The sequence below is a fragment of the Hoplias malabaricus genome, chromosome Y (genome assembly GCF_029633855.1).
Source record: "Hoplias malabaricus isolate fHopMal1 chromosome Y, fHopMal1.hap1, whole genome shotgun sequence".
In the NCBI taxonomy this organism is placed as follows: domain Eukaryota; kingdom Metazoa; phylum Chordata; class Actinopteri; order Characiformes; family Erythrinidae; genus Hoplias; species Hoplias malabaricus.
The window spans coordinates 79,685,008-79,829,186 of NC_089820.1; the positions used below are offsets into that span (position 1 = coordinate 79,685,008).

The following is a 144,179-nucleotide window of genomic DNA, read 5'->3' on the forward strand; positions in this document are numbered from 1 at the left end:
TCCTGTTGCTACATCCAACTCTCACTGGCAGATTTTGTCAGCCACTAATCCAAAGAGTGTTTGTGCTGCTTTAAAAGACCATGATGTAATTTTAAAGCTGCCGTTGTGTGTCAGATAAAAACAGATATGATCTCTGCTGTACCTTGGAGAATTTACAAATGTCTAGTTTGTACTCGAAGCCAGCGTTTCAGTCTCTCAGGTCAATCAGTGCTTTGCAAGGTTTAAACATCATGTTTAGTACCTACTCGTTTTGCTTTGCGCTAAAAAATACCATGTTCCAGGTACCAGGTTTTCCAAACAGAAACGCAAAAAGGAAGAGTAGGGCTGAGCCGAGTTGGTGCCATGCAGTGGAAAAGTGCCACATTGCCATATATGCTAGTTAGCATAATTAAGCTAACATACATCTATGACCTATAACATTCATTTTACACCTGCTTGAGAAACAAATGGAAATATTCATTTCACAGTGACCAGTGTCATAGGGACTTTATATATTTTTTGCTATATTGTTATTTTTATTGAATCTTGCCGTTTTAAATTTATGAATCACTGTTTTTGTCACTTGTTTACATGTCTTTGTGAGTCTGAAGGCTAGCATGAGCTTCTTCAGAGACTTTGCTGCTCACACAACATCACTGAACAGCTCAGCACATTTGGAGGAGAACATTCGTTCATTCATTATCTGTAACCCTTATCCAGTTAAGGGTCGCGGTGGGTCCAGAGCCTACCTGGAATCATTGGGCGCAAGGCGGGAATACACCCTGGAGGGGGCACCAGTCCTTCACAGGGTGACACACACTCACACATTCACTCGCACCTACGGACACTTTTGAGTCACCAATTCACCTACCAACATGTGTTTTTGGACCGTGGGAGGAAACCGGAGCACCCGGAGGAAACCTACACAGACACAGGGAGAACACACCACACTCCTCACAGACAGTCACCCGGAGGAAACCCACTCAGACACAGGGAGAACACACCACACTCCTCACAGACAGTCACCCGGAGGAAACCCACGCAGACACAGAGAGAACACACCACACTCCTCACAGACAGTCACCCGGAGGAAACCCACGCAGACACAGTGAGAACACACCACACTCCTCACAGACAGTCACCCGGAGGAAACCCACTCAGACACAGGGGGAACACACCACACTCCTCACAGACAGTCACCTGGAGCGGGAATTGAACCCACAACCTCCAGGTCCCTGGAGCTGTGTGACTGCGACACTAACCTGGTGTACCGCTGTGCCGTTGGAGGAGAACCCCTCAACTAATGTCAAAATATTTAGGAATTGAGCAAAAGATGGACATTCGGGGGGTCCTTGAGGACGTTTTTTACAAATCGGTTTGTTAAACAATCTTAAATAGACTTGCTTAAGTGGTTTCTGACCCTGTATGTGCCATACTGTTATCTTTACAAATGGACTGAATGGACCAAGGAACACATTTCTTTTGACCTTGCTGTGCTGGTGCTGAGTCTGTCTGGAATAAAGATAATATCATAAGCACTAAGGTTTTTCTGGGACAGTTACAAATGATACATATGTGAAGGATTCAAGGGGGGAAAAAGGAAAAAAAAAAAAAAAAACAATACATAAGGAATATAAGCTGGAACGAGGGTGGATGGAGGATGGGAGCAGGGAAAATACAAGACAGAAGAGGAGAGAAGAGAGGATGGGAGTAGAGAGGAGAGACATGCAGACAGGAGGAGCCAGCAGGGATGGGAGGATGGTGACAGGCGGAGGAATGAGAGAGTGAAGGACAGTGACAGCAGCCACTGCCTCAGAGAGGGTAATGAAATATCATGTCAGTCTCCTTTGCCACCGGGAATGACTGCACCGACTGATAGAAATGAACAAGGGGAGAGATAGAGAGGGGGAACAAGGGGAACGAAGAGGGAAATGACAGGGAATTTATCTCCAGATACTGCATCTTAAAGGATCTCTGTGTAGGTTTCTTTTACTTTACAATTACAACTTAAAACCTTTGTGACACTTTACTGACATGTAACAGGGGGAATAGAGTCTCTGTTATTGCTACCCCTCCACAGCACTGCAGAAACTGCACTATGTACCTTTTGGAGGAGGGTAGGAAACCACTCACCACCTTTGATTTCAGGACTGGTGTAAATGTGGATTTCCCTCAGCAACTGTAGGAGGAGCCCAGGAGCAAAAATACCAAATCGTACCTAAGCTGCATCCCAGTTGTGCACTCAACACTATTTCAAACTAGTAATTGAGTATGTACTTTGCAGTACAGTCAAAACTGTCATAGTTGAATATAATAAAAAATCCACTGTGCATACTTAAGACCAATTGATGTTTGAGTACTGTAATGATGAACACTAGTGTCCCACAATCCAACGGGAGATGGAAAGGGAAGAGCTTTTCACGTCTGGAAAACTTGGGCTCTATTTCAGGTTTTTATTTACTATTATTATTATTCATTCATTCATTGTCTGTGAGCGCTTATCCACTTCAGGGTCGCGGTGGGTGCAGAACCCACCCGGAATCACTGGGTGCAAGGTGGGAATACACCCTGGAGGGGGCACCAGTCCTTCACAGGGCAACACACACACACATTCACTCACACACTCACACCTACGGACACTCTTGAGTCGCCAGTCCACCTATCAACGTGTGTTTTTGGACCGTGGGAGAAAACCGGAGCACCTGGAGGAAACCCACGCAGACACAGGGAGAACACACCACACTCCTCACAGACAGTCACCCAGAGGAAACCCACACAGACACAGGGAGAACACACCACACTCCTCACAGACAGTCACCCGGAGGAAACCCATGCAGACACAGAGAGAACACACCACACTCCTCACAGACAGTCACCCGGAGGAAACCCACGCAGACACAGAGAGAACACACCACACTCCTCACAGACAGTCACCCGGAGGAAACCCACGCAGACACAGAAAGAACACACCACACTCCTCACAGACAGTCGCCCAGAGGAAACCCACGCAGACACAGAGAAAACACACCACACTCCTCACAGACAGTCACCTGAAGGAAACCCACGCAGACACAGAGAGAACACACCACACTCCTCACAGACAGTCGCCCGGAGGAAACCCACACAGACACAGGGAGAACACACCACACTCCTCACAGACAGTCGCCCGGAGGAAACCCACGCAGACACAGAAAGAACACACCACACTCCTCACAGACAGTCGCCCAGAGGAAACCCACGCAGACACAGAGAAAACACACCACACTCCTCACAGACAGTCACCTGAAGGAAACCTACGCAGACACAGAGAGAACACACCACACTCCTCACAGACAGTCACTCGAAGGAAACCCACGCAGACACAGAGAGAACACACCACACTCCTCACAGACAGTCACCCGAAGGAAACCCACGCAGACACAGGGAGAACACACCAACTATTATTATTTATTTATTTATTTTTATGTTAAAACTGATTTGACAATTTGTTCAAATTTTGTGTTGTAATTATGTTATTTTATTCATTTATTTTTTATTACTAAATAGCTTAACCATAATTAAAAAAAAAACAATTTTCTTATTTTTTACTAAATATTTCCTCTTTTAGTTGTGATGCGTCTGATAAACTTAATCAATGTTAATGTTTTGTAAATTTCTTGTAAAACATTTTGAACTTCAATTTGATTTGTTTTGAAATTTGAAAGTGCTATTTAAATAAAGTTTGAATGATTGATTGATTGATTGAAGTAGTGCCCTACTCACTGCATAGTGCACTTCACAGATTATAAATGTGATACTACCACACAGACACTGCACTGAATGTTTGATTGAATATAAAGTGTTTTATTATCTGACATACAATGTACAATTTTAGTGCAGAGACGCGTTTTATGACGTACAGTGTGGCGCGAGATGTTTGAGCTTCAGCCTTTGGGGGGGGGGGGATGGCAGACAACATGTTAGTTACTGGTGTGGTGTGTTAATATTTTGTGTACTAGCCTGCAGAAAGAAATATATATATATCACACTATTGAGGTCAGTACATATATTCTAGTGTTGGTGTGTAGTGCACAATTGGGACGCAGCCCTAGTGATTTTTTTAAACTTAAATCAGTGAATGTCCCAGTTTCTCCAATAATATTAGAAAAGTACTGTCAGCAGACGAGCTTCAACTTACTCAATGCCAAGTGTCAGCTAGAGGGGTATAAAGGCCCCCGTCACCAACGACGTATTGCCGAATGGCATCAAATCCTCACAGCAATGTTCCAATACCTATCCTGAGGTCTTCCTAAAGGTACCTTAAATTTCCTACTAATACTCTTGACTTTAGAAGAAATGCCAGATGAGCAGGTGTCCACAAACTGCACGGCCATTTAACTTCCATTTAGGAGGTTTGCGTTTAACGATGATGTATTATGACGCTTATAGTTACAAAGATTAGACACAGCTGTGAAGAAACAGCGCCATCTCCTGGACGTGCTCTTACACCAGTCTACTTCAGTAAGGCTTGTGAGAAGCCTGCCATAACATAAAGATGGTCAGTCTAAGTCTAGACATCAAAGAACATTTTCCTGTACGTAGCAATTTTATGTCATTATCTTTATAATGAGTAAATATTACGATATAATGACAAATACTACAAGCAGGATTCCTCCATTAGCCAGCTAACCTAAGCCCAAACCAATAGGGATTTCCCTCATCTCTGTTCTTATTGGACAAGCTTGATTTTGAGCTTATCTGGCTAAACTGAGAAATCCTGCTTCACAGTACACCCCTCTGCTCTGGTAAAGATAGAGCTGTGCTGGCGGAGGAAAATGTTCAAGAGTCAAAAGTGGCCCAACAAATGACTTCGGGCAAAATTTGCTGAGTGCGATTTTCGTGTAGCAAGTGGGAGCCATCCACTAAAGTGCCATTATTCCATGTGGCATGGGCTATGAAAGCTGGAGATATGGAGCAGACCAAGGTCAGAATAATTCTGCTTTCTGGGCTACATTGAGCAGAGTTAACCATGGGCATAATTCTTGACAAGCAAATATATTTAGGGCCATGTTTTAAACAGTTATTAAATTAATAATAATAATAATAATAATAATAGGGCGGCACGGTGGTGCAGCAGGTAGTGTCTCTGTCACAGCTCCAGGGACCTGGAGGTTGTGGGTTCGAGTCCCACTCCGGGTGACTGTCTGTGAGGAGTGTGGTGTGTTCTCCTTGTGTCTGCATGGGTTTCCTCCTTGTGACTGTCTGTGAGTAGTGTGGTGTGTTCTCCCTGTGTCTGTGTGGGTTTCCACGGGTGACTGTCTGTGAGGAGTGTGTTCTCCCTGTGTCTGCGTGGGTTTCCACCGGGTGCTGCGGTTTCCTCCCACAGTCCAAAAACACACGTTGGTAGGTGGATTGGTGACTCCAAAGTGTCCGTAGGTGTGAGTGTGTGTGTGTCGCCCTGTGAAGGACTGGCACCCCCTCCAGGGTGTATTCCCGCCTTGCGCCCAATGACCACCGTGAACCTGAAATGGATAAGTGTTACACATAATGAATGAATGAATGAATAATAATAATAATACCACTTAAAGAACTCAAAGGATCCTGTCACATCACTGTGAAATCTGAAAACGATCCTTCATGACGTGTGGGGTCCACAAAAAATGACAAGAGGACACAGTCAGAGGTACACTGAAGCTTTTATTTGTAAGGCACCATAAATACTTCCTTACTGCAGAATCTCATTCACAAAGAGTTAAATGTAGTCACCATTTTTCTGATTTCCCCCACTTTTTTTTTTTTGTTTCTCTTTTTAAACAAAGCAGTAATATTGATTTTCATAACACAAATGACATACACTTTCTGCCAAGTTTACAGTCAAGAAGTTTACACACATCACAAAATGAGAGCGGTTGAAAAAGAAGTGTTACAAAGCTTTCAAATAAGATTTAAAAAAAAAAAAAAAAAAAAAAAAAAGACTGATAAACTTGATGGAGGGATGGGGGAGGAGTAAAAGAGGGGCGGGGTCACATAGAAGGACTTTACAGTAATGCCCGATTAAAGATCAACATCAACTGTACAAGAGATGGGGAATGCAGCTCATGACATTGTAATTACATCAGCTCCTGGTCAGCCAACAGTGCATCTGGTCATTAGGGAACCACACAGCAATTAAAGGTTACTGTAAAGGAATAATCCAGCCTTTTCCAACGTAATCCATATCTGACACATCAGCAGCATGTGGTCAACAGCCACAATCACTGTGGGACATTGGAGTGTGTGAATATAAAATGATATTTTATCTGATGCCGATAAATACTCAGGATGCAAATATCGGCAATATATCGACCAACCAATGTATCGTCTTACAACTGAAACATTACCCCACATTTGTTTAACCAAATCTGGCACACTCTCAAGGGTTTCAGTCCCTTTCTCAGTACAGTAAAGCTTTTAGAAATGACTTTTTCTGTGGATATCGACCACAGACACCAGATGTCACATAAAATAAGGTTCAAAAATGGCTGGACTGTCCCTTTAACACCACTGATGAGCTTCTTGAAGGAGCGAGAAAGGAAAACAAAATATATCAACTCCCAAAATGATGGTCTGCCCATCTATCACTGCTATATTAATAATGACCATAGGCAGCATCAATAAACACTGTAACTGAACACAATGGCTCTGTGTGTGTGTGTGTGTGTGTGTGTGTGTGTGTGTACACAAAGGCTCTAAACATAAAGCTGATATACTGCAGTCTACATCATAACATAGCTCAATAGTAACGTAATGTCATAAAAGTTGCTCCATCAATCAGCACATCAACACAGCACACACACATCATACTGCCCCCCCCTCCCCCACACACATCATAAATGTAGCTTTATACATACAAAATGTTTTACAAAATTATATGTATATCGATATATCTATATATGTATATAAATTGGCCCTTCACGACATGAACGAACATATAAAACACATACATACTATTCAGTTTGGATAAATCCTCCAGTAGGTTCTGTGCTATTTTGCTTGTGGTTTTAGAATCAGACACTGTACTGTTCTCTGGGGAAGTGACGATCAAGTGCCTCCGCCAAACAGGGGGGGGGGGTACGCCAGAGGTGTAAATGTACCCTTTACAAAAGGTACAGCAGTGGTGTTACAGTCCAGTTGTGATCCCTAAAGGTACATTCCATTCTCTTCTCCAGAAGGAGAGGGGGATCTCTGTAATCTTTCATTACAGATCTGTGTAAAATTGGAGGTGAAACTGGGTGCATAAAATCAACACAATCTTAAAATCTAACACGAATATATAGAACATGGTACAATTATGTTCTCTAATTAAAGGTACAGAGTGTGTTCCCTTGAGGGTACCACCACAGTGAGTCTTTCTGACAGTGTATGAAACCGTTTTAGTTCATTCAGTTCAGACTGAGTGTGAACCGATAACACGTCGCCTGTTTACACCTTGCATTAACATGCGCTTCACATCCGGATTGGCTTTGGATAACTAAGACGCCTCCTCAGTTACCAGATGAGACCTGAACTCCCACGTAAACAGCACACAACTCATTCATTCATTATCTGTAAGCGCTTATCCAATTCAAGGTCATGGTGGGTCCAGTGCCTACCTGGAATCATTGGGCGCAGGGCGGGGATACACCCTGGAGGGGGCGCCAGTCCTTGACAGGGCAACACAGACACACACACACTCACACCCACGGACACTTTGGAGTCGCCAATCTACCTACCAACGTGTGTTTTTGGACTGTGGGAGGAAACCGGAGCACCCGGAAGGAAACCCACACAGACACAGAGAGAACACACCACACTCCTCACAGACAGTAACCCGGAAGGAAACCCACGCAGACACAGGGAGAACACACCACACTCCTCACAGACAGTCACCCGGAAGGAAACCCACGCAGACACAGAGAGAACACACCACACTCCTCACAGACAGTAACCCGGAAGGAAACCCACACAGACACAGAGAGAACACACCACACTCCTCACAGACAGTCACCCGGAGGAAACCCACGCAGACACAGAGAGAACACACCACACTCCTCACAGACAGTAACCCGGAAGGAAACCCACACAGACACAGAGAGAACACACCACACTCCTCACAGACAGTCACCCGGAAGGAAACCCACGCAGACACAGGGAGAACACCCCACACTCTTCACAGACAGTCACCCGGAGGAAACCCACGCAGACACAGAGAGAACACACCAACTCCTCACAGACAGTCACCCGGAGCGGGAATCGAACCCACAACCTCCAGGCCCCTGGAGCTGTGTGACTGCACACAACTCAGCATTTCTGTTTTACCACTGTGTCACGCCCTGTCAAATACAGGCAGAAACCTCCTGCTTTAGCACAGCTGTTGTGGTCAGTGCTACTACTATCTAGAGGAAGGTTAGGACACAAGAGAAAAGTTAAAGTGACTCTCACAGATGCTGAATACCTCTCATTCTTTCACCACCAAAGCATTTTAAAAAATTCAAGGCATTTCTGCTTGCGTAATTGTGTTCAGATTCAGAAGATGGATTCTCTTAAATGAGGTCGCAATCGGTCTGTGATCTCCAAATGAAGCTGGACTGGAGAGATCAGACTGTGATGCACCTTGGGTTGGGTGTTTACAGCTGGCTTTAAGTCAGATCTGAATTTGAGGGAATCATCACAAACCCCATGTTAATGCAAGTTGTGAACAGACTCTGTCATGGGAGAAGATTAAGAATAAATGAACATACCACCATCTAACGGAACACAAAGAAGTATGGCATTTGAATGCACGGTTTATAATTTGGATAGAGACACAAATTTAAATGGAACTTGCCATGTCCATGGTTAATATTATTCTATTATTCCACAATGTTCGATCAACAAATAAAAGTGCATTCAACTGCGATGCAGCGTGTTCTCTGTAGAGGAAACCAAAACATGACCCAAAAACGACTGTACTGAGTGTAGGACCCATTCAGTACAGTACACGTAGACACTGGAGCACCTTACTCTGCCTTCAAGTCCTCCATTCAAGTGGTATTTGATTGGTTAAATGATTAACAAGCGTCCCGTCCATGAACCCTCACTTCAGAGGCATGACTTTTTGTTACTGACACACCCTCAACCGAGTAAATACCAAACTGTCATGGTGTTCATTTACTCATTACCGTATTTCCCCAAACGACTTGAAGGCAGGAGCCCAGGACATTTGCGCCAAAATAGCAAGCACTCAGAGAAAATTAAAAACATGAATTGATATAGTAGATAGCAATTTTTAAAGTGGTTATTCGTTTTTAAAGAATATTATTCATATCTGTGTCTGTATAAGAATCAGAGGACAGACTACTTTCAATCAACGGAAAAAACAAACTAAACAAGGACAGCAGAAGCTTCTTCGCACAAAAGGATGGATTTCAGAAAGAAGCTGTTAGTGTGTACTGAATACATACGGCACAGAGTATTTACTGCCTATAGCTAGCATTAAAACTCTCTCATGCTTTCGGAAAAACTCAAAAAACTAGTCACACTACCACCGACAGCATACAGACATCCGCCTTTTCTTCTTGATTGTTTAAAAGAATTAAAATAAGACGAAATTATACAAAAACAAACAAAAGTATCACTCTTCTGTTATATACAACCATAGGTAGTACCAACTCAACCCAAACTGGACAAAAGGCCCTTCGGTCTCGAGGAAACACTGCCACCGTGTGGTCATACCCCACACACATTATTCAAAAACCACTCCTGTTGTTGTCTTTCCCAATAAGACCTCTGTGTCATCTATAGTCTTTGATATGTATAGAGATTCGGAATATCTGTGAGAGAAACGCTTCAGAATTTAACCCATTAAAGACCAGAATGCAGCCCACACTCCAGTTCTCTGAAACTCATCCCCAAAGCATTGCATCTCTACATTTATCTCAAATATATTTTGTGGACATACTTTGAAAAGACCAGCTGCTCCTCTGTGCTCTAACGTTAAGTTAAACAACTTGTTGTTGCTCCACTTTGGGCTGCTCCCACAAGGGGGCGCCGCCTTGCATCGCCCGCCAACCCCCGACTGATGATTGGCACATCAGACTTGGCGGAGATTTTAAGCCCTTCCTGACACATCCCTCTCGTTTCACCCGGGCTTGGGACCAGCACCAGGAGCTGGGTAGCGGACCTGGATAGACTGGGCAGTGGGGACCCCACACAGACAGTGACCCTGAGCTGAGGCTCAAACCCTGGCTCCCATGGCCCTGGAGCTGTGCAGCTGTGACGTGATAATCACGAGTGACTGAAAAGCATGTTTCAATAGATATAAGGTTTTTATGTTGAAATCACAATTTCCTAAATAACAAGGCGTCTCCCGACTGCTTATGTCACTGCTGTCTGCGCTTGTGTGTAAAATATCTGGTAGGTAACATATAAAAAGTAATCACAATTACATCAAAGACAGCGATATCTAATCTAACAAAGATCACAGTCTGTGACCTTCTTTTTACCACCACTTCCCTGTTGTAATCCAGCTGTTTCTTTTAACTGTAAGATGGCTGCCGCTGCGTCTGTTGCGCACACCTCACCCCTGTTTATGTGAAAGTAATTTCGCTGCAGTGTTGTACTTGTATAACTTTGTACGTGACAAATAAATCAAATCACAATATTCTCCCCAAATCATTCAGCCGTAGATTCCACTGGGTGAACACGAGTGACCTGTGCTTTCAGAAGAGAAGTGAGAGAGCTGTGCACGGCCTAAAAGTACCACAACACACACACACAGACAGACAGATACATGCTTTCTTTCTGCACATCACTGGCATCGACTCTCAGGCCAAATCAAGATGAGCATTTCGCTACAAAGACGATCAATTCAACCGAGGAACAGCATCGTTTCTACTAATCTTGTCTTAATCATTTCTGGACCTTTAGCCTTATTAACACCGCACTGTTTCACATAGTTCTGCACTGCCCATGACTAATCGGAACTGCATAATTAAACACCAGCTTAACAAACACGGCTTTATCTGGAGCATTATTTAGGGCAATTTTGTAGGCCAGACAGAGTCTAGCTCTTTATGTAGGAAACTTATCCCAAGGTAAGTGCTCCACAAACCGAACAGAATCTAGATGATTATTGCGAGTTACTGCACAAGGGGGTGTACTGGGTATGGAAAGAAAAATGAGCGAATAATAAAATCTGCATATTTTCAAGACAGTATTTGTGTTGAGGGATGAGTAGAGTTTAAATCCATACAGTGCTGTTACTTCAGGACAATGACTGGTTAAAAAAAACACACTCGAGAACTGAGTAGAACACGTAGAACCGACGTTTACAAATCACTTTGGTCTAAAATAAATCAGCAACGGTGTGAACACAGCCAGCTCTGATGAGGACTGAAAACAGTCAAACGTAAGAACATTTGCACACAATTTTTAAAAAAATGTAAGCGACAACTGTTTTTGGCAGGAAATTACATCATATGCACTTCTAATCCCTAAAGTTCAGTGATGGAACAGACTGCTAACATGGAAATACCTTTTTAAAAAGTATCGCTCACGTCTTATAAGTGGATGTTTCGACAGACGGCACACGGAACCGCAGATTTGATTCGCACTCGTTTGAATTTGACTGTTTTTATGACCTACACAAACGTGGATCAAGAGTTGACGGCGATTGTCTGGACGTCGGGCTTTTGTTGTGTTTTCCGACAGCCTTTGCCAAATGTAGGAAAATTTAGGTCAAACTTTAACAAACATCTGGTGGTGTCTGAGTGGTTCCAAGAACGGGTACATTTCACAAATCCGTGCATTTGTTGAAGTGTTTAAACGAGAACGAATCATAAGAATCGTTTGCACAGACCCGCTCTCCTGCTTGGTTTTGGCTTAGGATGGCAGCCTGTGTGAGAAAGTGTGGACTCCTTCTCCCACACGTAGGAAGATTTGAGAGAAGGCAGCGGATTTGCAGGAAGCTGTGGTTTTCCAGAGGGTTGGACAATAATAATAAACGCTGGATGAACTCAAACATGGAGCGAGCAGAGGAAGGGCAGATAAGAAAGCAGAGAGGCCCAAGGAGTGGTGTGATGAAATGCAAGAAAAATCTGGTTTCAACTACGAGAACCATAGTGGCGTAGGGTATGATGTGCTAAAAAGTTCCCATATAGATAACAGATGGACTTCAACAGCAGCGTTCGCCTCTGCATCTGTGTTCTTATCTAGGTTTTTAATCTTATACATGGAACTGAAAACATACATGAATTTGTGAGGCTTTGCTGGTGTGGGCTCATGTGGGGGGACTTTAAATCTACGAAATATGAACACTTTACAACCCAGGTCCATGAAGCGTTCACATATTAAAGCAACACTATGTAGTATTTACCTTAAAAATCACAGCTTCAGGATTGTTGTGATGCTTTTCTGAGGTGTAATAGCGAGAAATGAGACTCTGTCTTTGCTACTCCAGGTGTCAGCACTGTAGAAACTGCACTATGTAACTTCTGGAGAAAGAGAGGAAACCACCACCACCACCTTGACTTTCAGGGCAGTGCTGTAAAAATAAATTACACTCTGCAACAGTAGGGGGGGCCCAAGAGCAAACATATTGAATCTTATGTAGGGTTCCTTTAAAACAGAAAATGAGGAAACAACAAGGTAGAGAATTAAGAGCGTGACTAAATGCCTAAGAGCTTTAAATGAAAAAGTATTTTGAGCTGAAGGTGGTGATACTACTAAACTGAATTTGGAATGTCAGAACTGTACTAACATTAAAAAAAAAACCCTGGCATACAAAATAGTAAAAGGATAAAGAAATTAAAGGTGAGACCATTGCAGATAAGTCAAAGAAACATCCACTTTCCTGCCAGTGCCTAAGCTACAAATCTGAGGTGCATAATGCACATAATTTCAACTAATACTTTATGTAAAATATTATTCAGAGAGGGTTCGTGGATCAAAATAAATGTAATATTTCATTAAGCACTGAATCGCTTCCTAAAGAAAACATAAATGAATGGAATGATTATGAGGTCGGAGATTTACTCCCTGGACTTGGTTCTTCTTGGACACTCAGGTTTGTGTGTGTGTGTGTGCTTTTTCTCAACACGTTTTCCAGTCTCAAGTGCAGTTAGTCGGACTTGTCTCCGTCGTCATCACGGTGGTTGTCGTTCGCAGCCTCGCGGGCACTCTTCTCTTCCTTGGCCAGGTGGGCCTGCGAGGCGAGGAGACTAGACAGGGAGAAGAGGCCTGAAGCTGAGGAGACAGCTGGCAGGGCGGGACCGGTCAGGCCCAGGGGCAGAGGAGCCATAGGAAGGGCCAGACCCTGCAACTGAGAGAGCTGGTGGGCCTGGAGCTGCTGCTGTGCATAACACACACAGACACATTGGTTAGAGAGAGGAGCACGCGCACACACCGGAGTTGGCAGTGAAGTCAATGCAGTTGTTCTGATTCTGGTGATGATTATGATACACTCCAAAAGCACACCATGATGTGTTTCATCCTGATAATTATATCATATGTTCACATAGGAGGATCATTACACACACACACACACACACACACACACACACACACACACACACACACACACACACACACACACACACACACACACACACACACACACACACACACACACACACACACACACACACACACACACACACACACACACACAAATATTCACAGGTCCAAATAGAAGACAAACACAAACAGGTTCACACACACTATCAGAGGGTGAAGGCAGGAGACAAAGAGCGATGGAGAGAGAAAAGACAGACAGTGATGGGAAAAAAGATAGAAAAGAAACCCTACACAGGCTCTCAGCCGAATGAAACAGGCATCTTACCCGAATGATGGAGTTCATCTCTGGTGGAGTGACCTGTTTGGCTCTTTCAATTGCTCCTAGAACCTGCTGCTGGTGCTACACACACACACACACACACACAGTTACTTAATTCACCAACAACTTCAACCTAGGTACAAACAGCATATATTTTTATCATATATTTTGACCTTAAAGGCTAAGCACCAGCGATATGAAAGTGTCAAACAAATAAATACAGTGGAGTTTGAGTTCCTAACTTGTGTTTATTGATAGTCAGAAAACATGTTATTTCTCACTAATTCAAGGAATAAGGTTTAAAAGACCGTTGGTCCCCCCCCCCCCAACGGTGTTGGGAAACTCTAATAGGCGTCTTGCCTGTGACGTAGATGGTGGACAACAACTCTAGAAGTTGCACTTAATTTAATGCAAAATGACGAAAAGGTGTGTTGTTTTTGGCTGCAATCATTCAACGTACAGTGGGACATCTGTGAACAAATGGCCCAAAGATCCCAAAATATCCAGAAAATGGACTAAATTTGTCCACTTTAAACGGGCACTTTGGAAAGGACCATCCGCTCACTCCGTTATCTGTAGCTCATTTCACTGGCGCTTTTCCAACAATATGGGCATGTAAGGACACCAACGAAAGGTGTTCAAGAGCCTCTGTAACATGGAGGTAAACAGGGTAAGGACACTCACTTCGCCTGTTTTAGTTGGTGTTAGTTAACGTTAGCTTGACTCGCTAAACTCGGTGTCTCAGATTATACTCGGCTACGTAGCTGCATTACGGAGGTTTATAGTGTCGGATGAATTCGAGTTCGACTTCGATCACATTTACAAGAATAACGGTACCTCTACATTTGAGTTTAGCTTATTGCTAGGCTAATGTCATGAATTATGTTGGTTATTTAGCTAGATACTGTCATAACAGTCAGTCATAACGGTGTTTTACCGCGGCGTTGTTCAGCTGTTGTCCACCAGTGACGTCACGGTCGCGTTCAAGAATTTCCGTAGCGAGCTCGGGTTTTTCCGTCAATTTAATAAAATTGTCAGTTTTAAAGCAAATTAAGCTGCTATTTTCATTTTAATTCTTACTTATATCTGTCAGTAACTACAATAATGTGAAATATTCATGGAGGTCCATTAAGTGGTGCTTAGTGGGGAAAAAGGGAAAAAGAGAATTTCGTTCATTCATAACTGAAAATTACTAATTGTATATTAATTTGCAATATTAAATTAACGAAACTCCCTTTTTACTAAACGTAGAGTTACTTTATGTACTGCACGTCAACATGCATCTGTACCGTCTGAATGCACTTGGCTAACACGTGTTGTAATGGTGAGAGTGAAGAGGTCTGGTGCCTAGTGGAGTTTTTACCTCTTGGGACAAGTAGGGCAGCACCTGAGCACAAATTGCATTCAGCCTCTTCACTATTTCAGCCTGAGGAAAGAACACAGTACTGTTAGACACAAACACACACAACAAGGCAAATGGTGGTTGTGTGAAATTCAAGGCCTGAGAGATATTACAATTTTACAACTAAATAAAAACCAATTAATTTATAAGAAGATGAGAATACGGACTGATACCATTTGGATTATAACATTTCACTTCCATTGTTTGCTTTGTCACAATCACATTCCTGACACCCTACACATAAAATATTCAGAAGGATCCTAAGGAATGGTCAATGTGATCCTTAAATGGTCAGTGACAATAAAAAATAATTGGCAGCATGGTTCGTCCACAAGGAGCCACCAAATCAGCTACCAACCAATTTCGCAATGTCTTCCAAAACCTATTCCCTGAATTATTAAATTGATTAACGTATGTCAAACACCTTGAATTTCAATAATCATAGGATGAATAACAATTATAAATAATGATAATAATAATAATAATTATTATTATTATTATTATTACAAAAAGCCTAAGCTCCTTCAGGAAGTTACTGAATTTCTTGAATTTGATTTTCAGCCAAAGAACATACAACTCATTTTCAATGGAAGCAGCTTAAGTTACAAACAAGTCTCTGGCTTCACAGACAAAGCCAATATAATCTTATAATGTACAATATCATTTACATTCATTATTCATGAGCTGTGTCTTGATTGCCCATTGCTTGTGTGTGTGTGTGTGTGCCCTTAAAACTGAGGCATATCTGCATTTTGCAGCGTTAACACAACAGAACTGCAAAGTGCTTCTATAACAAGTATCTAAACTACCCATTTTTATACTGTACCCATCTCTATATAATGTGTGTATACATTAATATACAACATGTTTATCTGGCATATTTCTGAAGACAGACAATATACACGCACACTTACACACAGGCGCGCCACTAAAACTAGGGCAGCTCAAACACATTAAGGAAGAAAATAGTTTGGCTCCAACAATAACCAGCTAAAACACCCCCTCGGCGCAATACAGCAGACTCTGGGAGGGGGGGATGAAAAAAAAACGGGAACACAAGAGAGGAAACATACAAAGCAGAGAACACAGTCTCTTACCTGTTTGTGCATTTCAATGTTGAGCCCATATGACATCTCATAGTACTGTGAAGACAACGGACACAAGAGAGGGCAGTGTGAGAAGGTGGTCAGTATGATATATCACTTTTTAGGAAGTAAAATGTAACTCTTCTCATAGAGTCCATTAACAACATCATCAAATTGAATTAGTCAAAACTATCTGTCCAAAGCTGATCTTTTATTGAACCCTGTTGTTGTAACTTGCTGATAGCAACATGATTCCAAAATATAATCATTCCTACTCTGAAAACCAGTTCAGTTTCTCCTTTGGTTGAATGGGATAAATGCTCTTCCAGCTTGGCAACAGGGATATGTGTCCAGAGCTTGGACAGGTCAATAGTGTGTGCAAAAAGATATAGCCACGATGTGTACACACAAATACGCTGCCAGTAAGCCGCTGAGCAGGATTCGCTGTATTTGCTCACTCTGACGAGAGCAGGATGTAATGATATGGTAATATGAGTCCAGCCAGGCTACGGCCAGGTCCAAATAAGATTAACATGGCAAATTGTCCAATTAGGAGCACGCTAAAAACACAAGCACTCACCAAGCAATCAGATTAGTGTGTGTGTGTGTGTGGCTATAGCTCATAGACGTTTATATCACCAGGGGTACTTTAACCCTTAAAAATCCCAGTTATCACAGGTAACAAAAGCGAAAAGCATGATGTATATTGACTATTTCTCACGCTAAGCTTATTGAGAACAGACGGCAGAGAATGTGGACGACCTTGCACCACGTTTCAGTACATAGGAGTCATTTTATTATTTGATAAAAAGTCATTATACTGTTTTTGGAGAAAGAAAAAACATCCTAAATATTTCTGTCATCGTCTTTTGGCGGCATACACAAATCAGGAGTGTAGAATCAGAGCTGTCCATATTTAATAGAGCATTTTTCAGTTAATTACATAATAATATAATTATTATAATTAATTATATTATTATATTATAATATAATTATTATATATATATATAATCACAGCTAGGAGTGACCACATAATGTGATCCCTTGGTTTGATATTGCTGGTGTCTGAGGTCATACTATTTAGGAACCCTTGGTTTAATAATACGGCAACAGCTCTGCCCCCAAGTGCTGCGTTCACGATTAGAACGTACACAGAAAATGCCAGTGTACCACAGTGTTCAGCATTCAGTCAAAAGTCCAGTTTCCTTAACATCTGCTGTCAGCGACAGACAATTACCATGGCAACATATACATGGCTACATGACAACACCAAGGCGAGTTTGAGGTTGTTTCATTGGGCTCTTGCTTTCGCTCAAAAACCATTCTGTCTGAAATCGACTGAAGGAAAATAAAACAGCAGTAAAGAGGCAGAAAGGAGAAACACAATATATTCAACACTTAGAAATCAAGTTAATGATATTTTGTTGTTTATTCTATTTACATAACTATTTGTGAATATAGAATTAATTTAACCAGCTATACTACTGTTCTGTGTTGATGGAAACAAACAGGAAAAGTACAGACATCAAAGAATGTCAGCCATGACCGAAAGAGAATGAACATTTTTTTGCACATTCAATTCCGTGATTAAATAATTCCCATACTTCCATTAAACGTGGTACTGATTAAAGACACAGTAATCTGCATTTTCAGGATTTCTGCACTTAAAAAGAAAGAGCTACAATAATGTAAGTGTATGCCAAAGGGAGGCAGAGGAGGATTTAAGGGTTTAAAATTATGCATGACCACGTCCAGTGGGTAAACCTAAAATGCACACAAGCAATTCAAACAAAGGAAACAAGACCTGGGCCTTCTGCTGAGGCTATAAACACTTTGGCTGGAGGGCAAAATGGTGATGAATTTAAAACCAGAATACGCCTCTTATATTCCCCCAGGATGCAGCCGTTATGTTGATACACTGCTGTAACAATACTCACTCCTATTGATCGTTTATGGGCTGATCAATAAGTCTGCACACTCTTTCGACTTCACTTTTAAAACTAATCAATACAACGTTTCAGTGGGGAGAGAGGAAAGCGCTTACGAGTTTCACGGCAAGAGAAAGAGTGATGCAGAAACAGAACAGTGTGGGAAACACCTTAATACTGACAACATATGGGAATTAAACCGGAATAAAAGAAGGAGAATAGGGGGAGTAAAAGAAGGTGAAAAGAAAAACAAGAATAAAGAGAAAGCACAAAGAGAAACATAGCTAAAGAGAACTAGAAAGAACCTAGAAAGGCTTTACACTTGGAACACTGCAGTGAGAATTTAATTGCATTCAGCCAGATTAACATTAGTGAAGTCATGAACTGATTGCGGATATTAACCTCTGGATCACAAACGCCACTTTGACTCTTTCTAAAGCTTTAGCCCAATGCTAACTGTAGCCGTTACATACTGCCAGACCTTCGGCTCATGTGCAGCTACTTAGTGTCCTCTTCATTAATATACTGATGCCTCTGGGCTTATGGAACAGGAACATATGGGGGGGGGGGAACAACACAGACATGTATAGATCAATTCAGATTATTGATCTGTGGTCCCAATCAGACTCGAGCCCATATAATGAACATAGAGTGACCCTATCCCACCCCACACGGGGGGAATAAGGATGTGCCTATAGAATTATAGAATAATCCAGAGGGCTGATATGTTTATGCATCATTTTCCTATAGAAATATCTGCCATTTGCAGCCTATAAATACAGATTAGATTGAAAAAAAAAATGCAGGGATATTCCTTTAAGGTCTTGAAAAGGAAGGTGGGGGTGTGCTTTAAAATGGTCATTTCTGGGGTGATTTCCTGACCATCATGGTGTTAATTAAAAGCCCTAAGCCCACTGTCCTGGTCAAATAATCCATTAATCTACACACAGGGTAATCCTTGAGTGCTAGCAGACTGGCTGCAGCGTAATCATTCAGATGGATATTGCAGACGGCTCCTGTTTGATGAGCCTCCAGTTCATGCTGAACTCCTTGGGTGCAATCTGCAGTTCATTCATAAAGGAATTACTCACCATGATGTAGTGCCGCTGCATCTCCGATTTCTCAGTGGCCAGCTTATCACACTCCAGCTTCAGACTGGGCCAAGAGAGGGCAGGAACCCACACGGAGTACACAGGAACAAACACGGGCGCGCGTACACACACACACACACACACACACACACACACACACACACACACACACACACACACACACACACACACACACACACACACACACACACACACACACACACACACACACACACACACACACACACACACACACACACACACACACACAAAGAAAAGAGAGAGGGGAGGAAAAAGAGACAGCTTTACAAGATTGCTTGCCAAGTCAGCACATAGTGTAATAGAAAGCAAGTAAAAACTAGGGCAGGCCTCAACATCATTTTACAGGCTTTGGATACTTGGATTTACAAAGGAGTTTTAGTATTTTTTTCAAACTCTTATAATCATTATTATTATTACAAATTATTCCTTAAAATGAAGGTCCAAGGCACTCTGGTTGTTGCAGAGGCGGCACGGTAGCGCAGCAGGTAGTGTCGCAGTCACACAGGCCTGGAGGTTGTGGGTTCGATTCCCGCTCCGGGTGACTGTCTGTGAGGAGTGTGGTGTGTTCCCCCTGTGTCTGCGTGGGTTTCTTCCGAGTGACTGTCTGTGAGGAGTGTGGTGTGTTCTCACTGTGTCTGCGTGGGTTTCCTCCGGGTGACTGTCTGTGAGGAGTGTGGTGTGTTCTCCCTGTGTCTGCGTGGGTTTCCTCCGGGTGACTGTCTGTGAGGAGTTGGTTTGTTCTCCCTGTGTCTGCGTGGGTTTCCTCCGGGTGACTGTCTGTGAGGAGTGTGGTGTGATCTCCCTGTGTCTGCGTGGGTTTCCTTTGGGTGCTCCGGTTTCCTCCCACAGTCCAAAAACACACGTTGGTAGGTGGATTGGTGACTCAAAAGTGTCCGTAGGTGTGAGTGAATGTGTGTGTGTCTGTGTTGCCTGTGAAGGACTGGCGCCCCCTCCAGGGTGTATTCCCACCTTGCGCCCAATGATTCCAGGTAGACTCTGGACCCACCGCGACCCTGAACTGGATAAAGGTTACAGATAAAGAATGAATGAATGAATGAATGGTTGTTGCAGTTCAGAAGAGAAATGTCCCCGTTTCCAAATTGGATTTTGATATAAAAACTATTCATTTCTCAGCACAAAAAAATATAAAAAAAAAAAAAAAAGTTAACCATATGTTTAGGTACATTTTTTTACTGCAGGTCAAGAATCACCCAAATCTTGGAAACCATGTATTGACATTCTGGCTTATGTGCCTTTGATGTTGATATAGCTGCCAGGACTCTACTCATCTCTTTTAAACACAGCTATTATGAGCTGCTCTAAGGGTGTAAGGGTTTATTGCTTTAGTTAGTTGTAATTATTATTTAACTTGGCTAGAGATTTTTTGTTTTGTAAAACCAGCAGTGAATGCAACAGACAGGCAAAGTTGAGGTCAGGCACGGCCAGCCTACAAAGGACTAAGGGACCTTTGGATCTACAGGACTATTTGAACATGAAGACCACCCTGGAAGTGGCTTGGCAGGTGCCCAGTTTGGCTGGTGCAGCCGGTCTTCTTGGACACAGTGCCAGGCTCAGAGGGCGCTCAAAGGCAGTAGGACTTCTAAAAGTTTATTGACTTTTACCCAGACTAATGTGGTTCTTGGTCCATGATCTGAAGCTGGGGTAACTTCACCTCTGTGACAGACCAGTTCCTCACTAGCAGCCCATAGGTTTAGGAGCATTAACTTACTTACTCAGTTCTCCAAAGCTACTGCTTCTGAACTAGCTCCTGCTCTGGAAATCAATTTCAGGTTGAGAACATGACTCTGAAGGGGCAAACTGATGTTAAAATTAAACTAAAAATGATGTAGGATGCGCCTGTCTTAAAGACCTTTGCTGATGGATTCTGTGCCTAAAATAAGACAAAGGCTTTGCTACATTTACCTCGGAAAAGGGATGTCAGAGCTAGGAATGATATCTCTGTATGATACCACCGCTATTACACACTGGAGATGTGTGGGCAGCCATTTTTGATTCTGAACTCGGGGTTGGTGTGGCTCTGCCGAAATTCTAACATCAGAATTCAAATGTAACGTAGCTGTTGCTTTTAAAAACCAAATAAACCATTATATGATACAATGAAAAAATACTTGTGAATTTAAGAACTACAGAAAAATAAACTAGACTAAACCTTGAATGGTGTTGTGGCTGTGTGTGTGTGTGTGTGTGTGTGTGTGAACCAATTGGGGCCTATGTGTATACATATCAGCTAAAAATATTTACATTCCAGCCTGAAGTGTTTGGAAGGAGGCGGGAGTGTGTTTCTATCTCACACTTGGACACACACACACACACATTTTTCTTTAGGCCGTCATTTCCACTTCACCTAATCCTTCTTCCCAAAGGGGGAAAAGAACTCAACAACATTTCTATCACCATGACAACCAGGCTTCACCAGCACAGCCACGTGATTGGCTGGCTGGTAGTGGACTGTGCTGAATGTGATTGGTAGAGCTGCAGAACACAGACGCTTGTTCAGATGCTTTAACAGTTCACACCGCCCCCTGCTCTTCCTCCTGCACAACACATTGTCTCAGAGATCAACACATCAATCAGGTCATCCTTTCTTCCATCTGTCTGTCTGTCTTCACCTCCATCACCCCCTCATCGTTTCACTCATCCGACAGGGCTGGGTGGTGTCCAGCCTAAACAAGGCCTCTCACACCTTTCATCTGTCCGTTTCCCTCAGATCATTCAGCGCACAGGAAGGAAGGGAGGGATGGAGAAGGAAGCTTGTTGTTTTTTCTGTAAAGAAAGGCTTTCTTTTTTGTCTTAGACAACCAACATTCTGAGTGCGAGTTGTCTACATAGGACTAGCGCAGACGCACAAACACAAACGCACAGGGCTTGCCATTCTCTCTGTAATTTGACCCCAACGAGTGCCTAACCTACTGTGTACAACTGTTGTAAATATGTCCCATATTAACATTTAAATACTCCATTTATCATTTTATCCACTGCACTGACCACACTGTTGGATTTTGTAGCGATACAATGGCGGACTGTAGTCCATTTATTGCTCTGCATACTTTGTTAGCCTCCTTTCACCCTGCTTTTCAATGGTCAGAAGCACCAGAGGACCACCACAGAGCAGGTATGATTTGGGTGGTGGCTCATTCTCAGTGCTGCTGTAAAACTGACATGGATCAGACACAGCAGGGCTGCTTAAGTTTTTAAAGCCCTCAGTGCCACTGCTTGACTGAGAATAGTTCACCCAGTAAAAACATCCAGCCGACAGCGTCCTACGGGCAGCATCCAGTGATCACAACAAATTAACAGATGAGCTACTGTCTCTGCCATTTCGTCCACAAGGTGGGCTAACAAGGTAAGAGTGTGTGTAATAGAGTGGACAGTGACTGAGCACAGTGTTTATAATATATACATATATATATATATATTAAAAAGAAAATAAAAAAACCCTAGTGTGTGATCCAATTGTACTTGCTAATCTTAACCAAAGAGAACACCCACACCCACCCACACCCACACACACACACACAGCTGTGTGCAGTACCTGTGATACTGTGCTTGGAGAAACTGGAACTCGTCTTTGATGCGGTCGCAAGAGTCTGAGGTGGTGAATTTCAGTGGTTGTGTTGACTGGGATGCAGCCTGGAAAAGATTAGAAACGGAGTTTAACTCTCTACATGCCTTACATTGTTCCTGATATCATGCATACTTGTGTTCCACTTGTAGTTTGCTCAAGTTTGTTGAGAGTGGAGATTTTATTATGAGTTAGTTACTGTTGCATAAACAAGTATACAATCTTGTTTTGCTGAAGTAAAAAGGATTCTTTGCTATTCATTTTTGACAACCAGATAATTGTAAGACTCCAACAGAACATAAACAGAGTGTTAAAATTTGGAATGCACTGACATTTCAGCAGCTGAACATTTTTAGATGAAACCTACAAACAAAACGTTGTTGTTTGTTTTTTTGCTGGTCAGTGCAGACATGTTCAAACACTCTGAGCAGCAACACAGTGAAAACGTTCAGATTCAGAGTACTCCGGGACATTAGCAGCTCCATTCACACATGCTCATAAGGTCTGCGTAAAATCCAAGATGGATGTTGCAGGTGTTTGCACTCACACATACAGCTCCTGCAGGTCAAATCTGGCTTAAGGTTAAACGAGCTTAAGTTTATTCCACCCAAGAAATGACATTTTTTATTCATCACCATTTCCTCCACTTGCTTCATCTCCCTTAATCACACAATGCCATAGAGTTGGGGGTGGAGGGCATAACGTTTAAGCTAGTCACAGCATATTTTTAAAACGGCACTAACAAAATTACTGAAGCTCAACGCGCTTGGAGGAGAACGCCACCCGCATAATTATGTTAGCTAATAGATACCAACGAGGACCATCTAACCAAATAATGAAAACCTGCTTGCCAGGATGATATTGTAAATAAGAATGTGTTCTTAATGGCCTGTCTGGTTAAATAAATAAATAAAATAAATCTGATTCTAAAAAGCTTACGCATTTGCAAATGACACTGTGCTAAAAAATAAATGAGAACGCTGAATATCTGAATACATGGAAGCACTAATGAGCATTCAACCGCTGTAAAATGTTGCCTAGGCCAGCTCTATTATATTTGATGAGGAATATAAATGTGTGCTGCATTTGCTGCATAGGCCAAAAACGGCAGTCTATAGAAGTGACAGGTCTGAAACGTGTGTGTGTGTGTGTGTGTGTGTCTGTATGTGTGTGTTTAGAGCAGTTATCCCCTGCAGCGTTTCTGTTGTGTGGCCCACTGCTTCTCCTCCAGGGGGCTATTGTTCCTCAACACACCACACACACACAGACACAATACACATTTTCTCCTACTGCATTCAAAACACACACACACACACACGTAAGCAAAATAAAGGTCTTTCATGGTCAACATCCACCACCGCCTCCAGCTAACAGCTCTAGCAAAAAACAAACAGCCAGTATTTCAGTGCTCAGTAGGCTACAGTACACACAGAGCAATGCTGGCCACGAGGGCGAACACACACACACACTCAATCAAAATGTGCCCCCCTCACCCCTCTCCCTAGAGCAGTGTGGGAGTTCAGCATCATTTGAGGATTTTCAATGCAGCAGAAGTCAGGATTTCTGGTGGAAATTGCATTAAATGAATACTCCAGTGTTTTTTTTTCTATCTAATCTCCATGTGTAGCATACGGTCGACGGCCATGGACAGTAATTCAATGCATTCCTTGCTTTAAAAAACACACTAAAAAACCAGGAATAAAACTCACACACAATAGAAATCCACAGGCTGAATTCCCTAATCCCCTAGGCCTAGCGGCCTTGAATTCTTCAGATATCACATTAATCTGGAAATATTAGGAATTAGCTGTTATCAGCGTAGCATTGGGGGTGATGTCAGAATATGAATGGAATCCACAAAACATTAAAGAAGCCAGTATTTTGGTAGAAAGTAATACATTTATTACAATGATGTCAACACAAACAGTGGGATGGGAGCAGATCCAAAGAACAGTAGTGTGATAGAGATTTTTGAACATTTTAGACATTTTCATTTAAAAGCTCGTGGTCTAAATATTGATATCTGTACTTTTAGAGAAACAAAGAAACAAACAGACATCAAAGAAAAAATCAGATCAAATGAACAAAACAACAGCATTTTTTTCATTAAAATAAAAATGGGGTTCTTCACCTTTTTTAATGTTCATGTCTCTATTTTTCCCAAGCACCTACAGAGGTGTCTGTCAGGGGGGGTTAGTATATGTGTGTGTGTGTGTGTGTGTCAGGTTGCTAGGGGACTTTGCTGAGGATCTCAGTAATCCCTCTCCTGCGCTGCTACCATTAGAAATCAATTAGAGCGCTCCGCTGCAGAAAATCATCAGCTTCACCTGTGACCCACACACACTCCTACTCAAAAGAGAGAAAAGAAAGAAAAGAGACAGAGAGAGAGAGAGAGAGAGAGAGAGAGAGAGAGAGAGAGAGAGGACAAGAGTGCGAGAGAGGCCAAGTGATGGACAGAGAAAGAGCTGAAGTGTGTAAGAAGAAAGAGTGTGTGTGTGTGTATGGTGAACAGTGCTGAGGCTGAAGGTTGTACTGAGTGCTCCATTGTGATGTTAATGAAGGGCTTTGGCCTCCATGACCCAGACATCTGCTGCGGCACTGAGTGTCAAGCACACAAACACGTGTGAGGACACACACACACACACACACACAGTAAAATCATCCACTCATATAGAGAGGCAAAGACTGAATAATTTTGTGTATATTCTATTAAGTAATGCAGGGAATATGGAAATCATTTACACAAATATAAAATCCCTAGACGGCTAAATTAAATAAGCTGCATACATTATTATTACGACAGAAGCAACTACACAGAACAGATCATTAACATCTGCCTTAGCCAGTTTTCATATCACATACATACACTGGCCACTGATATCTCATGTGTCCCTAATTATTACAGATTTTACTGTCACTGTCAGAACGAAACCCGGAAATAACACGCAAACTACAGCAGCCCGTAACATTGTGGATATATTTCGTGTTGAGGTATAGGTGTTTTTCAGATGCTGTTTAATCAACGTTTGTAAGCAGTTCAAACATTTCTTCCTCCACAGCATGAGCTAAGCTCAGCAGTACTGGATTTACCATTAACAACAGTGCACAAATAAGTCTCTTAAAGCTCCACAAAGCTAGAAAGAACCTCTCCTTTTTTCCTCCAGAATCATCAATGCTTCCCAACCCACAAGACAACTTTGGTTCTTTTAGTTGCCTTTAAACAACAAAAGAAAGGATCATGCAATCAAAGGAATAAATGATAAAAAGATATCACTCTGGAAATATCAGGTTCCCATCAAACACACACACGCGGGCACATGCACGCACAGCATGTACACTTGCACCTCCAGGTTGGTAATCGCTCCTTTGTTTCCTCCAATAAGGCCTGTGTGTGTCACAAGGGTGCAGAGGCGGGGGGGTGGAGGTGGGGGTGGCGGAGGGGAGTACACACTTTCACAGGAAGACTCAAATCTTTGAGTAATTACTCTTTACACTGCTTTTGTGTGTGTGTGCGCACATGGTGCCTTGACAGGATGACTGATCTCTGTGCAATTATCGTTTGTGTGGTGGGAGCTTGTGTGTGCGCTCGTGTTCACTAACACATTAGCAAGAGTGTGGGTATGAGGCAGAGGAGGGCACACAAACCTGTTAGGATCTGGACCAAAGGAGAGAGAGGAAAAACTCACACAGAAAGCCAGAACAAACTGCTCTACTGGAAAAACAGTGGCAAAATGCAAACCTTCTCGCCTTTAACCCAAGTGCAGTGTATCAGTCTGAACCTGTGAGGGGTCTGAAGTTCACTTCTTTAGTTTGTGCACTGAGGCTAGGAGATTAACACAGCCGTGGAACGAAAGACAGCTTATAATGTTTGCTTTCTACAATAACACAGGCATCAGTGGCCTGCAAAAAGCAACCTTAAAAACTGATTGATGTAGTGTATAGTGTGTATCACCACTGCCTTCCACACAGTCGACTAGAGCTCAGGCCAAAACGCTATTGCCGCTTTTCCATTTGGTACAAGGAACTACGTACAGTGGAACCTCTACTAACGAACGCCTATACTAACGAACTTTCCAAGATACGAACCGGGCATTTGAATATTTTTTGCCTCCACCAACGAACCATGACTCTAGAAACGAACCCGGGCCTCCACCGAGCCGGCGGCTGGAAATGGCCACTGACCCCAATAGGCGAGTCTCCCAGCGACTTGAGTGAGCTTTTAAGATTAGCACATTGTAGCTTTAGCAATTTAGCATTAGTGTAAATAGCAGACATCGAAATTCGTGCTAAGTTAAACCGTATCTACGCTTCGTCTCCCCACATTCACCGCCTACTCTCCGTTATTCCACCCCCCCCCCACCTCCCGTCATGCAGCCAGTGCCTGTGTTACTGCTCCAGCCAGTCGTCACGTCTTCAAGGTAGCGATGTGTAACCACTTACAACTTTATTTCTTTTTTATTACTGTTACCACTGTATTTCTCTTTTATTTTTAGTAACGCTACATGTATTTTTTTACTAATTTGAGAGTGTTGTAAACATATATCAGTGCAAAAAGGGTGACTTTCGGGGCGGGGGCTGGAACGCATTCATTGCTTTTCCATTATTTTAAATGGGAAAAATTGACTTGAGAAACGAACTTTTCCACTTACGAACCGCGTCACGGAACGGATCAAGTTCGTAGGTAGAGGTTCCACTGTACTTTCTTAGCCCCTGCTCGCTCGGAACCACAAAGACCAAATGCGATGTGTAAACCTTGCAGAGGGCTGAATGGCCAGAGAGTCATTCATGATGAAATGCAGACATTCAACACCATCTAGCCGTTTGTAAAGTCTTCTTTTCTGACTCACAAAGCAGTTCATAAAATTACACTTTGGTCTTTTGAAGAGATTCAAATGCGTCTTCGAATGCCGGCACTCCAGCGAAAGCTGTGCAACAAGGAACAGAAACACTACTGATCAGTCTGAGCCATGCTCAGTCCCCAAAGCACAAAAACAACACACAAACCGTGGTTCCTGTTAGAGATGAAGTTTTGTAACACCACCGGCTACATTTCAAGGTGTAGCCATGCTGGTGGAAAAGTGAGCAGGGACTGAAAAGCGTGTAGAGCCGTGCAGAGCCGAGTAGGCACCATGCAAGACAGAAACACCATTAGCTGAACATTTATCCTGGTTCTCAGGAAACTAAAAAACATAAATCACCTACATTTTACTTATAGATCAAACTAGGAGTTGAACTAACATTATATTAGCCTTCACATAATAACCGGTATGATCCAGTACATCTCAAAACTATTCAAACGTGATAATTATTAATAAAAACCCCTTTCACAAGTCATTTCAAATTATTGTGTCCTTTGAACAATTCTCTATTCCAATGATAGTTTAAAATGTAGTCAGCAGCAAGTAGTTTAAGTCTACATTAACAGAACTAATTAACTAATTATCAATACAAATACATCGCTTAAACACCATTGAAAAGATCTGTCTACAGGTTTCCTGCCCTTCACAGAATGCTGGGATACATGTAAATAAAACAAACTCAAGTAGATGAGATCTGCTTTCTGGTAGAGAGTTATATTGATGAGGTTATCTAGAATAGTTGTGCCAAAGTCGATTTTGCCAGCTGGTTGATTTGATGTACCCTCTTTTTTGTACCAATCCAGGCCCAGTTCATTAAACTGAGCTGTATGATGAATACAGAAATACACTTGCAAACTGGTAGTAATCTCTTTTCTACACAGACAGCATTTAACACAATGCAGCAAAACAACAATACAGTGGTTCAAACCGTACTGCTGCTAAATGTAATGTGATGTGATATTAAATATTAAGCATTATGAGAAGGTGGCTCAAATGGTAATTATATGGTAGTCCCCATCAGCAGGCTACAGGGTATAGCTTTGTAATAGTCATGTGTGGTGCATCATAACTGAATCATAACTGAGTCTATTGGTCTATTAATACTGCATACATTTTTCGTTCATTCTATGACTGATGTTTTCACTTTCCTCCTCTTCAAACATTTTATTCTGCTTTAAATACAACTACAAATCTTAAAATGTATAATAAAATTTCACTGTAATGAACTGGTGCCCTGTCCAATGGGCCTTGTGCCCATTCTGGGTTGGTTCAGGACCCCCACCGTGACCCTGATCATATTTAATATTGTACAGATGAAGAAACAACAACATTGCTTCATATTCTGAAATACATTTGGAAAAATAAGCAAATGTTTATCGGTAAAATACTGTAAAAATGAGGTTTAACAAAAGCAATCAGTAAATAATTTGATTATTCTAATTATAAATGTCCTGGGCCTGCTCTGAACAGATTTTGCTCGCTGAAATATGGCCTCTTGTTTTTTCATCATTTCATTCCGTGCATGCAAAAGACAGGGGTGGGAAGAGAAAGAAAGAGAGAGAGAGAGAGAGAGAGAGAGAGAGAGACCTGTGCATGTCTGAATGTGACTGCAACTGTGTGTGTGTTTGTTTAGTGTTGATCGGGCCCGCGGGGGATTAACCCCGTGTCCTGCTGGGGGTTTTGTACTGCGGTTGGGGGGCGGCAGTGTTAATTCAACCAGCCTTAATAATGTCCTCCGGCACTGCCCTCAGTCCTCCCCCTACAACACACCATTACACCCACACACACACACACACACAAAACCAGAGGCTGCTGAGATTCATTACTTTGTGTTTATATACACGTGTGTGTGTTGGTCTGTATAAAAGCAGTGAACGCACCAAAAGAGCAACCCCCCCTCACCCCCAGTCTACATGCTTAGTATGTTTGATAGAAAAAACAGATTTTGGGGGAGGTGAAGTGTGTGTGTGTGTGTGTGTGTGTGTGTGTGTGTACACGCACGCATGTCTGGGCTGCGTGCCACTGCCAGCAGATGAAGCATTTCACACACAGCTGGAAAGGTGTGTGTGTGTGTGTGTTTACGCACATGAGTGATTGCACATACTCACCACACATCTTTTCCTTTCCTCCTTTCACTGCCAGCCATGTGCTTCACTAGTCGACACTAGTTCTGAGCTTCAGTCGAAATGTGACAATGCATTATAGAGAACCGACATCCTGATAGCAACAGGATTAAATTGCAAACGACCAACCTCAATACACACACTTCCTCTTGCAGGTTCATTAGCTGTGTCACAACGCTGGATGTAGTCAGAATTTTTCTCCATTTGAATTTTGCATTTTTTAATTAAATTGTGAATGCAATATCGACAGAATTGAAACTGGGCCAGGTTTAATAACACAGCACTAATTATTGGTTAGTTAGATACCTTTATATTTTTTTATGACAAGTTCAAGGCTGAATTACGGTCTGATCTCCTTTATGCCGAGCAGTCACAAGGCCATTGTGAAATATTTTTAAAAAACAAGGCATTATGAACTCCTAATTCACACCACAACCCAACATCTCTTCCTTCTGACAAACATCAACATAGTACTGATTACATCTGCTTTCTTTTAACTCTTTTCTTTTCGTACTGTGCCTTTAAAACCACACCACCGCACATGCAGTCAAATGATTCGGCCCCATGCTATCTGCCACATGGAAGCAACCTGGAGACCCTAAACACAGAGACCAACTGAGCAACTTGAGCAGCTTGGGCCAAAGAAACCTTAACACCACTACTCTGTTTTAACACTTGAAGCACCACCACATCCAACCAATGAACAGTACATGAACAATACATAACTCAAAGACTGACAAGCTCCCAGCAAAATATTAAAAACGTATCCCAACGTTAATATATGAACATCTATACAGTATAAGCCATGTCACTGGATTATGAATGGAAACCCCACCCCCAAAACACAATACAGGGGGTCCTCGCCTTACGACGTTGATCTGTTCCTACGTCACGTCGTAAACCAATTTTCGGTGCAAGTCGGTACATACGTACATACTGTACATAAATAACATACTGTGAGCACTTATCCTATCCTAACACCTATCCTCCTCGGGCCCGAGCCGCGTAACCGTGTATTCTTCCGCCGCGCACACCAAACACGAAGTTTTCGACGTTTACGACGCAAAACCACTTAAGTCGAAACAAGGCTTTATACAGTAAATGGGAGATGTGTCGTAACCACGAAACATCGTAACTCGGGACTGATGTAACCCGAGGACCTCCTGTAATAGTTAATTAATTGTAATCGAGATATAATGTTCAACTAATTGTGATATTGACTGGTCATAGAGCCTAGCACTAGAACTGATTGAAAGTTTTGTACTGACGATGCCAACGTATACCTATCCGTTATTCAGCCATGACACCTAAGGCACATCCTTAGATCTATAACACAATGTCCTCCTTGTAGTACAGATGCAACCACTCAAAAAGCACCTACAAGCGTATTACTGATGATTTACCATCTTTGCAGATACCTACAGTCACGTGCTAGAGTAGTGGTGGTTAACATTATGAATTATTGATATAGACATTGACAGCAATACTTTATCTTTGAACTGATTCTAGAACAGTAATTTTCCCCATACCTCCTTTAAAATTACAATCATAAAATGGCCATGGTTAAACAGAACAAAGTGTGAGATGTTGGAATCTGGTATGCTAAGTACCTGCACAAAACAAAGACCTGCCATTTGCCCTGTGGGTTCCACAAACTCCTCGCTTTGGTGGCATCAGAAACATGCACACCAGAGGCCAAAAGACCTAAAGTGTGCTTGGTTCTGATGTGTGGATTTGGGAGAGATGTTTGTGGTCTACAGACTGTACACGTGCCTGGTTGTTCTTGTGTTTGTAAATGAAGAAATTGAACAAAAAATGCATATTTACACCGTAATACCTTTCTCCATTCTGAATGTATCTCAAGGAAGTCTGGGCATTAGGTCTCTGCTGAGACTGCATCATTGTAGACTTCACCAAAGGCCACGGTAAATGCACATAAAAAGCACTGTACCACTGTACATTGAATGATTGCAGCCATAAACAACACACCTTTTCGCCATTTTGCATTAAGTTAAGTGCAGCTTCTAGAGTTGTTTTCCACCATCTACGTCACAGGCAAGACGCCTATTAGAGTTTCCCAACACCGTTGGGGGGGGGACCAACAGTCTTTTAAACCTTATTCCTTGAATTAGTAAGAAATAACATGTTTTCTGACTATCAATAAACACAAGTTAGAAACTCAAATTCCACTGTATTTATTTGTTTGACACTTTCATATCACTGCTGCTTAGCCTTTAAAACAATGGACTGCAAGTGCACCATTTTGGACAGAGCTTTACTGACCACATCGGATTGCAGACTAATCAGGAACTAGTTTACAGCACGCAACCTGATCAGGCAATCACTAACTCGTTTTTCGAACAAGTGTGTCTATTGACATGTGGATGCAACGACTGACTACACGAGTACCAGAATTTGGCACTGAACAACTAATTTTTCCATGGTACCGCATATACATTCTGGGTAGACATCACACAACCACAAGAGAGGCTTGGAGAAAGGACTGAAAAACAACTTGTCTTAACACAACAACTTGGCAAGTGCAAGACTGTTTGAATATTATAGCTGAAGACATGCCTGGGGCTTGCAATGGTTTGCGTCATTAACGTGAAGGGAAATAATAAATCTCATATGAATATAGTTGCTATGATGCTACTGAAAACCTTCCTCAAGAGTAAAGACATTCCCGCAACTACTCACAGCCAGACCAGGCTGAAACACATTTCTTAAGGGCAAAGATCCAGATGCTGTTAAAACTGGGATCTGCTTGTTATTCCGATTCCACCACCAGAATTGATCGACTCGTCCTACTCCCTACCAGGACGGCAATCGTTTTTTTCTCCTGTGGGCATCATACCCATGCTCCCAATTTCTTCAAGGCAGCTGTTGAGTTCTGACTCCATCTGTGTCCGTCATGGTCACAGCAACCAGCATCTGGCTGGCTAAGTCTGGAGAGCGAGGATAAGGATGGTGTAGAGTAAACAGGGGGCTGAGGAAGAGCTGCTTACGGTGGCAGAATTGCAGCACAACATTGGTAATTCCTTTCCATAATCCACCAGGCTGCCGCTTATTTCTCCAAACAAGAAGCATAAGGCCAGACAATTGGATTAACAGCTTGCTAGACTAATGCACACGCAGCGCTGGGTGGACCTAAGCTGGAAAAGGTTGCTGCTTAGGGCAGGGGTCCTACTGGAAAAGTACTTTGAAGTATGTGAGGGAAGCATTAATCTGAGCTTCCCTTAAAAATACTTTTATAAACGCTGGCTTTTAACTTTTACATTTCTCTTGTCTAAGGAACTCATGATCAGTCAATGAAATTCAGTTTTTAAAATCTCACCTCTAACGTATTTCTTGACAATAGGACAAGGGCTAGTAGCCAATTAGCAAACTGATAACGTACGAGATACTCATCTGTCTCATCAAGAAACAGAGCCTTATGGACATAATTATTTTAAATAATTTACCCAAATTTCTTCTCATATAAGTTTCATGGAAAGCTTTTTATGGGACTCAAATTGCTCTTTCCACTAGTTTGTCGTTTGAAAGGCCTTACATAATTTGGTATGGTCAACATTATAATTAATCTAGATTAATTGATTACTAACACACACAGTGAAAGTTCACATTTTTATGTGGTTTTTAGCTCTAAAAATAAGGACAGTTCAGGCAAATCATGATGCGATATGACTTCAGCCGAGTGTATTAGCACTTTTTTTTAGTTTCTTTTCTTTTATTTAATCATTTTTATCATGTTAATCTTTTACTATTTTTATGTATTTCCTTTTATTGCAATATTTTAATTGTTTTAATGTAATTTTGTGATTTTTATTCTTGCTTTTAACTTTTTTTTTTTTTCGGTAAAGCACTTTGAATTGCTCTTGTATGAAAGGTGCTCTATAAATAAACTTGCCTTGCCTTTAACAAAATAAAATCGATAAGTATAGCAATATAAATATCTGGATTTATAGGCATCTATCTAGTAGTTAAGATGGAGTTGGTATCAGTACTCAGTAATGAAATATCGGTATCAGAAAGGATTAAATGGTATCGATGCATCCCTTGTTCCCAGTATTATATAGTAGAGACAGAACAGAACATCTGAAATTATTAGCTTTGGTCAAACAACCTGCAGAAACGTAATTATTGGTGGAATTTAAGTTCACATTTCTTTTGCCTAGTTAGCTAGTTACCACACGAGCAAATGTCGGCAACTACAGCCTACAATTTTAGCGTTGTTAATTATCTGTTTATATGTTGGAAAAACTTGAGTAGGCTTCAGACATGGATCTAATACCTAGCCAAGCAGAAGCATCTAAAGCAGATCACTTGTGTATTATCAGTCAACACAATACGCAACCCAGGGCAGGACCAGGCAGGAAATAAGAACACCAAATCCTCTTGAGGAGCAGCCTTTCAACAGCCTGTTTAAGACATAACAATTTACCCATCAACCTTAGAAGGCCCTTGGCCAACAGCAGCGAGATAGCCAGGCCATATCCACATACTTCACTCTGTTCTACAAAATCAACCAACTCCCACAAGGTCAAGATTCAATTGCGGTTCCAGCTGTTAGGACTAATCCTAGATTGAAGAAGCAATTGAGAAACCGATGCTTAATCCTAGATTGGAGCCTGTTTTTGTGCTAGCTGTTTCAAAGATTTAAAGCCAAATCTGAAGATTCTGCCTTAAGGGAAGCTTCTGAGGTAATGAAAGTTACTAGAGCCCTTGGGTGAGATGGATTCTCCAGCTATATCCAGCCTTCAACAACAGCAACATCAAAGAACGAGTGTTATTTAAGTTGAATGTCAACATGTATTTAGACACCGGGGTTTATAAAGCAGAGATTTATTATGACCACTGTATTTCTTGTACGTTGAGGGCAATAGCCCTAAAACATGTTCCCATGATTCAACGTTCAAGATACAAAACTTAATGCAGATAGAATTAATTTTGATTACAGACAAATTCTGAAACTGTTTACACATTAATTATAGCCCCATCTTTTGCATTTAACGACCCTGTGTTTGCATACATAGATCTGTTTTTGTTGCAGCTTGGGGAGAACAACTGGGATCAGCAATAACAAAACTAATGGCAGGGGACTCATTAAGGAACACAGTGCTGTGGATAGGGATTCTCATTCATGGAAAGGAGACAACAAGTGAAGCTGTGTAATAACTGAACACAGCAACCACAATTTATTAACCACTTATAACCATAATATGGCATTCTGATTCATAGCGTACACCAATCTATTCTCTAAATTTCTCCATCATGTGTCACACTTAAGCCACAATTGGCTCCAATCTAGAATTGTCTGTGTAAACCGTTTAGCTTTGTTTATTTCATAATATTTAACATCCCACCATATTATCACAAGGTAACTCCCATTTTGACCATTTATATATATTCTCCACTATCCTGGTGATGTATTTTCCCCAGCTGCATTTTACCTGACCACATAATGGTCTAAATCACCAAGCCTACCGTCAAATGAAACAGGTGTGCAAGGGCAAAGACAAAGAGAAAACTGCAAGCCATGAATCTGACAAGCCCTGCCATACACCTCAGGGCACTGACCAATCCATGAGCAACCCATGTGCTGTGTAGCTTATGTATAAACATATCCCAAATGAACAGGTCACGTGGCACACAGACTGGGGTTCAAGGTCCAACATAGTGGATAATAATCCAAAAAATAAAATAAACGTCCTGGATATGCTGATAAGCTGCACTGCAATATTTACAGACCGTATCATGGACTTTCACAACGCCAAATACATGTGTCATTACACAGAGGCCAAAGTAGACAGACCCTAATATCTCCAAGTAGCTACTTGTCAATAGTAATGAAGTAAATAAATAACTTGCAATCACAATATCATTGAAATTACAGGTTTTCCTCGGATTATTCAGCTCTGTCCTCAAGTAGCAGGAACCCAGTGTTGGAAACCATTGGTTGGAGACCAAATGAAGATAAAGGCTGTCCATTAGGGATGACGTATAATACTGAAAAGCTTGGCCATCGTGAAATAAAAGCACAGCCTGACCGTATTTTTTGAGCTAGGTTTAAACAGTGAGAGGGTCCCATCTGAACTCTCAGGAAAGCTGGAAAGGGGGTGGGGGGGGGAAGGTGCTAACATGGTCCTTCACTGAACTCTGAGGGTCAGAGCTGGGTTCTTCTGGGATATGTAGGAGCAATGCTGCAGAGTACTTGAGGACCTCAATATTTAAGTTCTGGGAATCTCTGCCCCAGCTTCGTGCTTCTCAAAGGAAAGCCACTTGTTTTTCAATAAACACAATTCAACAACTTTCACACAGAAACATAGAAAGGTTACCACGAAGCCAACTGAGGAATATCCCATGATCATCATACAAGGCTTAGCAACGAGGCTAGAACCTTTTTTTTATAAGACTATTGCAGTAATAGCCACAATAACAACACTTACCGAGTGCCTTGCTTGTGGAAACATCATGTCAGTGTTCTTAGTTTTTCTCGACTCTTCCTTATTCTTCCCCAAGCGAAATGAAAACAGGTCGAAATCCTCTTTCTTTTGTTCGCTCTCCTCGAGTGTGTTTAAAATATGTCCCCCTTTCCCGCTGCTTTGCTTCGGAGCTCGGCTTTAATTTAACCGTCTGACGACCGAAGAAAAAGGAACCCCGGTGCCCGTGAATCCCCTTCTGTTCGATCGCATTAGCAGCAGCTCCCGAGGAGCTCTAGGCTAAAGATCCAGCGCTAGTCCAGTGCAGGGTGCTGTGTTTACACAAGGCTAAAGCGGCGGAGCGGCTAGTCTCTCTCACTCCGCCGTTTAGCTCGCCTTTCTTCGAGCCAAACAAGACAAAAAAAAAATGCTATAACTGAGCTGAAGGTTTTGAGTACGAGGAAAACGTATCCGAAGAACCGTAGTGCGAGGATAAAGCTCACTGCCAAGTGCAGAAACCCAGTAGCCGTGCTGTATTTTGGCGCCCGAAGAAGCGAAGGTAGCCTAGCAGGTAACGTTAACGTTAAGTTAGAACCAAGCCGCCGGTGCGGAGACGACTATTCAAATTTCACACGATGCAGAAGCCGGGAATGGGCTCTAAAAGTTATCTACGGCGCTTGTTTTTTTGTGTACTATCCTCTTTGTCGTCCTGGCTGTTAGATAAAAGCTTGTGCCCCAGAGTCCCGCCGCTCTCCGGCTAGTCAGCGGACTCACTGAGCAGATTAAACCCCGAGGGAGGTGAGGTGAAGGCGGTGCACACAAGGCCCATGTCAGGCGGCTGGTGGGAGGGAGGTCTGTTCGGCAGAAGCGCCTCCGTTTAACCGAGCGCCGAGCAGAAGGTGTGGAGAACTGAAGTGTCGTTCTCCAACGATTCGACTCTTTTTTGGGCGTTTTTTTTTTCTACCGCACAAAATGCAGGCGCCTCTACCACTAGAAAAAAAGGAGCTCTATCTTGTGTTTAACGGTCAGTAGTTCAGTGCCAAATGGTCTACTTTTATGTTTGGAGTAACTTGTCAGAACTTGTTTCCACAGGAAATAGAGGTCTGTCTCAGTTGGGGCCAGTAACAAAAGAGCTTTTCGAGGTTATACCTCTTCCAATATACATTACATGAACCAATGTTTCTGGACTCCTATTCCAGCAGTTTATCGGCTGTAACAATAAGGTCAAAATCGTACCCTGGAAAAGTAAATAATGATTTACTAGTGTGGAATTTAGGCGCAAGTGTTACCACACCCTTGTGTACCACTAGGTCCTGTTCATATTAATCTCAGGTATAAAAGACCACTAGAGTGAAACCTTAAAATGGTTATTATAACACACACACACACACACACACGTTGAAGTTGCATCCAGTAAAACTCCTTATTTAAATCTAGAGCCAAATCTAACAAGAATAATTCAGACTGTACACAGTCATGAGTTTATCCACAATGGCAGAATCCTACATATGAATAATAACAATGTTAATAATAGCTTACACACACTAATAGGGTTAAAACGTATGGAAGGCAGTGCCCTGGTCTTAACCAGATTTAAATATAAATTGTAAGTTTTCAACAAAACAGCATTTCTCTGTTAGCTAAATAAGCCCAAACCTGAGAAATGTCCTTACATCTTCTCCTGCTAAACACTTACTTTGCGGAATACCCTCTAGGGTGTATGAGGCTGTCTTGGCCTAGAATAAGAAGGGGATTTTTACATTTTGTATTAGATTTTGAGGCCAGACCTAAATAACAAACATCAGGTTTCCATTGCTAAGTATGCACCATTAGCTGTGCTGTAAATGCAGCCAATGGCAGAAAAGCAAAACAAAGCAGACATTTAGAGAGAATATCTCTCAGATATATCAGATGTCTATGACCCAATTTTTATAAGAAAATGCTTATGAATAAAATAAGAAACAGATTGATTCCAAGCATGGCATATGTAATTGTTTGCCTGTTTTATACTTTTGTTTTTTTTAAATAAGACATAAGTTGTAATATAAAATCATTTGTTGAGTACTTTATTGAAAGGATGTTTCAATTTAAAAAGTGTTTAAAAACAAACTATAAATCTGGCAACCCTACTTAATGAAGAGTCGTTTGGGAGCAAAAAGTGTCGACTCTTTAGGGGGAGCTGAGCCAAATTTGATATGATTCAGTGAAAAGAGCCGGAATGCCCATCAGTGGTGTGTGGAGAAGCGAGCTTTTGTTCCTGCCACACAGACACACAGGGAACATTAGGAGCTCACCCAGGGGAACAGCAGAACACCATTCACATGCAAATCACGAGCTAAAATCATTTTGCGTGTGCAAAATAATCTCCTCCAGAGGTTTGAGCATAAATTATTAAATACGATCAGATGGGCCACACAAGTCATTGTTTAACACCCCTCAACAAAAAAATATTGCATTAAACGATAAACAAACCTTACCTGAAATAGTGCTTATTTCCCCCTAAATAAAGCGGGTCACACACACACACGTTTAAATGTTGCTATTCAAGGCATTGCTTTGCATTAAAAAAAAACTGCGTGCAACCGTTTCTTTGTGCTGATAGTTTACATTCTATATTGTCGAGCTGCCCCCATCTGGTGAAACTCCTCTATTATTTCTAGAGGGATCTATAGCCTACGTATAAAACCTAGATACATACATACGCATACAGAGCCATATAACACCAATGATTTGACCTGAAATACTCCGTTCACACCAAATCACAAATATTCACAATGGTGGTGATGGTAACCAGACGTCACTGAGAAATAAAGAAGATTCTTTACATAAATCTCGTAATAGAAAATGGTAATGGTGTTTATTTCACAGTCATTTTGAGAGAAAATGTAATTTAAAAAACCTGTAGAGCACTACACATACAGGTGGTCCTCCAAGGATAATGTTTTACCTCAGAATTACCTCAGATTGTCACACGATGTTAGCAGACGTTTTTCTATAGGTCTCTGAGGTAGATAATGTTTACAGTTAATTAGAATAATTTATCTGAGTTAATGTTTTTAAATTAATCATTTTTCTTCTCTGTACCGAACTAACAGACCCTCTGAAGGTGCACATATGCCATGAAATACTATCTGAAATGCTAGCATAAATGCTAATTTGCAATAACGGTTTTAAAAACGGATGCCTCTATTTTTTTAAAGGAAACATTGTGAAATGTGTTGGTTTATATATATATATATATATATATATATACAAGCAGAAACAACAACAAAAAAACACAGTAAAGTAGTTTGGCTTCAAATTGAACTGATTGACATTTTTTTTTAAACTCAAGAATCACCCCTTAAAGGGCAAATAGCAACGATTTTTTTATTTTTGTGAGCCAAATTAAAACATCTTTAATAGCCACATTAACACGAGTATATAACTGTACCCTACAAAACTGCATAGTTCTCTACTACCAAATATATATAACCTGTTTTCTCATTACGAGGGGAACCAAGCCCAAAATAAGACATAGCACAAAGTTAAATATATTACAAAAGTGTAAAACGATTTCTATATATTTACTTGTATAAAGTAATTTAAAACCTGAGGTAAAATAGCTGTATATGGATCATAAAATACATTTACTTGCTATTAACCAATAACTCTGTGCATTTGAACACAATTTCATAAATGATGCTTTTCCCAACAGTGTAATTTGGGTTCAGACTTGAATGACCAAGCTGGCAGGAGAAAAATCTTAACAAGAGGAGGATACAATTAGAGCAAATAAGACTCAAATGAAGGACCAATGATCTGAGCTGCACCAGGCAATGGAGGTAAGTTCATCATAAGTGAACAACCCGGTAACCATTCTGAATCAGCCTTGTTCCAAAAATAAAATTAGGAACAAGCCAAGTGAGATGGCCCTACTTTACTGCTTATAAACACAATGCCGTACATGTTATTAGATGCTAATATTGTCTAATAATGTACAGTGAACCAGTGTTTCTGAAAGTGAAAGTTCTGTGAGCTACAACATACAACTAAGTAAAAGAAATCACTCAAGACAGGCAGCAAGTATAGGAACAAATTTATTTAAATTTAAAACAGATACTTTATTTTTTTATTTATTTATTTTTTTTAGAAGGCGGTTATGAAAATCTTTTTCATGTTTGAATGAGGTTCAGGCAACAGTGGTTGAAATGAAACAGTACAAATAAAGACAAAAATATGGCGAGAATGTTGTAAAATCAATATCCAATATGATCCCTCGTCGAGGGGTTTAATATTAATATATTTTCTGAGCCCATAACTCCAACCCCAACACAGAGCACATGCATTTTAAAAATCACAATTTCTTTAAAAAAAAAAAAAAAGAAAGAAAAGAAAAAATCAAAACAGCAGTTTCTCTTAAATCTTAAATACAGAATAAAGTTCATTTTGTTTTTCACTTATTTAGTGTTTCAGATGGTTTAAAAAAAATAAAAAATAAAAAAAGAAATGGGACAATGTATTCTCTTTCGGTCCTCGTGAACTGGACTCACAAATTGGCACTTGGTATTAGAGTCGGCCTCCATGAAGGGGATTGGCACACTGAATATAATACAACATTTACATTTGGTATTCTTATAAAACCAATGAGGGAGGGAAGGAAAACAAATAAATTAGTATTTTACATGCTACTATAATCAAGTGGTCCTAGTTTCAATAGTGTGGAGGTTTAAAAAAAATAAAATAAAAGGAGGGGCAAAGTGTTCAAACTTCAGCGTCTCAACGCTACAAACCTTTGTTTGTGTTTCAACCTGAAATATTTAGGGGATCTTCTAGCCTCACCAGTATTAGATTTACTTGCTCTTAGGAAGTGAAATGTTACGGATTCAATCCTGAACCAGTTTTTGCAGAAGCCTCTATATGAAGCATCCTCAGTGCCAAATATTCATAATGCATTCGATCCAAGACTAATATTTTATTCCTTTACTGCTCTCTCACGTACTAATCTACTCATTTCTCATGTATATAGGTGTGATTAATGAATTATGACCAATGAATGGTTCTTAAAACCTGCTGAAAGCAAGCATGTCTTGCTTGGCTGTCTGTTGAATCTCATTGACCTGTCTTTTCAGCTGTGGAACAATGTCTGAAATGCAGTGCTAACAGGAGAGATGCTAAATGAAAGGCAAAGAAGCAACAGATCAATCTGAAACCACAGTATAGCTAGTTGAGCTTCCAACCATGTCACATAAACCAAGACAATTTCCAAATTGCTACCCCCACAAATGCACACTTTCATAGTGAAGATGCACTTGGACAAGCTTTGCAATATTGCCAAACATCTCATAAAATTGAAAGGTAAATTGTAACACCACTATATAACACTTCAATATGGAAATTACACATGGCTAATTTATTAAACGCATTACTAATACTAATACACTAAATTTAGGCAAGTTGTTCTATTTCTGATTGCCATGTGCTGTGAAGTTTCAAGATTGATTGGTGGTTGGTGTACTCCAGTGTGTAACACCAGTGCGCTATGAACAAACAGACTGGGACCAGGGCCCCGTTCTCTACTAGTGAAAGCACATTACACCAAAAGGAGCCCATTGGCACAATACAAAATGTTGCATTTACCTACATCTGTACCCTGACTGTCTGTAACTAGGCGTGTGCCCAGTTCTTTCATTGGAGAAGCATCTGTAATTTCATTTCACTCAAGTAGCATGTGGCAGAGAATTCGAGTATCCGTGCAGAAATACAATACAAAACATGTCACACTGAAGTACCGATGTGGTGCAGCAACAGAGCAGTGCTTAATATACTGTATTAATCTTCATAATTCATTCGATATTCAGCCAGCTCATGAAGAGAAACAAATTCAAAAAGGAGAAGACACCGCCTCATATATCGGGATGTGGTCTGCCTCAGAATACCCTCGCCACCATGTTCAGGTACAACATGCACTTAACACCACTTCTGATACTGGAAATGCCCTGAATGTCCCACTAGTCTCACAGAGGTAGACATTCTCCTTACGATGCTGGACAGACAAACACCTTTGGAAAGAATACAAAAAAAAAAAAAAAAAGTCTACCGCTACGATGATGGCAATCTGATATGTGCACGTGCATACAAGAGGTCAAAGACACTAGCTACAGCTATTGACTCCAGCTTGGTCTTCGAAGGGGCATCAGAAAGAAGCTTTTCCTGACTGTGGCATCAGATGAACAAAAAATAATTAAAAAAAGAAAGTGCATATAAAATCAAATCAAATCATTAAATATCAAATGTGTCCCTCTAATAAGACAAGCATATACATCCTCTACAATCAATAGCTTCCAAACTTAAACAATCATCATCAACCCGAAATACATATAGTGTTATCCTCACTGTATTCCACATTGTTATCTCTGATCAACGCAAAAGGGTCATCGGGTACAAGCCGAAACAATTAACAGATATACAATGACTTAAGGGACATGATTTATGCAAAAACCAGCTTGATTTGTACATTTCAGCATTTTGTAAACTGAGGTGACACTTATCCTTTGGCTGTTTACTGTAGTATACCATGTATGTTTCTCTAACCAGTTTGAGGCCTAACTAAAATACTGACTTGCTAACATGCCTGTTGCTCTTGTGTCCATGAAGTAGCTGGGTGGGTAGAACGTGTGTACGTTTACCCTTTGGAAATACTCCAAAATATTTTAATGACATATATATAATACATGAAATATTAGATCTAGAAGGCCAAGTCAACATCATGTTCAGTGATAGCTCAAGAACCATGGTAATGGTAAGGGGTGGTCTCAAATAATCAACCAGTGGCTGACACGTAAAGACCCTGAAACCCTCGGAACTGTATTCTGATCCTTCGACTCCTCGCGCTTGTCTTCTGTTAGCCTGGTCTGTGAGGATATTCTGTATTTTCTTAGCCCTTGATGAAAAAAATTAAAAGGTAACCTTTATAAAAGTTTTAAACTTCAAAACACTTTTTTGTCCATTTTCTACCAGCGCATTACTTACACTATGGTGAACACAAGCCATGTTTAAAAAGGAAAAAAAAACACTAGTCTGGTTGTAAGCTTAGACCAGAGACCAGGTATATCTTCTACCACTGTTGAAAGGCGGTTTTCTTTCATATGATACATTTTCCTATGTGTTTGAAGCACAAGGAAATTTGAAAATCCAAGACAGACCAAATCAAATAAAAGAAACCTTGATACTATACAATAATATACTGTGAAAGCATGATGTCAAGGGAAGGTGGGGGAAATTCATAAACATCTTTTTATCCATCCAGGGTTTTGTACAGCAGAAAAGACCCCAACAACTTCAAATCTGGTCCATAAATTAGATAAATAAACCATCCTTTATTTAATCTTCGTTCTACCTCTTAAAATCATTTGTTTAATATTAACTTTCTATTGAGAGTATTAAAATTCACACCATTGAGAGGAGCTGCACTTGTGGTCTCCTTGGAAACCAGCCTGAGAAACATTTTGGAAGTTTCCCTACAGTGATGTGCTGCTTTAGATTTTCTCAGACTATTGCTCATAACCACGTATTCCGCGTCATCCGCATGTTTACCGTTGCGTACAGCTACGTGTATGTCGTGTATAATCATAGTGAAGAGGAAAAAAAAAAAAGTAATCACAGTATCAATAATATTGTAATTCATAAGAAACCAACCAAAACCGTACACAATTACGAAGAGTGGATTTTTTTTTAACCTTTTTGCCGAAGATAGTGTACCACAGACTTTTTTTTTTTACATAAGCAATAATGTGTATACGTATTTACAAATATAAATATACACAATCAATTTACTTCAGCGCATTTACGACTTCCTGCCCCCTTTAAAACCTCCCAACCCCGAAAGCTAAATTAACCTATGTCTCCACAAACTCTTATTAATCAATAAGATGATGTCTCTGCAATAAAAAAAGGCGTAAACAAACAAAAGATTGTGTGCATCAGGGCAACGAGTTGGTGACGTTATCAGATAATCCAGAGTTCAACAGGATGTAGTGATGACGTATCTGTACGTGAAGAACATACTCGCAGAAATACTGAGTAAGTTACCAGCAGGAGCCCACGTTACCGTTACGATTGATGCTTTAAAAAAAAAAAAAAAGACAAGGGAGGAGAAAGCAGTCACTATGGAAAACACTTAAGAAAATAACTAAGGGAAGTAAGCAATGCAACCATCTTAAAACTTGAAAATCTGTGGAAATCTGCAAAACAATACCTACTGTGTGAATATAATCCCGTCAAGGTTGGTTTGACACGCTGATCAATCTTTAAAATATCTGATTTCAGACCCATTACTAATTTCAGTTGATGCTATAATTCATCTGATAGCGATAGAAGTACAGATACTTATTATTAAAAAGTTTTTCTTCTTTCAATCATCGGTGCAATGTACACAATAATTTGATTTGTTTTAACTCTCTCTCTCGTGCATTGTATCATTTCATTTCGCTTGAATGTGCATTCTTATTCTCTTCGTTCGTTGTCTTCTGTTCTTCTTTTTTTGCGATTGTGATGCTCACACGTTTAAGTTTACATTCGTCAATGCAAGTTGAAGACTAGCCTCAGTGAGATCATCTCATCTTTGTGAGAAAAATTATCCACACCACCAGTGGAACCCAGCTGGAATCTCCCCCGGGATTCGAGAAATCCGATTCTGAACTTCTGGCACCACAGCGCTTGTCCTTGTGTTCATGTACAAGTGTGTAAATATGTGTTTCCGTTTTTTTTTTCTTTTCTTTTTGTGTTTTTCTTTATTTCGCATGATGGTTAAAACCAAATATGCAACTATCGATCAATCCAGGCAGAACAACGATAATGAACTTGGTGGGTGTGACTTGGAAAAAGTGGAAACGAAAGGATGAGGGATGTCACTACCAGTTTCCATTCCGCCGTATCTTTACGTGTTTAATCCATGAAGTATTAGCAGAGCTGCTTACTAGCTGTTGCTGAAGCCATCCCTGCTTGACCAATCCCGCCACTGCAGAACCCTTCATGTTTTTTTATTTTCTTTTTTTCAAAATCCGGATCAAACTAGTCACAGCCTACAACCCCCACGCCCCTCATCAAATCTGTAAAGTTCACAATCCTCAAGGTCAGATTCGAGGAAAGGGATGAAGGCCTTTGACATGAGCTGCCTACGACAGAAAGTGGACAGGCTTTTGGCGAAACCAGGAGACAGCCAGAGTGTAAAAGCATTGAACATCTGTAACACCCCTCACACAGCTGGACGAAAGTGGGGATAAGAACAGAAGGTTGGAGAGCGGGTCGGGCCATGGGGAGATGAACATGTGTATGTTGGTGTGTGTGTGTCTGAGCCATGTGGGAAGTGTGTAAGTGTGCACACACTCTGTAGGTGCCTGTTCTGTGCTGAAGAAGTGTGTGAGCAGCGATTGCCGGCAGCGGCGGCTCACACCAAGTTGTACTCTTTCAGGTTGAGCTGCAGGATGGTGTCCTTCACAGCCGCAAAGACAAAGCGGATGTTCTCCGTGTCTGTGGCGCAGGTGAAGTGAGAGTAGATGATTTTGTCGCTGTCTGGGTTCAGGTCCACAAACATCTTGAGGATGAATTCCCTCGCAGCCTGTGCGTCTCGCTGAGGACCTGCAGGAGGAAAGCCACATATGCATGCCATGTTTAACGAAGATAAGATGCAAAAGACTGGACATTTTAGTTGCTGAATCTGCTCTTCTTTATAATCTGCATCTTTTATACATTGATAGAAAATAGAAGTTGAAAATACAATAGCATTTCAAATGACATGACCATAATAATAAATAATTATTGACATATTCGGTTTATTTAGCATCGGCTAAAATGCTGAAAAAGCACAGGACAGATGTACTCCAGGGCCAGAGTTGAGAGCGGCCATGGTCTAAAAGTTCAGAAAGTGGGCTTGGGACTGGAAGGTCGCTTGTTCGTTCTCCGTGACCAGCAGGAAGGTTTTGGGATTAGTGAAGAAACAACACCATCCTTCTCCCTCAATCCACAGTGAAATACCCGTGAGCAAGGCACCTAAGCCAAATGCTCCCTGGGTTCTGGAGATGGCTGCCCACCATCTTCAGGTGCGTATGTATGCTCACCGCCACTAGTGCACTATTAGGTATGTACTGTATGTGTGTTCACGGGGTTAAATGCAGAAGATACATTTCATTGTTCATTCATTCATTCATTATCTGTAACCAATTATCTTATCCAGTTCAGGGTCGCGGTGGGTCCAGAGTCTACCTGGAATCATTGGGCTCAAGGCAGGAATACACCCTGGAGGGGGCGCCAGTCCTTCACAGGGCAACACAGACACACACACCTACGGACACTTTTGAGTCGCCAATCCACCTACTAACGTGTGTTTTTGAACAGTGGGAGGAAACCAGAGCACCCGGAGGAAACCCACGCAGACACAGGGAGAACACACCACACTCCTCACAGACAGTCACCTGGAGCAGGAATTGAACCCACAACCTCCAGGTCCCTGGAGCTGTGTGACTGCGACACTACCTGCTGCACCACCGTGCCGCCCTACCTTTCATTGTATAAAATAATATCATAAAATCATCACAAACACACTGACGGAAAAACAAAAAAAAGTACCATCGAACTCTGGGAAGTAGTCGACCAGATGAGAGTAGGAGATCTTCTCCTCCAGGAGGTCCTTCTTGTTGAGGAAGAGGATGACAGAGGAGTTTTGGAACCAGGGATATGTGATTATCGTCCTGAAAAGGGCCTTACTCTCCTCCATACGATTCTGGAAGGAAAGGTGGTGAAAAGTCCTCATTAGTTGACAGATTCATGACAGAATCATTTACCTGCGAAAAAGCGAAAACAGCACATGGCGAGCAGCAGCACAATGAAGAAAACGGGGATAGAACGAAAATCCAACAACTATTTCCCTCGTCACTCCCATCCAGGGTTGTTCTGCTGTGTTGCAGGTGAAACTGGGAGGCAGAGTGAGCCTGAGGTTTTAGTGGAACACCCCCAGCACGCCGGTATTTGGTCTAATTTAAAAGCCTTTCCCATGTGGCTGGAGGGGCTTGTTTCTCTTTCTTTTATCCTTCTGCTTTTATTTTATTTTTTTCCCCACAGAGACCTGGGTTGAGTTTGCCATTTCTGGATTAGGGTTTAGCGGTTGATTGCATTCATGCATCCATTCAACGTGTGTTTTTGGACTGTGGGGAGGAAACTAGAGCCAGAGGAAACCCCCACACAGACGCAAGGAGATAATGCCATCTTTCTTGTTTGCAGATTGTTCTTAAATAAGATAAAGTATAAACAAAGGCATGTTATTGCTACAGTTTTCAGCTGCAAAAAATAGTTGGAATCATGGTGTGGAACAAATAAATTTGATATACATCTAGTTTCAGTACTTTCTACTACCCAAAGTCCCAACAGACAATTCTTGGGATCATCACAAGATGTTAAATTATTGTTCATAAGGAAAATGTCTAACCACTTGCTGAAGACACAGTCAATGGAACGCAAGCCCTGAAGGAATGAAACATCATGCTGCATTTCTTCCGAGTGACTAGCACAAGGCATTAGACATGAGAGATTTACTTCTGAAATGATGGGTAATAATTGGAAGCCTGTCCCCCTCTTTTTTATTATTATTATTATTTTTTTTTTATTGTATTTTCTTTCAAAGATACATCAATAATAAAAAAAAAGGAAAAAGTAAACACGTTTTCATTCATTATTTGTAACCCTTATCCAGTTCAGGGTTGCGGTGGGTCCAGAGCCTACCTGGAATCATTGGGCGCAAGGCGGGAATACACCCTGGAGGGGGCGCCAGTTCTTCACAGGGCAACACACACACACACACACTCACACCTACGGACACTTAGGTCGCCAATCCACCTACCAACGTGTGGTTTTTGGACTGTGGGAGGAAACCGGAGCACCCGGAGGAAACCCACGCGGACACAGGGAGAACACACCAACTCCTCACAGATAGTCACCCGGAGGAAACCCACGGGGAGAACACACCACATTCCTCACAGACAGTCAACCGGAGGAAACCCACACAGACACAGGGAGAACACACCACACTCCTCACAGACAGTCACCCGGAGGAAACCCACACAGACACAGGGAGAACACACCACACTCCTCACAGACAGTCACCCGGAGGAAACCCACGCAGACACAGGGAGAACACACCACACTCCTCACAGACAGTCACCCGGAGCGGGAATCAAACCCACAACCTCCAGGTCTCTGGAGCTGTGTGACTGCGACACTAACCTGCTGCACCACCATGCCGCCCAAAAGTAAACAAGTAAACAACTAAATGAGATACAGTAACAACACTACTAAAATAAAATAAAATATAATAAAAAAATAAAATAAATAAACAAACAAACAGATTCATGGGGTCAAGTTATAAGTCTAAGGGTGACAGGCATATCAAACGTAAATATTTCAATGTCTACTTTGTTTCTTACAACAAAATTGGATAAATAAAGACATACAACTCATTCCACTTTGTTTTCTTGAGTAAAACAGTCCAATTTCTTTCAATTGTCCCCCCCTCTCTTTTTGAAGATGGAATAGGTCAGGATTTGCTTGTCCCCCTCTTTACTGCAGAAACACCTTCTACTTTTCTAAAATGTTTTTAAAGTAGATATTAGAACATGTTTGTGATTATTTAATTGCATTCAGCTACGGCATTACAGCCTCACTTTTAAACAAAATATTACCAAAATGCTGTTTAATTTTATATTTTAAAAATACATTTTTATTTATTAACAACATATAAGTCTACGGCGTCAAGTGTCCGTATGACAACTTGTGCGTGCGAATAGATATGTGATCTGCGTGTCTCCAATTCATCAGCAATCCCACTGGAACAAGAGGGCAAACTACTGGAACTAAAAACCGAGGAGAACTGAACAATTTATTCACATCCGAATCTATCTCATCTTTACGGATTAAGGGAAAGGACACCCTGACCTTGCCAAAATGGCCCTGAAGATGCTGTTTGCCTTTTCTGTCCACATATTTGTGAGGCTGGGATCTCAGCTCCGACAGCCACTAAAACAAGGCTTCTTTATCGACTAGACACCAAAACCACACTGTGCTTGTCACTCACAGATATCACACCATGCTATGAGCGCCTTGTCTCCAGGAAACAGGCCCAGGACTTTGCATTAACTGTGTGTTAACATGTCAGTGGTGCTACTGAATGTGCCGTAGAGTAGACACCCTTTACACTATCTCCTGACTTTGGCCCAGTTCGTGGTTATAATAAGGTTGGGAAACCCAGCTCTAGCACACGTTCGGAACTGGAGTCCTGCTGTACAAATATGTTTTAAAGCGTTTTTGTGTAACATATAATTGTTAAATAAAATGTAAACATTCTCCCATTCATTTGGAATTTTACTATAATTAATGCTTAGTATTAAAAATTACAATTGAAACATTATTCAACAAAAATAACGTGTTAAAACGTGACGTTCATGATCGCTAACTAAAGACAAACCTGCACATACCTTTGGATACAATATTATCCCCAAGATCAGAACAAATGGATGCACATGCTTCTTCCTTTATGTAATGCATAACGAACAAAGTGATGAATAATTAATTATTCTCGCCACTTTTAAGCGACTTAATTTTTAGATGTTTTTTTTGTCATTTGACGTACTGCGCAGTTACAGTAAAATGACATAAAACACCTCATTCTTTCAAGCTGTGTGTGAAAAGCTGAAGACCTGTGTAAGCAGTGGGTTCATATTAAAGGTGTCTAAAATAACCTTAGCGTATCCAAATATTTTGTTAAATAAGAACAGCTACTAGAAGCTAAAATACTGATTACAGGACCTCCAAGAACAGCTGAAAACCTGTATTTGTTTTCTGTATTTCTTACCTCGTTGTCAGACTCAACTAAAACCTGGTCATATTCGCTCAGTGCCACCAGAAACATGATGGACGTCACATTCTCAAAACAGTGGATCCACTTCCTGCGCTCTGACCTCTGCCCTCCGACATCCACCATTCTGAGAGAGAGAGAGAGAGAGAGAGAGAGAGGGGTGAGGTGGGGATCAGGAAAAGAGAAACAATATTTACCAACCATGAAGAATGTGTACAAATTTATTGGAGATATTTCATTAAAAAAAGACACCACGACTTACCATTTTTAATCCAGAAATGAATAATAATACTGCATTTTCTTTCACTTACACATTGTATGGAGCTGTTGGAAGGGGGCGCTGTTCTTCAAAAAGAACACATCGCCCAAAAATCCCATTTCACGAGTTTCCTCTTAATTGAAATGTGGTCAAACTGCCAAGACATGTTTGATTCCTATGGTTTGCTTCCTTAGTATTGTGCTGGAGCTACTGAAGCTAGTGTGAAAACTGATACACTGGAATGCTCAAAAAGTAATGTAGAATATATATTGAATATTGTATTTTATGCCATATGTTTAAATTTAAATATGGGTTCATGCTGAAGAACTTGAATTAACCCTGCTACTAAGAAAATGTACCTATAAAAAGTACTGACAGTAACAGTGTATCAAAAAGTATACAATTTACATCACATACATACATTAGCCGTGTAACTTCAGGGCAAAATCTAAAGGAGCAAACTTCCCACACAAAATATGTCTTGCCTAAACCACTGCATTTGGATTATGGTTTCAGTTATGTACAGTACATCTCAGTCTATGCCAAACTATACTTTAAAAGCTAAGCACCACTTAATGGACCTCCATGAATATTTCACATTATTTTAGTTACTGACAGATATAAGTATGAATTAAAATGAAAATAGCAGCTTAATTTGCTTTAAAACTGACAATTTTATTAAATTGACGGAAAAACCCGAGCTCGCTACGGAAATTCTTGAACGCGACCGTGACGTCACTGGTGGACAACAGCTGAACAACGCCGCGGTAAAACACCGTTATGACTGACTGTTATGACAGTATCTAGCTAAATAACCAACATTATTCATGACAATAGCCTAGCAATAAGCTAAACTCAAATGTAGAGGTACCGTTATTCTTGTAAATGTGATCGAAGTCGAACTCGAATTCATCCGACGCTATAAACCTCCGTAATGCAGCTACGTAGCCGAGTATAATCTGAGCCACCGAGTTTAGCGAGTCAAGCTAACGTTAACTAACACCAACTAAAACAGGCGAAGTGAGTGTCCTTACCCTGTTTACCTCCATGTTACAGAGGCTCTTGAACACCTTTCGTTGGTGTCCTTACATGCCCATATTGTTGGAAAAGCGCCAGTGAAATGAGCTACAGATAACGGAGTGAGCGGATGGTCCTTTCCAAAGTGCCCGTTTAAAGTGGACAAATTTAGTCCATTTTCTGGATATTTTGGGATCTTTGGGCCATTTGTTCACAGATGTCCCACTGTACATTGAATGATTGCAGCCAAAAACAACACACCTTTTCGTCATTTTGCATTAAATTAAGTGCAGCTTCTAGAGTTGTTGTCCACCATCTACGTCACAGGCAAGACGCCTATTAGAGTTTCCCAACACCGTTGGGGGGGGGGGGACCAACGGTCTTTTAAACCTTATTCCTTGAACTAGTAAGAAATAACATGTTTTCTGACTCTCAATAAACACAAGTTAGGAACTCAAATTCCACTGTATTTATTTGTTTGACACTTTCATATCACTGGTGCTTAGCCTTTAATGATTTATTGAAAAAACTAATTTGAGGGGATTTCACCAATTTTTCCAAATGTCAAATACATAACAAAAACAGTGAGAGATAAACTCATTCAGAATACTTTTGATAAGAAATACACCATTCTAGAAAGTGAGAAAAAAAGGCTAGTCAAACTGCTGCTAACCCAACACCAATGGACAGTTCCTGACGCTTGAAGGAGAATGCTAACCATCCAGGTCTGTTATAACATCTAACAGACACCCACACTGACTGACATGGGGTTTATGACGAGTGCAGGAGGGAGATCCTACAGACCCAGGAAGTGATGTCAGTCAGCAGTGCCAAAAAACATTAAATAGAGTTAAGAGTAAATGTTTCCATATAAAAATCTCAGTATACATCTAAACCAAATAGTATTCTTGGTATATAATTATAAATATATATAAAATATTATATTTGTGTTGGCGCCATCTTGTTATCTGGTTCCTATCATCACTGCGATGAGTTTTTGTAAGTTTCTCTACAACGAACCATTCACATTAAAGCATTCTAAATGACTTTGACTCTAATCGAATGAGGTACATCGAAAATTGTAGAAATTGGTGGAGTTCCCCTTTAAGTGTCAATTAAAGGCTCAGTCATGTCAGAGGCACGTGTGGATTGAAACAGCTCCCATGTGACAGAACTCCCTCAGAGGACCTTCTGTGGGTATACGAGGTCGTCCGAGGACGTCACTTGTGTTTTTACTAGTATTTCTAGCGACATGCACCATGCAGCACCCCCCCCACCTCCCCAAAAAATAAACACGGCAAACTCTCAGGCCTTTAAAACACAACACAATGTGCTCCCACAAGCCAAGCAGTGATGTGACAATGAGAGAGAGAGAGAGAGAGAGACAGGGGAGTATCGAGGAGGACAAGGAGGAAGAAAAATTAAAATAAATAAATAATAAATGAATATCTGCACGTCTTCTTGGTCCTTTAGAAGCTGAGGCAGCTGTCCGTGACTTCATAACAACAAATCTGATATCCTCGCTGTCTCTAAATGTCATCATGGCTCATTCTATTAGTATCAGAACGAGGACAGTACTTTGGAAGACAGCAGGAGGTCGAAGAAAGTTGTCTGTTGAACTGATCTTAAAATGAATGTCCTCTCTGTCACAAATAACCCGTCTGCCGCGAGAAGCACAGGGTCAGTCAAATAACGATGAAAAGATACAAGGAAGTTGGTACTTCTCAAAACCATGATTTGTCACTAGGAGCATTCGTTTGGGGACAAAAATGTCACTAATACTATCAACTATTTGCCATGGTAACAGCACTGTCTCTGACTTTTGCTGTTCTTTATTAATAAATATACTGTCGTTTATTAAAATATAATTTCCTTCTGATATTTTTTTTTTCCCACCAGTGTACGCCTTTTGAACAGAATTCCTCCAATAGATTCAGTCAGCAGTGAAGCTCTAACTCCATCTACTCACTGGTGATAACTGCATCTTCTAAGGGTTAAATACAGTTCACCTGTGCACACAGGGAGAAACCTGGGGATCGGATAAAGAGGTAGATGGCGTTAGAGGCCGGCAGGATGGCTGATTTTGGGGCGGACAGCGCCCCCACGCCGCATCAGTCCTGAGCCAGCAGCCCACAGAGGGTCCTTTGATAAATGAGGCCCTCTAGGAGAGCCTGCCTAAAATAAAGCTCCTTCACATCGTCGTCCTCATTTCCTTCAGCCGGGGGCTCGCTGACCTACTTCTAAACATGCACGGGCTCTACAATGTAGGACGAGCTGCCACGGTCGCTCCGGCAAAACTTCAGAACGGACACGGAACAGGGAGAGAGAGAGAGAGGGAGAGAGAGAGAATGACTGGGAAATGAGAAAATAATAGGTACAAGGAGACTGAGAGTGAGAAGGGAGAGAGAACTGGAAGAGGTTCCATGAGAACAAGAGTGAGAGCTAAATGAGAAAAGAAGGACAAACAGAAGAGGAAAGCGCTAGAAAATGGACAGAGAGAGAGAGAGAGAGAGAGAACGCAACAGAAAGAAAAGAGAAAATGGAGGCAGGGACGGAGAATGACTGTTTATAAACACTCATATGATGCTGAGACATCGTCCGGTGAATTAATCCCACCGAACAACACAAGCTTTGGCTTTGGTTTGCACACCAACCGCACTCTTCATATCGACCTTCAGACCAAAATATCACGGCCATCTGCTTCGTCTCGCTACTAAAAAAAGGCGGCCTTAAAAAAAAAAAAAGTGAAACCCCGGAAGAGTTTCTCTTGCTAGACAATAGCTGGAAAAGGTCTGTGGGTTGGTTTTCATAGCCTGAGATAAAGCAAAAAATCAATACCTCTACAGCACAGACAGCGTTTGATTGATGTCGGGGTACAATTAGATCTTTTTAGGTCTCAAAACTAGACTCCTGCATAAAACTGTTACCCAAGAACAACAACGTCAACGTACTGATGGGCACGTCATTTCAAATCCCCTGTTAATACCAACACCTAGATGAGAGCGACTGAGACGGAGGGTCTTCTACCTGAAAATGATGCTTTGCAAGTCGAAAGGGTACTCAATGATCCCTGTGGTTGGGATTCGAACCCTAAGCACATCCTGCTGGGTGGGTAGATAGGATGGTGTAGCAATACGATCCAGATCGGACAGATAGCTACAGAGAGAGAGAGAGACAGACAGAGATAGACACAACAATATAGTGAAGACAGAGTGACAGCATTTACAGTAAAACACCCCTATATTACAAGCCAGTGGTTCAATCCAGTGCTAAAGCCTACGTGTTGGGTCATTCCAACTGAGAAGTGCAGGGGTGTTGTTAGTATTATCACACCACCACCACAGAGTCTCTCGGAGTTGGAGAACTGGAAGCTCTCTGGGTCTGGCCAGTTTGGACTTATGGGGGCGTATCTTATCTGAGATTCACAAAGCACATCATAGTTTAACCCCTACTAAGCTTTTAAGCTACTTTTTGTTCGCATATCCTGAGGCTCAATAGTCGTTTTTTATGTCGTCAGGGGCCGTATCCTGCATTCTTGTTGCGTTTCATTTGTGCGTGCGCGTGTGTGTGTGTAGGGATTTGACCGAGTGTTTAATTTGCTTTGTTATATTGCGCTTTCTTTCTTTTCGTATTAAGAAGTCTTTTTTTAAACCACATAAAATGTAAGCTTAACTACAATACATCAGCAGAGGCCTGTAGTATGAAAAGTGTGTGCGCGGCAGTGTCACTGTGACACAGCTCCAGGGTCCTGGGTTCGAACCTCACCTTGGCTCACTTGCTGTGCTGAGTTTGGTGTGTTCTCCCCTTGTCATTGTAGGTATCCTCCCACAGCCCAAACACACGTTATTTGGTGGATTGGCTGTGAGACCGTCCACGGGTGTGAGTGGGAGTGACTGGCTGACTGTGTGACGCGCTGCAATGGAACTGCACCCTGTCCACGATGTGGAATTTGTTATTTTTAATAATATTCAGAGTGCTACCCCACAGACTAATGCACTAATATTAATTACAGTTACATAATAAACCTTAAGTATTTCAAAATGTCAAAATTCTATCAAAACATAACCCGTAGGCAGCGACTATGGTTTGACAGAACAGACAGAATTCCATTTTAATTAGTGTTTCACTCCATTGTGGCTCGATGCACACCGTATATCTGTCAGAACATGCTTTAAAAATGTGACTTCACATACTGTATTGGGAATATCAACATGTATACGGAGCCAGTACAGTCCTGTTCGGGACGGCTATAGATTTACGTAAGAAGATATTAAACACAAATGATAAAACAATATCATATCAATCATGGCCAGTCTCAGAGGCGTTGCAGTCTGGGGACACTGATGAAGGTTAGCAGCCTTTAAAACGTTGTGTGTGTGTGTATGTGTGAGAGAGAGAGTGTGAGAGACAGAGAGAGAGAGAGAGAGAGAGAGAGAGAGAGTGAGAGAGTGAGACACAGGCTGTGCACTGCAGCAGTATTTCAGCACTTGGTGGGCTCCAACACTGGTACCTGAAGATGACATTCTCCAGGTCAAAGGGGTACTCTATGATGCCTGTGGTGGGCACACGCACCCGCAGGACGTCCTGCTGAGTGGGGATGTACCCCGAGGCTGTTACACGCTCGAGATCGGTAAGGTAACTGCAGGATGAAGGGCAATGTAAATCCAGACACAATGCTCACCCAACCCCACCAAACTCACCCATCCATTCACACCTGATTATAAACACTATGGTTTATAAAATGTGATTCTGATGCAGAAAATCCGGGTAAAAAGGAAACACAAGTTTCCAAAACGAGACATGACCCAATCATTTGAATGTAATACCTGCTCATACAAGCAGGGGGCACTATTTTGTGCTTTTCACTTCCCTATAAGCATTTGCTAACGTATCTAAACTATGACCTGGTAAACTCACTGAGAGAGAAACAGCACTCTCAAATTCATCTCGGTTTCTTTGTAAACACTCATTAACGTCCAGCGTTGACTGAATTAATGCTACATTCAGAAGCCAGGCTCAAGGGCAATTTCGGAGATTCTTCTTCCTTTTAAGTGTTTCAATTAACACAAGGACACTCTAAGACACAACTCTAAACTGAGTCTTTATAAAAAGGTTATGTTGGTTCTGAGATCAAGAGCTTAGAACCCATTCAGGTCACGATAATAGCTCAATTACACAGGACCTGAGTCTGACGCTCTCGCTCATCTAAAATACAATTAAATACATACAAATCAATATTTATCATTGTGTTTGAACCGATTCAATTCACTCACTCTCACATACACACAGCAGCTCCAAGAAATCCTCATACATTTTACAACTTTATTAGACATTCTGCCATCGACTGTTTGCAAAAACGTGAGGACTGTAGCAAAACAACTAGCTTTCTGTGTTTCAGCACAGATGTTTTTTTTAGCAATGTAGCCAATGTAAGCTAATGTAAAGAAGCCCCAAATTTTAAATACGTTACACTGTAAAAAATTTCTTGTAAATTTTACAGTAAAATACTGTGGCAGCAGAGTTCCCAGCCATTTTATGTATTTTTACAGAAACACTACTGTATTTCAAAATTACAGCATATTACTGTAATTGAATAATACAATAATTTACTGTAAATACTGTGATTTACAGTAAAATACTGGCAGCAGAGTTCCCAGCCATTTACCGTATTTTTACAGGAACACTACTGTATTTCAAATTTACAGCGCATTACTGTAATTGAATAATACAATAATTTACTGTAAATATTGTGATTTACAGTAAAATACTGGCAGCAGAGTTCCCAGCCATTTACTGTATTTTTACAGGAACACTACTGTATTTCAAATTTACAGCATATTACTGTAATTGAATAATACAATAATTTACTGTAAATACTGTGATTTACAGTAAAATACTGGCAGCAGAGTTCCCAGCCATCCATCCATCCATCCATCCATCCATTATCTGTAACCGCTTATCCAATTTAGGGTCGCGGGGGGTCCAGAGCCTACCTGGAATCATTGGGCGCAAGGCGGGAATACACCCTGGAGGGGACGCCAGTCCTTAGAGTTCCCAGCTATTTACCGTATTTTTACAGGAACACTACTGTATTTCAAATTTACAGCATATTACTGTAATTGAGTAATACAATAATTTACTGTAAATACTGTGATTTACAGTAAAATAGTGGCAGCAGAGTTCCCAGGCATTTACCGTATTTTTACAGGAACGGTATATAGATATATTTATATCTGTGCTCTCTCGAAATTGTGGTTTAAAAACTTCCAGTGTTTCACATTCAAATGTTTGTATTTCAAGAACTCTGCTTAGAGACTGAATAACTGTCAATTACTATCATAGTGGAGACACTGCTTAACAGTAATGGTATCATTAATTAACGTCCCTTATCCATGTACAGTAACATAAGGAAATTAAATGAAATTAAATCCAAACCACAGGAACTGGGGCGGAAGAGTCTCTGTGACATATTTCCTTTATCTTTTACCCTAAACATTTAGACTAATTGTCCTGCCACTGCTGTTCTGTTCTCAGGGCAGGTTGGTTTCGAGGACTCTTGGCTATTCAGATTGTGATTGGCTGAAAGGTGTGTCAATCAAACTTTTGCAAACAGTCAATAGCAGTATTCGTTTTATTTATTAAAAACACATTGATGCAAACGCTTAAAGACTGGCACGAAACAGAGCAATAAGGATTTACTGCACAGCTCTAACACTCCCCAGTCAAATACAGCTCTTACACAAGCGCAGTGTGTGTACTCACTATTTAGTGGAGTCAGAAAGCTGGTACTCCCTACGACGGTCATAGGCTTCCTGAATTCCTGCATCTGACCACAGGACCTTAATGGCACTGATGTAGGGTTGGTCAAATGACGACACCTTCTCAATATCCACTTCCTTCACCAGCATGGCGTTGGCCTGCAATTAGATCATGATATCGAATATTAAAGGCATTCGTCACGATTATAAAGACACTTAATTAAACACTTTTTTAAACAATTCTGAGGATGTTTCCTCAACATTTGCTGCTCTCCAGTCTGTCTAATGTCTGTCTAAACCAGTCTAATGTATTTACGAAGCCCCAGTGTCAGTAAATATCTAATAGAAACCCAAAGAGCATCGGTCCGGTATGCTAGGCTTTTTCTTTCTGCTCACGCCAGAGAAGTGGCATCGACGTGTTTCGGCAAAGAAAATAACTCCAAACTTTGAAAAACATGAATTGAGATGAGGATCTTGCTCAATTCTTGCTTCATAGGTGAATAATATTGACTTATTTTTGCTGTTTCTAACTACAAAATTAAACAACTCGAGTTACAAATGTGTTTCTGTGGTTATTCAGTGAAAAAACAAAAAAAAAACAAGTCATGTTCAAACAACAGTCATTTCACCTTAAAAGTCATGGAGCTTCTGAACTTAAACAAACCAGAGAGAGCAGCAGTTCCCCAGTAGAAGCATTGCAGACAATGCCTTTAAAGCAACATTAGGTATTATTTTTACATTAAAATTAGAGCTTGAAAATAACTTTGGTGCTCCACTCAGCTGTAAGAGAGAGAATAGAACATCTGCCTTTGCTACTCTAGGCTCAGCACTGCAGAACTGCACTATGTAACCTCCCCCTTGCTACTGATTTCAGTACAGTGCTGTAAAAATGAATTACACTAGGAGCCAAAAGTCTACATGTTACCTAGTGTTCCTTTAAAGAGACAAACACAGAATGTAACAAGCAGAAAAGTGACCAATATTTTAGGCAAAAAGAAGACCTGGAAAAATGATATATAAAACTAATATATAGTCTTTGCTCAAAAAACGAAATGCGTGGGCTACATAACTGTGTGTTGTAACTTCTGGAAAGAAAAGGCACCAGTTTGGTGAGAAAAATAGATTCCAGCACAACCCCAAATGTAGATGTGAGTAAATTTAGTCCTCACCAAATCCACCCTTTAGCTAGGACCTCCAGTCACTGAGGGGTTAAGAGCAAGATATGTTTCCTCCAATATTTGTGAAGTCAACTACATATTCTTTCAAACGTCTGCTAACACAATGCCACTGCGCAGCTCTGCGCGCTTGGAGGAGAACGCTAACCGCCCAGATCTGTCATGTCAGCTAACAGACTCCCACGGTGGTTAGCACTGTGCTTGTGTTGCCAGCAGGAGGGGGGCCATGCTACCAGCCCCATAGAGAACAAAGCCAATCATGCTCTCCTGGACAACCCACATCGTATGACTAAGCAAATCATAGAGGTCTGTTTTCTGCATGAAAAGAAAATGAAAGCTGATGCTGCATTCATGACCAGATTACTGATCCACTGCCCAGCGTATGTCCAGTTTAAAATGAATAAGGCAGATACAAAACACAGTTAATTCAGTGTCTACACTTTTGAGAGATTTAGGCCCACACAGAGAAGGCAAGAAAGTGTTAGATTACTGATTATTCCTCCAACAGCTGAGTCCGCACACAAAGCTTTAGGTGAGAAGCTGGAGATTCTGGTTTGGAAAATCCCAAGTACAAGCAGTGTTTGTAAGTTCAGTTTATCGATAAAATCTACCAAACTAATCCTCAGGTCATTTTAAAACGGTTCTGGGAAGTGACATGTTTTGAGGATGTATAAAGAAAACATCAGTTTATTTTCATCATTCCTAAACTGGAAACATCGTGTACCACAAGTACGTTGATTAAAATTGAGCACCGTGCTGTGTGAGACACCGTGGATTCCAAGATATTAGTCATCCACTGTTTTTCATTCATGATTTTCTGATGGTAGCGATGGGAGAGGTTTTCTGAATACAAAAGCTATTTTTCTCAGAATATTTAAAAGCTAGTGGCTAAGCTAACAAACACAAAGACGTTAAGCGTAAATACATAGCAGTGGATTTCATGTGCTTTACCTCATACAGAAACAAAACTCATTGAAGCCTCACTCACAACATCAATGTTCAGTTTCTTATTTTTTTTTTTTTTCAACATACATGACATAATTCATTTTCTAATTACATTATACTTGGGTAGAGTCGCTTCAGGGCACTACAGAGAGGAAGGAAAACAAAGATGCTTCTTATCAGGTAGATGTGTTTTGGGTCGTTAAACTGAGCTCACAGTGTGTGCTCAAGTCTCTAATCTTCACTGAGGATTTGCCTCGGTCAATATGTAACAAGAAGAACCAAAGCGTGAACACAAATGGGTGATATTAAAGACACTATAATGCAGAGATCTTCAAACCCTGACCTATGATCCAAGTTCCAGGCCGGGATTTTACATTGGCCATTCGGTAGGTGGCAATACCTGGCCAGTCAGGCAGTTTGTGCCCGGGCCCTGTGATGGATTGTCACTCTGACCAGGGTGTGTTCTTGCGTGCGCCTATGATTCTCCTAAGCCTCTAGATGTTCAGGATGAAGCAGTTACAGTAAATTAACGACTTGTTATAAGCTAAGCACCAGCGATGTGAAAGTGGCAAACAAATAAACACAGTGGAATTTGAGTTCCTAACTTGTGTTTATTGATAGTCAGAAAACATGTTATTTCTTACTAGTTCAAGGAATAAGGTTTAAAAGACGGAAACTCTAATAGGCGTCTTGCCTGTGACGTAGATGGTGGACAACAACTCTAGAAGCTGCACTTAATTTAATGCAAAATTATGAAAAGTTGTGTTGTTTTTGGCTGCAATCATTCAATGTACAGTGGGACATCTGTGAACAAATGGCCCAAAGATCCCAAAATATCCAGAAAATGGACTAAATTTGTCGACTTTAAACGGACACTTTGGAAAGGACCATCCGCTCACTCCGTTATCTGTAGCTCATTTCACTGGCGCTTTTCCAACAATATGGGCATGTAAGGACACCAACGAAAGGTGTTCAAGAGCCTCTGTAACATGGAGGTAAACAGGGTATGGACACTCACTTCGCCTGTTTTAGTTGGTGTTAGTTAACGTTAGCTTGACTCGCTAAACTCGGTGGCTCAGATTATACTCGGCTACGTAGCTGCATTATGGAGGTTTATAGTGTCGGATGAATTCGAGTTCGACTTCCATCACATTTACAAGAATAACGGTACCTCTAAATTTGAGTTTAGCTTATTGCTAGGCTATTGTCATGAATAATGTTGGTTATTTATCTAGATACTTTCATAACTGTCAGTCATAACGGTGTTTTACCGCGGCGTTGTTCAGCTGTTGTCCACCAGTGACGTCACGGTTGCGTTCAATAATTCCCGTAGCGAGCTCGGGTTTTTCCGTCAATTTAATAAAATTGTCAGTTTTAAAGTGAATTAAGCTGCTATTTTCATTTTAATTCATACTTATATCTGTCAGTAACTACAATAATGTGAAATATTCATGGAGGTCCATTAAGTGGTGCTTTGCCTTTAACACATTACAAGTGCAGTTCCTCTAAAACAGATGTCACCATGATGCATTTTTCTTCTGAAATGTGATTTATTTCCACAGAAGCAGCCGTATTCGGGAGGTTCTCAGAGCTAGTGAATGATTCACTTCATAACTCTCGGGCATGCAGGAAAGGGAAATGAAGCATCATATTATTGGTTGATACGTGACTCCGCACACTGGTGCATGGTGAGATAATCAACAAGTAAGTTTTCGATTTACAGTGATTATTTTGACGGATTATTATGGGAAACAAGGCTTTAGATTTTAAGTAGGAAATCACCACTCAAATAATAACTGTGATATCATATAACAGGGAGGGGTTAGTGTATATTTGTGGGGTGCAGGGTGGGGAGTTGGGGGATAATACATGGTTACTTCAGTTTGCCAAACCTACTGTGCAGCACAGAGAATTTTCATGGGATTAATTAAGTCATAAATTCAGTCCTGAGCTGTGACTTGTGATTAAGACATTATTTATTCATTCATCTTCTGTAACCACTTCATCCTGATCAGTGACGTTACACAGCAATGTCTGACTGTCCACTTTATAATTAGCCTTTCGTTGCCAAATCAGTGGCCATCATGATGTAAGCCCATGGCTGTGTCCTAATTTACATTTTAGGGCACTACTGGGTGTGTCATAATATTTCTTTAAGTGTCCAAATTGTAAAATGTAGTTCGCGCGTAATTTTGAGGGCACTACATTCCCCACAATGCATTTGTAATTTATAGTGAACATCATGAGCTGAACCAAAACACATTGCGAGGTTCTTCATTACTAAGCGTTGTTTAGCAGAAGTGTCTGAATTCACTTATGATTCTAGCTCGACTTGTGCCTCTTTCACACATGGACTCCAGGGCAGCGCCTGTGCAGTGCGTACTGGAGGAACCCCGGAATATTTCCCACGCCATTCTCACAAGCGCAGACTCTGATTACTAGGGTGCTAGCAGGATAAAGTCTGTGTAATGTCCGTGATGTATGTTGGTCCCAGGTGGTCCCATTCTCACACACAGCTCCTCTGGATAAACCCCTGAACAGTTCTGGATTACCATCTATGTGTGAAAGGAGCAGTAGTGAAAGAAATAGTGTTTCATTTTGCAGCACAAAACTAACAATGAAGCAATTTCGATCACAGCCTATGAGCCTTGGCTTGAATAAACAAAAAACAATAGCAAAACCATTCTCCCTCACCTTGTTCTGCTCATATCTGTAGCTAATTTTAAGCGTCTCCATGGCACGGATCATGGACTGCATAGAGGTGAAGATGTTCTGGTAGACCAGCTTGGTGAAGCCGCGCTTGTCTTCGTCCGTGTAACCAGTGCCATGGATGATACGCATTTGTTTTATAAAGGTGCTCTTGCCACTCTCTCCCGTTCCTGTAAAAGGCAAAGAGGATAAAGATCAGAGTCAGAAAGACAGATTTGGTGCTGGTTATTTTTGCCTTTAGCAACTGGTCCATCCACGTTAACATTAATAACAATAACTTAGGAATAATCAGCATGAGATAATGGTGCTGGAGCACAGGAGTTATGACACCTACTCAACTGAAAAACAAAATGAAATAGAAAGTCAAACTATACCCCATGGACATATTTTAAGTATGTGATGTGCCTAAGCGTGTATTGCAACGTGAACAAATTAATTCATATTTGAAACGAACCAAAACAAACAAAAAGATTCAGGTTTTGTGATGAATCCTCGCATCAGGTGATAAAACAGTAAATGATTGGTCAGTGACATCCGCTCATCCGTTCACCGGGGCATCACACACTCACCCTGGCACCTACCAACATGTGCTTTTAGACTGTGGGAGGAAACCCACACAGACACGAGGAGAACACACCAAACTCCTTACAGATGACTGGAGTTGGGATTTAATCTACAGGTAGCCGTGCTGCCCCAACATCCAGCATCACAGCAGTTATCAGCCAGGCATCTCCAAACAAAAGAGTGATGTCTGTCTGTTTGATAAACGCCAAATACCTTGCACCAAACACATATCAAAACAAGTCTAGTATAGGACTGGACAATAATTCCATATCAATATATATCACAATATAAAAGGTTTCAGCAACAATGATATTTGAATGATTGTTGAAACACGTATATATTAATGCTAACAAAGCCAATAGGTTTATGTTGGATGGTGTTGTTATGTTTCTTGGAAGTTTTTCAGTGGGTTTTATAGGGTTCCTATCGATATGGGAATTATTTCGACAAAATATATTGTGATATAATTTTTGGTCGTATCGTCCAGCCCTAGTCTGGCAGCACAAAGTGTTTAGTGAGGAGTAAAGATGCTGCTCCACATCCTGACACATCTGGAGTAGCTGCAAAGGCCTGCAGTTCTCCCTCACACTGCTAAGGAAGAAGAAAAGGCATATCAGGGATCCAGGCAAGTTCCAAAATCAGACATGATAAGATACACAGACAAAAATAAATCAATAAATAATTATTGTTTGACGTGTTGTATATTTAGAAAGTTGGACAATGTCTAGACACATTATGAAACTCCTCTTCTTTTTCTTATCTTTCCTTTATTCCCCCCAAAATCACCAGTTCCACTCATATGAGCCAGGACCCTCCAAATCACACATAAATCTAACACTCTCAGGGTGTGAGGACAAAAATAATTCAAATCTAACTACCGATTCTTTTCAAACTGCTACCAACACAATGCCACTAGAGAACACTAACTATTTAACCAGCTAACAGACACCTGCAGTGGCTAGCAGTGTAATTGTAATGTGCTTGAGTGGAGGGGGAGAAGCATCCTCCAGGTCCCATGTTTTCCACAGTTTGGAACTTGTAATAATTTAATTCCAGTCAAAACAATGTATTTTCCAAAGTGTGTCCCAGAGTCTGGTGCAAGTCTTAGCTTTTTGCACTAGGTAATATCACCAGAGTGTTTGTCTGATATTTGGAGTCACTTAGGTCTTAATTCCGGATCACAACCAATGTACTACTGTATTAGTCAAGGTGACCTCCAGTGGCCAAGCACTAAGACAGCCACTCTGTCCCAATTTTAAAATTGTTTTCTTCACATTTTATTGTGAATTTATACAAATTTGAAAATAAAACACAATCGCCTAGCGCACGCTCTAAAGCTGTACTGACCCGAAACTACACAAATAAAAGGTGGTCTCTGACTTTAGCACAGTGCGGCCAGTCAAGAAAGCTGGAAAACAAGATCCAGGAGTTGGAAATGAAAGGAAATATCCCTGAGCAGGTGGTAAAACTATGCACTGTTGTTTGTAATGACTGCAATTTGGAAACCACTCGTAACCAGAGACGTAAAAGGAAATCAAATTTTAATGCAATGTTTTTTTGAGGAAGTAATGGTGATGATTCAATGGTTAATTTTTTTCCTCCCTCATTCTGAGGTTAAAGAAATCCTTCCACCTGCAGCTCCTGCACACAAATGTTCAACTTTTAGACCGAGGGCTACATCTGTTCCAAAACGGTTACTTATTCCCTGGTAGAATTCACACGGAAAATGTGGGGCAGCATTCCTAGAAGACCTAAAGCTTTAGAGACACAAAAAAAAACACCACTTTTACTGATGGAAGCTTGTTAACACCTTCATTGTGTTGCCTTTATTCCCTCTTCTCGATCTGAGTGAACTGAAACACTTGGGGGCAGCTATGGTCTAAAGGTCAGAGGGCTTTCTCCTCCCTCGACATCCACAACCGAAGTGCCCTTGAGCTAAGCACATTTAAAACATGTTACACTTAACATGTTGCTAACTGCTAACTGTCTCTGTGTGAACTGTCAAATCAGATTTGAGTCACTATCATATGTGGTTCTAATTTGGATTCATATCGATTCATGTGACCTCAATGTGAACGATCAGACCCCATGCGTCTTGTTGCAAGTACATACGCCAAGAGCTTACTCCTCAGCCAGTATGAGGCCACCTTTAGGCCACCACTGCCCTCTTTGGTCACATTAGTCAATAGTACTGGCCAACTTAAAAATCATTTTGAAATGAGGCAGTATCATAGTAAGATGTGGAAGCTGTTAGTCCTTAATGTTTGATGATAATCTGCTCTAATCTGGTCTGAAATTGGGATGTGCACATGCCCTGATGCTTTAAGTGATTTGATATTGATTCCATTTGTATCAATATTCCAACCAATTTCAGCCATTATAGTGCCATTTACTCAACACATATCCGGAGAACTCTATTAAAAACCCCAAACATAGGGAAGTGTGGCTCCACTGCATTTGTATGTTCAGCAGGGCGAATTAGTGACGGTAAACGCCATCTGTTAAGCTCATTAATTCAGTTTCTGTAACTTCTGTAACTGCTAAGCACAGCCTCAGAAAACACAAACAAACGGAGCATGTTCCTGTTAATTCTTTTATTTATTTATTTATATAAATCTCAGCAAATGCCCTCTTCCAGCTCCACTGTGATATAATGCTTTATTTGCAGCTCTGAGCTCTTTCTGGAGCTTCTTTAGCTCATGGGAGGTGTCCAGATGGGAACAGATTTATTTGGTTTGGGAAATAGTTTGTTGTTGGAAACGTGCGGTAGGTACAGGCAAGGAGCTGGGGCTGTGTGGCATCAATGCTACCTGCAGGGCCCCTGGATTTATCAAATTATTTCAATACTCCACATAAGCCAACTAAACAGGGGAAAACACTTGACAGGTAACAGCCATACACCAGTCAGAGAGAGAGAGAGAGAGAGGCAGAGAGAGAGAGAGAGAGAGGCAGAGAGAGAGAGACACACACACAGAGAGACAGACAGACACAGAGAAAGAGAGAGAGACACAGAGAAAGAGAGAGAGAGAGAGAGAGAGAGAAAGAGACAGAGAGAGAGAGAGGCAGAGAAAGAGATACAGAGAGAGAAGCTGAAGTGCTGAAGCCAGTGTGTAGAGCCTCTTAAGATAAACTGAAGCACCTCTTTACAGACAAAAATACCCTCTACAACTATGAACAGAGCAGTGGTGTGTCATGGGCGGCCGAACAGTGTGAATAATACAGTACACTTTCAAATAAATTACAGTTACTTTAATTTGGTCTAGAGCTGTATATGAAACTACATTCGGTCCAAATATGAACTTTAGTGACATCCCATTCTTAATCATCCCATTCGACCCTTTCCCATCTACAACAGCTTCAACTTTTCTGGGAAAGGCTTTCCACAAAGTTAAGAGTGTGGTTATGGGAATTTTATACCATTCTCAAGTTCTTCACTCATTCATGTGTTTAAGGACCTTGCTTTATGCACTGGTGCGCAGTCACGTTGGAACAGGAAGGGGCCGTCTCCAAACTGTTCCCACAAAGCCGGGAGCATGAAATTGTCCAAAATCTCTTGGTATGCTGAAGCATTAAGAGTTCACTGGAACCGAGCCCAACGCCTGGAAAACAACCACAAACCATAAGCCCTCCTCCAACAAAATTTACACTTGGCAAAAAGCAGTCAAAGAAGTACCATTCTCCTGGCAACTGCCAAACTCAGACTCGTCCATCAGATCACCAGACACAGCTCCACAGCCTTAGAATTTCATGGCGGCGTGCTTTACACCACTGCAGCCGATGCTTTGCATTGCGCTGGGTGATGTATGTCTTGGATGCAGCGGCCCGGCCATGGAAACCCATCCCATGATGCTCTCTAGACAATAATCTGAAGGACAGATGAAGTTTGGAGATCTGTAGCGATTGACTCTGCAGGAAGTTGGTGACCTCTGCACAATAGGCAACTCAGTAAATGCTGACTGTCATTTTAAATGGCCTATCACTTTGTGGCCGAGTTGCTGTTGTTCCAAATCACTTCCACTTTGTTATAATACCACTGACATTTGACTCTGGAATATTTAGTAGCGAGGCAACTTCACAACTGGACTTACTGCACTGGTGAACTAAATTTACTGAGCTCCTGAGAGCAACCCATTTTTTCACAAATGTATGCAGAAGCAGTCTCCATGCCTTTGTGCTTGGATTTATACACCTGTGGCCATGGAAGCGAGTGGAACAATTAAATTCAATTATTTGGATGGGTGAGTGAATACTTTTGGCAATAGAGTGTATATGTTAGAGCCTTGCAATGGATTGCTCTCTATTCACTGGGTGTTCAGTGGAGTTCCTTGGCTCCAGACTCAGTGTGACCCTGACTCCAAAGACACAGAACACTTGTGCAATGATGGAGAAATTAGCCCACCATGACTTTAAAGGTGAAGTTGGCAGATACACCCAGAATTAGCTTGAGCCCTTAAAAAAACCATAAAGGACTACACACACACTATTATATATATACATATATACAAACACACACACTCTGAACTGCACTAACTCTCTGATTGCACAGTATCTAGTGCATTCTCTATCTCTCTCACTTCACACAGGCCTTCAGACACCCACACGGACACACAAGCTCACACCGCCAGAGAGAAAGAACAAATGAGAGTAACCAAGAAAGATCAGCTTTACCACAACCACAGGAAGTACACCACAACCACATGAAACACATAAATGTATCTGCAGATCAGAACCGTGCAATGTCTGTCAGTGCTGTGTCTCACTCTCTCAGTGCTGGCTGATATAGACGAAATTTAATATTATAATCTATCCTTGTATTCTTCTCTTCCAAATGATACCAAGGGGATATTTCACACACAGATTTATTTCAGATATTCACAAAATTTATGAATGAGTCCGTGTCAATTTTGCATCACATCTAGCCCAAGAAAAACCCACATTAACACAGTGGGCTGTGAGGAGTTTAGCTGTGTATTTCTTCCTGTGGCGGAGTGAAGTGTTTGAGTAGTTTGAGCAGGATGCCCAACTGCTCTCTTAAAAGGGCCATTGAGGAATTAGCTCAGTGCATGCTGGGTATTGTAGTGTGGGATCACTGGCGATCACTGTGAGGAGTGTGGTGTGTTCTCTCTGTGTCTGCGTGGGTTTCCTCCGGGTGACTGTCTGTGAGGAGTGTGGTGTGTTCTCGCTGTGTCTGCAAGGGTTTCCTCCGGGTGACTGTCTGTGAGGAGTGTGGTGTGTTCTCCCTGTGTCTGCGTGGGTTTCCTCCGGGTGACTGTGTGTGAGGAGTGTGGTGTGTTCTCCCTGTGTCTGCGTGGGTTTCCTCCGGGTGACTGTGTGTGAGGAGTGTGGTGTGTTCTCCCTGTGTCTGCGTGGGTTTCCTCCGGGTGACTGTCTGTGAGGAGTGTGGTGTGTTCTCCCTGTGTCTGCGTGGGTTTCCTCCGGGTGACTGTCTGTGAGGAGTGTGGTGTGTTCTCCCTGTGTCTGCGTGGGTTTCCTCCGGGTGCTCCGGTTTCCTCCCACAGTCCAAAAACACACGTTGGTAGGTGGATTGGCGACTCAAAAGTGTCCATAGGTGTGAGTGTGTGAGTGAATGTGTGTGTGTGTGTTGCCCTGTGAAGGACTGGCGCCCCCTCCAAGGTGTATTCCCACCTTGCGCCCAATGATTCCAGGTAGGCTCTGGACCCACCGCGACCCTGAACTGGATAAGCGCTTACAGATAATGAATGAATATCTTGTGAAAGGAAATATCACATCGTCATCAGCTTATTTCCAGGTTTCAGTTTGGTGTCCAAAATAAATGGATATATTTCTATATCTGCTACCAACAGCTGTATATCGACACAGATAGTGATACCCTTCTTCTCTCTATTTTATTTAATGCTCCCTCAATCTCTTTCACACTAGGCTTTGCCCTCATCCATGAAACAAAATAAATAAATCTCACTCTCTCTCTTTCCCTCTCATTGCAAAATGCTTTTCTTCTCAATGACTTTCCAAAAACACCAGAATCTGTCCTGCTACTCGAACCGAGGAAAAAAGGAGAAGAAGGAAAACAACTTCCTATCAGTGTGGCTAGGACTATTTTTATACTGTAGTACTGAGTAGTTTCTCTTCAACGGCTAACTTTAAAAGAAAGGCTGTAACGGCTGATCAGGGTGTGGGTGGATCCAGGGGCCAACTCAGAATTACTGGGAGGAAGGCAGGAACATCCATCCATCTCAGAGCATCACACACACACACACACACCTGTGGACATTCACACAACCAACCCACCGACCAACACATGCTTGGACTGTTGGAAGGGACTCCTGCAGATACAGGGAAAACACACCAAACTGAAATGAGCATCGAACCCATGTCACATACTACACTGCTATTTATTCTTTAAACAAAAGCCTCCTTGTTTATCTTTTCTCTGTAAAATATTCTAGAATTTACTATTCATTTCCGTTACTTTTTTTTCTTTTACCAAGCACTGCCAATTTCATTCACCCACAACGTCACTGCTACATAACTTTAACAGCCCTGCACTCTGTGTGAAACCGATACTTCGACCACACTTTTTCGGTGATGCTATCTGTGAGAGAATTGAAAATCAGGTTTAGAAGTAAACAAAGATTATATCCCACAGAGGAAGTGTCAGAGCAGGTTCCTAGCTGCGAGTCTAGATCATGAAGATAACACAGACACTATGAAAAACTAAAGCTATAGCGCTTCAATAAATAAAAATCTAGTTTTGCATCTTGTTTGTCCTAAAATTTACATGGTGCCTCTCTCTCTCTCTCAATTTAACAGGAGCTCTTAAAACTACTTAAGATGTAAGCTCTCTTAAACACTCCTTATACACTGTGTGAATGACTGTAGCTGCGTTACCATAAAAATAAATATATACTGCATACAAAAAGGCTATTTTTAAAGCTTATTCTTCACATACACTGACAGAAAGACAAAGGGATAGTGTACAGTGCATTTTAAATGTAAATATACCCTCAACAGCACGTCTTATTTTACTCTCCTTAGATAAATAAACTGTGTACATTTCCATTAAATATTATATATATTCCATTAAAACATCATATTTATATCTTATCAATGACTTAAAATTCCAAGTTCAAGGCTGAGGCAGTGACTTAAATTTACAACTGAATTCAAACACGGTCTCTTACTAAACATAGTGAAGAAGACGTCCCTCTGAGGGTAAACCCCAGCTACGCGAGGACAGCGGCTGAAGAGGGCAACATTTACGAACATGAAATTCTTCTTTGCATTTTTTGGGAGTGTCTGTGATATCAGTTTGAATATAATCCAAGCTTCTGTGATGTCTTTGCAGGATTTCGTCTTCCATTACATCACACCGACCTGCTTCTGTGAGCGTATTAGCCTGGCTTTATCCTCGACATCTCCTTGACACCCTGTCCGTCACTGGGTGGGTCTAAGCAGGTCACGAGCGCTGATAGAGTCTCAACGGGTCCAAACGGCCCTGAATATTGTTTCAGGAGTGTTCAAAAAATAATATTACATATAAATAACTATAAGCCGAGTTCATTTGAATATTCTTTTGTTTATACATTCCTTTTCAGTAAAATATGTTGGAAATTGGGCGGCACGGTGGTGCCGCAGGTTAGTGTCGCAGTAACACAGCTCCAGGGGCCTGGAGGTTGTGGGTTCGATTGACTGTCTGTGAGGAGTGTGGTGTGTTCTCCCTGTGTCTGCGTGGGTTTCCTCCGGGTGACTGTCTGTGAGGAGTGTGGTGTGTTCTCCCTGTGTCTCCGTGGGTTTCCTCCGGGTGACTGTCTGAGGAATGTGGTGTGTTCTCTCTGTGTCTGCGTGGGTTTCCTCCAGGTGACTGTCTGTAAGGAGTGTGGTGTGTTCTCCCTGTGTCTGCGTGGGTTTCCTCCGGGTGACTGTCTGTGAGGAGTGTGGTGTGTTCTCCCTGTGTCTCCGTGGGTTTCCTCCGGGTGACTGTCTGAGGAATGTGGTGTGTTCTCCCTGTGTCTGCGTGGGTTTCCTCCGGGTGACTGTCTGTGAGGAGTTTGGTGTGTTCTCCCTGTGTCTGCGTGGTTTCCTCCGGGTGACTGTCTGTGAGGAATGTGGTGTGTTCTCCCTGTGTCTGCGTGGGTTTCCTCTGGGTGACTGTCTGTGAGGAATGTGGTGTGTTCTCTCTGTGTCTGCGTGGGTTTCCTCTGGGTGACTGTCTGTGAGGAATGTGGTGTGTTCTCTCTGTGTCTGCGTGGGTTTCCTCTGGGTGACTGTCTGTGAGGAGTGTGGTGTGTTCTCTCTGTGTCTGCGTGGGTTTCCTCCGGGTGACTGTCTGTGAGGATTGTGGTGTGTTCCCGCCTTGCGCCCAATAATTCCAGGTAGGCTCTGGATGCACCGTGACCCTGAACTGGATAAAGTAAAGTAAAGTAATTTTCAAAGGTATCTAAAGAATTTTTTCTCTGCTTTATCTTATCTGAACAGCCATAACGATAGCCAAGCTAAAGAGTTTGTAGCCATTGTAACATTATTTACTTTATTTTATTTTTATTTTTTTAAATAAGGAAGCATACTGCACACTGTAGGTAGGCATTTGTGTTTAGACTTTGGCTCACAACATCGGACTGATTCTCTAGAACCTCTAACCATCACTGTTGTTAAGTAATTAAAATATAAATAAAGTGATATGATGAAATGAAACGGTGATAAGACACTTGGATAAAACACTACACAGGATGTGAACGAACCACAGAAAAACCACTGGACGGAACAATGTTTTTATGGAATTTAACCACTTCTTTAACCACTGTCCACTTTTTTTTTTTTGGCAAATAAAACACAAAGCTAATTTACTCCAGTTCCAATTAATTTACCCATCTCCAAATAAAAACACAAATAAATCACAATCATTGTGTAAAGGCCTCCAGTGTCTGAGTGTTTTCGAGGAACGTGTTGGGTTCCGAAGGCTAAAGTAAAGCCAAGGTTTCCAAACTACATTCCGGAATATTCACGTTATTCCGGCCAGCCCTAGTCTAATAACCTAGTCCTAGCAGACGTCATTATAACACTGGGCGTGACAAGCCAGGAAGTTTTGAATTTGTTTTGGATTTGCCGTTCTCAAGCAAGAATAAGACAACAATGAAAGAAGCAATTAGACTGTGTGTTTGCTGATGGCTAGGTTCATACACATACACCCAGCACTGCTCCGTGAAACATCGGCTGAAGTGCTGCATCCGGCTGAAGTGTGTGAAGACACCTCTCCCAAAGGATACTATTATAATGCCATCATTTCACAATATCACTGCATAATTGCCACAAAACTCCCCCCCCAACCAACCCAAAAAACAGACAAATAAACAAACAACGACAAAAAAAACCCATTCCTGTTACGTGTTTACTTTGATTCATCAAGATTTGAGACATGTGACCATGAAGATGCATTCCTTTCCAGTGCTAAGATCTTGCACAACTATTCCAATTTATGATGCTAATGAGTATCATAAGTTGCTTCATGGAAAATCAATTGATTACTGTGAAAGGGGAACTCCTGAATGATTCCCTTTTCCCCCTCCGGGTCTGTGTGAATAAAAAGCCCCTGTGATAAAGTTGAGCCTAATTCCTAGAAAACACCCTCCAAAGGGGTAACAGTGAAGTCAGACTGTTCCTTGGCCCACTACATCAAAGAGCTTATTGAACACATACAAGGGCCTGCACGCCGCTGTGTGTTACACACTGGATATCGAAACCCTCAATAGATTCACACTGTATGAAGAAGCAGAGATGAGACCGGATGATGCAAAATTACTTTTTACTGGATCTCATCTCTCTGCACACGCAGACACAGAATGCAGCAGAAATGGAATCTCTAAGATTTGGCTGAAACTCACAGGACATGGTTTTGTCAAAACACCACAAGGATCAAACACCACAGCAGCTTCTCCCATACTGTTTCAGCTCCTGTTCTTTTAAACGAGAATGAGCGAGAGATCAGTTCAGCGTGAGAGTCCAAGAGTGAGGAGCAAAAGATCTGGCGTTTGCTCATTTCTCTTTCTCCTCCATATTTAATTAATACTCATTTCTATGCACGCATAGCCCTTTTTTTTGCCTTGTTTAACCTCAGCTTTGCTAGCTCACAACCATGGAGAGAAGGGGTGAGCCTTGTAGGGAGGCGGGGTCAGTGCAGCAGCTGCAGGTGATGACATAGGGCATTTTCACACATGAAAATCCGAACTAACTTCCGAACAAAGGTTACTATTTGGTTCCATTGTATAGATTTGGTCCAATCAGTTTTGCTTTCACACTGCAACACTAACACCATGTTGTCCTCACTGAAAAGATGAGCGAACAGATTCATTTCTGCTATGTTCTACTACTACTTATTTGTAGCTGAGATCAAGCTTTATCTTATGTAAGACACAAAAATACATCGCACGTGCAGTGCCCTATCTTAGTTATTTAGCAGCTTCTTATTCGCATTTTCCGTTCCACCTTAAATCACTGAACACTGTGCTCTCTGATTAATTCTGTGACCCAAACCACACCAATCTTCACTTTACCTTTCACACTACTGAGTGCCCTTCTGATAATTATGCAGTATTCTTAATACCCTATGTGGTGTGCTAGTGTGTGGCTTGGAATAGAGAAGAATATCACAGTGGAAAATGCAGTTTTTTAAGTTTGACTTTTCATTTAAGTTTACTACAGTAACAACATAAAACCCAGGTCAGTGGCTGTGTGAAACTGGAGAGGCGTCTTATACGTTTTTCTATGTTCTGCTCACGTCTCTCTCTGTCATTTATACTGCCTCAACTTCCTGTAATTGGTCAGAAAGTCAGAACCATCTAGAAAAACTTTGTCAAACTCAAGAGCGTAGGAGTGAGTTTGGTATTGGAGGTGTGGGGTGGGGGTATATTTGCTGAGTCAAAGCCCACTCCATACCCATAATATTACGTAGCTATAAGCTAATTCCTATGTAGATTAGCATTTGATTAACATTAGACAGTGTGGCTCTTTCCCAAACAACATACAATACTATGGAACTTTGAATACTACACTTCAGAAAGCAGTATATTGTGGTATATTGTTTTTTTTACTGTACTATTCAGTGCAACATTAACTTGCTGCATGTTTACAGTGCTTTCTCACAACCTGAACACAGCTGATATTAACGTTAACTAACTCTCTAATCCTCTTGTGTTACTCTAACAAGACGCTATACACAAGCCGCATTCATAACTGTAATTAGCTGTCAGTGTTGTGTGCCGGGCTCTTGAAACTGACCTCAAGCCCAGAGCTGGTAAAAGCTAACTTTATAAACCAGAGTCTGACGGTGAATTGGAGAACTGATGATTGCAGAAGCTTTATGTTTGAAAAGGCACCTTAACGAAAGCTGAAAGAAGATCCACTTTGTTTGACTTGCGGCCAAAACACGTTAACTTCAGTGGTGCCCTTTCAAAATAAAAATCCGCGGAAAAAACATTTTCTCTGTGGTATGATTTCTGGGCGGGGCAAACAGCTGCTTTCAATTTTACGATGGGACACTTCCCCTCCGCCCCCCACCCCACCCTACCACGGTTCCTACACCAATGTTCACACTGCACATAAACAGGAACTTAGCTCAGTTTGATCCAGACCAAGACCACCTCTTTTGTTCTGGACGGCGGTCTGAGACACCTATCACACGAGCGATTTTGGCGCTGACCAAACAAGGCATGTATGAAAGCACCGTTACAGAACAGAGGGGAATAAGAAACAGGTAATGAAACGTGGCTGTGGTAGAAAAGGGCTACGTCCAAACCAACACAAACCTGAAGTAAACAGGCTAATCATAAAGCTTTGGAATAGCAATTCTCCCAGTGCAGACCTCCAACCTGAAGGCAAGTCTTGCACAATCCATCACGCTACCAGACCGGTAACACAGAATTATTTAGACATAGATTAAATATGTGAAATCTGAGACGCAGCATAACCCAGGTCACACTAGGGACGGTAGTTGCTACTTTCAGTCAGCCCACAGCATGCTACAGTAAATATACTTCAGTTTAAAATCACCCGATAGGAAAAAAAACACCCTCTCATGAGGTCTATTAAAAGGGGATTTCCGAGTTCAACCTCTTTCCCTCTGCTGGAGAAGTTTCATTCGACTGGAACAACAGGTCACAAAATCCCATAACCCACTCCAACCACTGCTGAACGCTGAAGCACTGGGAATGAACAAAGGGGAAAGAACACACTGATCACAAATATTTACTGAGCGTTTTGAAAAAAGGAAAAGAATCAGAAAGGATACAAGCACGCTGTTGTTCAAAGTGGCGATCCTTTAGTTGTCATAGCAACATCCCGTTTCTTCTGTTTGTTTTATGGAGGAGGTTAAATATGAATTTGATTTCCTTCTCTCCCTGTCTCTCTCTCGTCGATTGAACCTACGAGACGTTTTATGAATGAACGAGACCGATCGCTCGTTGCTGCAAAAGAGAAAAAGCACTAATGGCCTTGGAAACACATAAAAGATGAGCTTCTTTAGAAACGATTGAGTATTAAAAAATTAAATAAAATCCCCAACCTTTACAGCCTGAAAAACTAAGTGGCACTCATTTGAGGTGTGGACAAGCTGCAGACAGTTTTATTTGCTTTGTCTCTTCTGTTGGAACAGGATTTGTACCACGTTTGTCACCCTAAGCGCATTCACTAAGCAAGTGTTTAAATAAAAACTTTACACAGAAGAGCTTAACTCTCAAACCTTATAAGATGTGGGGTAACTGTAAATCAAATAAACAAGTTGCTGGTGTTCCTAGCCGTCCTAGAGCCCAGACCTCAATGTCATTAAAAGCGTCTGGGAGACACTGGACCATGAGAAGCAGAAATAGAAGCTTGAGTCCTGGAAAAACACTTCTGCAAATTTCCTCGAAATAATTGAAGACAAGTTTCCTGATAAAAACAGAAGCTGGGATAGAAGCAAAGGGATAGAAACGACTGTCTGTGAGGAGTGTGGTGTGTTCTCCCTGTGTCTGCGTGGGTTTCCTCCGGGTGACTGTCTGTGAGGAGTGTGGTGTGTTCTCCCTGTGTCTGCGTGGGTTTCCTCTGGCTGACTGTCTGTGAGGAGTGTGGTGTGTTATCCCTGTGTCTGCGTGGGTTTCCTCCGGTGACTCTCTGTGAGGAGTGTGGTGTGTTCTCCCTGTGTCTGCGTGGGTTTCCTCCGGGTGACTGTCTGTGAGGAGTGTGGTGTGTTCTCCCTGTGTTTGCGTGGGTTTCCTCCGGGTGACTGTCTGTGAGGAGTGTGGTGTGTTCTCCCTGTGTCTGCGTGGGTTTCCTCTGGCTGACTGTCTGTGAGGAGTGTGGTGTGTTATCCCTGTGTCTGCGTGGGTTTCCTCCGGGTGACTCTCTGTGAGGAGTGTGGTGTGTTCTCCCTGTGTCTGCGTGGGTTTCCTCCGGGTGACTCTCTGTGAGGAGTGTGGTGTGTTCTCCCTGTGTCTGCGTGGGTTTCCTCCGGGTGACTGTCTGTGAGGAGTGTGGTGTGTTCTCCCTGTGTCTGCGTGGGTTTCCTCCGGGTACTCCGGTTTCCTCCCACACTCCAAAAACACATGTTGGTAGGTGGATTGGCGACTCAAAAAGTGTATGTAGGCGTGAATGTGTGTGTTGCCCTGTGAAGGACTGGCGCCCCCTCCAGGGTGTATTCCTGCCTTGTGCCCAATGATTCCAGGTAGGCTCTGGACCCACTGCGACCCTGAACTGGATAAGCGCTTACAGATAATGAATGAATGAAAGGTAGAGGCCATATTATACCCCTTCTGCAAAAGTGAACACAGCTCTGGGTCTTGATGAAACACACGGGATCAAAGACCACAGCACTGTTCTTCCCCTGTCTTAAACAGTTCTGTTCAGTTTCAGCGCCTGTTCCTTTAAATGACAAATGAGCCACAGCTCAGTTCAGTGCCAGAGTCCAGGAGCGGGAACGGAGCAGCAGAAGCACTGGTTTTAAACTATTTTTCACTCAGTTCTCTTTGCTTGGCTCTATTTAACCTTGATATTGCACTCTCACACAAACCCAGGCCCAGCCCTTTGATTGAGAGACTCAGACAAGGAGGCGGGACCATTCTAAAGTGTCTGCACACAAGTTTGTCCGCGATATGTCCCCCATTAATCAGGACACACAGAGCTCCAGCTCCTAGCCTCACCCACTGATTAGTCACAGTGCAAGAAAACATAGGTCGAGGTCAGGATAAAACAATATAATAAAGAAAATGCGTGCAGTTTTCTAAAAGCTGGCCTTTTAGAAAACTCCCCTCGTCTCGGTCCGCCCCCTAGAGTGGCCAACACCCCCCCCCCCCCCCCTCCTCGCCAGACCAGTTGAGTAATAGGAACAGAATTATTCAAATGTCTGATTTATTTCGCGTGACCCTGTCACAAGATAACCCCCAACATCTTCCCTTCACTCCTTTAAGAACACCAGCCTCCTCTCTCTCTCTCTCTCTCTCTCTCTCTCTCATCTCTCTCTCTCTCTCTCTCTCTCTCTCTCTCTCTCTCTCTCTCTCTCTCTCTCTCTCTCTCTCTCTCTCTCTCTCTCTCTCTCTCTCTCTCTCTCTCTCTCTCTCTCTCTCTCTCTCTCTCTCTCTCTCTCTCTCTCTCTCTCTCTCTCTCTCTCTGTTTCTGAATAGAGAACAGTTTTAAATACAACGCTTAATACAGCCCTCCTCTTCCAGAAATGCAGGATATTCATAACTCGAATATTTCTCCATTCTATTTTTTGCCACGACCTAGAAATAGGAGGGCATCTATTATGATAGGTGCAGCGCAGGTCCTACTGCTCATGCTTTTTCCTTTCTCCTCCTCCTGCACAGCGCAAGCAGTCTGACAAAAAACAATTTTCCAAAAAAAGGACCAAAACCATGATCCATTCCCCCTCCCTCCGTCTTTGATGAAGAGCTCTGTCAACAGGAGTGGGCTCGGACGACAGCACTGAGAAGAGGCGAGACGGAGGCTTTTCATAGATCGTGATGGAGAGCAGAAGTCGCACATATGTGCCCCATCAGAAATTTAGAAAACACCCGAGGCGGTTTCTCAGCATGTGCTCCCTCACCCTCTTTCTACCGATGTGTTTCAATATTCCACATATTAACATTAGACACAAGAGGCCCTGAGAGTCCTTGGGCAGGGACCTCTAAATACACAGCTGAGGAAATGGCAAGAAAGTCTCTTTTAAAACCCATTATATGAATCCTGGGATACTGTTACCCACATTTCCTATGATTTGGTTTACGATGTGGACCTCTAGCTTTATGAGACAGACAGAAGAGAGATCACACTAGTGTTTGAGCTTCAAAACATGGACCTAAAAGATAACCACAATTAACTGTGGTGTCACCATCCTTCATTGTAAGCCAGGTGTACAAGGACATTAATGCGAACAAGACTGAATACGGGTGGAGTGGGGGGTACAGGAAGCAGAGCAGAGTTTCTTTATCAAGAGCCTATATTTATGCAACAAAAAAAAAAAAAAATATATATATATATATATATATATATATATATATATATATATATATATATATATATATATATATATATATATGCAAACCTCAGAATTAAAAACCAAGTACAGTGGAACCTCTACCTACGAACTTGATCCGTTCCGTGGTTCGTAAGTGGAAAAGTTCGTTTCTCGAGTCAATTTTCCCCATTTAAAATAATGGAAAATCAATTAATGTGTTCCAGCCCCCGCCCCGAGAGTCACCCTTTTTGAACTGATATATGTTTACCAACACTCTCAAATTAGTAAAAAAATACATGTAGCGTTACTAAAAATAAAAGAGAAATACAGTGGAAACAGTAATAAAAAGGAAATAATAAAGTTGTAAGTGGTTACACATCGCTACCTTGAAGACGTGACGACTGGCTGGAGCAGTAACACAGGCACTGGCTGTATGACGGGAGGTGGGGGGTGGGTGGAATAACGGAGAGTAGGTGGTGAATGTGGGGAGACGAAGCGTAGATACGGCTTAACTTAGCACGAATTTCACTCTGCTATTTACACTAATGCTAAATTGCTAAAGCTACAATGTGCTAATCTTAAAAGCTCACTCAAGTCTGGGCGCTGGGAGACTCGCCGATTGGGGTCAGTGGCCATTTCCAGCCGCCGGCTCGGGTTCGTTTCTAGAGTCATGGTTTCGTTGGTGGAGGCAAAAAAATATTTAAACGCCGGTTCGTATCTTGGAAAGTTCGTAAGTACAGGCGTTCGTTAGTAGAGGTTCCACTGTATACACAATTGATTGAATAGCTAAATATTGGGGTACAGCTTAAAAAAATAAATAAATACATTTACAAAGTTCACCGTGTGAAATTCACCTAAACATTTGATCTGTGAAACAAGAGTTTGTTCTAAGAATCCAATCACAAACTCAATGCTATCAATGGACAATTCCCATTAAAACACAAAGAATATCTTGAGAAAGTAACAATTTAAAAAACTCTTCATAGAAAATAAAAGTGCATTATTTCACAGTGAGAAACTAGTTTTCTCGACCTGAATATTATAAAGCACATATACTAATAACACACACATAACCTGTGAGAAACTCGACTCAGGTGTGATTTTCACCATATTTCAGAGGGACATTTTCAATACCTTCGCACTAATGGTCCTGCCCCTGATCATCAGAACACTTCGCCACATTCACATCGAGAGAAAGCACTCGGCGCAACCCAAATATAACAGAAGTCCACTGACCCCCTAAATCTGGACCATTAGAAATTCAATTTAAAGTTTGAGCTTTCACCCTGTGTCAAAGTGTGCCGAGGGACCATTTCCAGTTAGAAGTGTCTGAGGCAAGGTCTCAAAACTCATAGCAATCATTCGGCAGTCATCACGAATCCCACCGATCACTTCATGATACAGAACCTGTCCGAGATTTAGTCAAAGTCTTCAGAGATAAAGCAAGTCAAATTGCAAAGAGAAAGTAGTTTGCGCTGCCCTCGCAAAATGTAGGATATGGCAGCGCCTTGGGCCACAGCCCTGCACGAGTGGCCTCCATAGTGACAGAGAGTAGCAGCGGAGGAAAGAGTGGGCCAGAAAAATCACTCCAATCTAGGCTACTACTGTCCCTCAAGTCCTGCTGGAGTCTCGAGCAGAGAGCAGGCTGGAACAACACTAGTGTGTTTAGAGGTGGGGGGTAAAGAGGCCAATGTGCATGTGTGTGAGAGAGAGAGAGAGAGAGAGAGAGAGAGAGAGAAAGAGAAAGCTTGTGCTCTCTCGTTCTCTCTCGCTCAGAAACACAGGCGCAGACGTACACTGAGCACCACGTGGGCGGACGATGCTTAAAAATCTGTGTTGTTGCCGTAGTGACGGGCCTCCAACACCCCCCTCCTCGGTTGTGTCAGCTTCCGTACAGCTAAAAAAATTTGTTTGCTCTACACCACCTTACAGAGAGAGAGAGAGAGAGAGAGAGAGAGAGAGAGAGACAGAGAGAGAGAGAAAGAGAGAGGAGAGAGAGAGAAAGAGAGAGAGAGAGAGAGACAGAGAGAGAAAGAGAGAGACAGAGAAAGAGAGAGAAATAGAGAGAGAGAGACAGAGAGAAAAAGAGAGAGAGAAAAAGAGAGAGAGAGAGAGACAGAGAGAGAGAGAGAGAGACAGAGAGAAAGAGAGAGAGAGAGAAAGAGAGAGACAGAAAGAGAGAGAGAGAGAGAGACAGAGAGAGAAAGAGAGAGAGGGATTTCTTAAATGGCGCTGTAACACAATCACAGGGAAATGCATGGGTCAAAACCACACTCAAGTCTCATTTTCCACAGAACACCTCCTTTCCTCCTTTTTTTCCCTTCCTTTTTTGAGGAGAGCTACACTTGCTGCCCACACACTGCCACCTGACAAGCGCTGAATACGCAGCCACTTAAAGCACAGTCTAATTACCTCATTCACAAGGTGTAGTGGTCAGCTCTGCTTTCCAGCAGTCTACATAACTGTAAACCATGTGAGCTCCGAGCACACTTCACGCTCGCGCTGAACTGCCAAACACACGCAAATCAGCCAGACGCAATTTGCATTGAGGTCTAACCGCACTGAACTGCTTGAGGTCGGCCCGTCAGATGAACTCCACCGCGGATTTGCATGAGCCACGTTAGCGAAAGGCGATGACAATGAAATAACATCTAACTCATCAAATCTGATGTAGTGTAATTGTCACTAAATGTGTGACTGTGAGGTTTCCACACTCAGTCCAGGGATTTAAACCTGTAAACATGTTTACCACTAGGCTACCAGCCACCTTGCTGTACTGGGCAGTGTCTACCCAAACTCAAGACTTCACAAAGATGAACACACAAGTAAAAACATGCTATAACATATTTCAGTGAAGCCAGGTAAAACAGTCCTCATTTATAGGTGGTAAAATATCAACATCTGGTCCCACATTGGCCATAGACTGATCCCAGCCATCTGCAGTGACGAAGTAGATATTTCTGTCATTACACCCTTGGGAATCACATTCTTGCCCCTAAGCTGGCCATAAGCTCCAGTACCAACTATCAGCTGGAATCGAGAGTTGTGTGGGACACAGAGAAAGAGAATGCTCACACACTTGCTTTGCAGGTGACGCAGCAGGTTAGTGTCGCAGTTACACAGCTCCTAGGACCGGGAGGTTGTGGGTTCGAGTCCCTCTCCGGGTGACTGTCTGTGAGGAGTGCGGTGTGTTCTCTCTGTGTCTGCGTGGGTTTCCTCCGGGTGACTGTGAGGAGTGTGGTGTGTTCTCTCTGTGTCAGCGTGGGTTTCCTCCGGGTGACTGTTTGTGATGAGTGTGGAGTGTTCTCCCTGTGTCTGCGTGGGTTTCCTCCAGGTGACTATCTGTGAGGAGTGTGGTGTGTTCTCTGTGTACGCGTGGGTTTCCTCCGAGTGACTGTCTGTGAGGAGTGGTGTTTTCTCAGTGTCTGTGTGGGTTTCCTCCAGGTGACTGTCTGTGAGGAGTGTGGTGTGTTCTCTCTGTGTCAGCGTGGGTTTCCTCCGGGTGACTGTCTGTGAGGAGTGTGGTGTGTTCTCTCTGTGTCAGCGTGGGTTTCCTCCGGGTGACTGTCTGTGAGGAGTGTGGTGTGTTCTCTCTGTGTCTGCGTGGGTTTCCTCCAGGTGACTGTCTGTGAAGAGTGCGGTGTGTTCTCCCTGTGTCTGCGTGGGTTTCCTCCAGGTGACTGTCTGTGAGGAGTGCGGTGTGTTCTCCCTGTGTCTGTGTGGGTTTCCTCCGGGTGACTGTCTGTGAGGAGTGTGGTGTGTTCTCTCTGTGTCAGCGTGGGTTTCCTCCGGGTGACTGTCTGTGAGGAGTGTGGTGTGTTCTCCCTGTGTCAGCGTGGGTTTCCTCCGGGTGCTCCGGTTTCCTCCCACAGTCCAAAAACACACATTGGTAGGTGGATTGGTGACTCAAGAGTGTAATAAGCGCTTACAGACAATGAATGAATGAACAATCTGATGCTCAAGAACAATGTCAAAAGAGAACTTCATGAGAATTTCATTTTCTTAAAAAAATAAAAGAAATAAAAATTCAACATCCTTATTCACCATACAGTATCCTTATTACACTCACTATACACACGTCTTGTTTGATGCAGACAAAAATGTTTTTTCTAATGGTTTTGACCGTACTGTTTATGAAAAAGCAGTTTTAAAGAAAATGGTGGCAGCTATTCAATTAACACACTTATGGATCATATACATACACAGAAGTAAACCTGGGGGGAAAGTTAACTTCCCATTCAAGTCCCACAAAAATAATCAGCAACTGGCTTTACACTTCGTTACGTCTCACACATTTGTGAAGATTTCAGAAGGTTCTTGAGAAAAAGGCCTTTAAAATTCACCCTCTCAACGCTTTGGAAAACAAGGGCACATTCTCGGTTCTCTGCTTTGTGATCATACAGACAGTGGAGTGTCAGGTCACAACGTGGCCTAGTTATGATTTTCTGTTTCTGAATTTACTTTCTGCTGCTCTGTTTAGCTCCCTTACGGAGTGTATCCATTTTAGAGCTCTTCTAGGCATCGATGCTTTACAGGCTTCACACTTGCATAAGAGCCCAGTAGTAGTCACCAGCCTGGAGAGGACCAGCTCCTTCTACAAGGTGAACACACTCACACAAGCATGTGTGTTCATTTGTGAGAGTCTCATGCATGAATTCCTAGAGCGTACTTAAAATTTAATTAAAAATTTAACTTAAAAATTTATTTGGTGTTATTTATTTGTGTAATTTGGCAAAAACAGATATTGTAATATGAACACAAGTTCAGTACATAATCATAGGGCTTTCATTACAGTTATTACAGCTTTGACATCATTAAAAAGACCAGTGGGCCTGTAAATTGTGTTTAAAGTTCATGATGAATGAACAGAAATATAATCATTTTTATATATATTATGACTTATATAATATACGATAGACACAAATGAGAAACTTTCATTTTCCTTTCCTTCATTCAAATCAACAACACTACAACACTAATGTGAGTTCAAAAGATGTAGGTGAAATGAATTAATTATATGCGTGGGAAACCCACGCAGACACAGAGAGAACACACCACACTCCTCACAGACAGTCATCCGGAGGAAACCCACGCAGACACAGGGAGAACACACCACACTCCTCACAGACAGTCACCCGGAGGAAACCCACACAGACACAGAGAGAACACACCACACTCCTCACAGACAGTCATCTGGAGGAAACCCACGCAGACACAGGGAGAACACACCACACTCCTCACAGACAGTCACCCGGAGGAAACCCACGCAGACACAGAGAGAACACACCACACTCCTCACAGACAGTCACCCGGAGAAAACCCACGCAGACACAGAGAGAACACACCACACTCCTCACAGACAGTCACCCAGAGGAAACCCACGCAGACACAGGGAGAGTTCAAAAGTCTGTTCCATGAAACTTCCCATACTCTCCCTCTCTCACACAAAACTATGTAAGTCATGGCTTCAGGTGCCTGAGGCACACAATACACCCCACCAGCTGCCACCTGACTGTAGGCCGAGGTGACTTCCCGGGTTCACAAAGTGACACACCCGTGCAACTGCTTAGCCAAGGACACAACGTTCTGGCATGGAACATAACTGCCTCAAGACACAGCCTTCAGAAAGTGACATGCAGCTAACCCTTTTTAGGTGCCTTTGAGTTTGGAGCAAGTGAAAAACAGACTTTAAAAGAGCTTCCAAACATTGCTTCTCGCATGCATGGATGTTAATGCCATGCTATTACTAACGGAGGTGCCTCATATTTTCATTATGATTATTGATCTGATGTTGAAACGGTATTCCCATTCAAAGTCAGGAGTCTAATAGAGATTTTCCACTGCGTGGCATCGGCGCACCCGCTGTCTTTGAAAAACACAAAAATGGTGGCAGTTACCAGGGCTAGACGATATGGCCAAAGTTTATATCACAATACATTTCTAAATTTGAGTCAACACGATAAAAACAACATAAAAGCCAGAGGAAAACAGCCGAGAACAAACAAGAAACATGCTATCACCTATTTACTTATGTTGCTTTTGTTTTTTAGATTGAACATGGCTACACGCTACAATTCTCTCAGATTCCCCAGTCTTCCTTGTTGCAGTGTCCTGCTCTTGATTAATTCTTTCGTCAGTCACTGAGACAAAAAGCTTTTGAATCTTTTGTAAACCCCACGGCGTAATGTAATGAGCCTCTATTATTTGGATTTTTAAAAAATGTAACTTGGACATTTTACAAGCAGCTAATTTGGGCTGGAGCTCTGCTTTTCACAGCATAAACAAGTTCCTCTGGCCAATCAGCGCTCTGCAAGGTTTACACATCCCATTTAGTACCTACTCCGCTCACTTCGTACCAGGTGCGAACAGAGACTAAAAACGTACCCGGTTCCAGGGACCAGGTCCCAAATTTGGCCTGTGGAAAAGCAAAACAGCTGAGCCAAGCCAAGTCGAGTAGGGTACATGCAGTGGAAAAGCACCATACAAGTTCACAAATGGCCTTGCTCTCTTTCTGGGTCCTCCTCCTCCTCCTCACCCAACACAAACCCAATGCCAGGCAGTGTGGGAGTCTGTAAGCTCACAGAACAGATCTGGACATTTCACGTTCTCGTCCAATTCCACTCAGTTTTCCAATGGCACTGTGTATATAGCACTCTTGGAGGGCTCCTAGTAAACTGGTGGAAGTGACAGCATAAAACTGGGGAGAAAACCGTTCATATAAAACCTCTCTCCCCCACTTAGTTTAGACTGACATCATAGTAAGTGTCTGCAATTCCAGCTGCTTGTGAATGACAGCATTCCACTGCCTGCGAACTTGAGCAGCAAGTCTAGCATTTCAATGAAATTACTATGGGTCAGTTATTTTAGGGGACATTCAAGTTATGAGTGCACGGACTGGCTACATATTGGATCTGACAGCCTGATCTGAAACGTCTAAATATTCAAGCTGACCACAGCAGGTCAAAGAGAGGTCACAAAGAATGTTAAACATTTAAAGCCACCCTGTATCTGCAGTTTTGTCTACTGCGCCCCTAGCCACATTTAAAAAAAACGCTATAGAGAAATAAAGAAAGGCAAGAAGCCGAAGTGAGGAAGTTATTATCACAGCAGAGAACACTGCGGTGGACTACTTTTGTGAAAGTCTGCAGGTGAAAATGAGTTAGTGCTGGCCATACTGTTTGAAGATTAAAACATGCACGGCTGAGCACTGAAAACATTTGGTTTCTGGCATAAGGACTATGCTTTTGTAAGAACAGAACTGTAAAACGATAAAGCGATAATTGTTAAGTCATAGTTCAGTGACTATGTGAAATCTCCCACGATAACCATCTCACATTCTATGGCTGCAAAACTGAACACATCAACTACTTATTTGTGTATTCCTCAGTTAACTAAGAATAGCTGACATTAAATGTTGGTACAAACAGGACTTATCGTTATTCATTCATTATCTGTAACCCTTATCCAGTTCAGAGTCGCGGTGGGTCCAGAGCCTACCTGGAATCATTGGGCGCAAGGCAGGAACACACCCTGGAGGGGGCGCCAGTCCTTCAAAGGGCGACACACACTCACACCTACGGACACTTTTGAGTCGCCAATCCACCTACCAATGTGTGTTTTTGGGAAGGTGAAAACACCACACTCACCCGGGGGAAACCCACGCAGACACAGGGAAAACACACCAACTCCTCACAGAGTCACCCGGGGGAAACCCACGCAGACACAGGGAAAACACACCAACTCCTCACAGACAGTCACCCGGAGGAAACCCACGCAGACACAGGGAGAACACACCACACTCCTCACAGACAGTCACCCGGAGGAAACCCACGCAGACACAGGGAGAACACACCACACTCCTCACAGACAGTCACCCGGAGGAAACCCACGCAGACACAGAGAGAACACACCACACTCCTCACAGACACTCCTCACAGACAGTCACCCGGAGCGGGACTCGAACCCAAAACCTCCAGGTCCCTGGAGCTGTGTGACTGCGACACTAACCTGCTGCACCTCCGTGCCGCCCCAGGACTTATCAGTTTCTGAAAAATCACAGGGTTACTACATAACAAACAGTCTGCTCTTCTGAGATTCCAAAGGAAGTAATAAACCAATTGTGATGCAAATAAACAACACAAAAAAATGAAGGTTATTTAATAGTTTTACATCAAATCTAATGCTGGGCTCTTAATGGAAATCCACATTCCGAACATAACACTAGTCAAAAACGTCTAAATGCTGGGCCACATCAGTCATCTTTGTTGTCACCAAGTCAGCAGCAGCAATGGCCATGATCTGTCAAACGCATTCATTTCACTGGCAATGGTTAATAATAAATCAGAGGCCAAACACCGGTGCATATTTGTTTAGTTATTGTAATATGATTCATGTGATTAACAACGAGAATTATATGTAATATAAAGACTTATCTTCCCAAAGCAATACACGTGCTGGACAAACCTGTTGTGTGATATCCAGAGAGTTAAAAACGATAAAGACAAAGTCCAACAAGTCTATTCTGTTGTAACCGATCTTAACTGGAACAATAACAGTCCCACGATCACGAGCCCCATACCGAGAAATATCATAGTGATTGTATAAAAGCCATCACCATGAAGTCCCAGTAGGTTTCAACGTAGCACTACATCTACACACTCCTTTAAAACTGACCTTATGATCCGTCCTCTTCTACATACACAGCCACAGCTGCGTTTAACACACATCCTTATAAACACTCCAAATACATGTGTTTGAAAGGATTACCCCATATACCCCCATAGAGCACATTGTAGAGATCCGCACAACTTTTTACCTTCGGAAGTGTCTATCAGCCCCTTCTAGCTCTGTAAGAAACTGATTCATCACTCTGGGCGTCTTTTAGCTCGTAGCAGCTAGCGCCAGAGGCGTCTCGGAGGAATGCTGTGTTAAGGAGTGATGATGATTTGTCGAGTCTGAGCGCATAGCTCCCATTTGTCTGCATCAACAAGCATCGAACTGATAAAGCATTCGCTGTGAGCGACGGAAGGACAAATTGCCTGGCGACAGACACACAGCCGAGCGCGGTGACACAGGAAACACTCCACACCAGGGGCCAACAACTATTACAGCAGCGTTGATTTATATATAAATAAATAATAAAGAAAGAAAGCAAGCTGCAGTTGTTTCATAAAAGTGAGCAAGTGAAAAGCATACAGGAATTTATGGTGTCATAAACTTCAGGGCTGTAAGATATCAGCAAAACATTAGATTTCGATCTTATTACATCAGTCTTCAGTTATGATTTCTCGTGTAATGTGACTCTCCTTTTCACAGTTGCACCCAGCGTTTGTGAATTATGAAAACGTGCAAAAAAAACCTGAACGCAAAAGGCCCAAATAAAAAAAACATACACAACATATAATCTTTGTCCAATCAAAAACATGTATCTTCCAAAATAGTGACTTTACATGAGAAGAATTTCAATGGAATGTAAAGAGATTTTATTTTACGTAATTTTGGAGCAGGGCGGCACGGTGGTGCAGCAGGTAGGTGTCGCAGTCACACAGCTCCAGGGGCCTGGAGGTTGTGGGTTCGATTCCCGCTCCGGGTGACTGTCTGTGAGGAGTGTGGTGTGTTCTCCCTGTGTCTGCGCGAGTTTCCTCCAGGTGACTGTCTGTGAGGAGTGTGGTGTGTTCTCCCTGTGTCTGCGTGGGTTTCCTCCGGGTGACTGTCTGTGAGGAGTGTGGTGTGTTCTCCCTGTGTCTGCGTGGGTTTCCTCCGGGTGCTCCGGTTTCCTCCCACAGTCCAAAAACACACGTTGGTAGGTGAATTGGCGACTCAAAAGAGTCCGTAAGTGTGAGTGAATGTGTGTGTGTCTGTGTTGCCCTGTGAAGGACTGGCGCCCCCTCCAGGGTGTATTCCCCGCCTTGCGCCCAATGATTCCAGGTAGGCTCTGGACCCACCGTGACCCTGAATTGGATAAGCGGTTACAGATAATGAATGAATGAATGAATTTTGGAGCATTTGTATTGGTCCATTCACTTATTTGCGTGAAGGACAAATTCTGTGTCCCAATAAGGTAGTAAAATAATAATGGACAAAAAACGGAGATACATGCTTTTGATTGGACGGTGACGATATACAAAATCAGATCTCACACAGTGCTGCAAGTACAAATGTTATTGAAACCACAGTTCTTTCACTGTATTTTCTTTGCACTGTTTCTTCTAATCAATCTTTACCATCAACTATTTAACTACACATACACACAACCCACGAGGAACGCTCTTGTACACGCAAATAACGTCTAATCTCTGGTGTAGAAGATTGTGGGAAATTAAAACAAGAAGGTGTGCCAAGGCCTCTGTTTGGCTCCTTTGTGGTTTACACTCAAGTAAATGTGAAATGTTATAAACTGTGTGCAGTCTGTGATGGATATGGTGACTTCTATATATTAAGTTTCATACCCTCCTCCAAAAGTTACATAGTGCAACATACCCAGGTTTGTGGCTGAAGTAGCAACGACAGAAGCTCTGTTCTCCACTGTGACATTTCAGTGTAGCATTTTTACAGTAAATAACACTACCTAGTGTTCCTTTAATCAAACGCAGCAATGTAACTGAACACCTCTGATACACAGTATCGGCCGAGCCTGGTTCTAGACGCTAAGACGTTTGTGAGTGTGTGAGGGGATTGAGATGCTGAGAGAGAGATCCAAAAATCCTACTATGAGTAGGTGTTTGCCGTGTTGGAAATCAAAGACAGTAAGAAGCAGCATTCTGTATCATCTCGGATACAGAGGAAAAGGGGGAAACAAAAATAATAAAAAAATAAAAACCCTGGCTGCAGCTCATGTCCAAAAAGCTCCACACTAAAAACCACCCTCAACGCTCAGCTCTTTTATGGCCTAGTTTGTATTTTTAAAAATGTGTTAAATGTGTCAAGGATATGAAGAGAGAGAGGGGGGGGGGTGTGGAAGAGAGCAAGTGTACATCATGGCTGACGAGCAGAGCCATCTGAGGCCCTGGATGTAAAATTAGCAACATGGTTTCCATGCTGAACTTCATCAAATCATCTTTTATAACTCTTCCTTTTTGCCTTTCTCTCCGTAGTCTTGCCAGTGAACTCAAGTTACACAACCACGGTCACCAGACACGGCAGCTCCCCCGAGCAGCTGTACCAACCTGTCAGAGACCACCCGCAACGTACAGAGCACTATGTTTAACCCTCCAACGTCTACAGTTACAATTGTCGCTTTTCTATGCTAAATAAACGTAACTCAAGTCATAAACGTTTTGGGCAAGTGACCACAAACGGACCTCATTAATATTCAGTGACCCCAGACTTATTCACCCCATTCAGGGGTTTACTGTATGTTGGTAATTTTTATTTGTATGTTAGTTTTTCTAGAGCTTACATAGAACTTCGAGAAGTTTCGTTCACAAGCTAGTCCCGCCCTCCCCTACTCCGATTGGTTCGCTAGAGTGAGAAGGGGGCGTGGTGAAGTAGCCTAAAATCTTCTGATTGGACGGTCTGACTGTAGAGCTACCGTTATTGGTCGATAACCTTCTCTGTAAACATTTAATTGGTCAGTCTGCACGTCAGTAGTCGTCCACCACCCCCCACCCCCCGGAAACGTGTCCTCTTTTTCACCATCTCAGATCTGGTCACCCTAGTTGGCAACATCTCACAACCAAAGGAATATCATTGGCACTCAACTGCCTGTAAACATCGAGTAAATGTGGAAACAGATTCCTTTACATGAGCTTTTCAATCAGTTTCCAAAGGTACCGTCCACACGGCTACGGACATATTTAAAAACAGATTTTCATCCCTCTGTTTTTGAAAATATCCATAGCACCTCTTAAACAAACCCTAGTTGCTTCTGAGGCTCCCTTCTTAGTGTAATTCATATTTGAAGCACTGCCCCCGAAACCAATGAGGAAGGGAGAAGATGGGGGTGGTTTCCTGCCCTCCTCCAAAATAGCAGCTTTTTCAGTGCTGAGCCCAGGGCTCCTTTCTCAGTATTACAAGTCATCGCAATGATTCTGGATCTGTCATTTTAATGTAAAAATATTACATAGTGTTCCTTTAAAGTGAGACATCAAAACACCATGGAGCATGAAAGGAACTGCAGATTTGCCCCAATTCACTCCACGCTACTCAAGTAAATCTTAATAGTGCATTATATATTTCTGATACTAGTCCAGAGCAGACAGCACAGGCACAGAGAGGAGAACAAGAAGTGGGGAAGAGGTAAGTGAAGACTGGAAGAAGAAGAGGCAGGAGGGAGGAGACAGCAGACAACGAGAAAAAAGAGGTAGAAGAGAAGGAACATGGATGGGGGAGAGAGAGAGAGAGAGAGAGAGAGAGAGAGAGAGAGCGGTTGAGATTCATCTATCCCTGCAGGTCCTTTTTTTTTTTTTGTAAGACTATAGAATGTCACCTGTTCTATTTATACAGCCACAGGGGGAGCAGGCGGCCCGAGCCTGGTCATTCAGCCACCTTGAAGCATTCCACCAAGGAGAACTGAGAATGTGTGTCTGCGCAGGCACGGAAAGACAAAGTAAAACAGTGAAAGAACAGAGAAAGAAATGAAAGTAGACTTTGGAAAAGCTGAGAGAAGGTCTTTTCTAAGCCAAAGCTCATAGAAATGCACTTCTACACTGCAGATCAGAATTGGAATGCAACTCCAACTCTACAGCAATAAACAATAAAAATCTCTCAAGAAAAGACAACCCCAACCTCCACTTCTGTCAAATCACCTCCATTTACTTTAAACGTGCTGACAATTGCCTTCAGATCTCTAGTCTGCTGATAGAATGGGGCACTACAGATTGGGAGCATACCAGCCCATGCTCCCCATGCCCAATGTCAATCATCAGCTAGAGAGGGATAAAGAACAACACCAACACTGGGCTTCGTACTTAAATATGATAAACAATGCAGTTCATTTGCTAAATTCCATTGAAATACATTGTGTTTGTGTAAGTAATCTCATCCTATAGGTACAGCATGTCGCTCCAGAACTTCAGAGCATGACGTTTCACTGCATCACTGCATTGTTTTTTAAATTTAAATAAAACAAAATATATAATTCTGCCCTTTTTATATTTGTATTCTATATTTCATTTAATCGCCACTAAATCAAAGAACACCTCAAAATAACAGCCAAATATTAGACTTGGTGCATCTATGGAGCAAGTGACCGGTAGCTGGCCGACATTTCCTCAACCTCCGTCTGAGACCACTAGACCCCGTTTACCTTTGAAAACCTCGACCAACATCCTGTCCCGAAGTTCGTAAGTGATTTTGGGTTTATGTGCCTTGTGTCCCATTTATGAAATTTGTAAAAGCACAGTGCGCCAGACCACACTTAAATGCACACTAAACACACCCTTTCCCAACACACTTGTGGCCTTGGAGAGTACTTGATTATGTTTGCTAAATGTTTGCTAATTCTGCAAATATCTCATGGAAGAAGTGTGCACTTAAGCTAGACCACAAACCATAAGTAGTATGTCAGAGCAGCTAGATCCCGATCCATTGATAACAACATATTCACTGCCTATGTTGCCTGCCAATTAAATTTGTATATGGCAGAAACTACACGTTTTGAGACAAGGCTAATTACGAGCATCAAAAGAACACTTAGTGGATTAAGAGTGGCAATAAAAGCTGTTATTGATGACTAGACTGACAGTGAGTAACGACTTAAGCCTTGTCCCCACAAATCTGGACAGTTTTGAAAATGTAATTTTTTTTTTAAGAAATACCCTTCCAGAAAAATATGAAAATGATTGCATTATCATGCCAGTCCAGTAAGTGGCCATAGTACCTTTTAAAGTCATAGATTGAATCCCAAATTGCTCCATTCTCCCTATGTAGTGCAATACGAACTCATGAAATTACTGAATCTAGTCCTTAATAGTGCTTTGAATATTTCAATAAAACATATACAGGGGGTCCTCGACTTACGATGGTGATCCGTTCCTACGTCGCGTCATAAACCGATTTTCGGTGTAAGTCGGAACATACGTACATACGGTACGTAAATAACATACTGTAAGCACTTATCCTATACTAACACCTATCCTCCTTGGTCCTGAGCCGCGTAACCGTGTATTCTTCCGCCGCGCACAACAAACACGAAGTTCACGTTACAACGTTTACGACGCAAAATCACTTAAGTCAAAACAAGGCTTTATACAGTAAATGGGAGATGTGTCGTAACCACGAAACATCGTAACTCGGGACTGACGTAACCCGAGGACCTCCTGTATATTTATTCATCGGGAATCAGAAATCTAGTGCTATCTGTAATATTGTAGTTTTCGACTCATGTACGTCACTATATAGGGAATGAGGAGCTATTTGTATTTCAGCTACAGACAGGCATGCTCCATGATGTCAGCTATTTAAAACAGCTGTTTAGCACCCATTAACACGACAACTGACAACATGCGTTTTCAAAACTCTCCTAGAGAGAATTTTCAATGATCTAAATTGCCATTTTCATGGCTGCAAGGCGGGAATACACCCTGGAGGGGGCGCCAGTCCTTGCAGGGCGACACACACACTCACACCTAGGGACACTTTGACTAGACAGTCCACCTACCAATGTGGGTTTTTAGACTGTGGGAGGAAACCCACGCAAACACAGGGAAAACACACTGTGAATTTTCACCGTGAGGCCAAAATGCAGAAATGTATTTATTTATTTTTTAAATATTCATATACGTGTCTGTGGGGGCTTAATTCCATGAGAGGATTCATGTGTCAAAATGGCACTGGAATTCTTATAAACAAAGCCATTGTTTGCGAGTTTCAACCAGCAGATGAGTTTGAAATATCCGCATCAAACCTGGAGAGAGCAGTGATGGGAGACGCTCCTTTGGCTCCAGATGGAGCCAGTGGCGTAGCTGTCAAAAGCAAGCCATCACGGCAGTGCAGTCATGACCACATTGCCTTATTTGATCATAACAAATGTAGGAGGTGAGCTGCAAAAGCCCTGTGCTCTGACTCCCATTAAGCGCTGCGGTTGGCCAGCCACAATCAAAAACAATCTGGACAGACCCATTAGAGGGCACACGCCTGACGCAAACAGCGCCCCAGCGTTTCGTCACCTCCTCAATGAACAGTCCAAAGTCCAGAAGCCTTGTTTGCACTGCCAGCGGTGACCATCTTAAGTGGGAGGTGCGCATGAAACTCGCCCTTTTCCCTCTGCTGATCTGCAAACAGTCGAGTAATTTTTCCAACAGTAGAGTTAGTTGAGAGTTGAGCAGCTGATGGCTGGTCTGAGGTTATGGCAAAATAAATAAATAAATAAACACTGTCCAAACAATTTGAATGGAAAACATAATGGACATGAAATAATTACCACCAGTGGCAGAACTGAAAGTGAAAGTGCCTTTGGAGGCAGAGGCCTCTCTTGAAAGTACTCCACCAAACCAGAGTCTCACCACATTAATCCTCAGCAGGTTGGCAACTGCGAGGAACTGCAGGCCAAATTCAACAGGCTTCCTGCAAATTTCATTCATACAAGGAGGCAAGCTGTTGTTCAGCATAAATGCAGCAAGACAATAAGAGGTTGTTCCCAACTTGTGCCAACTTCTGGGTCTGGGTCTGTTTGAGTTTAGGCAACAATATTTTTGGTCGACACACACTGATATAGGTGCTTCATCTGCATCCTCATGACTCTATACAGCTGTAAGTTCACTCAGTTCCAGCAACGGGTATTCCCACTAGGTTTGGGCAGTATAACACCAAGTATTTGGTGTGTGAAATTTCTGTTTTGTGTCCAAGTACACAGGCAAACAGTTCATTTATGTGCATTTAAAAGAGCCACAGGGAGGGGGCGCTGTGGGAGCTCACTGAATGCTGATGTCACTCTGAAAATGAGTGGAGAAAAACACAAGCCCACCGCAGTTGGGAATTTAGCACCGACTTTGGGTTAAAAGAGAAGAAGGAAGGTGTAACATATTTTAAAGGTGTAACATATTTTAAATAATTAGCAAATTTGTGTAGCCTATAGGGCGGCATGACGGTGCAGCAGGTAGTGTCTCAGTCACATAGCTCCAGGGGCCTGGAGGTTGTGGGTTCGATTCCCACTCCAGGTGAGGAGTGTGGTGTGTTCTCCCTGTGTCCGCGTGGGTTTCCTCCGGGTGACTGTCTGTGAGGAGTGTGGTGTGTTCTCCCTGTGTCCGCGTGGGTTTCCTCCGGGTGACTGTCTGTGAGGAGTGTGGTGTATTCTCCGTGTCTGGGTGGGTTTCCTCCGGGTGCTCCGGTTTCCTCCCACAGTCCAAAAACACACATTGGTAGGTGGATTGGCGACTCAAAAGTGTCCGTAGGTGTGAGTGACTGTGTGTGTGTTGCCCTGTGAAGGACTGGCGCCCCCTCCAGGGTGTATTCCCGCCTTGTGCCAAATGATTCCAGGTAGGCTCTGGACCCACCGCGACCCTGAACTGGATAAGGGTTACAGATAATGAATGAAAGTGTAGCCTATACCAATAATAATAACCAAAAATTTAATCTTTGCAAATTCACTTTGGATTAAAACAAAAATTATTTTCATCATTGGTTGTATATAAGACAACCCTTATCTTCAGTACTTGTACATTTCTGTACTTTTTAGTTTTATTAGGTGTAATTCATTTAGACTTTTATCAAAGATTTACTGCTGGTTCTGCATAAATGGTTTCTAGAGGGGCACTAATTAGTGCAGCGACTTTTTTTTGTAGAGCAATGGAGAGGGTGAGGGACAGTGTCTTTGAGTGAATGTGTGTAATCACTTTTCATTGTGTTTCAGTAATAAATTCTGAATGACTCGATATCAATTCTCACATGTTTTTTTTATAAGACAGGCTCGTTTAACGGTTAGTGTTGCTATCTGAGAGTCGCTGACACTTCACATTAGATGGGACTGCACGGGCGGGAGCAGGAGTTAACATCTGAACTGTGGGCGGGAGCGGCACAGAAGTTGCTGATTTTTTTTTTTTTACGGGAGCTGAAACTTGCTCTCTCAGAAATAGGGTATTTATTCGTCAGCACTTGGCGGTGTGCGCTGTCGGGCTGAGCTGAACTGCACAAGCAACTTTGTGCTCACGGATATAAGTCTCAGCACAGCCCTACAGTGCACCACGCACATCCACCCACAATAACGCCGTATAATGTGAGAATATTTTGAGACAGAATGATGGTATGAAAATTTGAAAATGATTTCCCCCATCCCCAATTCCCACATCAAAAATAAAGTTTCAGGAAGATACCAGTCTAAATATTCGGCATGCACAAAATATTTGCTACTCAAATGTTACCATACTAGCATTTGCACTAGCAATAACACTTATATTTGGACAAATTAAGGCATTCACATACGACACATGCCAATAGTTTGGTCATTATAACACATGCGCATCTTCAACCTCGCCACATTCATTAATAAATATTTTTTTCCTCAAATTTTTAAGTAGTTTCCAAAGGATAAAACAAAGGCTATAGGTATTTATCTCCTGTGTGATTAGATCTCTGCCGTATGACAGGCAGAATCTAGGCTTCATCAGATCTCACCCAAACAGGGAATATTTCATTTTAAAGAAAACATGCAGACAGGGCTATGTTTTGACCAAGTACAGTCAATGGTAAAGTTCGTCAAGCTGGGCTCCTCCACAGCCTGATAAGGCCTTGGGAGCGGGCCGAGGCCAGCAGCAGGATTCTTTGCTCTAGGGAAAGGCGTGGAGTGATGTGCATGGAGGGCAGCGAGGCGGGCAGAAATGAATGTCTTTGGCTGCAAGTCAAGCTCCCACTCTGCTAAAGCCAAGGAGAACTGGTCACAGTGGCCACCTCACACACAGCCGTAGTTCAAGGCAGCACAGCGAAGCTTAGAGTGATGCTTTAGCAAAAAAAGCATATTACACAAGTTCCAGATCAGCCAAGACATGTTTGGTGTCTGAGGTCTGCTTCTTTAATACTGCTGCGACTGAAAGGGGATTGTAGCTAACAGTCACCAAAGCTTTTACCTCACCAATTACAAATGTCTCAATAATCCCAAACATTAAGATGGTACGTTTTTCCAGGTTATACGCTATGAAATCATATACAAAATTTGCATTGAATAAATACAATAGAAGGAGCCACTGTCAGCCCTTCACCCCCACCCCTTGGATCCCTGGAACCTTGGTGCTCTCCATTGAACCAGCCCGTTTCCACCAGTTTAGATAGGAACCAATGATACGTCATCAACTGGGGGAGGTTGGGAGGTGCTCGGTTCCAGTTTCACTGTGACTGAATTCAGCAACACAGTAAGAGCCAGAGACAAACAGACAGTCTCAGGTTATTGGTTTATCCAATGTTTACATACAGCAGGGTCAGATCAGAGCGAGATATGACACACGTGTAAATGTTGCAGTTCTGAACCGTCCTGCTGAGCTTGTGAACAGCAGGGAAAAATAGCCACGTGCCTTGTTTTGCACTTAATACAACCTCAGAACACACACAAACTGAGCATGCCATAAACATCCAGCTCCGCAGCACCATAACGCTTTATTTGAAGCTCTGAGCTCTTTCTGGAGCTTCGTTAGCGTGACATGGCGACAGTCGTTTTGATGGTTCATGTTAAAGAACTCACTAATCTTTGGCTCTAACTGGGAACTCATTTTTCTGGTTCGCAAACCACACCAAAGTAGGTTCACGAACAGGAACGATCCAGTTCCTGATTCTGGCCAAATGTTTGGTAATTTCTGAAAGGATATAGTGATGCACTAAAACGAGCAATGATTTGTCCAATTTTCCATAGGAACATGCCTTATAACAATTTGGTTAAACTTAAGCTTCTTCTAATGCACACTCTACAGCATCTTACAGATTTAATAATGCATCAAGCTGACTGAAGAGAACACTAAACATTTGTAAAGTACTCTATGGATACCAAATTTTCTAATGATAACCAAACTGATAAAATATCACATGACCCGCCTGATGCCTCTTGACTGACAATACACTCGATTAGAAAATACGATACCAAACCATAACCAGGACTTTGTCAGGATAGTCAAAAGACTGAGCATAAAGTGTAGCGAGTAGAATACTTATGATCAAATGCTCTTGGATGACATATTTTTAGAGTTAATAACTGACGGAAACAACTATCTGCTAGAAATTGAGCCATGGCCTATTCTCGATAGCATCCCTGTCTTTAGAAAACCATATCTCTTTGGAGATTTGGAGCATTTTGATTGATCCATTAATCAAAAAGAACATCAGCTGTGCTCAACTGACACAGTAAGCTAAAAATTGACAAAAATTAAGAAACAGGTTTCTTTGTACAGCGACGAAATCTAACTTAATTGTCACTAATCAGCATCAACTGGGACACTGGGCACACGTTGCACATCTGGATGAGCATCTCTTGTTCACTGATCATTTAGCGAGGTCTAAAGAATGTTTCAACAGAAACAGACACTCGGGTTTCTTCCACAGCTCTCCAACAGGAGCAGGTTCACATCATCTAAATCATAACCTAACGACAACTGTCAGACCACATCAACGTCTCTGCTTAGCGAGACGGAGTACCGTAGACTACTACAGCACAGCTCGGAAGCAAAGACATGTTTCACAAAGCCTATTAAGGATGTGGATAATCCAGACTAGTGGAGACTTATCCAGGGTTATGCTGACAGTTTTAACTACACAAGTAGGATTGGCCATTAGTAGGATGACTGAGCACCTTCTAGCTTCCTTTCTCATTTCTGCTTGGCTGAACCGGGGAAGTCAGGCACAATTAAAATGAATGCTATTGAGAATGAAGGGCAAAATAACATTAATAACTAAGTAATAATCTTAAAACCTGATAACGTAGATCATAAACATTAATATTACTTAACAACATTACTGAAAATGTACATACGAGCCATCACGCTAAACAGAGGCTAATGGATCAGATTCAGTAATGAAAGCTATGGTTAACTCCAGGAGACAATCCACAAAAGACTCCATTATCGGTATATCTCGCATTAAACTGTTGGCCAAATTTCTCATTACTGCTCTTTGCCCTCTTCTTCCTCACTCTCCATCTAGGCACTTATTTCTAAACATCGATTCCTATTTTAATGTAGCAGGCTTTTGTGGTCAAGAGCGGAAAAGAGGTCCTGCTAATAGGAAATGCATGGAGAGAGTGTCCGTGTCAGATATCATTAACAAACTCACCAAGTCATAGAACAAATACATCCGGCTCTTGAGACAAACCTCTACAGCTTGATAAAGCACCCATTTCTCTTTCCTTTAAGGATATGCAGAGAAGGGTGTAGTGTTATTCCCACTGCTGTTTCACCAGGCTTGGGCCATCGTTTTGAGATAAAAACAGAATTAGGAGCCTGTATGAAAGGGCAGCGATGATGAGAGTAATGATGACCTCAAATTGTCTCATCCTGGTAGCCGTAGCCCAAATCTGACAAACTCCAATGACCTGTCACTCACCGCTGACAGAATGGTGTGAACACCCATAAGATTTGAATGTTATCACACATTTGTGGTCAGGAAAAAGAACATATTGCTTTCAAAAGAAAAACGTATCTCCTTTGTGTCAAACTTTAGTTAACTACGTCGTATAAAGACACCAGCTGTCCTTCACATTGTGTGACAATTTCACCGTTTGCCACCGTTCTTCTATTGAAGTTTAAGGGTATATTTTCCTTCTTGTACATAATTACAGTTTGAGATACATGTTTTTATTTGGACAGCAACAAAATATGAAAAGCTACACATCTTGTACTATATTCTGAGCGAAAGCAAGGCACTTATCTGCAATGAAAACTGATCAAATTACAATTGGAGTCCAAAATGTGATGAATACTGAAAAGCCATAATGCTCACCAGGAAGTAAAGAAAGGGGTTTTCACCCTTCAAGTCCACAACACTCGAGTTCTACAATAATTACAATCTCAAATCTACAACGAATTTCTTCAGTCTTTACCTAGTGGTGTGCAAATTGTGGTAGAAGACATTTTGATAACACGCATCTCCATATTTGGACAGAGATGACAATACAACCGTATCTGGCGTAAGATTGTCAAGATAGCTGCCTTCAGTCAGTCTTTTTCTCATCTTGGCATGCTTAATGTCATCATACATTTTTTAGTTTTGGCTCTTGGAAACAGTGACGCTGCAAGACCCCCAGTCTTTGCAAAAATCATAATCTATTTATAAATAAATAAATAGCACCTCAATCTTTTAGACGTGAGAGAGTCCGTTTTTGAATTTCTTCTGTGCATATGGCATTAGTAAAAACCAGAGTTATGGTCAGTGTTCTTTAAGTACTGATAAAATCCATTAAATGCTCAGAAAGGCTTTAAAAAAATGATCTTCACAATGATAAAAACAGACATGCTTCCCACCTCTAAGTTGACTTCACCTTAATAGAATTTCTACCTACTGCAGGCAATACAATGCAAAATCCCTAGCCTTATATTCTGTCAGAATGACAAGTGCTGGATGATTAAACGGTGCTTAGACGACTGCTTGGAAGTAATCTCTGCATTTTTAAAAAACTACAGCAGGAATTTGTCGTCTGCATTCAAGTGCTCAGCTAAGTTAGCTTGACCAGCTGCTGAAAAACAACACACTGGATAAGTTAGCAAGGCAGCAACAATGTCAGGCCTCGGTAACAGAGGCCACCGCCAGCCAGAGACAAAAACAGCGACCACAACTCAATATAAATCACGGTGGACTACGTTCATTCAGATTTTCCTGCTGTCTCCACTCGAGGCCCTCTCCATTTCGGCCCACAAATGCTAGCTAGCTAACGGCTAGCGCGGTGGCTACCCGCTAAATGAATGTGAGGTTAGCGAACTAGCCGCAGAAAACATGACATTACAGCATAAACAGCAGAGAGCGGCTCTGAGCGGGGAACATGTCACTTTCATTGATTTGGGCGGAAAAAAAAGCCTTCAGCACGTCCCCGCGGCTACAACCCCTGCTTGGGAGGCTATAAACCCTGCAACCGTCAATGACGGTAACGACGCTGTGACGGCGGACCCACCAAGAAGGAGCAACTTTAATTCCCGCCTCGCGTCCCGCTTGTCTCGGCGCAGCTGCTTGTCGATCTCGGCGTTGATCCGTTTCGACTCCTTCGCCTCTTCGCTCAGGCAACAAGCCATCATCGACTCTAAAGTCATCGCCCCCTGCTTTTAGAGCCCGGCCTCGTCGTCCGGAGTCGGATCTGGACGCGGGGTCTCGAAATGTGGTCGTGGGAAAAAGGAATGAGAGGGGAAAAAAAAAATCCACAATCCCTGTTCGCCCCCGGTCGGAATAGAAGCAGCAGGGGCGAAAAAAGGAGGCGAACTGGAAGGGAGGAGGTGGGGGGAGGAGGAAGAGGAGGAGGAGGAGGGGACTGGTGTTGGGGAGCCAGGCGCTCAAGTAGTCCCCTCACACCGGGAAAGGTCTCCGTCCACAGCCGCTTCAAGTCTGGGTTCTCAGTTGCGGAGGAAGACGGAGGAGGAGGCGGTGGTGGAGGAGGAAGAAGTAGTGGTGGTGGTGTTGGAGAAGAAGAAGGAGGCCCTGAGCCTTGGTTTCTTGAAAGTGATAGGAAAAATCCAAGGCAACCCCCACCCACCCCCCGCTTTCCGTATGACACTCCCCCAGCGCCTCGGCTCTCTCACGGTCTTCAGCGGTTCTCCAGGGTTCAGCAGCGGCTCTGGACACTCACACCGAGCCACAGCCCTCTCTCTGTCTCTCTCCCTCTATCTCTATCTCCACCTCCACCCTGCTGCTAATGGTGAAGAGATGACCCGCAAAAAGAAAAAAAAAAGACTGCAGCGCCCGAGCAGTGAACAAAGAACCCGCCGTGTGTGTACTAGCACTTAACAATAAACCAAGCCCTGAACCCAGAGTTGTAGAAGTAATATATAAAGATTAATCCATTAAAACTGACGTCTGGTAATAATCCTCCATTATGAGTCCATCACTGAGAAATGCAGATGTTACCAGTAACCGCTCCCTCCCCATTAACGTAGTTAACATGAACCTGTGGTGGTGTTTTTGTGTTAAAATACATATCACGAGTATTTAAATCAGCACCGCAAATAAGCAGTGCTCCAAAGTCTCAAAATGGGCAGATTCAGGCAGCCAGGGCTTCCTATGTCATAAAGCGAAGGAACCAACCCTGTCACCTTGCAGGGAGGGGCTTTTGAGTAGCATGCGTATGTTGGAAGGGTGGGTGGAGATAAGAGGTGTGGTCTAACTGTATATTTATTGATCCATGCACATTTAATGAAGCTGTAGGCTTAAAGCCATTTTAAGAGGATTTTTTTGGGGGGCAGGAACAATGGGCAGGGGGTTAGGGGCCTTGCTCAAGGGCAAGTGGATTGTGGATTGTGGCTGTGGATTGAGGGAGGAGACAGTGCTGTTCTTTCAATCCCCCTGCCCCCAATTTTACTGCTGGTTTTCAGGTTCAAACTGGTGACCTTCCAATCCCACGCCTACTTCTCTAACCTTTAGGCCATGGCTGACTGGGTTAGCAATGTCGCAGTGGGTTATAATGTGTATAGCACAAGCCGTTTAATACATTTACTTGTGGATTACTTGGTGTGTTCTCCTTGTGTCAGTGAGGGTTTCCTCCAGTGGTTTCCACCGAGTCTGAATCTGTATATTTCTGTAGAACAGAACGCTTCACGTAAAAGCAGCCGTAATGGTTTTGTTTACACCTTATTGAATCAAAGTAGCTCCATTTACAGCTAAAACAACTGCATTGAAAGATATTAATCAACTCGTTTAAAATAGATCAAGAAGAGTAAACTTAAGATGTCTCATGAAAGTGGCCACAGATCTTCAGATCACCTCTACTCCATATTGGCTACATATGATAAGCAGATCACATGCTCAGGACAAAGTCGAGTGCACGCATTTTCCTAAGGGCTTGGATCACATGCAGGAAGTGCACTAGTTTAGTTCAGGCAAAGAGATGGTGTAATTGGACAGCCACGATTATGAAATTAGTTTAGCATTGTGCATATCCCTCAACCTACTCCTAACAGCAATGTGGAGGTGAGGAAAGCCATAGTGAAAAACAACAACAACAACACCTGCAGGTTAATCTGGATTTGGATTCACTGCCATGTCAAAGTTGTGGCCTACTGGTCTATTCAAGGTTTGAACATGGGGGTTATAAGCAATAGCAACTTCACGTCTTTGTAGATGGAGTAGGCGGTGGGTCATTATGTAGCTTGTGGCATGTCCACATAAGGAACCGCAAACCAGTCCTAAACCTATGTGAAAAATGTTCCGAAAGCCTGTGTAAATGTTCTTAGGTAGGTTTCCCCCTGAATATTACTAGGTTATTTGAATTCCAAGGTCATTGTGTAGTAGCACTGAGTATATTTCTACATACATGCTCTCGTGCACTTTGAACTGACGTTGCTTAAAGGTAAGTCTTATACTACACTACTACAACATTAATACATAACCCAACTGAGTGCTGAAATTGTAAGGTAGTGCTGTCACAGCATCTCGACTGATGAACAGACTTGACAAATCAAAGCTATATGTCCAGTTTGTATGTGGAAAACTGCTAAATAACCTTACAAAACTATTGATTGTTCATTAGAAGTTTACAAATGCTGAAAAATGATTAAATATTTCAGCGAAGTGTCCTAGCAATATTTTAAAAAGCTGCTAATCTGTAAGGGCAGCATGGTGGCGCAGCAGGTAGGGGGTTCTGGGTTTGAGTCACTCCGGGTGACTTTTGGAGTTTGGTGTGTTCTCCCTGTGTCTGCGTGGGTTTCCTCCGGGTGACTGTCTGTGAGGATTGTGGTGTGTTCTCCCTGTGTCCGCGTGGGTTTCCTCCGGGTGACTGTCTGTGAGGAGTGTGGTGTGTTCTCCCTGTGTCTGTGTGGGTTTCCTCCGGGTGACTGTCTGTGAGGAGTGTGGTGTGTTCTCCCTGTGTCCGCGTGGGTTTCCTCCGGGTGACTGTCTGTGAGGAGTGTGGTGTGTTCTCTCTGTGTCTGCGTGGGCTTCCTCCAGGTGACTGTCTGTGAGGAGTGTGGTGTGTTCTCCCTGTGTCTGTGTGGGTTTCCTCCGGGTGACTGTCTGTGAGGAGTGTGGTGTGTTCTCTCTCTGTCCGCGTGGGTTTCCTCCGGGTGACTGTCTGTGAGGAGTGTGGTGTGTTCTCTCTCTGTCCGCGTGGGTTTCCTCCGGGTGACTGTCTGTGAGGAGTGTGGTGTGTTCTCCCTGTGTCTGCGTGGGCTTCCTCCAGGTGACTGTCTGTGAGGAGTGTGGTGTGTTCTCCATGTGTCTGCGTGGGCTTCCTCCGGGTGCTCCGGTTTCCTCCCATGATCCAAAAAACACACGTTGGTAGGTGGATTGGCGACTCCAAAAGTGTCCATAGACGTGAGTGTGTGAGTGAAGGTGTGTTGCACTGCGAAGGATTGGCGCCCCCTCCAGGGTGTATTCCCACCTTGCGCCCTGTGATTCCGGGTAGGCTCCGGACCCACTGCGACCCTGAACTGCATAAGCGGTTACAGATAATGAATACTACTCCTCTGTGGTACAGTAAATAATCATATATCCTGGTCCTCCAGGAATGTTACTGTATATGACAACGCTGCCTCTGCATTGGCTTAATTCTGCAGTTCTGCAGACAGATTGTAACTCAATTTCTATTTAAGACCAAAATAAATCAGAAAATATACAGTTAATTATAGTTAAGCACTAACCCCAATGCTATTTACACTGTATGTCACTCCTCCCATCTTCAGTGATCTGGTTTGATTGCGAATCTTAGCATTCTGATGACTCAACCACCTTACATATCTGGGACGGACCATGATATTAATTTCAGTACTAGCAGGTACGAACGAAAAGGGGTTGACCAATATTTTGAAGCACTGTTTGATATATTTATTGTACTATAAAGAGTGTAATGTTTAGCTGCATTTGGTTCATTTTTACCGCACTGATAATTAGCCAAGAACACTTACACTTAGACAGACAGGTGCTAACAGTCTGGATGGTCCCCTATTTCCTTTGGTGCACGGAGTGTCCATTTCTTCCAAAAAGACTTGACATATTGATTTGTGTAACCACAGTGCATGTTTTAACTCTTCAGTGGTCCACCCTAGACGTGTCTGAGCCCAGAGGCTCCTGTTGGCATTGTAACATTTTTTTTTGCACTGCATTTGTGGATTTAACTGAAACAGAAAGGTTTGTCAAAGTAACCACGAGCCCATGTGATTACAGCAACTAAAAACGAAAGGCTTGATGAACACAGGTCTAGGCCTCTCTTGATGCTGCTTTTGTACCAAATCATGTTTACAGTCACTAATGCAATCTCCTGTTTCATATCACATCCATATTTAATTATTTCCATCATTACGCGCCCTAAACCCCATCACAAATGTTTCTCTGGATTGTGCTGCAGGACGTATTTTTAAAAACGACAGTATATTTATAGATCACTGTTTTCATTTGCCATCTTCAAAGTGTCCCAACATTTTCTGACTTTAAAAGATTACTAAGAGCAGACCTTCACCCAGTGATTCAGTGACAGCAGGGAGCCAGAGTCCAATACACCACAGATATTTGCTGACACCTATTGGCCATAGTTTGTATGGTAAGCAAAAGCCTAACTTGTCAGTAGACGGCCTACAGCTTTATGTAGAGGTTATGCAAAATAAAAATAAAATAACTAAAATTTCATATCACAGTAGTCTCTAAACAGATCATCGGGTATAAGATAATGTTATTGTTTGCATTAAAATGACCCTGCACTTACTGCACTTACAGAATCAAATCAAATATTTAAAAAGAAATTGTCTGAATTATCAAATGACACATACTGCCGTAAACTAATAAATAATAGAATGATATTCATTCATTCATTATCTGTAACCCTTATCCAGTTCAGAGTCGCTGTGGGACACGGAGAACACACCACACTCCTCACAGACAGTCACCCGGAGGAAACCCACGCAGACACAGGGAGAACACACCACACTCCTCACAGACAGTCACCCGGAGGAAACCCACGCAGACACAGGGAGAACACACCACACTCCTCACAGACAGTCACCCGGAGGAAACCCACGCAGACACAGGGAGAACACACCACACTCCTCACAGACAGTCACCCGGAGGAAACCCACGCAGACACAGGGAGAACACACCACACTTCTCACAGACAGTCACCCGGAGGAAACCCACGCAGACACAGGGAGAACACACCACACTCCTCACAGACAGTCACCCGGAGGTAACCCACGCGGACACAGGGAGAACACACCACACTCCTCACAGACAGTCACCTGGAGGAAACCCACGCAGACACAGGGAGAACACACCACACTCCTCACAGACAGTCACCCGGAGGAAACCCACGCAGACACAGGGAGAACACACCACAGTCCTCACAGACAGTCACCCGGAGGAAACCCACGCAGACACAGGGAGAACACACCACACTCCTCACAGACAGTCACCCGGAGGAAACCCACGCAGACACAGGGAGAACACACCACACTCCTCACAGACAGTCACCCGGAGGAAACCCACACAGACACAGGGAGAACACACCACAGTAGTCACAGACAGTCACCCGGAGGAAACCCACGCAGACACGGGGAGAACACACCACACTCCTCACAGACAGTCACCCGGAGGAAACCCACGCAGACACGGGGAGAACACACCACACTCCTCACAGACAGTCACCCGGAGGAAACCCACGCAGACACGGGGAGAACACACCACACTCCTCACAGACAGTCACCCGGAGGAAACCCACGCAGACACGGGGAGAACACACCACACTCCTCACAGACAGTCACCCGGAGGAAACCCACGCAGACACGGGGAGAACACACCACACTCCTCACAGACAGTCACCCGGAGGAAACCCACGCAGACACAGGGAGAACACACCACACTCCTCACAGACAGTCACCCGGAGGAAACCCACGCAGACACAGGGAGAACACACCACACTCCTCACAGACAGTCACCCGGAGGAAACCCACGCAGATAATAAAATTAAGGACTTAATGTTCTAAACTCAGTACCAATTTGATCAGTTCCACTGACCATATAAAAGCAGCTTTACATAGCTCTGTATGTAAAGTGAGCACGCTGAAGTGACATTGGCATGAAAAAGCTTAGTCAGATTAAGAGGAAGAAACTCAGACAGGAACCAAGAAGCAAAAAGGGAACCCATCCTCCTCTGGTCGATGCCAGAACAGAACAAACAAAGAGCATTGTTCAAACATAGAGCTGCGTGAGCGAAGAATTGCAGTGTTACTGTCAGTGTCTGAGAGCCGTGTTTGTTAAGGCCTGTGTTAGCAGTGTGAGGGAGGTGAACAACGAGCAGTACCAGTTAAAGTACAAGCCCAGTCTCACCAGTCAGTTGGTGGCATGAAGGTGAGACATCCTGGCAAACCTTGGGGCCTGTTCTGGTTCAGCTCACTTTTATTCAGTGGTCACAAGCAGTGCCAGGGAAATTGGGGAAGACGAGATGTTTAATTTGGAGATCCCCCAAACACAGCTTTTTTTTTTTCACAGCTGCAAGATGGAACCGGTTTGTTTTACATTCCATTTTTGAAAATTCCTGCTCTTCTATCACCTGCATCCTTTTTTAAAAAAGATCATTATTTCTAGGGCTCCACTGAGTCTTGCTCAATGATGAATTGGGTGAGATATAGATAACAATGAGGAATTTGTTGCTTGATCTCTGGAAAAATAAGGAGAAAAGAATGGTATATCTTCCTAGGAATGTGTATAAATTTAAATAATTGATTGTGATTAATCACAATCACATTCATTGTTTTAGTTAATTGGTTATTTACTGATATTTGATCCTAAAGTCTACATTTTAATTCTGTTCAAAATAAGAGTTCTTCGCTTTAAAATGGACAAAATGACAGAAACTAAGTATTTTAAAAGTGAAACAATGTCAAATAAACTGCTGTATAAATGTATTATGAGATCAAGCTTTGATTCATACAATACTTTCTCATCATTATCCACCATCTTGGACATGTTATGACTTCTTTAGAACCATTTTCCATTAAAGGAACACCAGGTAAGATTTTTTATTATTATTATTTACTGGGGTGGCGCAGCAGGCTCGATTCCCGCTCCGGGTGACTGTCTGTGAGGAGTGTGGTGTGTTCTCCCTGTGTCTGCGTGGGTTTCCTCCAGGTGACTGTCTGTGAGGAGTGTGGTGTGTTCTCCCTGTGTCCGCGTGGGTTTCCTCCGGGTGACTGTCTGTGAGGAGTGTGGTGTGTTCTCCCTGTGTCTGCGTGGGTTTCCTCCAGGTGACTGTCTGTGAGGAGTGTGGTGTGTTCTCCCTGTGTCCGCGTGGGTTTCCTCCGGGTGACTGTCTGTGAGGAGTGCGGTGTGTTCTCCCTGTGTCTGCGTGGGTTTCCTCCGGGTGCTCCGGTTTCCTCCCACAGTCCAAAAACACACGTTGGTAGGTGGATTGGCGACTCAAAAAAAACCCCTCCAGGGTGTATTCCCGCCTTGCGCCCAATGATTCCAGGTAGGTTCTGGACCCTGAACTGGATAAGCGGTTACAGATAATGAATGAATGATAATTATTTACTTTACCTCCTGTAGTTTCTTTAATTTTTGCAGAACTGGGAGGGAGGGGGTGGTCACTTCCCTTCTCCAAAAGTTACATAGTGCAGTTTCTGCAGTGTTGAGCACAGAGTAGCAAGGACAGAGGCTCTATTCTCCCCATTACAAGTCAGTGAAGAATCACAGTGATTTTGAAGCTGTAATTTTAAGGTAACAATATTACATAGTGGTCCTTTAATATGTAAATCTGAAGCCCCAGGTATGGTCTATGCATAAGAAAGGGTTGACTTGTTAATGGTGCCCCATAAGGTCTTATTTTCTTTTCGCGTTCAAATCTAAATAACAAACGAAACGTTGAGTAAAGTCTGCGGAACACACACTCGATAAACAAAGACACCTCTGTTTGCTCAGAGCTGAGTCATAGTTCAGTTTCAGTGGTTAGTAGTTTCAGTGAAGTTTATGCCACATTCATGTCAGATGGGGAGAACACAACAAGCTCCTCACAGACCGTGACCTAAGACAAGGTTTGAACCCACAACCCCAGGGCCCTGGAGCTGTGAGACAGTGACCCTATCTGTTGTGCCACTATGCTGCCCTGTGTTTATGGCATAAATGTTCATGTATTTAACCCCTCATCTATCAATTCATTCAGGATTCAGCATTCATTCACCCTCAGCAACCACTTATGTGAGTGTGTGTCACCCTGTGAAGGACTGGCGCCCCCTCCAGGGTGACTTCCTGCATTGCGCCCAGTGATTCCGAGTAGGCTCCGGACCCACCGCGACACTGAACTGGATAAGAGCTTGAATAGACAATAAATAAATGAATAATAGCATGCATTAATTGTATTTTTTATTTATTAATTTATTTATTTGTACCTGTTTTACTCAAGATGTCTTTAATTTCTTCTTTTCTTTCTTTCAGTGACTGACTCAGAAGGAAACATCCATCAATTTTTTTTTTAATAATTTAGGTTATTATTAGTAGTACTATTGTTATTATTACATTTATCATTTGAAATGTAAAGGAAGCTGAGGGCGGCACTGTGGTGCAGCAAGTAGTGTCGCAGTCACACAGCTCCAAGAGCCTGGAGGTTGTGGGTTCGATTCCTGTCTGTGAGGAGTCTGTCTGTAAGGAGTGTGGTGTGTTCTCTCTGTGTCTGCGTGGGTTTCCTCCGGGTGACTGCCTTTGAGGAGTGTGCTGTGTTCTCCCTGTGTCTGTGTGGGTTTCCTCCGGGTGACTGTCTGTGAGGAGTGTGGTGTGTTCTCTCTGTGTCTGCGTGGGTTTCCTCCGGGTGACTGCCTTTGAGGAGTGTGGTGTGTTCTCCCTGTGTCTGTGTGGGTTTCCTCCGGGTGACTGTCTGTGAGGAGTGTGGTGTGTTCTCCCTGTGTCTGTGTGGGTTTCCTCCGGGTGACTGTCTGTGAGGAGTGTGGTGTGTTCTCCCTGTGTCTGTGTGGGTTTCCTCCGGGTGACTGTCTGTGAGGAGTGTGGTGTGTTCTCCCTGTGTCTGTGTGGGTTTCCTCCGGGTGACTGTCTGTGAGGAGTGTGGTGTGTTCTCCCTGTGTCTGCGTGGGTTTCCTCTGTGTGCTCCGGTTTCCTCCCACAGTCCAAAAACACACGATGGTAGGTGGATTGGCGACTCAAGTGTCCAGGGTGTATTCCCGCCTTGCGCCCAATGATTCCAGGTAGGCTCTGGACCCACCGCGACCCTGAACTGGATAAGGGTTACAGATAATGAATGAATGAATAAAGGAAGCTGACAAATTTAAAGTGTATATATGTATAAATGTATAAATGTAATAGTTGTATCAATGTATAATAAATGTATCAGTTCTCAATAAATTATTTTCTAAATTCAAACAATTATTTTTGATTGTGTCCTTCTTTTCTTTTCTTTCTTTTTGTTTAAAGAAATATACTGTAACAATATAAACTTGTTTGGAAACTTGTGTAAAGTGTATCAATAAATTATAATTGATGATTAACAAATTATCAATGTATTCAATAAGCTTTTAACTCAATATAAAGCAAACATTTTTTTTATATATTTGGTAGCTCATAGATTTTACTTTCTGAAGGTCAAGCCAACGTATGGACAATTTCACACTGGTTGACACCCAACATCCTCAAACATCGGTTGCCAGCCAACGTTATGCCAACGTTATCTTGAGCCAAATTCAGCAAACGTATATTTTCTATTTAAGGAGCTTGTGCAGACGACTAATAAATCAGACATCTCCACAATTTTGGGATGTGTTGGAGTTATGTTTAAGATGCAGAAATAATCTGAATGTTGAAAAAAAATGATGGTATAGTTATATTAGCAACAGCGTCATAACAAAATGTACAACATTCCTGAGCTAAAACCGACTTTTTTTGAGAAAACATTGATTGAACATTCACGGTTTTATTTGTTGTTTTTAACTCGACGTTTTCCGCCAAAGTCCAAGGATAAAATGCAAAAAATACATTAATTTCACTAAAAATACATCTAAATATTCGTTGTCTAAATGTTGCCTTTTAGCATTAGCATTATAACTTATCACGTCATGTAGAAGTATTCCACTCCTGCAGATGGAGACAACTTGCCGTGATGAAACAACAGTCGTTTCTTCACCGTACAACAGGGGGCGCCACCGGACTGTGTACACAGACATGATACAATAATTCAGTGAAGGAACACATCTGTCAATATAACGTATCAGTCTCGAAATGAATATGAACATAATTTAAATTGACAGTGTGATCTGATATTTAAATATCCCACTTATACTTTTGGTCTCACTTCAGTTTTACTTTCTACAAATGAACGAGGGCTACTGAATGAGTGTCTGAACCTTTCTGCAAATGAACAGTGTCATTACTACAATAAAACATGTCAAACTTTACAGCAAACACTGGACTGTATTTTCATGGAAGACACTGGAATGTGTCTTCATCCACCTGTCAATCAGGACTAGGCTTCAGTTTGAAAAGAATGCTGGAACATGGCGCTGGAGAGTTTATGATTTTGAAAACACTGAATAAAGGGTAAAGGAGCAATAAAATCCACTTCTGGAGTTCACTGTGTGTTCTACAATGCCGTTTGATGGCCACAGTGAAAAATAATAAAACAAATAGTAGCCTGTTGCTGAATGAAATGTGGGGCTCTCCATGACTGTGAACCTGAGCCAAACTGTGATCAAACAAAACTGGTGACTGGCAAGAGACAAAGTGAGAGAGTAGGAGAGAGAGAAAACATGCTCTAAAAATTCTCATAACAAACCTACAGTGAAAAATGTATTAGGCCCAAAGACGTTAAGCTAAGCAGTACATACAGTACATCACTCACTCACTCACTCACTAACACTGTCTCTCACTCACTCACTCACTCACTCACTCACTCACTCACTAACACTGTCTCTCACTCACTCACTCACTAACACTGTCTCTCACTCACTCACTCACTCACTAACTAACACTGTCTCTCACTCACTCACTCACTCACTCACTCACTCACTCACTAACACTGTCTCTCACTCACTCACTCACTCACTCACTCACTAACACTGTCACTCACTCACTCACTCACTCACTAACACTGTCTCTCACTCACTCACTCACTCACTAACACTGTCACTCACTCACTCACTAACACTGTCTCTCACTCACTCACTCACTCACTAACACTGTCACTCACTCACTCACTAACACTGTCTCTCACTCACTCACTCACTCACTAACACTGTCACTCACTCACTCACTAACACTGTCTCTCACTCACTCACTCACTCACTAACACTGTCTCTCACTCACTCACTCACTAACACTGTCTCTCACTCACTCACTCACTCACTCACTCACTAACACTGTCTCTCACTCACTCACTCACTCACTCACTCACTAACACTGTCACTCACTCACTCACTCACTAACACTGTCTCTTACTCACTCACTAACACTGTCTCTCACTCACTCACTCACTCACTCACTCACTAACACTGTCTCTCACTCACTCACTCACTCACTCACTCACTCACTCACTAACACTGTCACTCACTCACTCACTCACTCACTAACACTGTCTCTCACTCACTCACTCACTCACTAACACTGTCTCTCACTCACTCACTAACAGTCTCTCTCTCACTCACTAACAGTCTCTCTCTCACTCACTAACAGTCTCTCACTCACTAACACTGTCACTCACTCACTCACTAACACTGTCTCTCACTCACTCACTCACTAACACTGTCTCTCACTCACTCACTCACTAACACTGTCTCTCACTCACTCACTCACTCACTCACTAACACTGTCACTCACTCACTCACTCACTCACTCACTCACTCACTAACACTGTCTCTCACTCACTCACTCACTCACTAACACTGTCACTCACTCACTCACTAACACTGTCTCTCTCTCACTCACTAACAGTCTCTCACTCACTCACTCAGTCTCTCTCTCACTCACTAACAGTCTCTCACTCACTAACACTGCCACTCACTCACTCACTAACACTGTCTCTCACTCACTCACTCACTAACACTGTCACTCACTCACTCACTAACAGTCTCTCACTCACTCACTCACTCATTCACTAACAGTCTCTCACTCACTCACTAACACAGTCTCTCACTCACTCACTCACTAACACAGTCTCTGACTCACTCACTCACTAACACTGTCTCTCACCCACTCACTAACACTGTCTCTCACCCACTCACTAACACTGTCTCTCACCCACTCACTCACACTATCACTCACCCACTCACTCACACTATCACTCACCCACTCACTCACTCACTCACTAACACTGTCTCTCACTCACTCACTCACACTGTCTCTCACTCACTCACTCACTAACACAGTCTCTGACTCACTCACTCACTAACACTGTCTCTCACCCACTCACTAACACTGTCTCTCACCCACTCACTCACACTATCACTCACCCACTCACTCACACTATCACTCACCCACTCACTCACTCACTCACTAACACTGTCTCTCACCCACTCACTCACTCACCCACACTGTCTCTCACTCACTCACTCATTCACTAACACAGTCTCTCACTCACTCGCTCACTAACACTGTCTCTCACTCACTCACTCAGTCACTAACACTGTCTCTCACTCACTCACTCACACTGTCTCTCACTCACTAACACAGTCTCTGTCTCACTCACTCACTAACACTGTCTCTCACCCACACTGTCACTCACTCACTCACTAACACAGTCTCTGACTCACTCACTCACTAACACTGTCTCTCACCCACTCACTCACTCACCCACACTGTCTCTCACTTACTCACTCATTCACTAACACAGTCTCTCACTTACTCACTCATTCACTAACACAGTCTCTCAGTCACTCACTAACACTGTCACTCACACACTCACTCATTCACTAACACTGTCTCTCACTCACTCACTCACACTGTCACTCACTCACTAACACTGTCTCTCACCCACTCACTCACTCACTCATTTACACTGTCTCTCACTTACTCACTCATTCACTAACACAGTCACTCACTAACACTGTCACTCACTCACTCACTGTCACTCTCTCACTCACTCACTAACACTGTCTCTCACTCACTCACTCACACAGTCACTCACTCACTCACTCACTCACGTTTGTCAGAATGAAGATTTTCCAGAATATTAGCATTCATAACATTTAGTTCTCCATGCTGCTTTAGATCATTGTCACAGATGCAGCAAGGTGTCTGAGCTGAAAGTTTGATGTACATAGCAACAGTAACTAAGGGAGGTAGGAAAATTTCAAACAGTCAATCTAAGTCTTCTTCTAAAAGAACAGAGAGAGAGAGAGAGAGAGAGAGAATCTATAAGCTTTGAATATAAGCGTAGCCTTACATTTTTCACAGAGGTTTGGAGAGGTAAGGAAACCTAAATTGCATTAAGAGGATGGTGGTCGTGTTTATGAATCCTTGTTTACAGCAGCTCTCTGTTTAACCTCCTCGTTGCCTGTAAACAAGCAGAATCTGCCTTAGGTTTCATGCTTAAACACAAGCGCATATTGCTTTTTATTGCCTTTTGTCTTATCTGGGCAGCAGCCGCACTTCTGTTGCCAATGGCAACCATAAAAGCCTGTTCTTCCCGCCATCTGACGGCACAGCGGGAGCGCAGGGATCTTACAGTACGCCACAGGGTGTGCGAGAAGGCCAGAGCAGCGCAGTGTTAAGTCTGAATGCTGAGATCAGGACCTGGGACAACAGAGTGTAAAATGCAGTTTGGTGGTATTTTAATATCAGTTTATTGGGGAAAAGTCTGGAGTTGGAATTTTGTGATAGTTTAAAGCAGCAGGTTTTTTTTACCTTATAGCAACCTGGGATACAACTGTGCCATGTCATCAGACGTTATTACAATTTATAGAATGGAAATAATAGGTGTGCAGCCATTTTGTTGTTGACAACACGCCCATAAATTGAACTCCAGGTATACATCATTTTTCCCTATGGGAAATTTAATATAACTTTTAACAATAGAATCTATTGTGTCAGGTGATAATCAAAAATGTTCCCAGGTTTAAACACTTTGTCGAAATTGAAAAGTATTATATTTGGAACTGTCTTGACTAGACAAAATAAAACACTAACTTGAAATCATAAAACATTCCAAAGATAGGAATTAAAGCCTTAAAAACAAACACAGAGCAATGAAAAGGGGAACGCTGAAACCAAGCATGAATGCAAAGTGAAAACAGAAACACTACGCATGCAGTAAAACTGACAATAACTGACCAAACAAAGACAAAGATGCACAGGTTTTAAACAAAGTACCTGTAGGTTTCTGTCAGTAAGAAACTGAAAATTCACAGTGCTGATTAATATGGGTGTTCTCCCTGTGTCCGCGTGGGTTTCCTCCGGGTGACTGTCTTTGAGGAGTGTGGTGTGTTTTCTCTGTGTCTGCGTGGGTTTCCTCCAGGTGACTGTCTGTGAGGAGTGTGGTGTGTTCTCCCTGTGTCTGTGTGGGTTTCCTCCGGGTGACTGTCTGTGAGGAGTGTGGTGTGTTCTCTCTGTGTCTGCGTGGGTTTCCTCCAGGTGACTGTCTGTGAGGAGTGTGGTGTGTTCTCCCTGTGTCCGCGTGGGTTTCCTCCTGGTGACTGTCTGTGAGGAGTGTGGTGTGTTCTCTCTGTGTCTGCGTGGGTTTCCTCCGGGTGACTGTCTGTGAGGAGTGTGGTGTGTTCTCCCTGTGTCTGCGTGGGTGTCCTCCGGGTGGGTTTCCTCCTCACACGTTGGTAGGTGGATTGGTGACTCAAAAGTGTCCGTGGGTGTGAGTGTGTGAGTGAATGTGAGTGTGTGTCTGTGTTGCCCTGTTAATGACTGGCGCCCCCTCCAGGGTGTATCCCCGCCTTGCGCCCAATGATTCCAGGTAGGCTCTGGACCCACCGCGACCCTGAACTGGATAAGGGTTACAGATAATGAATGAATGAATGAATAATTGATACGGGTGGAAACTAATAAAACAGGGGCGAATACAAGGACCAAAACAAAACAGAAACAGCACTCGTGTGGAAAAAAAAAGCACACAAAACAGAGGCAGATCATGACTGGAAAATGTTCTCCTTGGATTTAATATTTGGTTATTATTTTAAATGGCGTATCTCTCAGTCGCTGCTGGCTATAACTGTAAAATGTTTATATGAGTGAAGATACACATTGTGGACATAAACACAGACTCTACAGCTGTCTGAGCCATGAACATACTTACGAAAGTGAGGTTTCTCAGAATACAGGTGTGAAAATAACTATGTGGAGCTGTAAGACAACTCTGGTATTTCACTATTTCTGTAATAACTTGCTCTCTGATCCAATTAGGAGAGTGATTAATTGGCCAGGAGGGAATTTTAATAATGATGACCAACAAGGCACTGCAGTTGGTCTATCATTGATCCTGCAGTTATGGCTCCGGCATCATTAAAATGACTAAGTGAGAGTTTCCAGACTGTTTCAGCACTAAAAAGAACAGAAGTTAGCAATAAAGCTTAACATAATTTCACTTAAAACACTAAAAAAAAACGCTATTTTCAATTAATCAAAAATACCTACACTTTTAAAGGGGTCATATTAATGAATTAATTGAGGAACACGAAGCCTACCAACCCACAAACTATGATGCAAGAACACCTAGTCAGTGTTTGTGGGCTGAAGTCAGAAAACATGGAATAAAATGAGCTGAATCATTAAGAAAGAAACATGAATCATCGTCTATCTCCAACCACTCTGCGTTTATGTGAGAGCACGTAATGTGATACACAAACGCAAGACAAAAAATGGTGCTTTTCCACTGCATGGTCCCTGCTACCTAGAACCAGGTATTGTTTTTAGTCCTGGCACCAATCCCAAGCGAGAAGGAACTAAATGTGACGTGTACACAAGGGAATATCACCAAAAGAGAGGAGGACGATAACCGAGCTAAAACGGCTAAAACAACAGCTTCTGTGCACCTTGCTCAACACTGCTGCTCCCTCTGTGCCATGGTGAACTGTGTGTGACCCATCTTCATTTAAAGGAACAGACATTGAAATCTGGAACATCCTTCAGACGGGGGAGAACCGCGCTGTGTTGTTTAATCCTTGTGGTATTTTGACCAAACCTTGTGTTAACTCACGGAACATATGTCCTCTTGGAAATGTTGTTAAATTGCAGTTTATGTTCTTTGTTTATCGGGAACAAGCTGAGTCACAGTGAATCAAAAGTCATAAAACAGACTGACTCATTCTACATTAGTCTATTTCAGATTTACATATGGCCTCATAGCTCTCAGCAGAGCCATCAACAGACCCCAAGCAGAGGAGCAGTGCGGAATGGTTTAAAGAGTTGAACACATTTACAAGTAAGTTCACACTGAAGTGAATTTATGACAGCAGTAAACTTCCTCTGTTTCACCCAAATCCGTCTCTCTGTTTCTCACCCCATTTCCTTCCTCTCATTCCCTATCCCTCTTTCTTTATCTCCCGTCTCTCTCCAACCCCTCCCCTCCTTTCCCTCCCACAGTTCGACTCCTGCGTGAGAGAACGGTTGCTACGAGCGAGAGTCTTTACACACAGTAGGCTATTAGAGCAGTTATAACACCTCATGCCTAGGATATGACCATTATCGGCCCTGCTCCCCTCCGGCTCGAGCAAGCGCCTCTGCGTGCCAAACCGTCTCACCGAAAGTGTTCTCATAAACTGGGAAATTAAAGACACTTTTCATGGTAACGGAGAGGAGAGCTCGGAATATTTACATGCCTAATGACCTCCTCCGACAGCTATTTCCCTTTTTCCGAAAGGCCGCGTGCTACGAACTCTCGAGAAACAGCGTGACAACAGGCAGGTAATTTATTTCACCGTTTGCTTTCCGTGCTACATGGTGCATCTCATCTCACAAAAGGGGAGATGTCTGCTGTTGAGATGTGATATTCTGCATTTCTCAAACACGTCCAAACTGAGAGAGAAACAGAGATGGCAGCTAGCTCGTTTCTGTTCCTGGCGAGTGCAGCTGGAGAAGGAGCAGAGGCCATTGTGCACTCAGGTGCAATCAATGGCGAACCAAGCAGTATTTCGGAGGCTCTTTTGTTTCCCTAATCGACTTCAGTGCTGGAGTGGCGATACCTGCTATTAGCAGAGTGAGGGCTTCCTCTCTGATATTTAACACGCCATTGACCCGCGAGAATTTAGCGAGGGAGAGAGAGTATTGATCCTAGTCTTTCCTCACGAAGAGCAAGGACAGGGCCAGTGTTTTACACCATAAAGCTTCTCCTGCCTGGCGGGGCATTTGGTGGGATTGATTGCAGCGAGGTGCTGTTTATTAAGATGGTAATACAAGCGCCAATCTCAAGAGTGAATCTGATCTAAGGGAAGAAAAAGAAAAAAAGGATATAATCATCTAAAACCTGCGACACGCCTCCTTCGTCTTTTCCCCACGCTGTCAATCAATCAGCAATCAGCGGCCTGGTGTATCCTGGATACCAGTCTGCTGTAACATATGCCACTTCTGTTGTTGACAGGACTCCTCGATTTGGAGAAAACACGAGCCAGACTGAGATGTTGTTTGCTGTCGGCAGAGCATTGCGGGATTTGATCGCTGCTCGTGGGCGCGATGTATCCAGCTCCAACACTCGTCCTCCGCTGCCAATAAGCCCAGGCTAAAGCTTGCCAGCCCACTTCTAGGGGGACGCCCAGACAGCCCTGGTTCCAAATTCTTAAAGGCTCCTAAACTGTCTTTGGCCCTGTGTATGCACCAGGAATAGAGCCGTTACTTTATTTGGAAGTTTCTTTAGATTTTAAGATGGTTCTCCGTGAGAGGGATTTCTTCGGCATATTTTGCAAATTTGAAGTCCTCTCCAGTTTACCCATAAATCTCCCCGAATCACACACAGACCACACCTTGCTTCCACCAAGATACGTGAGGCCAGCCCACTACTTGCTAATGCAATGCCACTGAGCCGCTTAGCACATGCAAACTGCCCAAATCTGTCACATTAGACTTAATAAAATTCTCAGGATTTTTTCTCATCATTTGCTAGCTCTACATGTGTCTTGGTCTGGAACGCTAGACTTTGTCTCTCTGCTCATGGTAGAGAAAAGGCATCTGCCTCAGACAACACAGCAGTTGTAAGAGGTGGCTGTCATACACACTCCAGGATATTAAGACAGCGTCCCTTAGCATGGCGCTAGTCATTGCAGGTGTATTACACAGAGCTGGTCCTATTCTCCTCCAAGTGTTTTGAGCTAGCCAATGAGTGTCCAAGACAGATCAAATAGGAAACATGGTAGTCTTCACCCAGCAAGATGACACTTGTGTGATAATTAGAGATCTAGCTTAGACCTAGACTTTGGCCTACACTAAAATTAGGAAGTAAATTGTGGGAAAATGTATCCCAACATTCATTCATTCATTCATTGTCTGTAACCCTTTTCCAGTTCAGGGTCACGGTGGGTCCAGAGCCTACCTGGAATCATTGGGCGCAAGGCGGGAATACACCCTGGAGGGGGCGCCAGTCCTTCACAGGGCAACACAGACACACACACACACACATTCACTCACACACTCACACCTACGGACACTTTTGAGTCGCCAATCCACCTACCAACATGTGTTTTTGGACTGTGGGAGGAAACCGGAGCACCCGGAGGAAACCCACGCAGACACAGAGAAAACACACCACACTCCTCACAGACAGTCACCCGGAGGAAACCCACGCAGACACAGAGAAAACACACCACACTCCTCACAGACAGTCACCCGGAGGAAACCCACGCAGACACAGAGAGAACACACCACACTCCTCACAGACAGTCACCCGGAGCGGGAATCGAACCCACAACCTCTAGGTCCCTGGAGCTGTGTGACTGCAACACTACCTGCTATCCCAACATGACTGAACCAAATCTGAGCAAAAACGTAGTAGGTCTCTAGAGGATTTTAAACCCACCATTCCTGCCAAGGAAACTGGAAGAGAATGGAGTACATCATGTGTTACACCTTTCAAGGCATTCCATGTTCCTGTGAACAATATATATATAAAAAAGAGTGAACAGGCATCACATATAACACTCTCTGCTAGCTGAAATCACTTGTATACTACAACGCTTTTGGGAAATTGGGTTTAGAACATTCTGTTTTGCTGCACAAACACAACAAACTATCTGGCACTGGTCCTTCCCAGCTATTATTCCACTGATTCATTACAGAACGACCAACAATGTCCCAACCAGAAACAGCTAATTGTTACAAATTCATGATATGAGCTTTTTACAAGTACAAAAAGGAACCTTTTAAATGCAGTGATAGTTTCCCTAAGTCTTGCGGTCCTCCTGGCAGGATTAGCTCCCAGTTATTTTAATAAGCGTAGCATAATTATTGGATTGGTTCGTGTATATTCTCAGCCAAGGTACAGTAAAAGTGTGGACTACTGGAGAGGTCACACAACACATCAACAGATACCACTGAGGAAAGCTTTCTCTCTTCAGGACATAAAGGGAATCTATCTATAGACTTTCCATCCATATAAGGGTCTGCATATAAGGGTGGCACTATGGTGCAGCAGGTTAGTGTCGCAGTCACACAGCTCCAGGGACCTGGAGGTTGTGGGTTCGATTCCCGCTCCGGGTGACTGTCTGTGAGGAGTGTAGTGTGTTCTCCCTGTGTCTGCGTGGGTTTCCTCCGGGTGACTGTCTGTGAGGAGTGTGGTGTGTTCACCCTGTGTCTGCGTGGGTTTCCTCCGTGTGACTGTCTGTGAGGAGTGTGGTGTGTTCTCCCTGTGTCTGCGCGGGTTTCCTCCGGGTGACTGTCTGTGAGGAGTGTGGTGTGTTCTCTCTGTGTCTGCGTGGGTTTCCTCCGGGTGACTGTCTGTGAGGAGTGTGGTGTGTTCTCCCTGTGTCTGCGTGGGTTTCCTCCGTGTGACTGTCTGTGAGGAGTGTGGTGTGTTCTCCCTGTGTCTGCACGGGTTTCCTCCGGGTGACTGTCTGTGAGGAGTGTGGTGTGTTCTCCCTGTGTCTGCGCGGGTTTCCTCCGGGTGACTGTCTGTGAGGAGTGTGGTGTGTTCTCCCTGTGTCTGCGCGGGTTTCCTCCGGGTGACTGTCTGTGATGAGTGTGGTGTGTTCTCCCTGTGTCTGCGTGGGTTTCCTCCGGGTGACTGTCTGTGAGGAGTGTGGTGTGTTCTCCCTGTGTCTGTGTGGGGTTCCTCCAGGTGCTCCAGTTTCCTCCCACAGTCCAAAAACACACGTTGGTAGGTGGATTGGTGACTCAAAAAGTGTCCGTAGGTGTGAGTGAATGTGTGTGTATGTGTTGCCCTGTGAAGGACTGGCGCCCCCTCCAGGGTGCATTCCCACCTCGCGCCCAATGATTCCAGGTAGGCTCTGTACCCACTGTGACCCTGAACTGGATGAATGAATGAATAAATGAGTCTACATATATGACATATGAACTTTGCATTTTGAACAGGAAACAGAAATCTAAACCCCACCCAATCTAACTAGCCCCAACGGACACTGCCGAATTTTCTGAAATTAATGAAATGAATGAAAGCTTTTAGGAACCTCAGTCTGCCGTATTCATTAGGAGCATGTTTTCTGTGTAGACCACTTTCATTTAGAGCTTCATGTTTATCAAGTAATTAATGAAATCTTTGCTCTAACACCAATGATACAAACATGAACAAAATTGGCTTTTTTTTTTTACTTGGATATGCCTTAGTTGTGATTTCAACAAAATGTGCATTCGCAAGCCCATTAAACTTTTCATAAAATACCAGTTAGAGTCAGTAAGTGCTGTAAGTGAGAACAAAGAGGAGAATGAGTGCAAAATGAATGCAGGCAATTTTCCAAACAAACATCATTACAATTTACACTCACACACACACACACACATACATACACATACACATACACATACACATATATATACACACACACACAAACACACTCCTTATTCCAGGAAAATCATTAGAATCATCATGAGCAATAAAGACATATTAATAACAAAAAACAACCAGAACAAAATCTTCAGATCCTCATGATAAACCAAAATGGACAATTTCCACTGCACACTTTAGTCAAACAAGTAACGTGATGGTGTTATGCACTTAACATTAATATTTATCAAAGAAAAATGCACTGCTTGTTCTTTTACAGTGCATTTTTGGTAGATTCCTTCAGGCTAATGATACAACCATCATCTTTAGGTTACGACATTATTCTCCAGGCACTTTCTCTTGCTTTGTGCAGCAGCTGGATTGTGCATCATTCATTCATTCATTCATTCATTATCTGTAACCCTTATCCAGTTCAGGGTCGCGGTGGGTCCAGAGCCTACCTGGAATCATTGGGCGCAAGGCGGGAATACACCCTGGAGGGGGCGCCAGTCCTTCACAAGGCAACACAGACACACACATTCACTCACACACTCACACCTACGGACACTTTTTGAGTCACCAATCCACCTACCAACGTGTGTTTTTGGGCTGTAGGAGGAAACCGGAGCACCCGGAGGAAACCCACGCAGACACAGGGAGAACACACCACGCTCCTCACAGACAGTCACCCAGAGGAAACCCACGTGGACACAGGGAGAACACACCACGCTCCTCACAGACAGTCACCCGGAGGAAACCCACGCAGACACAGGGAGAACACACCACACTCCTCACAGACAGTCACCCGGAGGAAACCCACGCAGACACAGGGAGAACACACCAACTCTCACAGACAGTCACTCGGAAGAAACCCACACAGACACAGGGAGAACACACCACACTCCTCACAGACAGTCACTCGGAAGAAACCCACACAGACACAGGGAGAACACAACACACTCCTCACAGACAGTCACCCGGAGCGGGAATCAAACCCACAACCTCCAGGCCCCTGGAGCCGCCCTATTGTGCATAATGTACAATAAAAATCTTACGCAGTGTTCCGTTAAATGGCTATATTTGTGTTGTAGGTGTGACGCTTGGTTCCTATAACCACAAGTGTAAAGAATAACTTCCTTTCTCTGCCATGAACCATTTCACATCTGAATGAATTTCTTAATGACTTTGTTTATATCTCAGTGACCGAAATGTGTAGATGTTTTGTTTGGTAGGATATTTCCTTTAACATTAATGTACTTTAGGGCGGCACAGTGGTGCAGCAAGTTAGTGTCGCAGTCACACAGCTCCAGGTACCTGGAGTTCAAGTCCTGCTCCAGGTGACTGTCTGTGAGGAGTGTGGTGTGTTCTCCCTGTGTCTGCGTGGGTTTCCTCCGGGTGACTGTCTGAGGAGTGTGGTGTGTTCTCCCTGTGTCTGTGTGGGTTTCCTCCGGGTGACTGTCTGTGAGGAGTGTGGTGTGTTCTCCCTGTGTCTGCGTGGGTTTCCTCCGGGTGACTGTCTGTGAGGAGTGTGGTGTGTTCTCTCTGTGTCTGCGTGGGTTTCCTCCGGGTGCTCCGGTTTCCTCCCACAGTCCAAAAACACATGTTGGTAGGTGGATTGGCGACTCAAAAGTGTCTGTAGGTGTGAGTGAATGTGTGAGTGTGTGTTGCCCTGTGAAGGACTGGCGCCCCCTCCAGGGTGTATTCCCGCCTTGCGCCCAATGATTCCAGGTAGGCTCTGGACACACAGCGACCCTGAACTGGATAAGGGTTACAGATAATGAATGAATTAACGTACTTTAGCATGATGTGTATTTTCTCCATTAAGTTTTAACACATTCGTCTCAGTCCGTTCAATGTTGTAAACACAGCAGAAACCAACGAGTTCTAATATGAAAATGAAATGATTTGTTATGAAACTGAAGCTTAAATTTAAATGTATTTTAGGCTGAAAGGTGGAGCCTCATGGAAAATAAGTGCTGTACTTTCACTCTTCAGTGTCTCAAGTAAATGTTTACAATTTTCCCCCAAATTCATTTCAAGTTTCAGAATCATATTCATTTTTCTGCTCTATTCCCTCGTTCCCAGCAGGACTTGTCTCACATATTGTTCTCTCTTTCTCTCTCTCTCACGCACCCACACCCACCCCCCCCCCCCCCCCCCCACACACACATGGCCTGGATGCACAAATCAGATATTAGCCGTGCTGCTATGTGTCCTCTCATTATTAGCCCTGAGAAATACCATGTGCAAACTGTGGCCAATTAGAGAGGGGATGAATCAGAGAGAACATGGACCACCCCCTTGTCCCACCGCAGGGGGCAGGCACATGCTGTGTGCTCAAATATCTCACCAGACCAAAAGGACACAAAGCATCAACAAGGTAAGAGTGTAGCGACAATACTCTAAGACAAAAGCTATATTCAGTGAGTTTGACAAATCAAGATGTCCTCCCAGCAGTGAGAGAGGGACTCCCTATTGATACACGTGATTTCAGAAGAATGGTCCACAAAGTGTTAGTGTATATGACAGATATATTTTTAATTTATTAAAAGCTTTATTATTATTATTATTCTGGTCAGTTTCATTCCTACAAATGTTCTCCCTCATTCTAAATGGAGTTCTCCTTTATTCACTACCAGAGCTACAGCTCGGCTAAAGTGTCTATACAGCTAACAACTATCAGTCTTTCCCCTAACTCCGGCCCTAATTCAAGCCCTAGTAGGACATTTAAACATCAGTCTTGCAAGAAATCACACATCTAAACAACATTTAAGTATCTTTAACAGTGTTGTAATTCTTTGTGTGAAAAACTGCATGTGGAACACAACACATTTCCATTTCGCGACAGATATTTCCCTCAGTGTAAAAGTTAGCTTAGCGGTTAGCTTCCTTTTCTCTGAGGGGAAAATCTACCGCCATTGTGTCCTGACATGTAGAGTACGGATACCAACACAGGACAAACATGATCTCATTGTGAACCTCTCAAAACCACTGAATGTGGTAGCTACTGTCTCGTTTGACTGTCACAAGCAGGGGAGGTGGCCAAAGTTAGCGTATGCTAATAATCTTAGCAGTATTAGCACCTACTTAAACAAAAGCGTTTTTATCTAAAAACATTTTTTTTTTCAAAGTCAAGCAAGTCTTGGACATTAATCTACACAAATCTGACTCCTGAAAAATGTTGATTTGAGTGAGTAAAGTACATCTATTTATTTACAGTTAGCTAAGATTTCCAATATTGTAATTAAAGTGGCCGGAACTTGGGGTAATTACGCTAGCTTCTTCTAGCATGCTAACAGCTATCATGCTATTTTCTTAACTAAATCTTGTGTTAAGATGTTAAATATTATCAGATGTACATTTATGTCCTCTCTGAAACTGTATCTCATCTGAAAAGTGTTAACAAATGTGAACTAACAACATTTGTAGATCAAGTAAAATATTTTGGTGTAGTTGTATAGTCTCTGAATTCACATTAGGCACATTAGACTCTAACAAACAAAAATATTTCTCGGCTAATCATCCATATTAAATGTAAAGGACAAAAGAGTGAATATAATTTAAATAGTAATCTATTCCAGTAACATTTAGTGAAGCAAGGCATCAAACACTAATTTTGCTAGCACTCATGAACTGCAGCATATAGTTTAAAATGACGCACCTGATCCCTGTAATTGTTTTGTTATAATGAAGTTACATTGAAAAACAGAGGCTCGTTTGGAAAAGCCGTCCGTGAGGGCACTTTCCACTTCGCAGTGACGGGAAGCTACAATTAACTGAAAGAAAACGTTAACTTATTTGATGGGAAAGGGAACGATTTAGAGTAATTGTCTCAGCAGGTGTGACTACCTGACTGTGTTTAGAACTCTTTCTCCCTCTTTCTCTTTGTGTTTCTTTCTCTCTCTCTCTCTCCCCTGTCGCTTCTCTGTGCTTTATCTGTCGTTCTTTCTCAGGGTTGGGCGGCAGATTCGCTTCTGCACCTGTTTGAGTGATTAAAAGGCCCCACACCCCACCAGCTCTTCAGGGCCACATGGGGCTAAAGAAAAACAGGATGCCGGTGTCTTGTCAGTTAGCGCTGCGTTTAAGGAGCTAACTAATGGAGCACATGGCATTTGGTGTTGAACGCGGATCACATATCACGAAGCTCAGTGGGAGTCCTGCTGCTCCCAGTCCCAGCTTTAATCCCTCCTTAAATCCTAGCTTCAATCCCAGTTTTAATCTCAGCGTATAAAAGGTTTCCCGCTAAAGCAGCCCCTTAGCGGCTAATACGGCTTCAACTGCATGGTGTGTGGCTTGGCCCCCCGGCACCACCTCTCAGTTTAGAGATTCTTGCATCAACTACGGCATCATTTTACATTTCAGTGTGTCCACTCCCGCCGTTGAAGTGCTACGTAATGTAAAATACAAAAATAATAACAGAAAAATACTCATGAAGTTCCCAACTTCCCGAATAGAGGGAAAATGGAACTGCTCCCAGTATGTGTCCTTCTTCTGTGCGATTGTTTTGCAGTCACTCCCTGCTTCCAGTGACAATTGCTGTTGCTATTTTCACTGTATGATGTCTTGTGTCTCACTGTTAAAATGAAAATTAAAGCCCAGAAGTCCCAGTGGAACCAGAGTGCTAGTAGCAACTGTGGGCTTGTCACCCAAGCCACTGGCACATGGAGCACCACTGTGTAATTCCCTCCCTAGCGCTTGAGAGGATTGAAAACACGCTGACACAAAAGTGCCAGCGTCTCGCTGTTTTCCAAAGTAGGATGAAAATCTTCAGTGTTAAAGAATACAGAGAGGACAAAATGTTTCTTCACCTCTTCAATGCACCTCTTTATGCATGTGTCTCATTAAATTCTCCACGACTCTGTGCTTTGTAGAATGGCCAATGGCCAGAGAGAGAGAGAGACCCACAACAGTCTATGGGTCTATGGAAACAGAGAAAAACGAGGGAGAGAGTGCGTGAGAGATAAAGGCAAGAGACAACAGTGTATAGAATAGAGAGAGAGAGAGAGAGAGAGAGAGAGACATACACACACAGAGAGAGAGGGAGACAGAGAGGGAGAGAGAGAGAGAGAAAGAGAGAGACAGAGAGACAGAGAGAGAGAGAGAGAGAGAGAGAGAGAGACAGAGAGAGAAAGAGAGACAGAGAGAGAGAGAAAGAGAGAGGGAGAGGGAGAGAGAGAGAGAGGGAGAGAGAGAAAGAGAGAGAGACAGAGAGGGAGAGAGAGAGAGAGAGGGACAGCGAACAAAAATGTATAATAACAGGTTGTGGTTGACAGTCGTGACTGAGGCTGACTGTGTTCAATAGAGTGATTTGAATCCATTTGAATCATTGCTCCACTTGATCTGTCATTACAAATATAATTTCTGAAATAATTTTGGTTTAGGCAAAAGATCAGTACCCGAAATCCCGTAAGAGCACAGAGCTTACTTTCCTTTTTAGAAAAAAAAGCCCCTCATGGACCTGGTTTGATCATTCACATACACACTCAGTCACAAACACACACTCTTACACACATTCAATCACACGCTCACATACTCACTGACACATTCAGTCAACAAAGGACTGCACCACAAGGGGAGCTGTTTCTCATTTACTCACATTTAGGTACTTCTCTTATTCTGTTTCACATCAGTGACACTTTCTTTAGATGTGAAGTACTCGACGTAACTCACTCAGTCACTTATGCCCAAGTAAAACTATGGTAAATTTGATAAAAGAAAGTTAATTGGGATATGTTTGCTTATATATATATATATATAAATATATATCTAAATCAAGGTATTAACAGGTAGTTTGTCCACATTTGAAGCAGGTACAGCTTCTCATTTTTCTAGTTGTAAATTATACTACTCTAGATGTTAAAACAATATCTGTGAGGATTTGATTACATTCAGCCATATATACATTTGTGAGGTCTGGTACCGGTCAGTATTCATATCTTTGAAGAAAATTATGATGAAAAATATAAGTTGATGACCTTTTTTTAACCACAAAACTAGACAAGAACTAATAAATATAATAATAATAATTTGTAGAGGAGAAATATGACAAATGCTTTGCATTTTAATCAATGAATAAAAATTAATTGAAAATATTCATTCATTCATTCATTCATTGTCTCTATCCCTTATCCAGTTCAGGGTCGCGGTGGGTCCAGAGCCTACCTGGAATCATTGGGTGCAAGACGGGAACACACCCTGGAGGGGGCGCCAGTCCTTCACAGGGTGACACATACTCACACATTCACACCTACGGACACTTTTTGTGTCACCAATCCACCTGCAACGTGTGTTTTTGGACTGTGGGAGGAGACAGTCAGCCTGAGGAAACCCACGCAGACACAGGGAGAACACACCACACTCCTCACAGACAGTCACCCGGAGCGGGAATCGAACCCACAACCTCCAGGTCCCTGGAGCTGTGTGACTGTGACACTAACCTGCTGCGCCACCGTGCCGCCCTAAATGAAAATGTGAAACTGATAAATAATTCATTTCTGATTTAAAAACCCAGACCATTGCAAGGAAATACAAGCAGGAAAATGCTCTGTTTGTTTACTGTTGTCAGGGCAACGAGAGTGACCGGGAAGAATAGAGAGGAGTTGACTCAGGAAAGAATTGTTTCTTTAATTGTCTGGTAGTCACTTGCATCTACAGCATGGCCAGTGATTACTAGAGTTGAAACTCGTCATCGACTCGGTTTGCAGCGCACCTTCAACTTAATTAAACTTATTGTTAAATAGATACAAAATGTATTTGAAGAAATAAAGTGTTCATATTCTTTCCATAATTTAGGATGCTAATGTGTTTTAAAATGTAAAATAACAGAACTAATTATTAAAAACATTAGCATCTGATCTCATTGAGGTTCTTGTGGCTGAATGCAATCAAATCCTGGCAGAAATGTTCCCATAATCTAGTGTTAAGCCTGTGTAGAAGAGAAGAAGGTGTTACCGTCACAAAGGTAGACAAGCTATCTACCAATACCCTAGATTTCATAAGCAACGTTGGATGAGCAGGTCTTCTTTCATCATCTAAACACATCTGTAACCCCTGCTTACCAGACGTTCATTGCTAATATTGGACATGACCTTGCAGATCAGAAGTGAGTAACTGCAATAATGAAAGAGAGAAATGAAGGAAAGAGAGAAAGAGGGAGATGTGAGATATGTGTGGGTGAAACTCATCATCATTGCCATAGTGTCTCCAAGAGATCTATTTTTGCCGGCCCAATGACAACAAGCGTGCGGCAAGCTAGCGAGGAACGCCTTTCAAAGCCCAGCTGTCTTTAATGAACATAGCAAAACAATAAATATACCCAGTGATCAGTGAGGGTGAAGGAGGACACTTATGGAATCAGCTTCTGTTTTGTCGCTCTCTCAAGAGAACTGTGCCTAAGGAAAAAAAAATCCAACATGCTAACAAATATCCATGCTAAATAAGAGCTAGCGGTCTGAACCACGGCTAACAGACTTTTCTACTGTCCAAAAGAAAGCCTGGCCAGCTGAGCTCAAGACATGTTGGCGAAAGAGAGCGACTGGGCAGACCCCCAGTATGCCAGACCCCTAGTGTGTGTGCTTTGTGATGAACTATGAAGTCAGCCAGGATGATCACAACAAGCCAAGCACTAGTGTTAGAAGAAATCTGCAAACAACAACTGATCCAATCATTCAGAAAGAGTTTCACAGCCGCCATATGCTCAGTTTGAAGGCGCATCCAGTGCCAGACTGAAACCAGCAAATGAAAACGAGCTGCTGTCATTGGAGGACATCTTAAATTCTGCAATGTCATTCTACATTCTGTCTCTGCTTTCAGTGACATGGCTGTCATTTAGCTTTAGCATTCAAGCGTAATTCACTTGATCGATGGAGTACGACTCGGTAGGTTTGGGATAAGTTTTTAGGTTTTCAAGAACTAGTTATAACCTAATTGGTAAAAAACTGCCTCATTAATTTTCTCATGGCTGAATACCATTACACCCTCACTACAACATGTAGTATTCAAGCCTTTTCAGAACAGCAGTAGTTGGTACAAAAGCAAAGTGGGTGCATGCTGCAATTCTAGCAGCTTTTGGAGATCATAGCGCTACATGGAAGAAGAAACAGAAGACAAACAATCCTTTTGACATTCTTGTAGAAGCTGTATTTGCTGGCACAATGCTGATCCATCATCTTGGTTGTTGCCCTTGCCAACAGCAGAGGAAACAGTAACTGGGCGAGGGAGTTAATGTTGTTTATTTGCAAAAATCCAACTTAAAAGTGAATAGAATATTTTTTAATCTGAAAAATAATCACAAAAAGTATGTGTGTTTAAATTCTAATATTGAGGTCTGAATAAATAACGAAAACCTCTCTGTTTGTGTAGCTTCCATTAATATAGCAGGGATGCTAACAGGCTAACAGCTAATAAGCGGTCTCCTGTTAATACAGTGGAAACATCAGGCTTACCTCATCAAATACTTGCAACATACCACAGAATAGTCAAGTAATCCCAAATAGATTACAGTATAACACATTATAACACATATAACACACACAAACATATACATATATATATATATATATATATATATATATATATATATATATATATATATATGCCTAGCTAGAACCTGTAGCAGCAGCCATCTTAAATGCTAAACTCAGCTGGCTACTTCTCATTTATGTTTAGTAGAGGTTCTGTTTAGTTGGTGGATCTGTTGCTTCAAGAGCCATGTACTTGGACACGTGGTTTGATCCCACTTCTAGCAACAACCATTCCCCATAATGACGAACTATGAGGCTGATGTCCCATGGGCCACACCTCCCTACACTGCTCCCTCCCCATGCTGGCCTCTAATTAAAGCAGCTTTATTAGGATTTTCCAACATGAGCAAGAATTCCCAAGAGTCCTCCAGCAGCTTCGTGATTTACCACGTCTCTTGGTTGATGTGTAATAGCTTTTGGACTTAAACTCATTCTCGTTAATTCTGTGTTGCTGTCACAACAGATCAACACAGTGAAAACTTTCGCATGGTATTACAGCAGTGTGTGCTACTAGTCAGCACGCTTCCTTTGGAGTCCCATTGGTTATATGACCTGTTTATGCCAAGCATGCTGGGTGATGTAGTGAGATACCACTGATGGAAAGAACAGAAATATATAAATACCCTCAGACAGACACTAAGGGATACAATGCTGTGCTAAAGAATGGTACACAGCGTGTAAAATATCAGGGCTCCAGAAGGGCACAGCGGTCTACGCATTGTCCGTGTCTTCGGGAGTTTGGTTATTGATGACTTAGCCATTCGAGGCCGGAAGTCCTGGAGAGCACAACTGGCTTCACTCTCTGTGTGGGTCTGCTCATCACAGATACAATGCTACTCAGTGCAAACATCTGTAACGTGGCATAGCAGATCTGGATAAATGGTGTCGAGCCGTCCAGTGGCATTGTGTTAGCAGCAGTTTGAAGAGAACCCCACTAAAATAATACCTGCTCTGTGGTGGTAGGTAGTGGGTGGGGGGAGCTGAACATTGCTGGACGGGGGGGGGGGGGGGGGGGGGGGGCAAACACGGTATGCAGAGCAACAGATGGACAACACTCTTTGACTGTAGAACTGCTAAGTGCATGGTCAGTGGAGCTGATAACATGGACAGTGTGAATAGAAACAAGGCTGATGGGTGTATTATCAGGTTAAGAGGTGGACACTATTACTGTCACTAAACTGAAATGAACGAAGATACATCTGAGCTAAAAACTAGCTCCTATTTCTATAATGAGTCTTGTTTTATCTTGTTAGAAATGACAGCAAGAGCAAGTCCCACCTGATGCCATGGAGTGAAATCTCTCTCTCTCTCTCTCTCTCTCTCTCTCTCTCTCAGCCAGTAGTGTGTGGAGTGTGTGGGGGTGTAACTTTTGTAATTACTCTGATAATAAGACTACTTTTCACATAATCTCTCTCTCTCTCTCTCTTGCTCTCTCTCTCTCACTCTCTTTTTCTCTCTCACTCTATCTCCCTCTCTCTCTCCCTCTCTTTCTCTCACTCGCTCTCTCTGTCTGTCTCTCCCTCTCTTTCTCTCAAGCAAGTGCTTCATCTGTGCCAAAACTGTCTACTCTTTTTTTACACACACACACACACACACACACACACACACACACACACACACACACACACACACACACACACACACACCTTGTGAAACTTCTCAACGAACCACAAAAGCAACTGCTGCAATTACAGCGTCTGATGCAATCTAAACCAAATTACATTACTGTTCTATAACGAAAGAAAGCTCTATTAGAGCGGAGTAGTAACTTTCTGTAGCATACAACATCGCTGCAGCGCAAATGTCACGGATATGAAATAAAGGGAGTTAATAGATCATTTACACAGCCTTACTGCAGTAGGAGCATCTGCTCTTCTGGGTATGGAAGCCTATTAGTATCAAATTAAGGTTTAAGGAACAGAAACGTTAAACAGAATCTGTGCCCGTGCTGCTGTAATATTTGAATGTTTTGAGGCTCCAGTAACTGCTGCACTGTTTAAGCTGGAACGCAAAATTTGAAAAAGATGAGCTTTGTTTTTAATCAAGCAGCTCATGCTGATAATGTTATTATAAAGTGGAATTCACTGTCTCTCCTTTAACATTTGATTTCTGCCATAGGGTGTTGGGGAGTTTGATAAGTCCATTTCAAACGCATTTTAACTTAGGACATATGAACTCCTGTCTGTGAGGAGTGTGGTGTGTTCTCCCTGTGTCTGTGTGGGTTTCCTCCGGGTGTCTGTCTGTGAGGAGTGTGGTGTGTTCTCCCTGTGTCTGCGTGGGTTTCCTCCGGGTGATTGTCTGTGAGGAGTGTGGTGTGTTCTCCCTGTGTCTGGGTGGGTTTCCTCCGGGTGTCTGTCTGTGAGGAGTGTGGTGTGTTCTCTCTGTGTCTGCGTTGGTTTCCTCCGGGTGACTGTCTGTGAGGAGTGTGGTGTGTTCTCTCTGTGTCTGCGTTGGTTTCCTCCGGGTGACTGTCTGTGAGGAGTGTGGTGTGTTCTCTTGGTGTCTGCGTTGGTTTCCTCCGGGTGACTGTCTGTGAGGAGTGTGGTGTGTTATCTCGGTGTCTGCGTTGGTTTCCTCCGGGTGACTGTCTGTGAGGAGTGTGGTGTGTTCTCTCTGTGTCAGCGTGGGTTTCCTCCGGGTGCTCCGGTTTCCTCCCACGGTCCAAAAACACACGTTGGTAGGTGGATTAGCGACTCAAAAAGTGTCCGTAGGTGTGAGTGAGTGTGTGTTGCCCTGTGAAGGACTGGCCCAGTGATTCCGGGTAGGCTCCGGACCCACCGCGACCCTGAACTGGATAAGCGGTTATAATGAATGAATGAATGTATTCTACAATGATTCATCCTGAAATATACACTACAGTGGCTCATTCCAGGTTTACACTGATAGGGTCTGTATCTCTTGGCATGGTTTCTCGATGAATGGGATCAATAACTCATTTATATCCACATCAGCACAGTTCAGAAGCAAAAATGAAGCCCAGTGAAACCACTGTTTTCCCTCACTCCACTTTCCTACACTTAACAGCCACTGATATTATGACTAAATACTGCAAACAAGAACAAAATATATCTTTGATGCAAAGCACTGAGTAGCACCCTCTTGTGGAGCAGTTCCTAAAAAATAGCACCCTTTGAAGATATATAGATACTGATAAAGTGTATATATATGCAGTGTAAACAATGTGAACCGTGTACAGTGTAAACTGACTAATATAGCCATTGGATTATATTCATATGGTCCTACAATAGGGTGGAAACTCTGAATGAGTCTGTAAGGCAACTGGGGTCAAATCTACATTAAAAAATCAGTAATCGAACAGACTTATGCATTGTCCGTACTCCTTCATATTCCAACCCCCATCATCTATGTACAGTGTCCTTCCCTCAACCAAGTTCCTAACTAGGAGTGAGTGAGGGATTATATATGTGAATGAGTACGTGATTGGGTGAGTATGTGAGTGAGTGAGTCAGTACCACGAGATGGTCGGCATCTAAAAAAATACATTGTCTCCAATTATCTCCACCAAGCACGAGAAAAGAGAGCGAAGCCTGACGAAAAAGAGCAAGTGTCTCGCCCCGTAATAGAGCCATGACTTTAATCACTGCATCTCTCTGAGGTGTCCAGGGATGGTCAGAGGGGACATGCTAATGGCAGAGTTGATGGAGCTCAGGGACTGAAAGCTCTGTGTGGACGCTGGGCTCTCTGCCTTTGATTCCTTTGCGCTAGTTACAGGGCACTGTCGCTTTTGACTTTTTAATCGCAGCTTAGATGACAAAAACATCAAAGCGTGCTCCCACACAGACAGCGAGAGTGAATTTTTGTGTCACTTTTGTCACAAATGAAAGTCCCGAGTGGATAACTGTTTGTTACATGCATCTTTGTATGTTCATATTAGTCATTACTCATTACGCTCATGGAAAAACAATGCACATGCGAAACTAAAGCACATTTGCAGCTGCTCCTGTGCATCATTTTACTATGTAGGAGATGTCCAAATGAAAACAGTACCTGTCTTAAGCATAAAAACCATAACACGACACCATACTGAGATTAAAAAAGACCACGAGGTGGTCGGGAAGAATGATTTTTCTTTCACAACAACAACGTTTAATTAATTTCAGACTCTCCGGCTCGCTTCTTGCCCGCCTTTGTCTTCCCCAGGCTTTCTCTCTCTCCCTCACCGGCCGATGTGCACATGTTTCATGCTCCTTTTCTCTGCTCAGGTGGTCAGTGAAGCGGCAGAGATGGCTGTAACTGAGCGTAATTGACAGTAGTCTCCCTGGCCTGGATTAAATTAGCCAGCCAAGAGCTGTGCCCATTGACTCAATGGACTGTCCACAGCTGGGGAGGGAATTATTGCTGCACTGTTGCCTGCAATGGCACAAGCCATCAGTTTGGAGCCCAAATGGATGCCTTAAAAAAATATATCATACATCTGCAGAGCACTCACACACAGTCATTAGGTCCGTGGCCTTTAGCGTCATGCCCCGGGTCTCCTCTCATATCAGTATCAAAGTATCCGTAGTGTATTCACAATCTTCATCACTGCCTCCAAACAAGCAGGTCTTTTGAATCTTTCATCAGCAAAATCCAACTGAGACCACTGATGTGGAAAATGTGCGCCAGAAGGTCCGTTAGAATGCTTTCATTAAGAACAAAAAAAAGTTCTTAAAGTTCTATAAAAGATGTGCAAGTGTGAAGAACAAGAGCCTCTGTCTTTTACTGAGTCACTGACTGACTGATACACTGAGTGATTGATCTATTTAGTCTTTTTAAAGAAAAAAACATGTGCTTTAAAAAGCCACAAGAACTACCTTTGCTTACCTCAAGATCCAATCAGTGGATGGTTCTTTAAAAAGCCTTTTTCATAAAAGAGGTGGAAGTGTGAAAAACAAGAGTTTCTGTCTTTTACTGAGTCACTGACTGACGGACTGAGCAAATCTAACCCTGACGCCCATATAAATAATATATGCATAACAAAATGGGGCGGCACGGTGGTGCAGCAGGTAGGTGTCGCAGTCACACAGCTCCAGGGGCCTGGAGGTTGTGGGTTTGATTCCCGCTCTGCGTGATTGTCTGTGAGGAGTGTGGAGTGTTCTCCCTGTGTCTGCGTGGGTTTCCTCCGGGTGACTGTCTGTGAGGAGTGTGGTGTGTTCTCCCTGCGTCTGCGTGGGTTCCCTCCGGGTGACTGTCTGTGAGGAGTGTGGTGTGTTCTCCCTGTGTCTGCGTGGGTTTCCTCCGGGTGACTGTCTGTGAGGAGTGTGGTGTGTTCTCCCTGTGTCTGTGTGGGTTTCCTCCCGTTGACTGTCTGTGAGGAGTGTGGTGTGTTCTCCCTGCGTCTGCGTGGGTTCCCTCCGGGTGACCGTCTGTGAGGAGTGTGGTGTGTTCTCCCTGTGTCTACGTGGGTTTCCTTCAGGTGACTGTCTGTGAGGAGTGTGGTGTGTTCTCTCTGTGTCTACGTGGGTTCCCTCCGGGTGACCGTCTGTGAGGAGTGTGGTGTGTTCTCCCTGTGTCTACGTGGGTTTCCTCCAGGTGACTGTCTGTGAGGAGTGTGGTGTGTTCTCTCTGTGTCTACGTGGGTTTCCCACAGTCCAAAAACATACGTTGGTAGTGGATTGGCGACTCAAAAGTGTCCGTAGGTGTGAGTGTGTGAGTGAATGTGTGAGTGTGTGTGTCTGTGTTGCCCTGTGAAGGACTGGCGCCCCCTCCAGGGTGTATTCCCGCCTTGTGCCCAATGATTCCAGGTAGGCTCTGGACCCACCGCGACCCTGAACTGGATAAGGGTTACAGATAATGAATGAACGTTCACAAATGAATACATTTATTTGTAAATTGTTGTATCTGCGTTTGTGGATCAAGTCACTCGCGTGTTTTCCCTGACGTACATTTGTTAATTTCCTCTCGCGGGTTTATGGATTTTGAGGCTTTACTTTCGCATTTCACCCGCTCCAAATACAAATGCAGCCTGATCCACAAATGTGGCCAACAGGCGAACGAGCCACCGCTAACAAACTGTTTCGAAACTTTGACTTTACAAATGTTTGCAATGTAAATTTAAACAAATGTATTTATTTTCGCATAAAAGATATATCTATGAAAACCAAAAACATTTATTTATGAATGTAACTGTATTTGTACAAATTGCAGACCGTGAGACACAGATTGGGACGTATTCATTTGTGAACATTCATTATCTGTAACCCTTATCCAGTTCAGGTTCGCGGGGGGTCCAGAGCCTACCTGGAATCATTGGGCACAAGGCGGGAATACACCCTGGAGGGGGCGCCAGTCCTTCAGAGTGCAACACACACTCACACACACACTGACACCTACGGACACTTCTGAGTCGCCAATCCAAATGTTATTAATTAAAATGGTTATTTCATATTTTTACAGTTTTCCTTAGAAATGCAGACCACAGGACATGAAGAATCACAAGGCTTTGTAGCCCTTTGTATGAACCAGTTTATTCTCCATTGAGTGACACCCTTACCTGGTGGCAGCCATATTTACAGTTCTTACATTTTCAGTGCATGTGCACATTCATTTGAGGACAAAATAAGAGGCAAAATGAAGTAAAACAAACACAATGAATCACACTGAAATGACTAAAAAAACAGAGCTTCTCCTCCTTGCTCCAAACTCCTGGGCTCTCGCACTGAACTGAGCTGTGGCTCATTCACATTTAAAGCAACAGGCGCTGAAGCAGGTCGTTCTGAACAGGGCTGTTTAGACAGGACAGAACACTGCTGTGGTTTTTGATCCTTGCAGTATTTTACCTGACGCATGTCAAAAGTACATTCCCTATTACAATGTTTGAAGAAAAAGACGTGTGTTGGAGTGGTGTTAGTTTTTTTTATCTTTTAAAGTGAGACACTGCAGTAAAATTTGGGAACCACTACATTAAGGCTTTAAATTGTACTGAGCTCTTAGAGAAGAATGGATTGTTGTTATTATTACAGTTGTTAAACCCAACCTGTGAGCAATTTTAAAGTAAAGCTGTACAGCCCAATCAGAACAAGGCCGCTCCACCACTGTCAGGAGTCCACTACCCACTCGTGCAGTTTAGTAGGTTTAGGCAGCTCCAGCCTTGCCTCAGTGTGGGTGCAATCATGATCACTACACAATCACAATTCCCAAAGGGAGCACAGGGCTAAGAGCGCAACGCTCCTTTATTGGTGGCAGAGAGATGGTTCCAGACTTTCTGACAGCTGATCAGCTGGTGACACTTTGGTCGATTATCCTTCATTATCCCTCTCAATCCCCATTGAGGAAAATGAAAGAGTTTGGGATTTGTTTTCAAGTTCATGAATATTATTAGCGGCCAGCCTCTGGGCTGAGTCTGGAGTGTACCATTTCACTGGCTGTGGAAGACTGAATCAAAGACCAGCTCTAGGAAGCTGTACATGTTCATAAATGCCTACCCAACCTAACCAAACCTTTAGGGTGATTATTTCTAATGAAGGTTTTCTTGAGTGTAAACATTAAGAATAAAAACAATTCCTCCTCTAAGTATAAGCATTAAAGCTTATAGGGTCCAGAGCCTACCTGGAATCATTGGGCGCAAGAGAGGAACACACCCTGGAGGGGGCACCAGTCCTTCACAGGGCAACACACACACTCACACATTCACTCACACACTCACACCTACGGACACTTTTGAGTCACCAATTCACCTACCAACGTGTGTTTTTGGACTGTGGGAGGAAACCTGAGCACCCTGAGGAAACCCACGCGGACACAGTGAGAACACACCACACTCCTCACAGACAGTCAACGGGAAGAAACCCACACAGACACAGGGAGAACACACCACACTCCTCACAGACAGTCACCCGGAGGAAACCCACGCAGACACAGGGAGAACACACCACACTCCTCACAGACAGTCACCCGGAGGAAACCCACGCAGACACAGGGAGAACACACCACACTCCTCACAGACAGTCACCGGAGGAAACCCACGCAGACACAGGGAGAACACACCACACTCCTCACAGACAGTCACCCGGAGGAAACCCACGCAGACACAGGGAGAACACACCACACTCCTCACAGACAGTCACCCGGAGGAAACCCACGCAGACACAGGGAGAACACACCACACTCCTCACAGACAGTCACCCGGAGCGGGAATCAAACCCACAACCTCCAGGCCCCTGGAGCTGTGTGACTGCGACACTAACCTGCTGCACCACTGTGCCGCCCTCATTTGTAAACAGTGAAACATATTTGTGACTTGTGTTTAATTTGTGGATTAACATTTACACATTTGTAAAGTATTTTGAGACTAATCTCTCTCCACGGTATTCAACCCTCAAAAACGTACTGTGTCACCCACCCCCACCCACCCCCCCACAGTTTGTGTGTTGGTAGGAGCTGTGGATCTTCAAATTAATGTGCAAATGGCTGCCCCCTTTAAAGGATATCAATGATATTTCATTTATATTCTAATTACCAAACCGGCCTTTAATCCTGACCTTATTAAAAAAGTTGTGGACCATCATTTTTAATAAGAACATTAATGATGGCTTTAATACTGAGAGTCATCACACTCCTCACTAGGTTTCAATGCAGTCCAGTGGAGCAATCATTTAAGCCTTTGAAAACTTAGATAAATCTACTGTGTGAAAAGCATGCTAGCAAAATAATTAGCACAACAAGCCTTTAGCAAATGACCAAAGATTACATCTGTATTTAAAACTCTTCCCAGTATCACCAACACAGTAGCAGCTAATGCTAGCCAGCTAATCCACTGAAGTTCTCCCTTTCAGAATGGCCCTGACTGAAAATGATGAGCTGAACAAAAAAAAAGAAATCACAAAATGACCCCTAATGGCATTTACTGACTTCAAATAGTTTTTGTATTCATACAATTACTCATTTACATGTCAAAACAGACCGGGAAGCTATGTCATTGTTCTGTAGTCCATGGCAAGCCCATATAAGGAGTTCTGGGTCTAGGCTGTTTTCTCTTTGACAGAAAAGAACACTGTAATCTGGTGTTATTGTACCTTGAGGTGAACAAACTGTTCCAGTGTGTTTCTGTATGGACCTCGTACTCCAGGCATCATTTAATCATTACCCTATTTTGTTATATCTAAGCTTACACAGCTACATTGTGAACCCGCACACCCGTAGCCCACACAAAACAGAAACCCTGATGTGCAGCTGGTGTTGCAGTCGTAGTTCAAAGTTTTAATAGCTGTTCGTTCGTTCGTTTTCAATACCAGTGTTGTGGCAGGAATCATTGGGTGCAGGGCAGAAACACACCCCAAGCAGAGTGCAACACATTCACATCTGTGGACAGTCTCGTTTAACCAACTGACCTGCCAAGATTTGTTTATGGACTGTGGAATAAAAGTGGAGCCCCCGGAGGAAACCTACACAAACACTGAGAGAACAGCCCAAACTCTTCATACGCAGGGAACCGAGGCAAGGAGCAAAACCCAGGACGCTGTGTGTGTTCAAGTCAAAACAGCTACGTTGTGTAGAGGAATATATTTGTGGTTCAACCCTAGTGTTTTGGTAGTGTAAAGGCAGACAGTAACGCACAAGTATAAATGGCACAAACTCTCACAATGGCATAGGGCTTGACACAGAAGCATACATCGGTCTGTAGCAGAAATGAAGCATATTTGTTAAGCAATTTTCATAGTAAACCAAAGTAGAAGTAAAGATAAACCAGCCACTTCAGCAGCTATCGTTTGCTATGTTTCTCTCGTGAGATGTAGCTTAACATTTCCTTCCTAAACTGACTCACTCAGGTAAAACAGGCTGCCTCTTGTCGCACTGTCAAACAAGCCGCTTAAGAAGCAACTAGAAGCAGCTTTGCTGTTCCTCGCACGCTCAGGAGAGCCCATGTCCACTGGAATAAGAAACCACTTGCAGAGTAAAGACTCCAGGAGCACAACAGCACAGTTCAATGAGCTGCAGGGGCTTTCAGAAAATGTCTAGAGCTCTTGACTTTTAGAAATAGACTCCAATACCGTCTCACCACAGGCAGCTAGTCAGTTAAAATGAATGGTTTACAGAGCACCACAGTCTATGACTTGCCGTGTAAATCTATGAGTTTAGATACACAGGGAATAAAGAATTAGGAAATCCCAACATCGTCGACATATTGGACCTCATTACTGACCAAAAGCCTTTGTTTGCAGTGCTGAAAAACTTGTCTGCAGGACACTGAGTCCTCCTCCTCGTTTAAACCCTTTAAAGCATTTTGTTTCCATACACTCTCCGAAAAAAAAACATAGCGGTACATAATTGGTCACTAAAGGGCCACCACAGAGCAGGTCTTTGAGTCAGGGATTGTTCTCAGCTCTAACAGTGTAAGGAGTCCACTGATGAAGGACAAGAGAACAACCAACACAAACTGTGCAACAACAGGTGAGCTACTCTCTCTGACTTTACATCTATAAGGAGTGTCTAACTGAGTGGACACTGTTTAAAAACTCCAGCAGCACTGCTGTGTCTGATCCACTCGCACCAGCACAACGTCAGTGTCACTGCAGCACTGAGAATAGCCCACCACCCAAATCATACCTAGAGGGTCCAGTGGGGGTCCTTACCATTGAAGAACAGTGTGAAGCTGGGCAAACAACGTCGACTACAGTCTGTAATTGCAGAACTACTAAGTGCTCCTGTATGGTCAATGGAGCCGAGAGAATGGGCAGTGAGTGCTTATAATGTTGTGGTTGATCTGTGTATGTTTCTGTGTTATTAAAAATGTTTTGTTGTTAGTCTCTTTCTGTTGCCATAAGGTATCAATGCTAATCGCTAAGAGCATGCTAATTCACTACAGTGACCTACATTCAGTGTTTAGCAGATTTCTAGATGGTGAGCTATTAAATAACTATTCTCACAATTAGCAACATGAAGGTCCTCTATAGGCCTTCCCCCTTCATAAACATGGTCACACGTGTGTTCCATATGCAGTCCTAACAAACAAGGCACCATGTTGTGTGTGTGAAAGGTGACCGGGTTCATGGGGAGCATTAGTGGATTATAATGAGGCCAATGGTGGAACTGCCCATTGCTCTACCTGTGGCTTTTAGCCTAATGAATCACGCTGAGCTACACTGAGAGCTAATGTGATCATGGGTACGCACTCCACAGCCTCCTCTCAGGACGGGCACTACACTGCTAATCAGTTTGCTAAAGCTAATAACATCAGCAGTGGAAGTGCTGGACACAGGGTTAGCTTTAATTCTGGAAAATTAATCTGGGGGTGTTCTATATTTGTGCAAAGCAGGATTTCATGGTAACGGGATTAAAAGTAAGTGCTAACTGGGAAAAAAATCTGATTGGATATTTCCAGGTTTTGGGTAATCACTTTAGAATTGCCAAGAATGACAAGCACTCTTCAGTACACGTTTCTCAGTGGTTCTAGGTTTGGACATCCGGTTCTAGGAAGAAACTTGCAATTGCTAGGGAATCTGTACATTATGTGGAGGCACAGTAAGAAGGGGGCTTAAAGGGCCTAGGTCCCCCACTTTAAAGCCAGGCTCCTTGGGAATTCTCGCATTTGCAAGCCTTTTCTCCATAAGCCAAATTAGGCAGACACTATCCCCATGGTAACGTTCACAATGCTATATACCAGTGTCAGTCACGTAATGTTGCTAATGTTGTGTGTTTCAGTGGAGACCAAAACACACAAACAATGCAGTATTCTGCACAACGTATTCATTTAATTGCAGAAAAACATAGCTGAGATTCTAACAGCTACTTTACATCGCTAGCAAAGAGTTAGCATCTATACGCCATTGCCATGTGGTGACTTTCATGCGCCTACTGTACCTTCTGTTTAATGCTAAAAATGCTTATTCCTTATTGCAATGGATGGGTCATTTTCTAATGATGTAGGCTGGTAGGTTTTGTCACTATAAAGTTTATTATAGCTATGGGATGTAAGTCTTGCTACAACCAGGCCCTTTCTTTTAAATGTAATTCTAGCTATACTACTGATGTTTTTAAATTTTAAAAAGGCTCCTACTCCCACATCTCATTTACAATAAAGGCTCTTTAGAGAACCAGGCCCTGGAATATTCTTTCATGCACACATCATTTTTTCATACTGGGAAATTACAGTCCTCGTTAGATTGCACATACATGAAGCATAGGGAATGGAAGGTGTGCAGGAGTGCAAACTGTTATTACAATAAATGACTGGCTTTTCTACAATGGAACTGTAGCGCAATGGAATTGAACCGTTCTTGGCACAGAATGAGAGCAGTCGTAATCAGCGAATACAAATATAGAACAGTAGTGGCAGTATCTGCATGTAATTGGAAATGCAGACCAAAGAGTTGCGTAGTTTTTCAGGTTGAGGGTAACCAGCAGAGAAAAACGCTGGCACATGAACCCGTCCTTAGGGTAATGAATAAGTCATATAATGGAATTGTAGAAGTAGCAGCACCGAACTGAATAAACATTCAAACAGTTGAACAAATTGGGAGGCTACAGTGTGGCTCAGAAAACAGCAAGAGGAGCAGAGATATAATAGGGCAAAAGGGCACATTGAGAAACAAGACTGGTTTGGGGGGAAAAAGACACTAGCCAAGACATGTATGCAGCAATTACAGTGTGTGAGGAAATCTTTCTGGGGGCCAAGGTGTGAAGGCTAAATTGAGAGCAGCACAGGTTTAAGGGGGACATATTATGATGAGCTCATTTTTTTCCAGCGCATTTCCACATTTACTTGTGTATTTGGATGCTACCAGTACACAAAGTGTGAAATAAGATAATAATAAGAAATAATCAGTTAGTGTTTTGTGAAATGCCAAAATCACAAAATATGAGTAAAAATGAGCAGAGGTTTCAATGTCATCTGAGCGTCTCGGATCACAGCGCTGGATCTGCATTTATCTAAGAACATCAAGAGTGCAGATAAAGTGTAGGGGAAATAAGGGAGATAAGAATAGAGAACATAGAGAACCAAGCCAAAATGTGGTAGGTAGCAGGTTAGTGTCGTAGTCACGCAGCTCCAGGGACCTGGAGGTTGTGGGTTCGAGTCCTGCTCCGGGTGACTGTCTGTGAGGAGTGTGGTGTGTTCTCTCTGTGTCTGCGTGGGTTTCCTCCAGGTGACTGTCTGTGAGGAGTGTGGTGTGTTCTCTCTGTGTCTGCGTGGGTTTCCTCCGGGTGACTGTCTGTGAGGAGTGTGGTGTGTTCTCTCTGTGTCTGCGTGGGTTTCCTCCGGGTGACTGTCTGTGAGGAGTGTGGTGTGTTCTCTCTGTGTCTGCGTGGGTTTCCTCCGGGTGACTGTCTGTGAGGAGTGTGGTGTGTTCTCTCTGTGTCTGCGTGGGTTTCCTCCGGGTGACTGTCTGTGAGGAGTGTGGTGTGTTCTCTCTGTGTCTGCGTGGGTTTCCTCCGGGTGACTGTCTGTGAGGAGTGTGGTGTGTTCTCTCTGTGTCTGCGTGGGTTTCCTCCAGGTGACTGTCTGTGAGGAGTGTGGTGTGTTCTCTCTGTGTCTGCGTGGGTTTCCTCCGGGTGACTGTCTGTGAGGAGTGTGGTGTGTTCTCCCTGTGTCTGTGTGGGTTTCCTCCGGGTGACTGTCTGTGAGGAGTGTGGTGTGTTCTCTCTGTGTCTGCGTGGGTTTCCTCCGGGTGACTGTCTGTGAGGAGTGTGGTGTGTTCTCTCTGTGTCTGCGTGGGTTTCCTCCGGGTGACTGTCT

General features: G+C 42.8%; 2 protein-coding genes across 4 annotated transcripts; both read right to left on the reverse strand.

Annotated features, from left to right (window-relative positions):
* Nucleotides 1-5,651: 5,651 nt before the first annotated feature.
* Nucleotides 5,652-37,204, reverse strand: LOC136678058 (TLE family member 5-like). 2 transcript variants are annotated; one of them, XM_066655857.1, is made up of 7 exons: nucleotides 36,352-37,204; nucleotides 22,891-22,988; nucleotides 19,296-19,359; nucleotides 16,289-16,333; nucleotides 15,153-15,215; nucleotides 13,796-13,870; nucleotides 5,652-13,303 (listed from the first exon to the last, which is right to left on the reverse strand). In XM_066655857.1, exons 1-7 carry the CDS (start codon nucleotides 36,376-36,378, stop codon nucleotides 13,076-13,078), a joined length of 600 nt encoding a protein of 199 aa, XP_066511954.1. In that variant the 5' UTR covers nucleotides 36,379-37,204; the 3' UTR covers nucleotides 5,652-13,075. The 2 variants fall into 2 exon arrangements, with proteins under 2 accessions (XP_066511954.1, XP_066511953.1); XM_066655856.1 differs by having other exon boundaries at nucleotides 5,652-13,306.
* Nucleotides 37,205-40,400: 3,196 nt separating this feature from the next.
* On the reverse strand, nucleotides 40,401-101,822 carry LOC136679622 (guanine nucleotide-binding protein subunit alpha-11). Of its 2 annotated transcripts, XM_066658258.1 has the most exons (8): nucleotides 101,109-101,822; nucleotides 63,055-63,239; nucleotides 58,245-58,399; nucleotides 55,993-56,121; nucleotides 54,510-54,638; nucleotides 50,204-50,333; nucleotides 46,930-47,083; nucleotides 40,401-45,942 (listed from the first exon to the last, which is right to left on the reverse strand). In XM_066658258.1, the coding sequence occupies exons 1-8, from the start codon at nucleotides 101,242-101,244 to the stop codon at nucleotides 45,752-45,754; spliced, it is 1,209 nt and encodes a 402-aa protein (XP_066514355.1). In that variant the 5' UTR covers nucleotides 101,245-101,822; the 3' UTR covers nucleotides 40,401-45,751. The 2 variants fall into 2 exon arrangements, with proteins under 2 accessions (XP_066514355.1, XP_066514356.1); XM_066658259.1 differs by lacking the exon at nucleotides 55,993-56,121.
* Nucleotides 101,823-144,179: the final 42,357 nt, after the last annotated feature.

Excerpts from the sequence above, each read along its gene's own strand:
- LOC136679622 (XM_066658258.1), bottom strand. The coding sequence starts at position 101,244 with ATGACTTTAGAGTCGATGATGGCTTGTTGCCTGAGCGAAGAGGCGAAG. Across the intron at positions 50,334-54,509 it reads TTGCAAAGCATCATTTTCAG|AATGGTGGATGTCGGAGGGC; the intron begins GTAGAAGACCCT and ends TCTCTCTCTCAG. Across the intron at positions 47,084-50,203 it reads TAGTTGAGTCTGACAACGAG|AATCGTATGGAGGAGAGTAA; the intron begins GTAAGAAATACA and ends CTTTCCTTCCAG.
- LOC136678058 (XM_066655856.1), bottom strand. The coding sequence starts at position 36,378 with ATGATGTTTCCACAAGCAAGGCACTCG. Across the intron at positions 22,989-36,351 it reads TTCCACAAGCAAGGCACTCG|GCTGCATCCCAGTCAACACA; the intron begins GTAAGTGTTGTT and ends AATCTTTTCCAG. Across the intron at positions 13,871-15,152 it reads TGCCCTACTTGTCCCAAGAG|CACCAGCAGCAGGTTCTAGG; the intron begins GTAAAAACTCCA and ends GTGTGTGTGTAG.